This window comes from Rhineura floridana, chromosome 2, assembly GCF_030035675.1.
Source record: "Rhineura floridana isolate rRhiFlo1 chromosome 2, rRhiFlo1.hap2, whole genome shotgun sequence".
Classification (NCBI taxonomy): domain Eukaryota; kingdom Metazoa; phylum Chordata; class Lepidosauria; order Squamata; family Rhineuridae; genus Rhineura; species Rhineura floridana.
Genome location: NC_084481.1, coordinates 84,835,867 through 84,980,045, shown reverse-complemented (window position 1 = coordinate 84,980,045; position 144,179 = coordinate 84,835,867). Strand labels below are relative to the sequence as shown.

General features: G+C 41.9%; 1 protein-coding gene across 2 annotated transcripts; it reads left to right on the top strand.

The window, feature by feature from the left end:
• The first annotated feature begins 43,849 nt into the window (after positions 1–43,849).
• On the top strand, positions 43,850–101,039 carry MRAS (muscle RAS oncogene homolog). 2 transcript variants are annotated; one of them, XM_061609190.1, is made up of 6 exons: positions 43,850–44,037; positions 78,957–79,167; positions 87,556–87,709; positions 89,567–89,666; positions 92,348–92,427; positions 100,130–101,039. In XM_061609190.1, the coding sequence occupies exons 2-6, from the start codon at positions 78,975–78,977 to the stop codon at positions 100,227–100,229; spliced, it is 627 nt and encodes a 208-aa protein (XP_061465174.1). In that variant the 5' UTR covers positions 43,850–44,037; positions 78,957–78,974; the 3' UTR covers positions 100,230–101,039. The 2 variants fall into 2 exon arrangements, with proteins under 2 accessions (XP_061465174.1, XP_061465175.1); XM_061609191.1 differs by lacking the exon at positions 43,850–44,037 and adding an exon at positions 46,250–46,291.
• Positions 101,040–144,179: the final 43,140 nt, after the last annotated feature.

The window sequence follows — 144,179 nt, the reverse complement described above, 5'->3', positions numbered from 1 at the left end:
TCCCCCCCAAAAAGTTATTTCCCTGTTTCAAAGAGCATCACTTATACTCAATTGCACCCACTACAGCTACACCCTTGAACACCATTGTCATCATTTTATATTCTGTTTTCCCAAGTCAGGACCGAGAAGGTGCTGATTTCTTCTAAGTTTCAGTCCAATTTTCACTCACTGGGTAAACTAGGAATCTCTCTGATACTTCTCTGTTCCCAACTCACTGTGATGTGCCCCAGAAATAAAACCTGACTTACTGCTAAAAGAGATTCTTCTTTTGACTCCAACGTCTTGTGACTGCTTCCCCAAAGAAGCTAGAACTGACAGCCCACTTTGGCAGCATGATTTCATGGGGATAATGACAATGGTTTCAGATTATGGTTTAATTATAGTCATAGAGAAAGAGGTTGTCAGCGTTATAATCAATCTTCAAACTGCAAGGGAACAGGGCAATTTTCTTTTTTTTTTAAATCTAACAAACATACTTAAGCCATGAACCAGTTGTAATGGAATCCAGCGATGGTCAGTTGTGGACTCTCATTCTGCAAACACACAAGGCATACTTTAAAACGCTCTGCCTGTATTCAGCGAACGCTGTTCCCCTAGAACTCAGGGCACTTGGGGAAGGTCAGAAGAAGGAACTGCAGTCATGCAGGGCTCCCAATTGACATATATATACAGCTGTACACAGATAGTCTCCCTTCAGCCCTTTGCTGAATGTATGGAGAGGTGTGTGTGGTGTGTGTGTGTGTAGAGCTGTCAGGGGCATGCACATTTGGGGCAGGGCCAGCATATACAGCCCCCATTCCATGTGTTTTCATGGGCATCTGCAGGAATTTTTCCCTGGGGGGGGAGTAAAACACTGGAAGGAGGAAGCAGGCTAGTTTCTCAAAAAACAATTGAGAATAGTGCCTGTACATTTTGCCTTATATCTCAGATGTCACATATGCTATGAAAGTACTCTTTTTAAAAAATGAAGGCTGGGAATCTGGAGGTTTGGGGGAGGGAAATGCCCTCCCTTGCCTCCCCCTGCAGATGCGAATGTATGAGCATATGGAGGCAAATCTCTGAAGGGAGCTATATTCACACTTAAAACAACCGGTTGAGATGTTGGGTATTTGTGCAATGTGGACAGACCTGGAGTGGTATTGGACAACTGTGCATCCTCTGCTTACTTGCATACTAGCCAGAGATTTGTCGTTTGGACTTGCCTGACAAACAGATTTACCAGGGCGCAACAGATGACAGGTTTCCTGTCACTTTTTGTGGTTATATAGAATAGATGTTGGCAGGCTCTGCTTATCGTGTCACAGTGCTACAAGGCTAAGAAAAGCTGCACTTTTAAAAATTATTTCTCCTATGCAGCTATTCAAAGTATAACCTCGTACTCCTTTGCATGGGGCCATCCTACTGCTAAAACAGGATAAAGTGCCCAGCTGTGTGTCACCATTGAAACTCACTGGGTAAAGCGATTAAGGGCTTATCCAAACAGAGCGGGATAATCCACTGTTTCCATATCCGGTTTGTCAGCTGATAGTCCTCACTTTTCGCCTTTTTGTTCGCTGTTTCCCAATGAAAAAAAATGTCCCAATGAAATTCCCGATTTCAAACGGCAAATTGCATTTTTGCCGATATTGGAAGGAGAGGATTTAACCTGCAAAAATGTGTGACACCGTGCGACGTCATTTAGACGACCAAAAAATAATAAGCACACATAGCGCGCGTCACACATTTTGCAGTCGTCTGGATGAGCCCTTAGACACAGATTTGGGTACTGTCCTCAACCATGTGTCCCCTTTGGCGGCTTTGCATAAATGTCTATTTCATCCTCTGTTTCCCACTTGCATTGCTGCCTAGTTGGGGAGCAAGTAAGTGTTGGGACTAGGGGTGCTCAGATTCAATTATGCATAAAAAGCTTGTGATGAAGTCTTTCCTGGATTGTACCACTTCAGTCCTGGATTGTATCTCTTCAGTTGGTAGGGAAACCACATCAACCAACAAGCAAAACATCAGCAAATGGAAATCTAACACAGCAGCAAGAAGAGCTTTAGCTTAGATTTCTACCTGCTGTGCTTGCTTTCCACATACACCTATGACAGCCTTCACAAACTTAACACCTTCCATGCTGGATGGGACTAATGGGAGTTGTTGTCCAAAACATCTGGAGGGCACCAGACCAATGCAAACTGAGCAATGATCTCAGTGTGCAGCCTGGGATCCTCCATGGCCAGCCATAGACAGGTGCAATCCAGGAAGGATCTGATCTGATGTTTGTTCTGCACTTACTAACATAGCAATGGTTAGTAACTACCAGGCCTCCCCCCTCCATTCACACATACAAAATCCATGCTTGATGCTTTTAGCATTGGTTATTAGGACATAGAAGTCCTAAACTGTCCAGGTAGGACCATAAATCTACAGAAAACCACAAATTAAGCAGAAACAGGGATGCCACCAAATCCCTAGTACAAAAATCATGTTAGTAAACGCAAGCATTTATGTTCATATTACCATGTTTTAAGGGGAAGGCTTTCCTTTGGCACTTTTCTACTAGTTGGGCTACAAAGCCTAGCTTGGCAGCATTCCTTAATTTACAGGATGAGGGGGCTTCACACGAACCTGACATCATGCATTGAAATAATTAAGAGGAGAATGGTAGGATCGTATGGGCTAGGTTTGCCCCCAATACTGAAGCACACCTCTCTGCCATGCCCCTCTCCACAGCATAGGGACACACATACATCACATCGGTACACACATAGAGCCCTGATTAAGCCAAGCACCACCACCCCTTGCATGCAAGATTTCTAATGCATATACATAGAGCCCCTTGCCAGGTCGGCTGAAAGCATGGAGAGCAAGGGTATGGCTCCAGTGTGCACTGAGGAGTAATTAATGCAAGGACTGGTAACGTTTTGGAATGTTAAATAAATAAAATTTTGCAATTAGAACCAAAACAAATTTGCCCCCAATTTTCTCTTCATTGACATTAATGGCAATTATTCTCTGGGTGGGTGTTACATGCTCAAATGCTGTCCAAATGTTTTGACACCCTATAAGTATCATTAGATAACAATGGCTACATTGTCCCACACAGAGAACTAAATCAGATCCTGATGGGTACATGGAACCGTGAGGTTTGGAGACAGCATGCCACTGAATACCAGTAGCTAGAGAGAATGGAGAGCAGCCATGAAAAAAGGCTGTTGCTTTCATGCCCTGCTTGTGGGCTTCCCAGAGGTATCTGGCTGGCAACTGGGACACAGGATGCTGTATTAGGTGGGCCTTTAGTCTGGTCTCTCAAGGCTCTTCTTACATTCTTAGCCACCAATAAAGAACCAATAAGGTTTAAACTAATCAGAGTATAAAACACAAAAAGGTGGTATTCAATGCTAGTCCTACTCAGAGTAGACCTACTGAAGTTAATAGACATAACTAACTTAATTTCATTAATTAACCAGTGGATCAACTCTGAGTAGGAGGACTTAGTTGAATATAAACAATATATCAGGGTGTATTCACAAATTGTTTATTTATTAAAGCATTTATAAGCCATACTTTGATAAAAATACATCAAGGAGGCTTACAACATACTAAGACACTATAAAATTTTAAAACCAATAAAAACACCATTCAATCAACAATAAAAGCATCAATAAATATTGCATTGGTTAGGGAAAAAATCATGTTACAAAGGCCCATCTGAAAAAGATGCCTGACAGAAAGGAGGAATGGTTCCTGCTGAACTTCTATTGGTAGGGAGTTCCACAGGGCAGGGCCTGCCATAAAGAAGGTTTGGTCCCTGGTGGAGGCCAATCAAACCTTAAGGGTGTAGGGAACCACCCAAAGTACCCATGAAAGAGACGTAACTTAAGGAGTCAGGCTGTCCTTAATTGTTGAGTCATATCTCTTAGAAATGGAGTGCAGAGCTTTTTTCAGCCTGAGGGCCATTTCCCCTCTAGGCAACCTTCTGAGGGCCACATGCCAGTACTGGGTGGGCCAGAGCCAAAAGTGAACTAAGCAACAAATGTAATTTTTACCTTTGTATGCTAGCCTAGGTCCTACACAGACTCTCAACACCCTTCTCTGTCCTCAATCCAAGCAAGCCAGAGGCATTATCAGAGCTCAAGAACACATTCCAGAATACAATCAGGAGGGGAACATTGAGGGGTGGAGCTTTGGAAGAGGGATATGGCCTGGGAAGAGTTTTGAGGTCCAGACAGAGAGGCCTGGAGGGCCACATCAACCCTCCACCAAGCCTGAGATTTCCCACCCCTGTCTTGGAGAATTCTACAAGATGAGTTTTGTAAATGGGCTGTTGCCAGTGGCAATTTCAGAGTACATTTCTAAGTAGAGTATTAGATACTGTTCGGTAGATTTAAGTTTCCTGCAATAAATTGCCACATGAAGGAAGTGGTTCAATGTTAAAATAAATCAGTTCACTTCCTAATAATTGTTTTCCTTCACGAAAATGCAATCTTATAGTTCAGCTCAGCCAAAGTGACCATGCTAGAACTGTAAAAAAAAAAAATCTAAAGAAAGGTGGGAACACAGGGATTTTGTTTGCCAGATGTTAAGGCCACTATAGAAACCTCAGGTATTAAATATTGGGGGGAGTACTTAACCTTTGCATCTATCATTGCAGAAACTAAATGTTGAATATTCAAAGGACATTAATGGTCACACTGGCTTCTTTCCAGTCTGCTAGGCAGGGTTCAGTCCTGCCCAGACCTCATACTCAAGGTCTGCTCAGAGAGGAGCATGGGGAGCAGATCCCCTCAGCAGATCTTTACACTGCCAGTGACCCTCAAGAGCCAGTGGATCCAGATATCCCTGTCCCAGGAATGGAGATCCTCGTACCATCTTCTGCCTCAATTCCTGGCTGTCTCTCAGATCCAGCTACCCTCATCCCCAGGGATACAGGAGCAGAGGAGATGGCAAACCAAGCAGGACCTTCAGGGCCATTGCTGAAGTGCTTGGGTAGCTGTATGTGAGACTACACAGGCGGAGCTTCCATGACCTATATAAAATCCTGCTTTTAAAATCGCCTTATCTCTGGCCTAGTGAGTTAGAATCTCCATTTCATTGCATCCTTCCTATCATGCTTCAAGGATCTCCCAGATGCCCAGGGTGGAATTCCCCTTTGATAGGTCCTATCAGGAGAAAAGAGGAAATATCTCCTGTGGAATTCCCTCCCCTTGAATATTAGGCAGGCACTGTCTCTGCTATCTTTTCGGCGCCTTTTGAACACTTTCCTCTTTCAACAATCCTTTTACGTTGAGACCTATCCCAGTCTGTGTCTGTGTTAGAATTGCTTGTTAATATTTTTTAACAATATTTTAACCCTTTTTAAAGATTTTAAAGATTTTTTATATTTTTTAATGTTTTAATGTATTTTATGATGTTTTAAAGTGTTTTTAGTGCTTCTGTTTGCCGCCCTGGGCTCCTGCTGGGAGGAAGGGTGGGATATAAATCAAATAATAAATAAATAAATAGTTCACACCTCTTACTCCTACCTACCTGGGCTGCTGCGAAGTGTTAATGCCACAGGGAACCTTCCCATGGTGAGGAACTTTTTTCAGCCCAATAGCTACATTTCCTTCTGAGCAACCTTCCAGGGGCCTCACATCAATGATTGACAGGGCCAAAAGAAAAAGCGGTCAGAGCAATTAATGTAACATTTCCCTTTGTGCAGTAGCCTACTTTCTACACACTTTTTCTACACACTAACCAAGCGCACTTGGAGGAAGCAGATTATCTTGATCCATTTCAATCCGGCTTCAGGCCTGGACATGGGACTGAAACGGCCTTGGTCGCCCTGGTGGATGATATGAGGAGGGCGTTGGATAGGGCAAATGAACCTTCCTCGTCCTCCTGGATCTCTCAGCGTCTTTTGATACCGTTGACCATGGCATCCTCCTGGACCGCCTGGAGAGGCTGGGCATTGGGGGTACTGTACTGCAGCAGTTCCGCTCCTTCTTCTCTGATAGGTACCAGAAGGTGGCACTGGGGGATGAGGTTTCAGACCCATGGCCTCTCACTTGTGGGGTGCCACAGGGTTCCATCCTCTCCCCGATGCTATTTAACATCTACGTAAAGCCGCTGGGAGCTATCATCAGGAGATGTGGGCTGCAATGCCATCAGTATGCGGATGACACACAGCTCTATCTCTCTTTTAAGTCTTCACCGGGGTTGGCTGTGGAAACCCTGTCCAAGTGCCTGGAGTCGGTGAGTGGCTGGATGGGAAGGAATAAGCTGAAGCTGAACCCTGACAAAACCGAGGTACTGTTCGTGGGAGACAAGAGAAGGTTGGAGGATGTTAACTTTGTGCTTAATGGGGTACAATTGCCCCTGAAAGACCAAGTCTGCAGCCTGGGGGTCATTCTTGACTCCCAGCTGTCCATGGAGGCTCAGGTCTTGGCTGTGAGCCGGGCGGCGTTGTATCAACTCCATCTAATACGAAGACTGCGCCCCTGCCTTCCAACCATCTGCTCCCATTGGTGGTACATGCCCTGGTCTCCTCTCGCCTAGACTACTGTAATGCGCTCTATGTGGGGTTACTCTTGAAAACAGTCCAGAAGCTGCAACTGGTACAGAATGAGGCGGTTAGCCTGATTAAGGGTAGCCTCCAGCGAGACCACATCACTCCAGTGCTGAAGGAGTTGCACTGGTTACCAGTTGCTTTCCGGGCCCAATTCAAGGTGCTGGTTTTGACCTTTAAAACCCTGCATGGTTTCGGCCCAGTCTATCTGGAAGAGCGCCTCCAGCATCATCAGCATTGCCGCCCAACAAGATCAGCCTCAAAAGACCTTCTCTCCGTCCCACCAGTTAAAACAGCTAGACTGGTGAGAACAAGGGAGAGGGCTTTTTCAATTGTGGCACTCACTCTGTGGAACTCCCTCCCATATGACATCCGCCATGCCCCCTCCATGATGAGCTTCTGCCGGACCTTGAAACCTGGCTGTTGAGGCAGGCTTTTGGGGCAGGTTAGGTTTTAGTGTTATTGTTGGAATTTTAAGGTTTTAATGTGAATTATATGTTTTTATGTTGTACGTCGCCCAGAGTGGCTGGTAAACCAGCCAGATAGGTGACTAATAAATTTAATAAATAAATAAATAATAAATAAATAAGACTAGGAGCAGACTGAGGCCTTTTATGCCCCTATCTCCAGACTACCTTCTCCAGGCTCCACTCCCTTGAGAGAACCTCAGAGCCTTAAAAGGCCAACCCTCTGGCCTGAAGATGGGCATTTCTCCTCTGTTCCAAAGCTTCCCGGTGTGCTCCCTTCGTTGCTGGATGGGTGATATGTTGAGGTATCTGGCTGTTCAGGGGAAGGTATCTATGAGGGTCTAGGCTCTGACCCTATAAGCCCTGGTGATATGTGAGAATTCCTCCCCAACAGCATCAGATGAAATGGTCAACTCTGAGCCCTCACTCAGCTCCTCATCTGATGACCCTGCAGCCTGTGATCTGTGTCCAGATCACTGCTAGGTACAGGGATCATGACATCTTTCAAAAGCTAAGGGGAATTGTGAGATGGTGGTTGGAGGAAGTTAGAGTATTGTGGCACTCTTCAAGGCAGCTTTACAAGTAGATATTGGACAGCAGCCCTAGCCAGTCGTCCAGATCAGCAATGTGTTTTGTACTAGCTATAGTTTACAGACAGGTTTCTAAAACAGCCCAATGTAAAATGCATTGCAGTAGTCCAAAGAAGCCATTATCAACTGTGGCATTCATTATTATTACCCATCACTGTTTTTATAGCACTAAAAAAAAAGTTCTGTACAAAATACAGAAGCAAGCAAACCCACATACAAGCTCACCATTTAATAATATAGACATATTAGGAACATGTATGAACCCTAGTATTTATTTGTTATGTTTTATTATTTAATGTATATATCACATTCTTTACCATACCAGTGTCCTTTACATAAGATTTTTTTTCCTATTTAGATTTCAGAATGTACTCTCACAATATTTGATAGGAAACATCCATAGAACTGTACCTCTGTATTTATAGTAGAAGATTTGTGTCATTAGTTATTATATTGTTCTTCATACTCTGAACGAAGGGTGAAGTCAGTTTGAACCTGATAACCAGCATTCTAATGCCAGTGATCTGGTTAACATCATACGTCTACTGTCTAACCAGGATAAATTCATGACAGACAAAGTCAAAAGATTTGTAGTGGCTGCTCAAAAGCTGAGAGTAAAGTTCACTGAGGCTCTCCAGATGTTTTGGATTTCCCATCTGCCCCAGGCAGAATGACTACAATCCCCATCATCCTTGACCATTGGCCATGTTGGCTGGGGCTGATGGGAATTGGAGTCCAAAACACCTGGAAGGCACCAGGTTGGGGGAAGCTGCCTTGGCTGAGATACCACAATTTGCCCATACCTGTACCACACTGGTTCTCTGTTGTTATGCCCAGGAATTCTGGGACCAGGTAAGCTAAACATTGTTCATTCAGAAATCAGGAAAAATAGGTTTATGACTCCCAAAGGAACTGCTTTTCAACATCCGCACTCATCTTACCTTCAAATGAATTTATTTCCCAATAACCCAAGACACTTGTAAAGCACAAGACATTTCCTACCTCTTAATTTCTGTCTGGGAGCCTCTTAAACATCAGTATTGGAATCGGCATTTGTCTCTGCAGTCCCTATGTCATTTTTATAGATCCTCTCCTCTACTCTTCTCTTTTTACATAATGAATCAGAATAATTTGAGAGCAGCTGTGATGCATGCACTAACAAATACAATAGAAAAGGCACAAACCATTTCCATTTCACATCAGTGTATATTCAGTCTTGCATATTATGCACATTAGAAATCCTCCAAACAGGGAAGAAGAATGAACACATGATAAAACCAGGCCACATTGTAGCCTGCATTCATGCATGCATAACATTAAACATCTTAGTTATTAATTCAGTCTGCCACACATTTTAATTCTGGTTCATACATAAAACACATCACACAGTAACTTGATAGTTTGATGACCAGACTTAGGGAAACATGTGGCAATCAGGGCCGCTGTCAGGCATGACTGAGCCCTCAGGCACCAGCCTGCCCTGAGCCCTCAGTACTGTAGTCCAAACACCCCCCATACAGGTGGCATGGTGCTAATGAGCCCACACGCATGCCCCACATACCCCTCGTGTTGTATGAATGATGTGCGCATATAGCACACATGCCTGCAATCAACCAAGATTAGCCCCTTAGGGTAGCCCCCCCCACCATCTTGCGTGATGGCAGGAATGCACGCACAGCACGCATGGCATTCACACTGATGGGAGAGGTAGGTGGGGAATGCCTGGGAGCTCCCTCTCCACAGCAGGGTCAGGTTGCAGGACCCAACAACGTCACAGATCACAGAATGGCAGCACAACCTTCCCACCCTAAGAAGGGGTCCTTCAGAGACCTCTCTGGGCCACAAGGGCCCTCGGCCAGGGTGCAACCTGGCCGCCCTCTGGCACTGGCACTGGTGACAGTCACACAGCAGGATAGTAAGATGGTCAAGGAACCAATTTAGCCTGGCTAATATGTCAATAACAACACACAATTTCTTTATACCAGCTTTATACTAGTCTGATGATTTTATGCTAGTTGTGTTTAATTGATTTTTTAAATAAATAAATGTTTTGATTGTATTTTACATTTTAAATAAATGTTTTGATTGTATTTTATATTCTATTGATTGACACATTTTATAAACGTGTCAGAGGACTCTGTTGATGCGTGGTGTAAAAAATGCTACAAATAAATTTGGTGATACAATGATGTGTGTGATAGCAACACTGGATTTGTGATGTCCTACTAAACTGTAATTTTGATAGCGCCAGCACAACCAACCAACCAACCAACCATCCCACACATACCTCAGAGGGTTAAATACCTTAAATAAACAACATTAAATATATGTACCAGACTGAATGGCAAAAATGTTTGATGATCTGCTGAATCAGAAGAAGTACAGAGTATGGGAAGACCTTGGCATGCCTGATGTCATCAGGGACATGAAGGAATCTAGAGGGCAAGCTGATTTGTTTCTAATTGATTCATTTTCAGACTTTTAGCAGATCTTGGCTTAATTAATCTTGGGGTGGTTGTTTTTCAGATCAGTAATGAATAAGACTTGGTGATTCTCCGGCAGGGTCAGTTGCCTTGAATGAGAGTCAGCCTTCCCCAGGTTTTTCTGCTTAGCACTGAGACTTGAAAACAGGGGGCTGGCAAGTGGCATGGAGTTTAGGCAAGCATGAGGACAGTGCAAGTTCATCTTAGAAGTTATATCTAGACAGCAAGATCCAGAGATGGCCCAACCAATACATTTTGCTGCCTGAGGCAAGGGGCAAGATGGTGCCCCTTCATTCCACCTACAGAACACATCTGGACTAGCAGACGAATCTTACTTCAGCAGCAGTAATGGGACAGTGTCCTTCACCACACTTAAGGGCAGCAGGCTAGTTTAGGAGGTATAGATCATGCCATGTGACACACACATCTCTGTCCTCCAACAAAGGGGAATGACTGGGATGGGCGTGTCTGGAAAAACAGTTGGGGCTTCCACTGCTGCCTCCCATCACCTGCTGCCTGAGGCGGTTGCTTCATTCTGCCTCGCGGTAGCGCCAGCTCTAGCGAAATGGTTCTGCTCATTGTTCAGCCTGCCAGGAAGATGGACGATGAAGTTATGGTCATGGGAAGAACATCAGCAACTAGGAAGGTATTAACAATTCACACAGGAAAACTCCTGAGCATGCCTGTAGCCATTTTGTCTACATTTGTCAGGACATTAGGCTTTTTTCTTCTAGGCAGACTCAATAAAAATCACACAGTGTGGTCCACTTTGAAGTGTTGGTTGATGTTTGAACTGCACTTTCCTCAGCCTAGTTACAATGAAGCAGAAAACTTGTTCAATCAGTTCACCAGGAAGAGCTCGTTCACGTTTCAAAACCCTTTACACCAAATTAGTTCTAGTATTGCTCGGCTCAAGGGAAGTAGAATCGGCATGACTCCTTTGCAAGTTCTGGAGTCACACACATCATTAAATTGCCTGCCTGCTTTTGTTAAGTCCAGCTTTTCAGTCAAAGCAATCTATCTGTTGCTTCTTTTATTTCTTAAGAAAGGATTGATACTAATAGTGGGCAGAAGGGGTTATATTTTGCAGATGGTAGAGGAAAATATCAGTGTGTTTCCACCTACAGCAAGGTAAATATATTTGTCACAAGGCCTTGCAAGTCCTGGAATTCACTACAAGGACATTTCTTGCTTGATGGTTACTACTACCACTACAAGGACAATTTTTGAGGACCTAATCCTGGGATGCAGATATTTGTTTTGCTTACTTTTTCCAAGCCTAGCAGTGATTACAGATGTGCTAGAATTATGCCAAATTTGGATTTGGTACCGATTTTTCCATTAATTCACTTATTCTGTATCGCTGAAGATTGGATTTTTATGTAGCAATTTTCCGCAGCTATTTCTCTTCTCTCTTTCCATCACCACTACTCTGCTGTTCCATGCTTTATAACTGCTCCTACATACAAAAAAGGTTGCCAAGCCTGATAAAAAAATAAAGTAATAGTCTGAGCATATGTCATGTCACATTTTAACACTGACTTAAAATTTAGCACCATCATGACTATGGGAATAAAATGAGGTTTGCTTCTGCTACCCTAATGCTAAACACATTTAATCTGGGAATAAGCATGGTTGTGTTACTGAAAAGAGTAATATGATTAAAAAGTAAAAATAATAAAATGAGTATCTACATGCACAGCTAGCTTCCCCCAACTTAAAATATTTCTTAAAATAAGAAGAAAAGAAGGATGTGACAGTGAACTTCATCAGCCCCTGGTGGTCCCTGGCATGTCCATGCCAGCCTAGCCACTGCTATGGGGCCTTTTTGCTTCTGCCTCCAACCCCTCTGATTCTCTGGTCACTTGGCCTATCCTACAGAGCCCCAGACTTTAGCTCCAAGGACACCTACCAAGTTGCAGAAACAGGACCCAGGGTGTGCGCTCAGGGCTGACTGACAGCCTGGACTTCGCCATGCTCCCCTTCTTCCCTGTCATGCAAGGAACCCCACCATGTTGCCAGCCCCTACCTTCTATGCCAAGCCATTACACCCATCAAATCCCCTTTATTCCACAAAAGAAGCAATGGTCTATTTGAAGGGCTACATTGGCTATGGCACGTCACCTATAATGTTTGTAAACAGAGATGTTTAATTTAAAAAAAGATGCTCTCAGCTTTCTTTTGTAATTTGCAGAGTGGCTTGGGGAAAATATTGTAATGAGATGGATGGGTCAGTCTGAATGATCTCTTCAGAATCCTCCCACCAACTCTGCCACTGTAGCTTTAATATTGGGTTTTGGTCAGGAAGTGAAACTAACAGGATGGCTGGAGATTATTTTGATGGCTCTGGCAGAGTGGCAAAGTATCCTTCCTTTGTCTCTCAATTAGGGTTGCCAGGTCAGAAGCAACCCAAACCCTGAGATTTCAAGGGTGGGCCCTAGTTATGTCACAGAGGTGGGCCCTAACCCTAGTGATGGCATGGGGTGGGCCCTAATGATGTTATTAAGCATCAACCACAGTTGCTTGGAGCATACCACTCAAACAAACAAAAACGCTGATTGGGTATTAAGATAGAAATCTTAATTAAATGAGGGTGTTCTCAGGTGCAGTTGAAGTGACGGAATCTTTCCTTCTCACCTGCTTAGGGAGCCTGGGTAGGGAACATTTAATCTAGTCTCCTTGCTTCTGGCAAGAAGGGTTTAAGTGCCCTCAGGCCAGGCTAGTCCCCATTGTAGGAAGAAGGGAGCCTAGTATTGTGAAGATGTTAGATGGGAGCACTCAGGAGTAAAGATGGATGCCCCTGAAGGCTGCAATTCTAATCACACTTGCTAAGGGACTATGCCCCATAGAATTCAGCAGGAATTACTTCTGAGTAGATATTGTTAGGTTTGTGCTGTTGGTAAGGCTTGGCTAGGGATCCTCTGCAAAGATATCCATATTCAAGCAGGGTTGGCAACCCCCAGCCTGAAATGCCCTGCCCCTGATTTTTAATGTGGCTGCTCCAAACTTCTTTACAGACTTGACCTTCCACTGCAGAAAGAGGTTTAAGAAACAAGTAAGAGTTAAGATGATTCTCTACCCTTTTCTGCCTACCATGTGGGTTGCTGTAACTCACTTTGACAGCCAACACAATTCCAGTGAGTAATAACTGACAGAGAGAAAATACACATGGTTTGTCTACCTTCACAGGCAGTAGCTTGGGAACAACAGCAGTTGAAGCCACACTTCCCAGTATGTGAATTCTCTTTTACCACTATTGGACAAGAAACAAACCATCATGCAACTAACAAGGTGCATCATCAGTGGGTTTAAGGGGGTTGAGCTGAGCACATGGAACCACTGTTGTTACTTCTATGGATGTAAGGGAGTGAAGTCGGAGGTAAATGAAATGCAAATAGAAAAAAGAAAAGACAGTGATAATTTCCTGAATGCAAACTTCAATCATCCAACCCAAAATTCAGAAATAGCCAGTAGTAACAGAAGTTGTGGGGGGAGGCTGACATTTTGGTGTATATCTCTTGAACCAGACCACCTAGACCCTTTTAAAAAGAAAGAAAAGAAAGCTAAGAGTTGGAAGGTTGAATGCCCTACCCAGACATCCACAGGGGCCCCCAAACACCAGAGTTATGGTAAAATTTGATTTGCCAATAAACTATTATATGAGGTGTATTATTTTTACATGTCCAGTGTGTGTGTGTGTGTGTGTGTAATCTTTCCAACAACCCTGTGAGGTAGAGTTAGAAACCAAGGCAGTTCACAACAAGAAATAAAGCCATTTAAAATACAATAACCATAAAAGAAGTATAAAACTTTTGCAAAACAACTTGAAGGGGCATGATTCTGAATTTTGGGTTGAGTGAGTGAAGTTTCTTATCGCTGAATTGCCGTCCTGCGCATGCTTCCCTGTTTGAGTAAGCCCCACTGAATACATTGGGACTTCCTTCTGAATAAACATAGGATTGCACTATAAATATCTTTACAGGTTGTGTAAATAATAAACATATTTGACATTCATGCTTATTTAAATATTTCCTCATACTATGTCTTGATATGTGTCTGATTTCACACTATGGTTGTACATTATTATTTCCTCTACATTTTAAGTGTGCCCTTCTTCCTTGAGGTGGTCATGGTCACCCTCTGTTGTTTTCACCCTGAGGGGCAGATTAGGCTGAAAGATGATGAGTAGCCCATGGTCACCCACTAAACTTTGTAGCTTATTTCCATTTTAAAATTTAATTAAAATTATTTATAGCAGGCGAAGTTTATGAAGTAATGTAGCTCCACGTAATACATGTAAAGCACATCCAACTTGCATTTAATGTGCATGACTTTCCCCAAACAATCCTGAGAAGTGATGTTTCCCTCTCACAGTTGTTGTTCTCACCACCCTTAACAAACTACAGTTCCCAGGATTCTGTGTTTAGCTTAGTGAATCAAAAGTTCTTTAGGGATTCCATATAGGACAAAACATAAGAGGTGACAGCAATGAAGCCTTAACCAGATCATTAACTTTGGGAATATGGTTGTTGTTGTTGTTGTTACCCACCCTTCACAGAAGGTCCCACGCCAGGTCACAACAATATAAAATACTATATTAAAAACAGTTTTAAACAAATTACAATTACATTTGCCATTCATGAATGCCCAATACTATATCTTAAGCCTGAGCTCTTCTTATTACATAGCAAAATCCTGTACCCTATGAAAGCACTAGGCCACAATATCCAGCACTAAGTAAAGTGTGCTTAAGCATGTCTAACTCTAGGGTGGTTCAGACAAATCCCATCACATATTAAAAGCAGTGACAGATCGTGGCCATTGGGACTGGTGGGACAGAAAGCAGAGAGCCCAACAGTAGGTGGAGGCAGAGTCAATGACAGGCAGAGCCAGCTCATTCTAGTGTTACCCCCAACCTCCTTCCTGCTGAGTTCTACAATGGCACTCAAACTATGGAAGTTGATAGCCAGGGCCTTCCTCTATACTGGATATAACTAAGAAGGCAGACAGGTGGGGACTGACTGAGATTTGGATTCAGTTCACATTTCAAGCAGAATTTATCAAATTCGCAATTTCTGAAACAACATGATAACTAAAACACAGCCATCCTTCAAAATTTGCATTTATTAGAATTTTGGGATGCAGTTCACCAAATAAACAACATTTACAAAATTGTATATATTAGGAGAAAGTGTGCATAAAAATGAATACATGAGTGAAAATAACATGCAAAAAGGCATGAAATTATGAGAAATGGCTTGCAAAAATGTGTACCTTTGTCAAAACTGCCTACAAAAATGTGTTTATTTGGAGAAATTTGCACTAAAATGGTACAGAATTTTCATGAGGGATTTTTTTTAAAAAAAAATTGCAGATCGCTGTAGAAATGTAAAGAACTGAATTTAACAATGGAAAAATGAGAAACTGAGAGAACCAAAACAGACCGATCTTTCGATCCCTACTCTTGCATAGGTCAGTGCAGTGGTTTCTACATTGCAATGAAGGATGCCTTTCCCTCTGTTTCCCTAACAATACCATAGCCTTCCTCACTGTAAGGTGCTATGGACGTCTTTCCCAATTGCTGGCATGTAATTCCAAGGATGTTCCACTTGGTGTCCTCATTTACTTTCTCTAGAAATGGGAGGAGAGGGAACAATGTGGATTTTAAAAAAAATTAATTTAAGCAAGGCTGTGTTGTAGCAGCTGGATCTCACGGGTTTACATAGGGTGGCCAGATACAGGAGAGGACACAGGGCCCTTGAACCTTGAATAGATGGGTTAAAGAAGAAATTTCACCAGGAAGAGCTTGTATGACAACCTACAACTGATCAGTTTCCCTCTTCTGCAGAAGAAAGGTACAGGAGCCCTGTGTTCTCTGCTCTGTCTGGCCATCTGTTCAAAACAATGAAGAACTGTTACTGAGCTAGATGGTCCAATGGTCCGACTGATAAGGCAGCTCTGCAGTAGAACGGCCAGATTCAAAAGAGGAAAGGGCTCTTCAGTAGTTGTAAAGAAAGTTTCTAGAGGTAGAGCCTGTCATGCAAGGTGCAATCCTGTCCTTGTTTGCATCTGACCACTATGGGTAGTGAATCAATTGCTTTTCAGAAAGAATTGACTCCTTGGTGAATTTGGGGAATGATTCAAGAAAGTTAAATACTTTCAAGATTCTCTGATTTCAGTGGTAAAGCTTACAATCTCTCTTGCTGAAATCACTAGGACTTTAAGGCTGCAGTCCTATACATGCTTGCCTGGGAGTAGGGAGGGATAAATCTGTCAATTTTGGTTTCTCTCAATTTTTCATTTTCATCAACATTTTAGTGTGGATTTTTCCTAACATACCCATTTTGAATGCAATTTTGCTGAACGCACACATTTTTGCAAAACAATTTTCTCTAATATAATGCATTTCTGTACATTATTTTCACTACTATACACACTTTTATGGACTCTTTTCCCTGGATAATTGCATTGCCAAATTTTGAGAAATATGAATTTCAAAGGATGGCTGTGTTTCAGTTCACATAGTGTTTCAGAAGGTGCAATTCAGTAGGTTCATCTTTAAATGTGAACTGAAATGAATTTCTCTTCCGTCCCTACCTGGGAATAAATCCTATTGAACTTAATCAGGCTTTTCCCCCCTAAGAAGCCATGATTAGAATTATGCTGTAAGGTTAGGAGGTAGTGTGACTAGATGCAAAGAGAACACAGGGCTCCTGCACCTTTCATAGCTGTGCAGAAGAGAGAATTTCAGGAGCTGTAGCTTGGATGAGAGCCAGTGTGGTGTAATGGTTATGGTGTTGGACTATGACCTGGGAGACCAGGGTTCGAATCCCCACACAGGCATGAAGCTCACTGGGTGACCTTGGGCCAGTCACTGCCTCTCAGCCTCAAAGGGAGGCAATGGTAAACCACCTTTGAAAACCCATACGTCAGAATTGACTTGAAGGCAGTCCATTTCAGCCTGGATAATAAAAAGGGGGTGACCTGTGTGTGGAGTGGCATGGAGTGGCATGGCGTGGGTGAGAGAGAGAGAGAGAGAGTCCCTCTATGTGCGTGCGTGCGTGTGTGCACACACGCAAGAGAGACAGAGTCCCTGCATGTTAGGGGTTGGCATGCAAAGAGCACAGGGGCAAGGCCCCTAGTAAAGTCATATTATTTTAAAATGTACCTTATTTTTATTAAAGGGACTGCTGCTTGTCCTTTCGGATACATTTATTTTTATTTATTTTTATTTTATTTAATTACATTTCTAGACCGCCCTATAGCAGAAAGCTCTCAGGGCGGTATACAACAAATAAAATCACAATTAAAATATGAGCAAGTGTGGAAAAAATATATATATATAGTACAATTATAAAACATTAATAAAATTGCCATTGAGATTTAAATTAAGATCATATTAAGTTTAAAATGTTAAATTAAAATATTTAAAAATTTACAAAATTTAAAAAGCCTGGGCGAAAAGGTAAGTTTTTACCTGGCGCCGAAAAGATAACAGAGAAGGCGCCAGGCGTATCTTGTCTGGGAGGGCATTCCATAGTTCGGGGGCCACCACCGAGAAGGCCCTAGATCTAGTTGTTGATCTCCGGGCCTCTTTATGGGTTGGGACCCGGAGAAGGGCCTTCGACGTCGAGCATAGTGAACGGGTAGGTACATAACGAGAGAGGCGCTCCATCAGGTATTGCGGTCCGATGCTGTTTAGGGCTTTATAGGTAAGAACCAACACTTTGAATCTGGCCCGGAAACATATCGGTAGCCAGTGCAGCTGCGCCAGGACAGGTGTTATATGGTCAAATTTCTTTGTCCCAGTGAGAACTCTGGCCGCAGCATTTTGCACTAGCTGAAGTTTCCGAACCGTCTTCATAGGTAGCCCCACGTAGAGTGCATTACAGTAGTCCAATCTAGAGGTTACCATAGCATGGATAACTGAGGCAAGATGCTCCTTGCTCAAATAGGGTCGTAGTTGGGCTACCAGCCGGAGCTGGTAGAATGCATTCCGTGCCACCGAGGCTACCTGAGCCTCAAGTGACAGGAGCGGATCTAATAAGAACCCCAAACTACGTACCTGTTCCTTTAGGGGGAGTGTAACCCCATCTAGGACAGGTCGAACGTCAACCATCTGGGCAGAGGGTCCTCCCACCAACAGCATCTCAGTCTTGTTAGGATTGAGTTTCAGTTTATTAGCTCTCATCCAGCCCATTATCGCGGCCAGGCAGCGGTCTAGTACATCAACAGCCTCACCTGAGGAAGATGAAAAGGAGTAGTAGAGCTGCGTATCATCAGCATATTGCTGGAAACGCACTCCAAAACTCCTGATGACCTCACCCAGCGGCTTCATATAGATATTAAAAAGCATGGGGGACAGAACTGACCCCTGCGGGACCCCATATTGGAGTACCCAGGGACTCGAGTAATGTTCCCCCAGCATCACCTTCTGGAGACGATTCCCGAGATAGGAGCAGAGCCACCGCCAAGCAGTGCCTCCCACTCCTAAATCCGTAAGTCGCTCCAGAAGGATACCATGGTCGACGGTATCAAACGCCGCTGAGAGATCAAGGAGAACCAACAGAGTTACACTCCCTCTGTCTTTCTCCCGACAGAGGTCATCATACAGGGCGACCAAGGCCGTTTCTGTACCAAACCCCGGCCGAAAGCCCGATTGAAATGGGTCTAGATAATCAGTTTCATCCAAGAGAGCCTGGAGTTGGCGAGCGACCACACGCTCTAGAACCTTGCCTAGGAATGGGACATTTGCTACTGGCCTATAGTTGTCCAAATTATCAGGGTCCAAGGAGGATTTTTTTAGGAGCGGTCTCACCACCGCCTGTTTCAGGCAGTGTGGGACCACTCCCTCTCGTAAAGAGGCATTAATCACCTCCTTGGCCCAGCCGGCTGTTCCATTCCTGCTAGCTTTTATTAGCCATGAGGGGCAAGGATCCAGAGCAGAAGTGGTCGCCCGCACCTGTCCAAGCACCTTGTCCACATCCTCGAGCTGTACCAACTGAAACTCATCCAATAAAACAGGACAAGACTGTGCTCTGGATACCTCATTAGGATCAACTGCTACAATAATGGAGTCAAGGTCCCGGCGGATGTTCATGATCTTATCACGAAAGTGTCGCGCAAACTCATTACAGCGGGCAATTGATGGTGTTATTGCGTCCTGGGGACCAGAGTGTAAAAGTCCCCGGACAACTTTATAAAGTTCCGCTGGGCGGTTAAGGGATGACTGAATAGAGACAGCAAAGTATTGCTTCTTTGCTGCTCTCACTGCCTTCACATAGAGTTTGGTAGAGAGCTTCACAAGTGCATGATTACAGCCGTCGGGAGTTCGCCTCCATTTGCACTCAAGCCGTCTCCTTTCTTGCTTCATCACTCTTAGCTCCGGAGTAAACCAGGGAGCCAATTGAGCTCTGCAACGGAGAGGGCGCACCGGGGCGATCGTGTCAACTGCCCGGGCCATTTCCGTATTCCACAGCATGGCCAGGGTTTCGACAGGACCGTCAATTCTATCAGCCGGAAAATTCCCTAGAGCCATCAGAAAACCCTCAGGATTCATTAGTCTCCAGGGACGGACCATCTTAATTGGTCCTCCACCCTTGCAGAGGGGAGAAAACAGTGTAAGTCTAAACCTTAATAGGCGGTGATCTGACCATGACAAAGGAATAGATGAAAAATCCCTCACTCTCAGATCACCATCCCCTAATCCAGTGGCAAAAATCAAGTCCAGAGTGTGCCGCAACACATGCGTAGGGCCAGTAACAAATTGAGACAGCCCCATGGCTGTCATGGAGGTCATGAAGTCCTGAGCTGCTCCAGATAAAGCGGCCTCAGCATGAATGTTGAGATCCCCCAATACCAAAAGTTTGGGGGAACGCAACAATAGATCCAAGACCACCTCTGTCAGCTCAGTTAGGGAGGCTGTTGGGCAGCAGGGTGGACGGTACACCAACAGAATTCCCAGTCTGTCTCGCTGACCCAACGTTATGTGCAGACACTCTAGACCATTAGCCATCTGGATAGGGTGCCTAACAAGAGGGATGGAACTTCTATAGACCACAGCGATTCCCCCTCCCCAACCCTCGGATCTACCCAGATGCTGAACCGAATACCCAGGTGGGCACAACTGGGAGAGATTAATACCTCCCAGATCGCTCACCCAGGTCTCGGTAATACATGCCAGATCGGCCGCCTCATCCACAATTAGGTCATGGATGAGGGAGGTTTTATTATTTACCGATCTGGCATTAAAAAGCAGCAACTGGAGATCCGACGGTTGGCTGATAGAACTACCAGCAATCCTGTGGGTGTGAGGAGGACCGGAACACGTCACAGCCACCAGTTGTCTGAGGCGAGTTCCCCTTAACTGGCATGTCCTACTCACAGCACCATACCTCCCATTACCCGTCACTACACTAATAGGGGCCCCCTTTGGTCCTCCCTCCCACAACACTGTCCTCTCGCCCAGGCACATAATAAAAATAAAATAAATAATAAAACTCATGGCATATACACACAATCACACACTCACTCATACAACCCACTCATACATTCAGACAACACAGCAGCATCCGAGGAGCTTCAGCAGCCGATAATCCGTAGTAGCTGATGTAATGGGACCCAAGAACGATAGACAGCAATGACCCCCAACCTGGTGATAATGACAGCAGCAATGGTGGCATACACCTCAGAAGAGGCAACAGCAGCACTTCAGTCTCACATTCCAGGACAGCCCAACGGCAGCAACAGAAACGTCCACGCCCTGATCAGGATCAGGCCTGGGGCCTGGTCCTGCCAGGCAGAAGTCCCTCTGGGAAGGGTGGTGGAGGTGGTGGTCCCGCAGCGGCGGCAGCGGCGGCAGCAGCAGCAGCAAGAGCAGCAGCAAGAGCAAGAGCAGCAGCAAGAGCAAGAGCAGCAAGAGCAGCAGCCTCTCCTTCCCTTGGGCGATGGTCTCTTCCTCCTGCAGGCCCTGGGTCTCCCAGGCCACCTCAGCCAGCCGGCTTATGTATCCCTCCAAAGAGGGACAGGTGGTAAGAATCAGTCCTGGCTGGCTGGGTACCTGGGGCCTGGTCCTGCCAGGCAGAAGTCCCTCTGGGAAGGGTGGTGGAGGTGGTGGTCCCACAGCGGCAGCAGCAGCAGAGCAGCAGCAAGAGCAGCAGCCTCTCCTTCCCTTGGGCGATGGTCTCTTCCTCCTGCAGGCCCTGGGATACATGCTTTCCATACCTAACATTGAGGTCCAATTGCCATTTACTTAGCAGGATCATGTGCACATTTTTTAAGTATCCAGCATCAGAATGAAGCATTTGCAGCAAAATTGAGTGGATTGTGTGTGGTGCTGTCTTCTCATGCATCAAGTCAATATAAATTCTTCAGCTAGCTCACTGGGGCTAATTGGATTAGAGTTCCGTTAGGTTGATCCCATGAAGGCATTTGTCCCTAGAGGGTCTTTATGTTAAAACAAATTATCAGCAGGGCCTTTTTGTAATTAAATTAATGCTTCAGTTCAGCTCACTTCCTCCATTTTGACACTGAAAGACTACAGACATGGTTAGATAAACATAAACTTGTCCAAACAGCATATACCGGCACAGCAACCTCTGTTTGCTTTAGGAGCATAAACCTGGAAGCAGAGATCTACATAAGTCAACACTTTGTTTTCTGAATGTTACTAAACACTAAAAAATCAAAAGGATGCGCTTGCAGCATTCTTTTTCAGGTCTGTGAGACCATTAAGTCTTTGATTTGCTATTAAGAATGATGCTGTTTACCCATGCCAACATTATTACTAATTCAGAGTGATCTTGGGCCTGTGAAATAATGTCCCTTGTTTGGTGAGGATTGGGACTAGGTTTCATGAGTACATGTGCATGGTGCTATACTAATCACATTCTTTGTGAGCCAGTGTGATTTGTCCATTGTACATGGTCCTTCCCTTGCCAAAAAGCATAGGATCATGCATATCAGGCAAGCTAGCATGGGATGCATAATTGCAGGATCACATACTCCAAGGCTAATCCCATTCCTCATCAAGTGGGGGTATCAACTAGAAGCTGGACATTTAGTGTTGCCAGTCCCAAGGTGTGAAACACTCTTCCAGCAGAGATTTGGCAGCTATCCTCGCTTTCTGGAATCTCTTGAAAAAAATTTTATGCCGATACACCTAGCCAGCTGTTTAAAATGTTTTCTGTGCAGCCAGTCATTTTAATTGTTGTTTCGTATTGTCTTAAATGTTTTTATGTTGCTGTACACCACCCTGATGTTTTGCAAGAGGGCAATATATAAATACATTTATAAATAAATAATCATAGGAGATGAGTTCAGAACCAGGCATACGCGATACTGTGTTTTCATTCAAAAGGTACAATACCATGAATCCAATGTGTGCACATGGCAGTATCTATGTATGCTTTGCGATTCTATATGTGTTTGACAGGTATTAGTTATGGTTTTCATGTTCCCTCCTTTCCCTTCTAACAAAGCACATATTACTATGGCAACTCTTAGGTATATATAGATGTTTTATTCAGTGTTAACACAGTGTCAAAGTGCCACTTTATTTTACTGCCTACTGTAATGTGTGCACAGACAATCTGTCAATGCAAAAATCGTCACATCTCCACAACATAACTTCTTCCAGCAGAAGAAGAATGGGAGCAAGGTTGTTTAAAGATACCAGTAGTTTGCAAGCACACAGTTCTGCTTTGGATTTAATTTGGAATTCAAGAGTCTGTACATCTAAATAATGTATGGCTAATATAATTATTTGTAAGCTCTACGAGGGGAAACATCAAACTCCTGATGGGCTCACATCAGAGTTTTCTTTCATTATTCTGCTCTCATTCAATATTGCCCCTTCCCTATCGATTGCATTGATTTTGTAATCAAGAGAAGTAGTTACGTAATGATTTTCTTTCCTGAAAGGGGGGAAAATACCAAGGGTGTCACGAAATTGTTTGGAAAATTATTTGCAACCAGATGCTTGAGGCTGGACATTAAAATGAATATTTAAAAAATCATTACAAGAATCAAAATATTGTATTTCCTTCTGCACAATAATCAAAATAGAAACACTTAAGAATTTGGGCACCACAGATAGAAAAAAACCACAATGTTTATACTGCAGTGTCCCAGAAAAAGCAACTCTGAGATGTCCATCAAGCTAGTAACTCTTGCTTCAGTCTGCTCTGAAATGTATTGAAGCAGGAAAAATATTTTCCCAAAAACATTCCATACAGGGGAATTCACAATTCAATAAGTAAACCCGCCAAACTCCTACTCAAGCTGTATTTTACAAGGTTTGTTTATTTTGCATAACTCTGGCTTTAAAACCTGCTAGTCTTTTTTGTGAACATTGTGGGGGGTCAACAGAAGTAGTGAACAGCCATGAGGATCCACTAAGGGAGGGGTCCGTGGAATACAGTTTGGGCAAAGTAGTAAGGAAAATGCCACTGGGTTAACAGTTACTTAGCTGCTCTGGGATCACAGTTTCTTCTTGATCTTTTTCCTCTTCTTTATCCAGACATTTATCTGTGAAGGTCATGTAGCTATAACTTTACATCATTCTCAGGACTTTTTGCCAGCTGTTGGTTATTTGACGGCACACAAAGCTCTACCCTAGAACATACAGGTCACTTCCAGTTCCAGATGGTCTTGTGGAGAGGTCAGATGACAACGACTATTTATCATTCATTCTGATTGATTTGTGGGAAGCTTATATGAAGTCATATCAAGCAATTGTTATCTCACACTTTCTAGTGCATTTTCTCATCCCTTATTGCACAGGTGAGTTTTCACTTGCCCCAGTCTCTGACCAAAGGATCCTGACCAAAAATGTTTTGAGATGCAAGTGAACAACTCTCAGGCCTTTTCCTGCTTGAAGAATCCCTGTAAGAATTGTGAATTAGGTAGGTTTGCATTAAAAGGTGAATTAAACCAAATTTCTCCTCCATCCAACTACCTTTCTGTCATTTAGGCAAAACTTTTAATGTTTGAGTGTATTTCCCTTTTAAGACCATCCACGCTGGTGGCCATCACAACATCTTGTAGTGGACAGAGAATTCCACTTTCTTTCGTTTGCTCCAAAACCTCTGACACTCAGCTTCATTGGATGACCCAAGTTCTAGCATCATGAGAAGAAAGTGAAATGTCTCTCTGTGCACTTCCTCTAACAGCACTGGAAAAAGTAGATGGTCAGATATATTAGCAATTTAAGCTGTAACTGCACTAAATCTGATGAAGCAACTCTGCACTTAACAGCAGTGGATGAGGTTGCCATGCAAGCACGGCACACTTGGTATATTTCAATGGTTTCTGCCTCTCTTTGATGTAATTCACTTATATTTGATGGATGTGAATTCTTATCTAATGTCCACAATCCATTGCCCTAGATTTGTTGTTATTCCTTTATATATATTAGTATTAATTGCCTTTCACTAACATATGCAGAACAAAGGCATGTCCTTGGTTTCCCTCCCCTGAGGAGCTTACAGTCTGAATGTTGACAATGGGAGGAACACCAGTGTGAATGACTGGAAAAGGAGAATCAATGCTGCATTGGCCAATTGGGAGTAAGAATTAAGGAGTTAAAATAGCGATGATTCATGAGGTGATTCACTGGAAGTATAAAGGCAGCTGTTGCTGAGCACTGGAAGACAAAGAGAAACCTTCCATCCATTCCTGTCAGGGTCTAAACATGGCAGCCTTTTCCCCCTTCACAAGATGGAGATCCTAGTAGTTAGGAATTCTGCTGATCTGCACTTTGGAAGTATGCAACCTGTTTTGGATGGGGTTGCACTATCCCTGCGGAATCAAGCATACCATCCATCCTGGTTATCCATGGATGCCCAAGTGGTGCTGATAACCTGGAGTGCTTTTCTGCCTCATTCAGTTAGGTGGCTAGCTGCAGTCCTATCTAGAGAAGGCAGATCTGGCTTCAGTTACCATTAGTTAACATCCAGACTGGACTACTGCAGTGCTTTCTTATCTGGGGCTGCCTTTAAAGATTTTAAAGTTCAGAACCTACCGCTGATATAAAAACGGTATGGCCTGAAAGCACATGAAGCTACCCATTTGCTGAAGCTAAACAGGTCTAGGTCTGGTCAGGGCCTTGATGGGAGACTGCCTGGGCACCACATGTCTGCTGTCTTGGGTTCCAGGAAGGAAGGAAGGAAGGTGGGATATAAATGTCAGAAAATAAATATAAATGTATAAAAATACAGTTGCCAGTATGCAGGTAGGAGAAAGACAGATCACTATAATATAACATATATGGTGGTCAATGGTAACGTATTTCTGACTACCTTTGCCCTTGATATATCAGAGCCCTAAGAAACTATTCTCTGAATGTTTTTACTCTAGCAGGCAAGTACTCTGTAACAAAAGGCAAAATTAACGACAATTTATTTAACCAATAAGGCTTTTGACTCCAACATTCTCCATATTCCAGAGAAGATGAGCCAAGCTAATGTGACAAGGTCACTGCTTTCACCTGAACTGTGAGCATCAACATTAGTCTTTTGGAAAGCTGCAGAAAATATGAGAAAGGAGAAGAAAACCAGTGCACTATTTTCCCGACATTTCTATGCCATATACCAATTTCATTTGCTTCATGAATATAATGGCTGGGACCTTAATCATTGGCATGCATTTTTATACACCCATGTTGTATTGTCACTATATATGTTTTATAGTATATGTATATATTGGATGGGAGATACTCAGGGCATGATACAGTCCACTGAGGTGCAAAGAATCCTTGGAGAATTCAGGAGGGCTATGTTTCCCTTCCTCCCCAATTCACCCCTCTTTCTGCCTCAGTACATAGACTTAAAGCAGCTGTTGAACCCATCCCAAATGTGTAGGGCAGTTCTCACTAACCTGGCTTTTCAGCTACAGCTCCCATTATCCTTCGCTATTGACTGCTAGCTGGAGCTAATGGGAGCTGTAGTCCAACAAGAGGTGGATGGCACCAGGTTGGAGAGGATTGGGGTAGAAACTCTGGTACATTAGACCAGTCTGGGATGTAAGGAGTGCCAAACCGTGACTGCTTTCACTTTTGACAATTATGAATGGCAAACATTTGCTCTCCATTTTTAAGAGAACCAGCTGTTCTCATCAGACTGATTGTACCTTCACATAAAGGTTTTAAAGGCTAATTTCAGCCATGGAGCATAAAGCTGGGACAGATGCATCCTGATAGGTCATTTGCCTGCTGGAAGGGGAAATGGACAGGCCTCTTCCTTTTTCTCCCCTGCTTGCCTACACCCGGCCAGTGTCCATTTTCAGCCTGCGGATCCTACATGTTCCATCTGTGTCAACTAGCCAGAAGCTAAAATGGGGGAGGTCATCTGATCTGTCTTCCCTTCAGTGATTTTACATCTCACTTGGCCTCATTCAATCTGGCAGAGCTTATTAATGGCCTCGTTCCAGCTACAGAGAAGCTGTCAAGTGGCTTCCCCCCACAGCAGATTTGAGATATTCAAATCTGCATTCCATCTTTTCAGCCATCAACAACAGTCAGTGAGGGATTCATGTGTTAAGTCCAGAAGCAGGAACCACTATAGTCAGTTATCTTGGGTACTCTTATTCTGCATGCCATGAAGTTATAGCCAGGCTCTTCCACTGTATGCTGGTGGTACTACTAATGTCAGAGTAATTGCTCCAGAGATGGATGGTAGGGAAGGCTCCTGTCTGAAACAATGAAGAACTGTTACTGAGCTAAATGGTCCAATGGTCCGACTGATAAGGCAGTTCTACATTAGGATGGCCACACTGAAAACAGGAAAAGACTCCATAGTTGCAATGTTGGGTATTGTTAGTCCACATGCTGTGAAATTGTTGTCAGGCTCTTCTGCTGTGTGTTAGTGGCATTATTGATGCTACCAATGTCAGAGTAATTGCTTCAGAGATGGATGGGCCCTAATGTACAGCACCCATGGTGATCACAACTGGGATAGCCATTTGTACATTTAAAAGCAAAATTCAAAAGCAACTAAATAGAAGCGGCTAGTGGCTAGAAGTGCCACAATCTATACTATGTATTCTCAAAATAGGTTTTTATTTCAGATAGTCTACCTGTCCTTTCCTGGATGATGGGGTGGAAAAGAATGGTAAGAGTGACACTTCTCTGGTGTTCAAGATCTCCAAACAATGGAAATCATAACCAAGTCCAAAGACATTGAGTCCAGGGCCGGACCCAGACATGCTGTGGCCCTTGGGCACAAGCCTGCCCCAGGCCCCGGCACTCCCCTTCCATGATTTGTGGCAGGATTGCTGCTGTGGATTGCATGCCCCGCCATTCCCTTGCTTAACCAGCTTGTTCTGCGGTTGCACACGCAGCGCTGCCCTTAACAAAGATGGAGGCTGAGGTTTCCCTAAGGGGCTGAAGCCTCTGCTGCCATCTTGGTTCATGGCAGGGATTAGTGCACACAGAATGCATGTGTGCCATCAGCCATGCGATCTGCGGCAGGGGAGCAGAGGGGCCCCTCAGGGGCCCCTGTAGCCCCAAGGGCCCTCAGGCCAATGCCCCACCTGGCCACCCTTTAGAACCTGCCCTGATTGAGTCAAATCCTACAAAATGCAAACATCAATGTGGCTTCAGTCAGATGGCTATTACTTATTACTAATGGGGAAAAATAACATAATCCATGTGCATAGGCACTATGTACACAAACATTTTCATGAGCACATGAGCCCAAGATCCTTTCCCACTTACTACCAGATTTAAACGTCAGGGTGGCATGTGAATCAGCTTTCAGCCTAGACTCCCATTAAAACTAGTTATTTTTAGAATGGATGCATAATGACAGATATATTATTTTTACAGTATAAATAATAAATTATGTTACTATGAAAGATGTTTTCCCACAGGATTCTCCTCTCTTCCACATTCTGTTTAGCATCTATGTGAAACCACTGAGAGATATCATATGGGATATTTTGTCTGATATGTTACCAGGGTGCAGTTGACACCCAGCTCTATCTCTCATTTCATCAGATGCAAAGGAGGCTGTAGATGTCCTGAATCAGTGTTTTTTGCACAGTAACGGGCCAGATGAGTGTGAACAAAGTAGGGCTGTGTTTAAAAATTATCTAGAAACTACAGTTGATCAAGAATAAGAATAACTTGAACTGTGTCATGCCTGCCTCGGAGGACTCAACAGAAGATGAAAGGGAATGGGAGATCTCAGACCCTGAGGAAGGGACAAGCAGAAAAGCAGCTCAAGGCCCATCACCATCAGACAAGGAGCAGGACCCTGCTGGAGCCCTCCTGTCAGATTCAAGGAGTGACCAGGAAGCTACTCCAACCCCAACAAAGAGGAGAGCCCACAGATGTTGGAACAACAGAAGCAGCTGGCCCGTTTAAGAACCATAAGAACATCTACATGCAGCCGCTGGGTGCAGTCATCAGGAGTTTTGGAGTGCGTTGCCATCAGTATGCTGATGACACGCAGCTCTATTTCTCCTTTTCATCTTCTTCAGGTGAGTCTGTTGATGTGCTGAACCGTTGCCTGACCGCGATAATGGACTGGATGAGAGCTAATAAACTGAGACTCAATCCAGACAAGACCGAGACATTGTTGGTGAATGCCTTCCCTGCTCAGATGGTGGATGTTAACCCTGTTCTGGATGGGGTTACACTCCCCCTGAAGGAACAGGTACGTAGTTTGGGGGTTCTTCTCGACTCTTCCCTGTCTCTCGAGGCCCAAGTGGCCTCGGTGGCAGGGAATGCGTTTTACCATCTTCGTCTGGTAGCCCAACTACGCCCCTATCTGGACAGGGACGACCTCGCCTCCGTTGTTCACGCTCTGGTAACTTCAAGATTGGATTACTGTAATGTGCTCTACGTAGGGCTGCCCTTGAAGACAATTCGGAAGCTTCAGCTGGTGCAGAACGCAGCTGCCAGACTACTGACGAGGACCAGTTGGTCTTCGCATATAACACCTGTCTTGGCGCGTCTGCACTGGCTTCCTATTTGCTTCCGGGCGAGATTCAAGGTGCTGGTTCTTACCTATAAAGCCTTACATGGCGTGGGACCTCAATACCTTGTGGAACGCCTCTCTCGATACGAACCTACCCGTTCACTTCGTTCAGAATCTAAGGCCCTCCTCCAGGTACCAACCCATCGGGAAGCCCGGAGGGTGGTTACTAGATCTAGGGCCTTTTCTGTGGTGGCCCCTGAGTTGTGGAACAGCCTCCCCGAAGAGGTACACCTGGCGCCTACACTTCTATCTTTTCGGCGCCAGGTAAAGACCTTTTTATGCTCCCAGGCATTTTAATTTTCTTAACCATTTTAATCTTTTAATCCGTATTTTTTAATTTTTGTCGTATTGTGTTTTTGTAGTGTTTTTTGTTGTTTGTTTGTATATGTTTTTATGATTTTTATTATGATATATTGTATTTTATCTTGTTTGTTCACCGCCCTGAGAGCTATTCTGCTAACGGCGGTATATAAATTGAAATAAATAAATAAATAAATAAATAATAAGCTATCAAAAGAGGGAAGGGTGAGTGCAAACACTGGGCTTCAGATGCTGAGCTTAAAAGGGTGGGAGTGGCTTGGGCTCTTGCTGGAAATAATGTTGGACCTCCATGTCAGATCACCGCCACTCCTGCTCGTGATCCCATCACTTTGACCCTACCTGCCTGATTGGATCATTGGTTCCTGGACCTTTGCACTTCCCCGTGTACTTGGCTGTTCTGCACTCTCTTGACTCTTTCAACCCGGTATTCACGCTGGCTGTTTTGCTGGCCTTTTCTCCTCCACTCCAGCCTGACAGATTTATGGCTTGGCCTCTGGCCATTATCTACTAATTACTTTACTGCAGCTATACTCTTGGCCAGAACAGACTGACAGACTGGACATTTTGACCCTATTATACCCATGCTTTGTCATCCGCAGTGTCTTCCAGTTCATTTCTGTGCCCAATTTAAAGTGGTAATTCTGTCCTTTAAAAACTTAATGACTTGGAACCAGGGTGTTGGAAAGATCACTTACTCACACATATGCCTATCTAATTCTTAAGATTGTCAGAGGCCCTGATCCAAGTGTTCCTGACAAAAGAACTGAAGCAGACGGCTACCAGGGAAGGAGCTTTCTTGGTGTTGCCACACTGGTGACAGAACAGCATCACCAGAGGTTCACCTGGCTCCATTATTTTTAGTATTTTCGGTGCCAGGTAGGGAGAAATTCAATAAAGGTGAACTGTACATTGGACTACCTCACAGTTTGCATATTTGCTATCTTTCCAGAGCTGTCTTGTTTGCTACGACCTTTTCCCCAATATCAGATTTTTTTTAAAAATAACCAGTGGCTAATCCAACGACATTATTAGCGATGACATCTTCAGTCTGAACTGCTGAAATGTGTATTCCCTTTAACTTCTCTATCACTGAGGTAATGATGGTAGCTATTAACATTCATTGTTTGGTTCTTAAGCTGTCTTCCCCTTGTATCTGTATTTTTTTTTTCATCTTTGTGACTTTAGCCAAACTCTTAGTTCTTTACTAGTCTTGTTGCCTTAGGCCACCAGCACACCAAAAGACTGACCAAGGCATGGGGGTGGGGGAGGAAGAAAAATAAGGTCAAATCAGTTGGTTAACTGTTGGTCAAACAGGCTAGTTGTAAGGTCAAGAACTCAGTAATGAGCAGCATTCAAGGCTTGAAAATAAATTGGGTTCAGTTTAATATTCAAAATTATATCACATAGCTGAGCTAGAAAAAAAATTAAACTGCACAAGCCTCATTTAATTGCAGGTCAAGGGACTTCTGTCTCATCTCCTTGGACAGACAGTCACTCTAAGACAAGATGCCTCCTTGATGAGCGATTACTTGACTCATTTACCTTTGAATTTAAAAAATTGTAGGGTATTGTTAGAAAAAACCTGGAAACAATAATGTTATTTTTCGGCAATGGAGAAGGAAGAACCAGGAAAAGCAGAAGATAATGAAGCGCTAACTACAACGGACTGCCAGTTCATCAAAATGACAACCAAACTGGCACCAGACTGCCAGGTAGAGACCTATTTGTTCATCCAGGCCTTTTGAATAACTTGTGTTTAAAGTCTGGGCTTCTCAATGTATTATTCCTGTTTTATTTGTACATTAACTGTGTGTGTGTATGTGTGTGTGAGAGAGAGAGGGGGGAGAGGGGGAGAGGGATCAGCACAAAGAATGTACATTATTGGGTGGCCATGTAAATATAATTTGCAAATAAACAGAGCCAATGCCTGCAGACGTGACATTTTGTTATGCCCTCAAAAAACAACAGCGCAGAGCCGCACAGCATGTATCCTTCCGTTCAATCCAATTACTAAGAGACTCCAAACATACATTCTCTCCAATTGGCATTTGGTCCAGGATCTGCCAGGCCTGACAACACGACCTATGGTAGCATTCAAAAGAACAAGAAATCTCAAGGACTGGTTGATCCATACAGAATATTCAAGAAGCGATGTTAACATGTGTCAACCAACTATTTTTCATACATCTAATCCAACAGGACACCATCCATGTGGCCACTGCTCATATTGTAAATTTACACAAAAGAAAAAATTATTCGTCAATCCCAATACTGGAAAGCACATTTACATCCAAGATTTCCTAACCTGCAACTCTGCAGGAGTCATCTACCTCATCTCCTGCCCCTGCAACTGGATCTATGTAGAGAAGAGATCGAGACCACTCAGAATTGGGGGACATCTGTGCAATCTAAGACATCAAAGAATGGGTGCTCCATTGGTCAAACACTTTGTTGAGAAACAACATAAGGCAAACGATATAACATTTTGGGCCATTGAAAGAGTTGTGGATACCAACAGACTACTCAGCAAGAGGGAGGCATTTTGGATCATTTCTTTGAAAGGTTTGGTACCTCTAGGGTTAAATGAGGAGTTGGATTTCTCTGATATTCTTGAAATTTTGCTGATTTTCTGTAACTTATGTATCTGTCAGTCAGTCACTGTAAGTGTCAGCTGGATCGGTACTAGTGACAAGCACAGCAGTTGCAAAGCTGAGCTGATTTACACACATCTTATATATACTATCAGCATTTGAGTTCAGTTTGTATGCAGTGTGGGCCTGTTTTAGAGAATGTGCATTGCCTGACAAAGGAAAAATAAACAGATCCTCACAGGTCAGTACAGCGCTATTCCCTTCTGTTCTCCCAGGGGAGGGTTGGAAGTGTTATGTTTAAGCTGTTTTGCCACAACCAGTATAAGATTCTGTCTCTTCTGAGTCACACATTATAGCTCTCTAAGTTGTCAGTATCATGTCAAAGTTCTAGGATAACACATGACAACTTTTTTAAACAAAGTTTTTTTAAAAAATGTCTTTTAAATGTTTGTTAAATGAGTCATATGAAGTGTGGTCTCTAAAATATTTTGTTTATGTTCAAGACCACAGTGTTGGTTTCACTATAGTGATTTGAGTTTGTTTTAATGTTTGTAGCTCCTGACGAAGGACCAGTTCCGAAACGTGTTGAGCTTTTAATAAACTTCTTCCAGCACCAGAGCTTGCCTCTCTATCCTGCCCCCCACACTGATTGGCAACATGGAGTTTCAGACAGTTTCTCTGAACCTTACCTGAAGATGCTGGTGATTGAACTTTGGACCTTCTGTACGCAAAGCAGTTGCACTACCCCTAAACCCTTGTCCTGACTTATCCTCAAAATGATTGCTCCGTTAAGGCTTTTACCCATGTTCATCAGTTTCTAAGACCAAAAGCTAATGGTTTGTAAAAACAAAACAAAAACCCTTCGCTCTTTCAACAAGCCTTCTGAAATCTTTATCCCAGCTGGTATCTGTCTTGGATTTGAATTGATCTTATGTAGGTGCTGTTGCTTCAAACTGTTTTTACACTTACAATTGTTTACAAAATGTTTTAATATATGCAATTTTTAACTGTTTATATATATGTAACTTTTATATGTCATTATATTGCAAATCGCTTCAGGATGTTCCATGGTGATTCATATATGAAATAAATAAATAAAACTGTGGAAAAATTGGAATGGCTGCCTTCAAGTCGATCCCGACTTATGGCGACCCTATGAATAGGGTTTTCATGGTAAGCGGTATTCAGAGAGGGTTTACCATTGCGTTCCTCTGAGGCTGAGAGGCAGTGACTGGCCCAACTCAACCAGTGAACTTCATGGCTGTGTGGGGAATCGAATCCTGGTCTCCCAGGTCATAGTCCAACAAATCAAATTAGACATGGTTTTTGCATAGTATTATTCACTGAGATCCTGTTCATATGTGCATTGCATCACCTTACTCCTGAACAAAATTAGCTGTTTGTGGGGTTCACTGAACAGAGTGCAAACAAACTGCTTGGAAATTTCGTCAGTGGATTATTATTATTATTATTATTATTACTCTTTATTTTTACCCTGCCCTTTTTCCAAAACTGGAACTCATTAGACGTTGTCGCTTCTGATCTCTCTAGATGATTAATTTCCATATCTCCTTTGTCTTGCTACCCACATCATACACTAATATAATTCCCCCAACACCACATAACATGTGCCAATCTAACTAGGGCTTTCAGGGCTTAATGGCAGAAGATTGAAGCAAACCAAATGTATTATTGCTGTTAAGAACCTCTTGGGATGCATCTCACTTTTTTTTTCGAACTGTGACACACTTGGCTAGCAGGAATGTGATTTTTCCCCCTTTTCTGACAAGGGGGAGGGTAGGGAGGCCAGAAGCAGAACTGGTTCACACATTGCTATCTGACAATCTTCACCTCTTTCGAGAGGGGTAGCCAAGTGAGTCTGTTGCAGGAAAAACAACAAAGAATCTCATGGTACATTAAAGACTAATACCTTTTTAAAAGACCAACAAATTATTATGGTATACACTTTTGTGGACTAAAGTCCTCTTCAAATGATGCATAAAATACAATCTTCAGTTGGAGGCAGGTATTTATATGCATAAGCATAAAGGAGAAAAACTTTGAAAGATGGAATTAATTGGCAATGAAATGCGAAAAGGTCTGTGACTATTCAATTATACCTTAAATGTATGCAGATAAGCACAGTGAACCTTCACCATAGCAGAAAGTTGTGAAAACATAATCAGTTTAGTGGTCCTGCCAAGTAAATTAACACTTGTAGTGACACAGGAGACTGTTATCACAATTCAGACCCAAATGAATAAACTAAATTTCTTGATATGTTGTGATTCAGCAGTTTTACGCTGGAGTTGCCCTTTGGAGAACCTTCGTTCAAGAATGGCCACCTTCAGAATAGGAGCAGTGTCCTGGTAGTTTGAACTGTTCTCCTACTTGCTCATTTCTGAATATTGCAATTTCTGGCATCAGAATTGCATTGATTTATTATTTTGGTCAGAAGCTGACCCACTTGTCCTGTGTAGAGAGCAAAAAGGAATTGCTGGCAGATAACAGCATATATTGCACTAAAAATGCATCTGGCAGGCCCCATAAAAGTGCTGCCTAAGTAGATATGGGGGCAGAGCTGATAGTTGGGTTTTTGTTGCAGGGTCTGATCCCTGAATGCATGTCTCTGTTATGTATCCTGTTTGTTCTGGTTAGCTTATTTTGCATACATTTAAATTCTAACTGAATTGTCACAGACTACACTTTGTGTGTTTCATTGCCATTTAACTCTGCTTGCATTTATTTTCCTTTACACCCATGTGTTCTGCCAACTGAGGAACACGCTTCATGCATCTAATGAAATGGTATCTAGTCCACGAAGGCCTAGGCCATAATAAATGTTAGACTTTATGTTGTCCATCTTTTGTTCTCCTCTTGCACAAAGAGCCTAACTGTGTGACCAATATACTGTGTATGCAAGAAATTCGTCTTCAAGGAATCTACAAAAGGTGTCTACCAGAGCACAGAAGATTCTAAAGATTGAGTTTATTATGTTCCCAACTGCCCCTTCATCATCAGTGTGTTAGTTTCAGGCAGAAGAAAATGAGTTTGTTAGAAAGTGTATATCATCCACCATTTCACTTTAAAGCTAGAAAACACCCTTGTGTGCTTAGAACCTCCCTATTGCCAGACCAAGAGCTGCTGCTGCTGCTGCTCCTGTCTGTCCTCTAATCTCCATTAAAGGCATGTCCTTCTCACAATGTTCCATCGTTGCAACTCAGTTTTATCCTTCAGTCCACAATACCTTCTGAGGCATTTGCCATTCCACTTGAAGGCCACTAGGTGTCGTTGTCTTCTTCCCACTGGCTTTCACAACACTTGATGGCAACACAAAAGGAGTGTTCACACTTACGTTAATATTCCTGTTCCATGCATTAGCTATTGTGTACACAACGGGCAAAGGAGTGGCACCACATCTAGTCATTTAGCTACATGTCTGCCTGAATCATGCCAGCAAAAAGCAGCTTTGCTGTTGCTTTTTGTTGGGATTGTTAGTAGAGGCATTTCTCTGAAATTAATCCTGATATCCCCTTTCACATGTCCAGCTCTGTGTGTGGCTGGATGGGAACATAATGAAGAGAAAAGAAAACCTGAAGTATATGTGTAAAACCACCCAAACTAGTAACAGAATTACATCAGCCCTAATACTTATAAGCCACTCAGCAAAGTAGGAAAATGGGCAGATCCGATTCATCCCCATGCAGGCACAGCTGGCTATGTGCGGAGGACCAAGGGGAAAAGGAAAAACAGGGCACTGAGTGAGCCTTGTACAGATTCCTTCATGAATGTTTTTATTATTTATTTATTTATTTATACATACCCTGCCTTCCGGTCAAAGGCCCTCAAGGCGGCTTACAAAAAACACAAAATACAATATAAAATACATCAATAAAATAATACAAATTACAAAATACAATTTACAAAAGTTAAATGACTGCTTAATAAGTAAAAATAATAAGTACAACATGGAACATAATCCCAGAGAGCCAATAAATAACACACCAGGAGTCAAGCTGATATGAAAGAGGCCGAGGAGCAGCAACAGGAGCGGGCCTGATTCAGCAGTCTTTAGCCACGTATTTGGTTACAGGAATGAGCTGGGAAATGGGTTTGTTATTTGGACAGGCCGCTTACATTTTCTTTCCTTTTCTTTAAATAAAAAAAACGATAACGATGATCTGGTCTGAATGAGAAGAACAGATCTAAGAGGTAGGGGGAGGAGAGCTGAACAGGGTGGGCATGTTGGTGCTGGGCTTGAGTAAAGACAGACTGTCCCAAGGGAGCTGGAGGGACTGTGGATACTAAGGGAGACAGGACAAGCTGGCTTCTGCTTTTGCCTTATTTTCTGCCCGCCGCCTCACAGCACTTAGAAGCGCCAAGAGGCCTGGTCTTTGTAGTCTAGGCAGTCCGGGGAGTTGAAGTTCAGCTTCTAGGAAGAGGCTGTGGCTGGGGTCGGCTCCTTGTAGTCCAGACAGTCGAAAGAGTTGAAGGCCAGTCCGGTGCTCCTGTAGCCCGGCTGCTGCTGGTGGTGGTGATGGTGGTGACTGGAGCCCTGCCTGAGCGGGTGGTGGGAGTGCGGGTGCACGCCTGCCATGGAAGAAGAAGCCATGGGGCTGAGCTGGTGCAGGTGCACGTGCATGGGCAAGTAGGAGCAGGTCCACACAGCTTGTAGAAGGCCCCGTTGGAGCCTCACACCTCCACCACCAGCTCCTCCATGTCAGCATCAGCAACAATGGCGGTGGGGCAATAGGATGAGGCGGAGGAGCAGGAGGGTCCTCAGCCCAGTCGGCCCACCGCCCGGCTCCCTCCTTCCTTGTGGCCTCAAGGAAGGTAGGGTTGCATCTTGCTCTGTGGTGGGACAAAACTCAATCACGGTATAGGACAATGAAGATCAAGCTAGACACAAAACAAGGTGGGACAGGGCTCAGGTTGGATGCAGGGCTAGGCTCTGGGAAGCACAGAGTTCTGAAGTTGCTCCAGCCTGCATTAATGTTTAGACAAAGATTATGCTCAAAGTTTATAGAAACCCTATCGACAGAATTGGAATTTTAGAAAAGTCTAAATATCTATGTTGTTAAATAAAATATACAGAAGTAAAATTGACCAGAATAAAGTAAGAAATTGTAAAAGGTAAGCTTTGACCTTTATGAACAGCCAGGGGAGTATAATGGTACAGGCTCAGACATGGACTAGGAAGTCCAGATTCAAATTACCATTCAGCCATAAAATTAAGAACATAAGAAGAGCCTGCTGGATCAGGCCAGTGGCCCATCTAGTCCAGCATCCTGTTCTCACAGTGGCCAACCAGGTGCCTGGGGGAAGCCCGCAAGCAGGACCCAAGTGCAAGAACACTCTCCCCTCCTGAGGCTTCCGGCAACTGGTTTTCAGAAGCATGCTGCCTCTGACTAGGGTGGCAGAGCACAGCCATCATGGCTAGTAGCCATTGATAGCCCTGTCCTTGATAGTTAATTGATAGCCCAATTAACTTGGACCAGTCACTATCTCTTAGTCTAAGCTACTTCATAGGGTTATTGTGAGGACAAAAATGAGTGGAGGACCTATGTACGCCACCTTGAGCTCCTTGGAAGAAAGGTAGGCTACAAATGTAAAAAATAAGTAAATTTAAAATAAAGAATATTAGACATTTTAAATCTTTTAAAGTCATATTAAACTTGGAGCTATTGCTGAACATCCAGCCTCTTCAAAAAAAATGTTAATTCATGGATTTTAAAATATTGGCACACTGTATTATTCCACCATTAACCAGTTTTCCTATTTCTGGAATTGCTACACTGAAGTTTTCCAAAACAGGAACTGACATTGTCATGGGCAACCTGCTACCTGTCACTCACCATAGTAAGTCAGATTTTATTTTGTACAAAAAGTCTGATATAGTCATGACACTTATGCTTCTATTATCCCTATAATATTACTATCCTTAATGTAATGAATCATCAGCTGAGTGAATGTTTGAATGGATGTTAGCTCTGCTTCAACTGGTGAAAGCTATTGATGGCTATCTCAGATAAACAGGACTTTGCCTTTGGGAAGGTGAGCTACCTTCCTTGGATGTCATGAATTAACAAGGCATGAACTGGCTGAAGAGGCATGTCAAGGCATCCTGATAAGGCCAGAGATCCCTGTAATCATTATGCTAACTTGTCTGTCTGTATCCTTGGACAGAGTAAACAAAGAAAGAGACTCAGAGGACTGAACAACTGTTGTTGTTGTTATGTGCCTTCAAGTCAACTATGACTTATGGAGACCCTATGAATCAGCAACCTCCAAGAGCATCTGTCATGAACCACCCTGCTCAGATCTTGTAAGTTCAGGTCTGTGGCTTCCTTTATGGAATCAATCCATCTCTTGTTTGGCCTTCCTCTTTTTCTACTCCCTTCTGTTTTTCCCAGCATTATTGTTTTTTCTAGTGAACTGAACAACTAGAGGCGGGAAAACTATAAGAACTTTGGGGTCAGCGACATTTGGGGCAAAAAAACTCTGCAGGACCCCAAGGAGCAGTCTATCATCACCCCACTCCACCATCCCTCTGTGCTACTAGATTGGTCATCTAGACCCTATCTGCACTGTACATTTAAAGCAGGAGCATATCACTTTACACAATTATAGCTTCCCCCAAATAATCCTAGGAACTGTGGTTTAAGGTGTTCAGAGTTATTAGAAGACCCCCTATTCTCCTCACAGAACTACAATGTTCAGAGTTCCCTGAGGGAAGAGGGATTGTTAAACCACTGAGAAACGTGTAGTTCTGTGAGGGGGCTACAACAACTCTCAGCACCCGTAACAAACTACAGTTCCCAGGATTCTTTGGGGTAAGCCATGACAGTTTACAGTGATATGATATTGCTTTAAATGTATAGTGCAGGTGGCCCCTTTGTTAGGCTACATGCACACTAGTCACTTAAAAACCAGTGAGGCCATTTTGTCTGGGTGCCATTTGACACAAATCTTTCTTGTTTGATGGAATACACCCAGTCCCACTACTAATGTCAGAGCTTGTAGGCCTATCCACTGCAAAGTGTTTCCACTGGACACATCTCAGAGTCGCAATGGGTTGATAGGGAAAATGCATCTGATCACAAGTATCCCAGATTTTGAAGTAAAAAGGGCAGAACATGACAAACATTGCATGTACCAGGACTCAAAAAACAGAGATGGAGAAGCAATGAAGCCTGTGTAACCGCAAGCACATCTGCACTGCAGCTGGAGACAGAGAAACTACCTTTGGTAACTGTAACCCTGCAGAGCAGGTTTGAATGTATTATATGACTGAGAGCTCCTGAATAGATGGAATTCATAAAAATCATTATTGAAAACTGGTATTATTGCCTTGGATTCCGTGCTTTCACCCTCACATCCTGGGTAACATGCATGACATGCCTAGGAAAGTGTTTTTTGTTTTTGTGATTTGCTACTGCTGCAGGTAAAAGAGGCTACCTTGATGCATAAGCTTATGCTGCTCAGTAACAGGGAGTCAAATGAAGGATGTAGGAACTAATACCAGTTAAATTGTCATGGTTTCCCTCAAACAGTTCAGAGAGAGCTGTTTGATGAGGGCACTGAGAATTCTCTGTTACATATCCCTCATGCACACCCTCAGAGAATGACAAGTTCCCAGATATTCCCTATTGTGTAGATATGCCAAGTGCCAGGAAAGTGAGTGGGCATAAAGTCTAGTCATCTTTATCCCCAGAGCTTGGAAGATTACTTTTAAAAAGTAATAAATTACAGTTACAGTTACATGGCCCAAAAAAGTAGTAATTACCGTTACAATTACAATTGCTCTGAAAGTAACTGATTACTTTACTTTTCCTCCAAAGTAATCACTACAATTACATTTCAGTTACTTTAAAGAAATGCCAACAAGGTGCTGGCCTTGGCTGTTGCACATCTAAGTAGCCTAAAACAACATTAAAAATAAACAAACACATACAGAGGTAGTAGAATAATTCTTTTTATCCATAAGATAGCAATTGTGGTCTCTCCACTGGTAAGGCAGGTGGGAAGGGAGGCAGAGGCCACTACTCGGTCAAACCATGTGCAACACCCCCCCCCCCCGCATTCAGCCAGCCAGCATAATCTCTCTCACTTAACCACCTCCCGGACCCTGCCCTGCCACCAACTAAGGGACACTCACTCAAGCAAACGTTTTCCCCTGAGATGCAAAAAAGTTAAAATACTGCAAATGCAGCACAGTAGCCAGAGAGGGTGGGGGAGGCCACTTTGTGTGCCAAGTGCAAACACAGTATTCACACACATGTGCGAGCATTGTCATCTTTCACCTCCACAGTTCTTTATCTCCATTCTGCTGTTGCCTCCTTCTCCTCCTTTATCCACGTTCTTGACCTCCGGATCCTTTTTCCCTCCACTCCATTCTTCACCACCACTATCTGTTTTTTTAAATAATTGTTTTCTCCACTCCACCCCGTCTCACTCTCCGCCTCCTCCCTCGTCGCCTCCTACCAGTCCACAGAGCATGAGGAATGAACGACACTGCACAGAAGCCAAGTTTGAGGCACATGATTTTCATCCACAAATCAGAGGAGCAGAAGACTTCCCCTGCTCCCCCCCCAAGTAATGCCCAAAAGTAATTCTGGAAACGTTACAATTACTCCACAAAAGTAGTAAAATTACTCCTAGTTCTATTACAATCAAAATGTAAAGGAATTACCCACTCGTTACTCAAAAAAGTAATGAATTACAAGTAATTCGTTACTTGTAACTAGTTACTTCCAAGCTCTGCTTATCCCAGAGGCACAAAATATGCAGCCAAGTCACAGCATCCAATTGGGAGGCTCCCATGTTTTAGAAAGTTAATTTGGAACTGTGCATTTCCTTGCAGCCTGGATAGAACAATCACAGGATTTTTTGCATTTAGATGAGTACAGCTTTGTTATCAGGTGGCATCTCACTTTCCAAATACTAACATTTCAGAATTTAGCCATTCATTCAGTCTATGCTAGCATTTTAGGTAACCGCATCCAAAATAAGTATTGACAGCAGAGAAATTTTAACATTAAATAAAAATTCAGTGCCCGCCAGTAAATTGTACACACTGCGGAAAGCACAATTATTAATCAATGGAAGTTGGAGTGCATAGTGAAGTGAGCACTAATGAACACAGTGGGACATCAGAAAAACTCATGCATAGGATTGTGCAGTTAATAAAAATCAATTATGCTGAATACACTTTTAATCAGACTTTTATTAGGCCCAGGTCATATGATACAGATATGGTCTGGTACCTTTAAAAAATCACTTCCTCAGACTCCACACTGCACCACTACCACAGAGAGCATATGAAAGCCCATGTGATGTGGTGATGATTAGAGTGAAGGAGTAAGATTACTAGGGAGACCTGAGCTCAAATCTTCCATTGGCAATGATGCTCACTGGGTGAACTTAGGTCAGCCACTATCTTTCAGTCTTGCCTACATCACAGAATTGTTGTGATGATCAAATGGGTGGTGAGTGAATCACATATGCCACACTCAACTCATTGCTGGAATGGCAAGATAAAACTGTAATAAATGATAAAAATATTTTATCACCGTAATGTTTGTGTGGCTCATGTGTATTTCTCATAACCAGCATCAGTCACTTAACAGAAAATGCTATTTATTTATTTTTATTTATTTATTAAATTTCTTAGTCGCCCATCAGGCTGGTTCTCCAGCCACTCTGGGCGATGTACAAATTAGCATATCAGTGCAATAAACATTAGAATCTGAGCCAATAATACCGGTGTAGGAAGTAACTACATAAGCCAAACAGCCCAGACCATTAGAACTCCCGATACATTACTGGCGTAATATGGAGACAATCGTAACATGTACATTCTTATTTATGATTGCAGTAATTAAAGAATGGTGAAGACATGCATTCTTTCACCAGCACTAGTATTTTGCATTTATACAGCATTTTTAAGCATTCAAAATACATGACCACAACAATCCTTACAACAATCCGTAAGTACATTACAAGGGTCTATCAAGGATGCTTCCCCGTGGCAGTTTATTGTGGACTTGCTGTTCATGCATGCAAGCAGTGTACAGAGCTAACACAAACTATGTCCTGTTCCATAATGTTTTCCCACTGCCCACTATGATAGACCAGTAGTATTATTGTTTTTGTCTTATGTAGGGGGGGGGAGCTGAGGCTCAGAGTTCTTGGCCTCAGAGTTCTGTTGTTATGTGCCTTCAACTTGATTCAGACTTATGACAACCTTATGAATCAGCAGCCTCCAATAGCATCTGTCATGAACCACCCTGTTCAGATCTTGTAAGTTCAGGTCTGTGGCTTCCTTTATGGAATTCACTAATAGGCAAAAAAAACCCTTGCGGTTTAAGAACATACCTATAGCCCACAGATATTTCTATCAAACTTTAAAAAGCAGGGAAATTGGGCAGCTATAGTGAATGCACCAGGGGAGCAAGAGACCTGACCTCCTCTCTTGAGATATTGTACTGCCCTACAAATTGGTCAAAATGCAAACACGATTTGGGTTGGTCTTTCATAGTTCAATCCACTTCCTGTGTAGCTTGGAAGTAAGGGGTCTAAGACTCCTTGAGACCCTGGATGATGACACCCCTGTGGCAAAGTGGTTATAGTGTTGGACTATGAACTGGGAGACCAGTGTTCCAATCCCCACTTGGCCATGAAGCTCACTGGGCCAGCCACTGCCTCTCAGACTGACCTACTTCACAGGGTTCTCATGAGGATAAAATGGAAAGGGGAAAAAACATATACACAACCTTGAGCTCCTTGGAGGAAAGGCGGGATATAAATGCAAGAATGAATGAAATTTCTCACTTTTAGTACTACTAGACACAATGGCTATGCTCTGCACAGTCAGAGGCAGTATGCTTCTCAATATGTTGCTGGAAAACTCAGAAGGGGAGGACGCTCTTGCATAGGGCTCCTGCTTGCACGCTACCCATGAGCTTCTGGTTGGCCACTGTGAGAACAGGATGCTGGACTAGATGGGCCATTGGCCTGATCCAGCAGACTCTTCTTATGTTCTTATGCACAAATGTGCTTCATAACAGACAGGGGCAGCACCAAGGGGGAGGGCAAACGCCCCCAAACAAGGAGCTTGTCCCTCCACCTAGTATATTTATACTTTGCCCCTTCTATCCCCCCCCCATTTTTTCTGGTGCCTCTATTGAAACAGCTACTCCGTAAAAGCGAGAGGATTGAGTTGGTGAAATGGACATTCTTCTTCATTAGAGATGGTGAGTCTGGAACTAAGAATAGCCGGGATTAAATATCACCGAGTACACAGGCCGTTGATATTGTATATGTGGCATTAGGAGCGTGTGCCATTCTTTGGCACCAATGACTATTCTGTTTGTAACAGCGACGATTCGCTTCACGGTGGAAATACTTCGCAATCTCTGCTTGACAAGTCGTCTTGGCTGTGTTTTGAGCAAGCCCACGTGTAAACAGCCTGGAATCCTGCACGATTAAACAAACAAGGACTCTAAAACGGCTTAAGGAGCCACCGCCAAAGCCTCCTCTCTTAATTCCACCTTAAAAGCCAATTCATCGGGGAAACTTGGGCAGGACCGGACCATTTTCCTGAAGGAGGTTGATGTGATCTTGTTGATCCCGACGAAAAAAAGTCCATCTTCGCTGTCCCAATACCCGGCGATCATGTGTTCATCAGAACTGCCAGACAAAGCCAGTAAAAGGTTAACTCGTCCCCTGCTTTACCTGCTCAGAAAATAAAGCCTTCCAGTCGCTCCCCCAGTTTGGGCCGGTTCTATTTGCAGCAGTCACGGTCGCAACGTAAAGAATGGTTGAGCGTCTCTTAACTCCGCAGAGATGCTACTGCGGCTTTAAGAGGGCAGAGCTGGGCTGATTAGACACCAACGGGGAGGGGGGCGCAGGAGAAGGCGTGACTGATGGGGGTGGAGGTTTAATGCCCATCTTTTCTCTTAGTGCTGTTCCGAAGGGATGGACTTACTTTTAAGAAGAAGGAGCGCCAACTGGAGTTAGAAAGGGGGCTTGTCCTGGGACGGACAAAGCTTTGTCAAGCCTGGTGTTGGGGGTGAGTGACTTCTCTACAGTGCAGTGTGTTTTTCTGAGAGGCGATGCTTATGAATCTTGGCCAGAGGTCTAGTATTAAAGCTTGTGACTGTTCGTTGCTGTGTACACCCTGTACTTGCGGGTCTTTTCTTTTAAGAAATGTAGATTTATCTGTTTTTTGATTGATTTTATTTTATTTATTAAATTTATATCCCGCCCTTCCTCCCAGTAGGAGCCCATGGCTGCTCTGTCCCGAGTTATAATTCCATCCCCTTAAAAGAGTTGCGGAGGGACTGCAGTCTGCTAGTGAAGAACTTTGCTTGTGTGGACCTCATCTTTCCTGGTAGTCCAGTTCACAAGATGTAAACTCTTTTCTGTTCTTCTAAAGATAGGTCCGTTAAGATGCCTGCAGCATTGGGCAATGCAATATTAGGAGAAGCATCTCGTTTATAATTCTTCCGTAGTACAGTTGTTCATGCAAAATAACAGCTTTCTTTCTCCAGAGTGTACTTAGTAATAAGGGATTGGTTTTCTCTTTTTACACAGACCAGTCCTCCTTTCTGCGTTTACTCCCACTGTGCTAAATGTGGTTTGCTCCCAAGAAAGTGTGTACAGGATTATTACCTCCATTGCTTGTAGTGTAATGCACATATCTGAGCTTTATATTTGAATTCCTGTGGCTGTTTTGCAGATTGCTTTCAAGAAGGTATGTGTGTGTGTGTTTCTTAAAAAAACAGAAGGAAATTTGCATATACCTTTCTCACTGTCTAAAAGATCAGTGTCTCAAAGATGAAAGCCTTGAATTTGAAGCTGTTGCTCTAAAGATACATGATCAAGAGCAAACAAAAAATGCTTTATAGAAAAAGGCCAATTAAATTAATAAATAGTAATTTTATACCACAATCCTATGCACATTTACTCAGAAGTAAGTCTCACCTTGTTCAGTGGTACTGGCTTCCACCTAGGGATGGGGAAGAAATTCAATTCAGTTCGCATTTCAAGCCAAATTTATCAAATTTGCACTTTCTGAAACAATATGAGAACTGAAACACAGCCATCCTTCAAAATTCACATTTATCCGAATTTAGCTTTGTAGTTCTTCAAACAAGGAGGGTTACAATAATGCATATGTTAGGGGAGAGTGTGCACAAAATGAATACATTGGTAAAAATAACATACAAAAATGCATTATGTTAGGATAAATTGCTTGCAAAGATGTGTGCATTAGTCAAAACTGCATACAAAAATGTATTTGTTAGGAGAAATTCACACTAAAATGCTGAAGAATTTTTATGCGGATTTTTTAAAGAATTGCAAATTGGTATAGAAATGTGGAGAACCAAATTCAAGATGAAAAAAATGAGAAACTGAGAGAACTGAAATTGACATATCATTCCATTCCTACTCCTAGGTAAATGGGTATAGGGTTGCAGCCTTAATGAAGCACTTTTTTGCATAAGGTACAATTAGCGTATAGACCCCAGTGTCCTGACTGAAAATCTGGTATCTAGTTAGATATGCAAGAATACATTTTATGAGGAAAAAACCCAGTCAGTAGTTAAGCTATTTCATACAAGAAATGTAAGGCTACTCCAACATAATACTATGTTGTGTAGAGTTGCATTTGCCCAGATTCTGGCACTGTGGACGTTACTAAGTGAAAATAAGAGCAGTCGGAATTCGCCAAATTGGCAACAGAAGGTGGGTTACTCCACCGCTGCCCAATTTCTTGTATGAATTTACAGCAGAAGCCTATGCATGTCTGAAGTAAGTTCCAATGAGTCTTACTCCCAGGAAAGTATGCATAGGATTGTAGCCTTGACAAAGTAACCAATACTAATCACTATTAAGATCAGGATATTTATCTAGATCTGTACTTGATAATGTAACAACAACCAAGACTAGTTTTTCAGTGCTTCTAATGGAATGGGCTCTCATCCTTGAGAGACTATGCCACAATAAATCATTTAGTCTCCCTTCATATAGACAGGGGAGGAGAGCAGATGAAAGGAGCAGAGAGGAGATGGATAGGGGAGAGGAACTATAACCATCTCATCAAAATTTGCCAAGTGTTATTGGGCCAGTTGTTATCCCTTGCTTTGGAGTCACCACTGATGCCTTCCAGAAGTTGTAGTCTCCACTCCCATCAGCCTCAGCCAGCATGGCCGGCATGATAGAAGTTGCAGTCAACAGCATTTGGTTGCTCTTGTCTTAAATTAATCTTTGTTGCAGAGTTATTGTGAGGTGAAGAAATGGATTCAGAACAAAGGCACAGTGTAAGTAAATAAAAACTTAGACCAAGGCATATACATAATTTTAAAAGCATTACCTGTTATATAACTATTTTTCAGTCCAAGGGTCTACATCACTTTCACAAGAGAGCAAAAGTATTATTATGTGGTGGTGACACAGGTGAGAGCTTTCTCTGTAGTGATGTCCCAGTTGTGGAATGGCCTCCACTAAATGGTGCAACTGGCACCAACACTGTTTCAGCACCAGGTATGACTCAATCTAGAGACAAACTTGAGGTTGTGCTGGATTCAGTATGTCTTCACTTCCGTTTTCTGAACGCAGCTCCGTTGAAGTTGCAGCTCCAATGCACTTTACCTTGAAGTCAGTACAGAGATTTCAAAATTGATTGGCTATCAACTGCGTTGCCATTCCAGGTGTGTCCAATGAAAACGCTTTGCTGTAGGCTCAGACACTGAGATTGGCCCTTTGCTGTGGGCAGTCCTAATCAGCAGCGGGGAAGGGAGATATGTTCGACGCCAGCTGTAGGCACAGTCATTTCAAAACACAGCTAGAGAAAATGGTCTGGCTGCTTTTGGAGCAAATACTGTTCGTAGCTGTATTTGCTTGCTCTGGGCATTCAGTCTTGGATTGTTTAACCTGCTTTGCTGTTGATGGATTTTATCTGCCTTAATTTGTTGTTGTTATGTTTGATAACGGTATTATTGTTGCATGGCTGTCTTATTTGCTGACCTATTATCCATAGGGAGGAAAGGGAGGTTATAGATATGTTTAATAAATAAAGTAAAACAATATAAAAGGCTTTATCACACCCGACATTCTGTAGATGTTCTATCTACCACAATATCAAGTGATGGTGAGAAGAAGAGTTTGTTGGTACAACTGAAAGTAACACATGGTTAATTTTTCCAAGGCAAAGAGAAGTCATTGCAACAGAAGAGCTCGTACCTCTTAATGTTCTGGAGTACAGTCATAATGAAAGCAATTGTAACTGCAGTGTGTCACGACAGGCAATCAGTAGGCAAGAGTGTTGTAGTGAATGGAGAGTTTGATTGGGTTCACTGAACCATCTATCCTGGTGCCCTGCAGATATTTTTGACTACAACTCCCATTATCCCTCACCATTGCCATGTTACTTAGGACCGATATGAGTTGTAATCCAAAATATCTGATGGGGAGCTGGTTGGGGAAGGGTGTGCAGGGCCGGCATAACACAGTAAGCAAGGTAAGCATGGCAGGAGGGCGCAACACTTTAGGGGCGCTGGAGGCACACTTGAGGGGCACCTAAGCACAGAAAAAAATTGTAAAACGCCCAGAAAAATTAATAATAAATTACTACAAAATGTATATTTAAAATCCGCTACAATTTCTAGCCCTGGAGGACCCCAAGCACAGAGACACCAGCCAAACAGCAGCCCCGCCACCAGCTCGCAGCATTTTCCCAGCCGCCGGGTGCCTCTACGATGCGGCTGGAGGATACAGCCCCTCCTCTCTGCCCCGCACTTCAGTCCCAGGGAGGAGCCTTGGAAATGTAGTCTCTTTCCCGGCGATTGACCAGAGGGCTCGAGCCGCCCTCCCTATGCGAAGGAGAGGGAAAGGGGAGCAGAGGAACCACCCATGCAGTCCTGACCTGCTATTAGTAAAACTAGACCAGTGTTGATTGCAGGCGTCAGGAGATCGGATCAAATCAAGGCAAGACAGGCATGCCAGCACTGTGACCGAACCCCGCTCTTGTTCTTTTTTAAGCAAGTCCTCTTAATTCAAAGGTAGGAGTTTTGGCATGACAAAATAGACAAAGGCCGACAGGGTCCAAGATGAGGGTAGATGACCCCTGCTTTGTCTGCTGCTTAAGTGCAAAAGAAATAAGTAGAACTGAGCTCCCCTCGCCACCCCAATCTCTTTCTTTCTGTACACAAATAAGATGCCCAGATCACACAACTGGGGGAGTGAATGAGACCTTACACTTCACAGCTGTTTAGGGCTCATTCTGGAAGCAAAACTAATCACCATTCCCCAGGGATGGACAGGGTCAAATGGATCAGATATGCATCAGCATGAAGTCATGCTTACTGTATGGTATAAATCCTTTTCAGTGTACCTGCAGGCATTGCCCACAGACATTTCTAAGCCTATCCTTTCAGCTTATTCCAGTTTCCTAAACACTGTATTACTGTTGATTTTATTCAAGCAATCACCCAAGGTGTTCTGCTTTATTTTTGTGGAGAAATTAAAGTTTCAAAATCTGAACTGCAAGATCAAGGCAGATCCTCCTAAGACCTCAGCTTCCACAAGTTAAGAAAATTAAAATTGGTTGAAGCTTCCACAAGTTAAGAAAATTAAAATTGGTTGAAGCTCAGCTAGTCCATAACTCAGGTATAAGGTTATGGAAGAATGACAAGATCTTAATTTAGTGTGTGTGTGTGTGCATATGTTGAATTAGGCCTGCCTACTCCCTCCAAATGGCCTAAAATGCCATTTTAATCTTGGTACTTTTGCTTTCACTTGATGGTAAAGAAGTTAAGACTTAACCATAAGGAAAATCTACTGCTTTGTTCAAATAAAAGTTTCCTAGTGTAAGGGGTTTAGGAGAGTAGACATCTTGTAAGATCTTTGCACACTTACCTACTTAAGGGCTGGCTGAGGGGTCCTGGAAGTAGAGGAGTTGAAAAGAGATTCAGAGTTCAAATGTTCTGAAGCACAACGGTGGAGGTGAAGAACAAATGTACAGGAACCAATAACACAGTCCTGTTGCTGGGATGTGTGTGTGGATTGATTAGGGGTGCATGTGTTTGTGTGTAGTAGGACAATCAAGAAGGGTAACGAATAGACTACTTGAATTCCATGCTGAGGCTTGCTATTCCACTTAAAAACAAACACTGAAAAATTTGAGAGGCTCCATCTTGCTTTGTACATTTACAAGTACAAAATATGCAAAATAATGGAATGCAATACTGGACACATAGCAATATCAGCCTAGACAACAGTAGTTTTGACAGAGTGCACTAGATATAGCTTGATTAATCACGTCAATAAATCTAGAGGATACCACAACTAGTAACTAGAATGCATCGGTTTAGAGGAAAGCCAATTACGAAGACAATGACACAAAGTTCGGAGCAGATTTTTTTAAAAAAACATGCTGATGACAGCCACAACATGCCACAAGAAATCAATGCCAGTCTGAAAACACAGTGGATTGTTAGATTATGTCAAAATCTGGTAACAAGTCTGATTTAGCAGATATTCTTCGCCATCCCTAGTGTAGCTGTTACCATCTACTGGGTCATCTCATTGGTGAGTTCTAGATACTGTAGGCTGTCTAAAACTTTTATTTATTGCATTTTATCCCACTATTTCTCCAAGGAGCTTCAGATGGTATGCATGGTTCTTTTCTCCCCCCCCCCTTTATCCTTGGAATATTCCTGTGTGGTAGGTTAGACTGAGTGTTAGGCTAAGCAAGACCTCCCAGTAAGCTTCATGACTAAATAGATATTGACGTTCTTATGTTCACAGGAATTTATGCCTTCAGAGTAGTGGTATGGTGAGTGCTTAATGTTTTGCCTTTTGTTAGCTTGTATTCTGTACATTGCCATGTTTTATTGTTCATTGTGTTATGCCATAAAGTAGAGTCAAGTTTATAATCTCCTAAGATTTTTTATGGTGCCCACCAGTTGGACAAAACTTTTCAAATTAGGTTATGAGCCCACTTGTTAACTGAGGTCTAATGAGAAAGCTCCCCTACAGGGATGAGGGAACCTGTGGCCCACCATATCTTGCTGGATGCTCACAAACCTATTCCCTGAAATTACAGGGAACTATTAGTAGTAAATATTTCTATCCCACCTTTGTATGAATTATGCCCATCTATTTGGAGGTGTTGTTAAGACCCATAACATCCATTTAGCTTTGGATTAAGAAACTGGTTTTCTGTAATACTTTTTTTAAAAAAAATCTGGTGGTGGTGGATTGACTTTGCTGTGCTCTTGTTCTTAATGGGTTTTGAGAAGAAATTTGTTGTTAACTTTGAACTGCTGTAAAAGTGGTATAGAAGTATTTTAATTTTTTAAATGAATTAATGAAAATATTTCCATATTTTGTGCTGTGATAACTATCTGTACCTTCATAAATTTAGAGTGTGCAGCATTAGGAGTACTTTGTCATTGACATCATAAACTCTTGTATCCTAGATATGTTGAATGCAACATGTAAGGTCCTGATCCTGAAACTGAATTGTCCCATGATATTCCCTTGAAAGCAACAGTCATTTTAATGGCTGCAAAAATCCATATGTGTGGAACTGAGTTCTAAGAGAAATTAGCAAGGGAAATTAGCAAGGGAAATAATTTGAAATGTGGTGTTGGAGGAGAGTTTTGCGCATACCATGGACTGCAAAAATGAGAAATAATTGGGTGTTAGAACAAATTAAACCAGAACTATCACTAGAAGCTAAAATGATGAAACTGAGGTTATCATATTTTGAACACATCATGAGAAGACATGATTCACTAGAAAAGACAATAATGCTGGGAAAAACAGAAGGGAGTAGAAAAAGAGGAAGGCCAAACAAGAGATGGATTGATTCCATAAAGGAAGCCATAGACCTGAACTTACAAGATCTGAGCAGGGTGGTTCATGACAGATGCTCTTGGAGGTCACTAATTCATAGGGTCGCCATAAGTTGAAATCGACTTGAAGGCACATAACAAACAACAAAGCAAGGGAAAAATTAAAGCATTGTGTGAGGATTGTTGTTTGTTGCTCAGTTAGCCACTATTGGACTCAGTTGTCATAACTTGCAAGAAAGTCCAATTTGACAACAACAGAGCTTTTAATGAGTAAAATGCTTATCACTGCCAGAATCCTCTGTATGGATTAAGGCGTGTTCTCAGGCTTCTGCTTGTGACTAATGAGTCAGACCAGGGCCGGATTAAGCTAAGGAGGGACCCTAGGCTGATTGGTGTTTGTGGCCCTCTTCTGCCTACCTTTCCATGTAGCACGCATGTGTGCCATCAACCAGAGCTTGGAAAAGTTACTTTTTTGAACTACAACTCCCATCAGCCCCAGCCAGCATGGCCACTGGATTGGGCTGATGGGAGTTGCAGTTCAAAAAAGTAACTTTTCCAAGCTCTGCCATCAACCAAGATGGCGGCAGAGGCTTCAACCCCTTAGGGAAACCTCAGCTGCCATCTTGATTGATGGCAAACTGCAAAAAACACCAGAGAAAAAGGTAAGTAAAGCGGGGGGATGGTGGGTGGTTCGGAAGCTCTTGTCCCATGATAATTTTTTTTAGTTTATCCACGGGCCCCCAAGAGCTCCGGGCCCCTAGGCTTCAGCCTACTAAGCCTAATGGATAATCTGGCCCTGGACAATCTATTTAGCACAAGCAGAGAGTAGTTACTATGGGTACACATCAGTCCAAGATTGAGACTGTGGAAGTACTGGACCATTGTCTGGAAATGATCATGGACTGGATGAGGACTGATAAACTGAAGCTGAACAAGATGGAGATGCTATAGGTAGATGGTTCTGTGGTCTAGGTATTAGGTAGATAGTGTGTTCTGAACCTCCCCTAAAGGAGCAGGTATGTAGTCTGGGAGTACTGCTAAATCTGGCCTTGTCACTGTTTGTCCAAGTGGCATCCATGACACAGAGTTAGGGTTGCCATATTGCCCGGTTAGCCATGTTTTATCCAGATTCTTTGCATGTCACCCGGCGCCCATTTAGCCCCTTAGGTGGCCCGGATTCTCAGCTTTAATTTTTTTAAAAAATTAAGTTTCTAGGTGGTCCGGTTCTCGAGATATACATAAAAACGTCAGCCGCCCCCGACTGTTAAATCTTTATTTAAACAGTACTGTATAGCACTTCGTAGCTTTAACCTCACCCATTCAGGATTGCAGCCAATCAGTGAAGCCAGGGTTGCATTTGGTTGACCTGAGGCAGTGTCTAGAAAACCTCATTGCAATGCCAGAAAATGGTGGTTTCCTCCCTTTTATCTGAAAATCTCATAAATTGGGTAAGTATATACATTTCAGTTTTTTTTCCTCTTGTGTGCTGGAGTCAGATCCTGGGCAGTGTTTTGAAAACCTTCCCAATACTTGCTTTTGTAAAAGCAATGCTAATCCCATATGCCCAGAGTAAATCCCATTGAATTCAATAGGACTTACTTTTGAGTAGACATGTGCTGAAGATCAATGGGACTTTGGAGTGAATGTAAAAAAGAATTGTGTTTGTGTTCTAACTCTTTCTGTCTCCTCTCCAGTCCTATTTTAAAGTAAGTAGGCAGGGCTTACTTAGGTATTACAGTTTTTATTCTGTAGGAAACTAATACTGATTTTTAAAAAACTAATACTGATTTTTCTGCAATGACCAACTGGTTTGACAATAAACTATTATATGGGCTGTATGTATTTATACATCTGCAGTGTGTGTGTGTGCGTGTATGGAGTATTTCCAACAACCCTGTGAGGTAGGGTTGGAAACCAAGGCAGCTCACAACAAGAAATAAAGCCATTTAAAATCCAATAACCATAAAAACAAGTATAAACAGTTGCAAAACAGTGTAAAGTGGCATGATTTGGAATTTTGGGTTGTGTGAATGAAGTTGCTTATCACTTGAGGTTGCATTTCTGTCCCTGTTTGAGTAAGCCCCACTGAATACACTGGGACTTGCTTCTGAATAAATAAACCTAGGATTGCACTATAAATATCTTTACAGTTTGTGTAAATAATAAATATATTTGATAGTCATGCTTATATAAATATTTCTTCATTTATCATATTTTTGGTTTTTGGTTAGGAATCCTGACTGGTTGTGAGATGCTTAGTTTTCTGCCTTACTCATAGGAATCTTGTTGTGGTTGGTATGGTATTGCATTTAAGAAATCATGGTACAAAATGGCCTGAATCAGTATAAGGCAGATTCCTTGGTTCCTAAAAGTGGGAAGAGACTCAAGGGCCACAGTGACTCCAACATTTAGGTATGTATTTTTATTTACAACATTTATATACCGCTTTATTGTAAAAAATCGCAAAGCGGTTTACAGAAAGAATTAAAACAATAAAATTATTGGCAAAAGCATTAAGGACAGATACTTAAAAACATTCAAAATAATAAAACCAACAATGAGTTAAAAACAGATTTAAAAACACAATGCAGTAGGGCCCCGCTTCCCAGCGCTTCGCTTCCCTGCGTTCCGCTAATGTGGCAGCTTTCATTCCCCGTTTTAAAGCCGATTTTGTGGCATTTTCACGCGACTCGCCCCATTATACTTAATGGGGTTCCGCTTTACAGCGATTTCCGATTTATGGCAGGGGTCTGGAACAGAACCTGCCGTATAAGCAGGGCCCGCCTGTAGCTTCCACATGCCTGGAGAGGCTTGCCTCAAGAAAACTGATTTTAGCAGGTGCTGAAAAGAGGCATCTGCCTAATGTCAATAGGCAAGGAGTTCTAAAGCGTAGGTGCTGCCACTTTACAGGACTGATTTCTTACAAGAGCAGAACAAATACTGTACTATGTGGCATCCATAACATGGAAAGCACAGCTTGAACTTGGCCTGGTAGCAAATCAGCAACCAATGCAGATTTCAGAGCAGAGGTATTATGTGCTGATAGGATCTCACTCATGTCAGCAATTGTGCTGCAGCATTCTGCATTAACTGCAGTCCCCAGGTCAGGTTGTGCTGCATGGGGATTCATGTGACCTTGGCTGACTGGCTGCTAGGATATTTTTAGTTTGGGTTTGGTTATGAATCCTGACTGGTTGTGGGATGCTGAGTTTTCTGCCTTACTCATAGGAATCTTGTTGTGGTTGGTATGGTATTACATTTAGGAAAGTGTTACTGCCTTTTGTGTTGTTTTTTTCCTATTTGCATTTTACTTATCTTTAACCTCACTCCGTTACAGCCATAGAAGCAGCAGCAGCATATGCAAGGTAATTAAAACTCCCATTAGTGATAAGAGCAAGAATTTATAATTATTATTTTAATTAAAACAAGAGGCTTATGAGTACTTTGCAGAGGACCAGATATTTGTTTTCTTTCTGAGCCCAGGCCTGGGTCTTTCATGATGCCTGGGGGGGGGGAGCAGTAGAGTAGTCGATAAGACAGACATCCTGGCATTGGTAATCTAATTAGCAAGGTATGTGTGGGGTTGTTGCACACTTCCAGGCCCAGTTTCATTTTGAGTATGGAGGTGGAACCTGTGTAGATGTGGTTGATCAAAGGGAGAAGAAACTTTGAGTTAAGCAAAGCTCTACTTTTATAAAACCTAAGAAACATACAGATACTTTGAATGTCTGAATGCCTGCACCAGTGGAATACTGGAGGAACTTGTAAAACTTGCTGCAACAGTATTTAGAACTGAGCATGTAGTGTGAAAGACTCCTTTTCTTAACATTTTGGCTTCTTGTTTTTCTCCACCCACCACATCTCTGAAATATATCGTATATGTAATGGTTAACCATACTAAAAAATGTAAATAAGTTTATTTCGGTCAATGACCAGCAAATGTTAACCATACTGCGGCCCTGACTTACTTTATGTTTGTTGCTATTTTGTGTTTTTATTATGTTTTTATATTGATTGTGTATTTTTATTGTTTTTATTATATTTGTAAGCTGTGCTGAGCTCTGTTTTTAACAGCAGAAGGGCAGGATATAAATCCTCTTAATCAATCAATAAATATTCCATAGTGTTGGAAACTAGAGTCTAGGCATTTAAGGCTGAAAATGTTGCTTTTTTAAAAAAGATTTCTCACATCTTTCCCCAGTTTTTGGTGGTAATTCCTAGGCACAAAAACAAAACAACTGGACAATCCAAATATTAATATGGAAATAATATACATAATATGCAAATAATTTGCACAATATGCAAATTAGCCTGCCCGGATTTGTGGAACTGGAATATAGCAACCCTACACAGAGTGCCTATTTCCAGTTTCAGCTGGCTTGCTACCTACAACCATTCCTGGCTTTCCAGAATGAAGATGGGAGTATTATTTTTTCAGACTTACAGAACAAACCTATGCATGTTTATTTGGAACTAAGTTTTATAGCTGGGTTGAGAAATCAAAGCAGGGGTGCTTGACTATGTGATCACCCCCGCCTGAGTTCTTGCAACACATACCACAATTCTACTTGCTCCCCAAGCCCTCAACTGCCTACTATCCGATACCCCTTCCCCCAAAGAAGAATAACTCACTACAGCTTTCCTCTCATTGTGAATAGTAGCCATAAGGTGGGTTGTAATTCGGATTGCAGTGGGACAAAGGGTTAAAGCCCCCTTCCCCAGTGCCATGGTCAGGGTCTACCAGCTGTTGGATTTTTTAAAAACAAACTGTGCAAAAGGCAAGCTACATCTAATTTGAACCCAAATAATATTGTCTTTAGTTTCAGATGAATTTCCATGTAATCTGTTACAGGATGTAGAGGAAAACCAGCAAAAGTGAGATCTTGTCACTCTTATCGTATCAATAATGACTTTGGTGACCACTCCTTCCTAAGACACTTTTTTTTTGTCCAGGAAGGATGTGAAACACAATTTCTGTTTACTAGCAGACTTGTGGGCTGATTCACTTACTCAACATTTTACAGAGGAAATGAAGATTGCATAAAATAAAACTCCTTTCCCCTCCCCTTTTTAATAGGATTTTTAAACTGGGTGGAATCTCACCAAAAAGTGAAGTGGAATGAACAACTGACCCACAATCTAAAGCAGGAAAGGGTTTTTCTTTCTGTCTTTATCAGTCTGAGAAATGTTAACAGTGTGAGGGTGGAGCTGCCAAAGAGACACAAGAAAGACATTTAAAAATGAAACCTGATGGGTTCCGTCTGCCCAAGTAGCTGGAGGCCTGCCCCGCCATACACATGCTTGTGCTTTTAATTGGCAGTGGCGCATTGTGATGTAAGTGTAGAGCGTGGAGATGATGAATCATCTTCATAACTGGCACAGTGCCTTGTGTGTGTTTCCTAGCAAAAGATGCAACAGGAGGGGAGGATAGTAATATGGAGCAAGAACAGTTGTGTGTGCCTCTGAAATTCCATCGTATTCCTTGTGGAACAAATAAGCCATTCTTGGGTATGATGATGGAGAGGGAATAGATGCTCATCTATGTGATCTCTGCTTCCGGAACAGAATCAGGCAGACAGGTTTTATATGGACATAACTATGCTTATTTTCCATCTGTATATGTAATGCAAGGAGAACAATAATTCAGTTAAAATCATGCACCATATATCAAAAGGGACTTGTGCTAATTATACAATCAACTCAACTGGGTATTCAAAAACCTGGCCATATGTCTAAGTTATCCAGTGTCATTCCATTTTCATATTTCCTCACTCAGATTAATTCTAAATTTTAAAATATCAATTGGTAGCACCAAATATAATAAAGCATGCTACTTATTTATACTTAATTCAGATTTCAAAATTCATATTCTATCTGTACCTAAGAAGAGCCCTGCTGGATCAGACCAAAGGCCTGTCTAGTCCAGTATGGTCCTGTTTGTCTGGCACTGCTGTGATGACATCACATATTTTTAGACTCGAGAGTCTTCTGAGTTGGCCATAGGCTGGATGGACTATAGGTCTATTGCAGAGCTAGAAGGAACTTAAAATGTCACCTGGTCAACTCCCCATAATAAGGCAGGAGTTTCCACATACCAGCCAAACACATACATTTCACAGTCCACCATAACCAAGTCTTAAATCTAGCTTTTCCACCACTTTAGACACTGGTATTTTCCAGTTCTGTTATCAGAGACCCCTGTAGTAACACTGAAAGTGGTACATCATGCAAGCAAAGTGCACATTCTGCCCCTGAACTATGTTCAGTGGGGTTTACTCTCTAGAAGGTATGTGCACAGGATTGCAGCCTGCTGCAAAATCATGTAACGAATGCATAACTGCCTTTGCATGTATGCTCTTCCAGTTACTTAAGCAGTCGCTTGTGATATCTCAGTGTTGCACAACCCTGTACAAACCTAAATGTAAAAAGAACAGCTGAGGTTTTCCATGTGTACATTTTTATAATGTGTGTGTGTATATATATATATATATATATATATATATATATATATAAACATATATATATACGCATATATATATATGCGCTCTGGAAATAATAAGGATGGTGGGGTAGAGAAAGTGTTTTTTCAGTATGCACTGTAATAAGAAGTGTGTGTGTGTCCATGTGGAAAGCAAATCTGATAAGGAATTCACCTTCAAGGCTACAAGGGGAGGATATTATCTACAGGCTTGAGAAAGAACTTGAAAGGTTAAGGAAACACCCCTCAGAAGTGTTGCTTTAAAGATCAAAGAGGTTGGACGCATATGAAGGGCTGAGAAAGTAATGAACATGAGGAATTGAGTCCCAATTTGAAACAGAACTGGTGCAAAAACAAGAGATGGGAGAGAGGGAAAAGACGGCATGGGTTGTGTGACTGCATTTGTTGAGCAGTTCACACTTCCAGCAGAAATCTGAAAAAGGATGAATCAATCACATAGAATGTGTCCTGGTTTTTTCATCTTTCCTTCTGAAATTTCTGGTACTGATTCTTGCAGAAAAGTGTATCTAGGACCATAGGACAGTCCTTATGATTATATATCCCAACATGGAATGAAAGGAAAAGGTAAGACACTACTGGAGTCTCATCTGTTTGTGAGCAGTCTATGCTACCTATTGTGTGGCAGGCAGCTTGACGGTTGAGGCCTTTGAAACTGATCACATTGTAAAGCATCTGTGGCTCCCTGGTAGTGCACATGCTCCACATGCAGAATATTTCAGGTTGGATTCTTGGCATCTCTATTCAAACTGTTCAGGTAGAAAGTGACAGGGAAGAGTAAACAGTATAGGAATAGAGTAAACTGTACTGGCCTAGATAAACTGACCTGGTATAGGGAAGCTTCCTATGTCCATTTTTGGTCATGATTCAAGGCCCAGCTTTGGAGGTAAATACAGGTCTGAAACCCTATGGGGGGAGTTTTTTGGGGAGGAGTGGCTAGAGCACCTTCTCTAAGCAACTTTCTCTTCCCACAGTTTTTCTATTGCAAAATGCCTCTTCTTAGAGTGTATTGCAAGGGAAATGCAGCCACCAGGTTAACATCACATGTGTCTTCAATGTAACACATGTTTGCCCTTGAGTGGTTTCTGCCATTGTATCTTTTTATGTACTCTGTACCTATAGGAAAGATACAAGAAGGTGGTTACAGCTTGTTCACCAAGCTATGTGCGGGGATATAGGATTTCTTTGCTTTGCTTGCTCTGCCATGTCAAGGAAGACTAATGAAATATCTAAGGGAAAGGTTTTTCTTGGGGGACACTGCTGCTGTCTTGATTCTCCTCCATAGCTCAGTACCATAACACAGGAACTACATGGTAGTTGCACTGGCACAGCACAATGTATAAGTTCACTTATATTCTGCATCTTCTGCCTTAAATAGGGCCCTCAAAGCAGCTAATAGTGGATTGAATCCAACAAAGTCATGGCATGAGTAGAACAACTTTCATTCATGCAATGGAACTTCCCCTCCCTCTCCTCTCAGACGCCCCCTGCACCGCCACCCCAGATCTGCTCTGGGGGTGTTCCCTACCTTCCTTGTGCACTCTGGAGAGGGAATTGCACCAGTGGAAGTCATTCTGCTTGAACAGTGACTTGGATGGATACAACCCAATATATCTTAAAAACATAAAATAACATTAAAGCAATAAAACAACCCAATAAAAACAATGTAGCAGCAACAGTGCTGGAATAAAACAGCAACAATAACGAGAAACTTCTGGACAAGGCTATATTAATTTCTTGCCTAAACACTCAAAGAGGGCTATATTCCCTCTTATACAAGGGACCATCAAGGGGCAAGCATTTCCACCTGCCTTGCCCCACCCCCCTGCCTGGGCCTTATCAGAAAGAGCTGCAGACTGAGACGTGCTGCTGCAGGGATGGGACTGTGCTGGGACCATCAAGGGGCATGCTTTTCCACCTGCTTTGCCCTCCACCCCTGCTCTTAGTGACATTTTTCTGGGGACTGCCCTTTACCAGGAAGATTAATGCTTTTGGTTTGCTGCTCCTGTTTTTTTAGAGATGTTAGGACTTTGTTAGTTTGATTTTTTTTTTCTAAATTGTATTGTTTTTATTTGCATTTTGTATTTGTATTTTTATTTGTGTGTAAGCCGCCTTGGGGGCCTATTTGGCCGAAAGGCGGCCTAGAAATAAAACCTAACATAACATAACAAGGGTCGTATAATTATCCTATCCTCCTTGAGCAGGATCAGGCTCTTGGCTTCAATCCAATACATGTCTACTCATAAGAAAGCTCCACTTACTCCCAGGTAAGTGTGTACTGGATTGCAACCTAAGTCATCTGTACTAGCGGTTCTCAAACTCCCCCTCCAGCCACTTGAAAAATTGGTGAGAGTCTTGGCAGACCACTTAATGATTTTTCTGCTTATTGTAGCAATTGTAACGTGCTGCGCTAGGTTCTGTACCATTTTTAATTTTATTGCTTCTTTTATTTCTTACATTGTATTCTGTTGTAATACAGTTTGCATTCCATAGAATCCAAACTGTAATACAATGAAAAGAAGCAATAAAAATACAATTAAAAATCAATATGAATATTTGATACAGACATGCCGCAGACCACCTGAACAAACCTTGCCAACCGCTGATGGTCCACGGACCACAGTTTGGGAAGCCCTGCCCTGTTGGTGCATGTAGTAGAAAGCCTGGGACACTGAGCTGGTTTGGTGGCTCTCAGCTGCTTGAGCGACACAGCAGCGTGCAGCACATTTTCTAAGAGGAAAGAGAGTTCTCAGCTTGGCTGGTATTAAAATCTCAGTGGGAGGATGAGGGCTAGGGAGAAATCCCAGGATATAGCAGAAGATACAGAATAGGAAGCTTAGATGCAAGAGGGCGAAGGAAGGATTGAATGGGGCAGTAGCATTAAGTGTATGTGAAGAAGTAGGCTACAGGAAAAAGCCAGATGGTTGATGCAAGGGCTTTCTTTCATTGTCCTTTTGTTTTTGTCTGTGTCTTTGAATGTTGACCAAACCTGAAAAGTATAATTAACGGGAATGGTTTGCCTGGGCTAGGCTTGCATGAATTATTGAATTTCATTAGGTGAAGGCAAATTCACAAATAAGACCATTCTAAGTGCCTTTCACTCTGTCCGTTGCATATGAAAAATAAATGTAATTAATTTTGAACAGAAATTCTGGGTACAGCTATGGCTGACTATTAATTCATGTGGCAAAAGTTATGTTTAGTGGAGTTTTATTATAGAATGAGGGAAAGGATGGAAAGTGGAGGGGTTGAGCTAGTTAAGGATTTTGGGGGGGGAATAAATATGCAGGGCTTTTTTGTGTGTGACAGTACTCACTGGTATGGTGTACCGACACCTCTTTTTTCACTGCCTGTGGCAGACATTTTGTGCTGGCACCTATCGCACCTCATTTTTTTTATCAGAAAAAGTACTGTAAATATGTGTAAAAGCAATACTGGCAGATAGACAAAATTATAGATAGATCAGTTAAGGAAAGAAGACAGCTAAGGGCCAAACTGAATGTGATGCTGTATGATTAGTTCAACTACTAATAGCAGTTGCCACAGGGGTAGCCATTTTGATCAGATTCAGAGGGAAGAGGCTTTAAATCTTCCTTTCTGCTGTCCCAGATAAAATTTTCCCCCTGTAATACAGCTACAATTTTTTTTAAAAAAAGAAACACCAACTTCAGCTGACCCATTTAGCATCATGTCTAGTTTGACCCCAAAAGGTCTATCTCGGATTTTTAAATATCCCGCAGAGATGGAAAAGAAGGCTTCATTTCCAATTTTTACTGGAATATTATATATTAATAACTTAATAAATCATGGGGGGGCTTTAGATTGTTGGGAAATTTATGGAACCCTCACAAAACTAGGTTTTGTGGCTTTGGGGGAGCCATGAGATTTAAATTGGTATACAATCCATTTTAATTACATTCTTATTCCAGCTTTCCTCCAGGATGGTCAGGGTGGCATATAGGTTTCTGCTACCTCTTCATTTAATCCTCACAGCAACCCTCTGAGGGAGGGAGGTTGAGAGACTGGCCTGAGATTCATGGCTGAATGAGGACTTGGCCTAGAACTGGGGAGATCCAGATTAACATTCTTAACTAGTATACCACACTGGCTCTTCATATAGTTTATACTGCAGACATGCTCTTATCATGAGAAGCAGGAAGTCAGTTGGGTAGACGTTCACTAATGCTTTTCTGGCTGTAAAGAAGTTATTGGAAAGCTTCCCAAGGCTCATCTGTGGCAGTGATTTCAACTCTGTGTTCCCAAATAAGACTATCAGAGTTGCTAATTCTGATATTAGATTCCATTAGAAGGGAGGTTGGTGGTTGTCTAGTCAAATTAACCCCTTACATGATTCAAGATCCGCAATGCAAGATGCAACTGTAGCATCCCTGACAGACGGCTGTCTGGCCTCTGCTTAAACACTCCAGTAAATAATGGTCCACCACCCATTGAGAAGTCCACTGTTTAAGAGCTTTTATCATTAGAAAGTTTCTCTTGATGTTTAGCTGATGCTTCCCTGCCATTCCTACCCAGTGGTTCTAGTTCTGCCATCTAGAACATCATAGAACAAGTCTGTTTCATGTTCTGGAGAGCAGCCTTCAGATATTTGAAGACTGCTGTCATGTCTCCTCTTGAACCTCTCTTCTCCAGGCTCAGCACTCTCAACTGTTTCAACTTTTCCTCATTAGACTTGGTTGCCAGACCCCTCACCATCCTAGTCATCCTCCTCTGGGTATGTCCTTAAAATGTGGCACCCAGAACTGGACACAGTACTCCAGATGCAGCGACATGTAGCATATTCTGAAAGTATATCCTTCTCTTTTCTTAACTGAGAGAAGCAAAGCTCTATCTGGAGTTGCCCAGAGAGTTCAGTTACTGCTGAACTGTTTGTGATTCCTGGCCACACTTAAGAGAATAAAAACCTTGTTTCTGCACCAGATATCTGTGCGTGAAACCCTGAGAGGTCTGTTTTTTAAAAGAATTCTTTCCTAATAATTGAGATGTAACTCAATACAACTTTGTAATACAATTTTTCCCCATCAAACTGTGGCAGGGTGGGGGCGGGATTTGCTACAAATTCTGCACAGATGGCATACTCATGTAGGCGTCTGCATTTCCAAATATGTTCATGTTCCATGCTGTTTTTTTTTTTAAAAAAAGAGAAGACAGAAAAATGTGGAGATTTTTTTCCTTTGGAAAATAGATCTGGTTTGTTTTTTTAAAAAAAGAACCCTCTTCTCTTCTTCCCCCACATTCCAGTTAAAACCATGATCCCTTCTCCTTTTTTTGCAAAAGTTATGTATAACCCACATTATAGCCATTCCAAAAGGCTGTGTTGTAATGTCATTGCCAAATTTGGCTCAAAAATTGTATGTGGCAGAGGGCCAGTTCAAAAACTCCTTCATGTTTTTTTCAGAGGTTCAAGTGTACCCATGGATGCCACACAGAGGAAATGTGTGGATAGTGTCACTAAATAGTTGAGTCACTAGGTGGACTCTGGAGTTTCCTCCTGCTGTTCTGTTTTTGCTTAGGAGAGACAGTAAAGTTCTTGTCTAGCTACCTGGATGGTGTGTCCTCTGAGCCTAAAGTAACAGGAAGATGGAACTTTGACTTGGTGTGTCCATGAATACAAGTATTGTCTTCTCCCAGCAATTTAAACACAAGGACATTAGGAGAGCCCTGCTGGATCAGATGAAATGCCTGTCTAGTCCAGCATCATGTTCTCACAGTGGCTAGCCAGATGCTATTTTTATTTTATTTATTAGATGCATTTGTTACCCATCCTTCATTAGAAGTACCCAGAGCAGATTACAAAATACTACTACAGTATAGTACATCACATAAGTAGTCAAAAACACCTAACTCACTCCATCATAATCAGTACAAAATCTAATAGCAGATCAATTAAACCAATCAAACATTCCCAAAAGCTTAGGTAAAAAGGTGTGCCTTAGTATGCCTTGGGAATATATACAGAGTTAGTGTCAAGACCGCATCTAAAGATGTCTGAGGACTACCACTGACAAGGCCCTGTCACATTCCACCACCCCACCTATGGGAAACCAGCATGCAGAACATGACTTCAACATCACTTGCCCTCCTTGTGTTGCCCAACAACTGGTATTCAGATACATAATGCCTTGTCATCCTGGCTAGTAGCTATTTCCTCCCTGAATTTGTCTAATCCCCTTTTCAAGCCATCCAAGTTGGTGGACAATACTACAACTAGGTTAGCTACGTGGTGGGTGTGTGGTGTGTGCAGAAGTACTTCATTTTCTCTGTCCTGGATTTCCAACATTCAGCTTCACTGAGTAGCTCCAGGTTCTAGTGTTTTGAAAGAGGGAGAAAAATGTCTTCCTATTCACTTTCTTCACACCATGCATAATTTTAAATACCTCCATCCTGTTCCCCATCACACCTTTTTTCTAAACTACAAAACCCCAGATGTTGTAACCTTTCCTCATAGATGAGTTACTCTGCCCAACAATAAAGCTAGGTGCCCTTGTCTGAACATTTTCCAGCTCTACAATATCCTTTTTGTGAGGTATCCACCAGAACTATACACAGTACACAGTATTCCAAGGGTTGTTACATCATAGATTTGTATAATGACATTATGATTTTGTTAGTTCTATTTTCAATCTCTTTTCCTAATGATCCCTAACATGGAATTTCCCTTTTCCACAGCTGTTGCACACTGGGTCAGCATTTTAATTGAGCTAGCCACCATGATCCCAAGATCTTTTTCCTGCTTAGTTACTGCCAGTTAAGACCCATTAGTGTATACAGCCCTGGGCTCCTTCTGGAAGGAAGGGCAGGATATAAATTAATAAACAAATAAATAAAATACATACATATACATCAAATTAGGATGTTTTTGCCCCAGTGTGCATCATTTTACACTTGCTTACATTTAATTGCATTTGTCATTTTAATGCTTATTCATCCAGTTTGGAGATATCATTTTGGACTCCTCACAAACATGCACCATGCACTCCCTGGCCCTTCTGACCAGGCAAAAGTGGCTTGTTGAGTAGGGCAGAGCTGCTATGCTACCTGCCTAGCAAGTGGGGTACTGTTGCTTACCTGGAGGTATGATACCGCAGGGAGGCTATGCGCTGCAGCGAACTGTTGCTCCTGATGGTGCATTTTTCACATGCCAAAATCCTTGCAGCTTCATCCCTCCCAGTAAGCAACAGCACCTCACCTGTCAGGAAGCTCCACTCCATCTTGCAAGCTACTTCTGCTACCAGGCATAATGTTACGGCATTCATAACAGTCGTTTTTTAAAATGCTAGGTGCTATAGTCTACTATCAAACCATGCCTATTAATGGACAGCATATTGAATAGAAGGCAGCATAGAAAATCCCAGCCAATTGCCATTTTTCAAAGTACTTAATTAAATGGTAAAAATAGACAACAAAGCAGCAATAATTCTGTTGAGATTTACATTCTCCATAGGGTAAATAGAATGTGGGCTGGAGAAGAAACAATTATATTCATGATCATCCTAGAATTATTGTACCAAAGGGTCTTTTCAACTTAAGCTATTCTGGCTATGAATCGATCTTGCCACCATGTTTTCTGAAGTATAAACCTGTGGCACCTTTCAGTATCATTAGTTTATACTTCAGAAAACATGGTGGCGAGATAGATTCATAGCCAGAATAGCTTAAGTTGAAAAGACCCTTTGATAGAATAATGCTAGGATGATCATGAATATAAATGAGTTATGAATATTGAGTTATTACTACACAATAAGTATTTTATTATACTCTGTTTACCCAGAGAGCCCCCCCTCTCTCTCATTCTCTCCCTCCCAGTCGTGTTCTTGTATTGTAAGAAGAGGAAGGCAAATCTTTGATGCCAATCAGCAGAGCCCCAGAAGCAAGATGTAGTTTCTTATTCACTTTTTCCCATCTAGCAAAACTGTTTTTAATTAAGCATTTGGGATTTGAATTATTAAATAACAGAGCAGTTTCTATCTGCCTTTGTTCCCTAGCTAATGCGCCTGCCAGACCATTATTGACCTATTTTTTTAAAAGAGATTGGATAATGAAAGCAAAATGGGATTTTTTTACAAACGTGGCAGAGTAAGCCTATTCTACTCTAGATCTTAAAATACTGCATGTGGCAGTTGTTTGGGTCAGACTTTTCCAGTCTGTCTCAATATCAGCAGGAATATAATAACATACTGCTAGACTGACAGCTCTGGTTGCCAACATCTTTTGGTCGCCATGACTATCACAAGCTGAGATATCTGAGGAATATTTAACCACCAGTTCCTTTAGGATATTTCTTTAGAACTTTTAAATGTTTACTTATGTGGTATAAAGTCCTCACAGGATATTACTATATCAATTTCATGTGCTGTATATATTTTTTGCCGTGTCTCCATGCATTGACACATCAGATTTTCTGGTGCTAACTTTATCATGGCAAAAGTTAATGTAGGAATAAGGTTTTACAGTGGTTGAGATGTTGATCGGTAGAGCCTGTGGGGTGGCTGTATCCATCAGCACTGCATTTGTTAAAGTCTGGAGCCAAGTGCTCACATAATAGAAGAAGCTACATCACTTTGTGAACTAAACCGTATACACTGTTTTGAGGAGTAAAGGAGACGTGTTTGGTTCTGTTGTTTGTTTTTAGTTCTTCCACCAAGTCTCATGGCTTTGCTAAATACTTAACACTCACAAAGTGTCTGTTAGTGTTTCCTTGTTTTGTTCCCATATTGATGAGTTCATATTTATAAGATGCATACACTGTGCATATTGCTCCCAAGTTCCTGTGTGCCAAATGCCAACAAAATAATAGCTTAATCTACAATCCAATAAAGATGAAATATTAGGAATAAAATGAACTCATAATATTGAATTAAATGAAAATTGAGTTGTTTTACTGTACTTATAGACCAGCCTTTCTCCAGGGAGCTCAGGGTGACATATATTTATAGTTCTTTCCCTATCCCGTCCATTTTTTCCTCACAACAACCTGTGAACTGGGCTAGACTGAAGAGATAGAGTTGTATTCAGTATAGCACGAGGAAACTGTTCCATCAGCCCAAGGATTTCTCCCTTTCTGCCCCCCCCCCGCATGCTCCCTAAATCTGTTCTGGGATTATCCCCAATCCTCCAGAGCAGATTTAGGTTAGGCATATTTAGTCCCATTGTGTTAGAGCTAACCCTTGCACTAATGCAAATAGTTCATGGCTGAGTGGGTATTTGAAACCTGGTGTCCCAGGTATCTCTCTAATCACTACAACACATTGTCATTGCACCTCTTGTAACTCCCATATTACAAGAACACTTTTTGTACACTTCTCTTCAAAGTATGTATGGAAGTGGTATGCCTCTTGCTAGAGTGAGATACACAGATTCCCCCTTTGTCACTAGAGGCCCAAGTTGTGATGTGGGGTGCATTTTACCTTGGGTTTAAGTTAGGAATGGTCAATTATGTCAGTTTTGGTTTCTCTCCGTTTTTCATTTTTCTAGTCTTAAGTTCAGATCTTTGCATTTCCATATCTATTTGTGATTTTTTTAATTTAAAAAGTCCTCATGAAAATTCATTGGCATTTAATGTGAATTTCTTTTAATTCACACATTCTTGTATGCAGTGTTCACACACACACATTTTCAAAACAATTTCCCTTAATATAATGCATTTTTGTATGCTCTTTTCACTAATATATAAATATTTATGCACACTTTACCCTTGTCTGTGCATTGTTGTACAGATTACTTGGCTGGAGAACTGCATTGCAAAATTCAGAAAAGTGTGAATCTCGAACAATGGCTGTGTCATTGTATTGTTTTGGAAAGGGCTAGTTTTGAAGGTTTAAGTACTAGATTGCTGTTTATGTGCTTAGTAGAGAGCAGAGCTTGGAAAAGTTACTTTTTTGAACGACAACTCCCATCAGCCCCATCCAGCATGGCCACTGGATTGGGCTGATGGGAGTTGTAGTTCAAAAAAGTAACTTTTCCAAGCTCTGGCTAGAGAGATGCATTCCCAGCCTGCCAGCATTTCAACATACTAGTGTTTCATCCTTGGATCCTTCTTTCCTTCCCCTATTTACCATATAATTTACATTATCAGTCTCCAGGTACTGGAGTCCCTCTACAGCAGTCTTTCCCAAACAGTATGCCTCCAGATGTTGTTGGACCACAACTCCCATCAGCCTCAGCCAGCATTGCCAATGGTCAGGAAAGATGTGAATTGTGGTCCAACAACATCTGGAGGGACCACTGGTTGGGAAAGGCTGCTGTACAGAAGTAAAATTGTATTTTATCTCCATTGGTGTTTAGGGTGTGGTACGATGGGAGGAGTTAAAAGAAATGAGTGTACCAATAGGGTTTTCACTTGATTCGTCACTTGAGGTACAAAAAAAATGCTATATGTGACTCATGGTTAAATGAAAACATGTTGTGGTAGGCCAAGAGCGATTCGCTTCCTCAATCATCCCCTGAGGAGGTTTTGTATAATTCCATGTGTTTGTTTTAAAAGAACTCTTTTTTAAAAGCAGTGGCACGTGTCCCTGTTTCCTTTTGTGCTTTTCAGCAGAGAGGATTTTCTGTCCAGGAACTTGTCAAGAAAATGTCAAGAGCAGGCCTTCTTGGGTTGGTGGTCAAGGTGAAATATATTACATGGTCGACATCCATTAGGATCAGGATGAAACAATCCTCTAGAGGCAGATGTTGGCAGTGTTTAGAATCCTGTTGAAGCACAAGAATGGAATGTATGTGGATGTAGGGTAGGAACAGAAGAGGATGTCTCTTATAAGTCTGCATGTGTGTGCTGTTGTTGATACAGTTCCACGTGCTGGTCCTAAAGGAACCCAAGATTAGGGTCTATGTAGTTGTTTAAAATTTTATTGAGTAGCCAATCATTTTAATGATTGTTTTGTACTTTGTAATGTTTTTATATTGCTGTACATTGCCTTGATATTTATGAATGGGTGGTATGTAAATACTTCTATAAATAAATAGAATAAGAGTAAATAAAGAGTAGCACACGAGTATGCATATGTTCCCAAATAAGATGCAGTTAACTCTCAGGGCTGGCCCAAACCATTTTGCTCTCTGAGTTGAAAGACAAAATGGTGCAGCACCCACCCATTCCAAGTATAGAAGGTGAGTGGATTAGACGTTGAGTTCATCTTCAACCCTGGTAAAATCCACAACTACCACATGACCGGACTGTAGGCTAGCTTAGGAACAGAGGAAGCTGCTTTATGCCAAATCAGATCATTGGTCCATCTAGCGCAGTACTGCCTACACTGTCGGAAGGCAGAGCTGGGGTCCCAATCCCGGGGAGCTGGATCCCAGAGAGTTGGGAGAAGAGTATTCGGATGGATGGCAGAGGGAAGGGGGAGGAACTTCCCCCCTTTGGAGCGAAGACGAAACAGGGGAACTGCCAGTGATAAGGTCGCTTAGCAACGGAGAGCCTGAGCCCTCCCTGGACATTCTCACGCCTCCCCCTCTTTCAGGCTCAGAGCAAGAGGGGAAAGAGGGAGGGCTGCTCACAGCCGAAAAGCGGGGAGGCAGTTTACCATCAGCCCCTCCCCTATCCCCCATCCTGGAATCGGAAACTTCAGAAGAGGAGGGGGTGATGCTTCCCCCCTCACCGCGCACACGCAGACAGCTGAAAAGACAGGAGAGAAAGGGGGGAAGGCGGGCAGTACCTGAGGGGCAGTTAAGGAGGAGCGAAAGATTGCGCGCCCGTTTGGCCCCTTCTTAAAGAACAGGCGGGAAGAAGTCCCTTGCTCTGTCAACTTTCTCCCAATGCCGCAGGACCTGTATCCCTGTATTGCTTCATGAGAAAACGCAGTCTTTGTTTGGACATTACCCTAATAAAACACGAATTAACTACAGCCGTTGGTCTGGTTCCTGAGTCACATCCTGGGCCTGACATACACAGACTGGTAACAACTCCCCAGGGTTTCAAGCAGGGGACATTCCCAGTCTTGCCTGGAGGTGCTGGGAATTGAACCTGGGACCTTCTGCATGCAAAGCAGATGCTTCATCACTGTGCTACAGTCCTTACCCCATAGATTAGGAGATGTAGGGTAATCTGTGTGGTGTCAACACCTTGCTGCTTCTGCTGCTGCTCCCCGCCTCTCAGCATCTGCTGCTTGAGGAGGCTGTCTCATTTTGCCTAATGGTAGACCAGGCCTGATTACTCTTTTAGTCCTAGAAGCCATTGTTGTTGGTCTGCCTGACAAACCCCCCTCATTTTTGCAGCCCCAGACCAGCAGCAAAAAAAAGGGAAGGTTTATTGAGTTCTTGTGGGTCACAAGTTGTAGACACCCACAGCAGTGTCTGCTTTCACCCTTAAAATATGGTTCTTAATATTTAATGTGACTCTTTTATGTGGCAAGTGGCCTGAACCTTACTTGTGGGATTTTTTGTGTTGTTTCCTTTTCTTCTGTGAACCATCCCTACTGCCAACTGGCAGAAGGGCCTTATGTTAATAACAATAACAATCTAATAGCTTTCTGTTACAAAGTATATCCCCTGGTGGTAACTTGCACTCTGCCATCTAATGACAGAACTACATATTATCTGTAGTTCCGTGGTCCTTTTTTTACAGATGGCGTTTGTTTTACAAAATCTAGCTGCCAACTGCCATTTGAGGGGAAACCAGGGATTGCAGGCTTCTTACAGTTTCACCTCCAGCCATTTTCCTGCCCCAAAATTGCCACCTCCAAACGCTTTTAGTCCTGCTGTCTTTGGAATCAGGAGAGTGCTTCCTTTGCACTCATGTTGCTGGAAACAGCATGGTCCTTACCAACAAACTGCAGACAAGATTGGCAACAAAGTCTGAATTGACTTTTCACATAGCTCCAGAATTCTTTCAAGTTCATCCAGGCCATTCTGAAAATTTGGTAAGTTGATGTTTTTGTTTGTTTATAATCTACTAAGTTAAAATGGACTGACGCTTCTCTTGCACCAAGTGTGAGATGTCCTTGCAAGTCTGAGAACAGATGGTAATAGGGAGGCTTGAGTTTAAATAAGAATTACTATTATTAAAGCTGAAGCCGCCTTTCTCTGCTACAGTTTATGTAAGTGTTGTAGCTTAGAGCTGTTGCTAGGCATTGAAGCCTTCCAAACAGACTGCAAAATTTCAGAGCTCTAGGTGTATATATGGATAAGGAGTTTTATCGCATTAAAAATGATTATGACTTACCCCAACGTAGTTTCTAAATGTGCTCATCCAACATATTAAAATCCATAATGCAGATTTCTCTGCCAAACCACAAAGATCTAAAAGAAAGTGTTAATAGAAGCAGATTTGAGAACCTGGGTTCAATTACCTGTGTAGCCACAGAATGTAGAACCATTCCTATAGAATGAAAGGGAAGACTGAAGGTGATGTGTGTGTGTAGGGGGGGAGTCACATTTCTTATTTTTTTTCTCCTCAAATAAGAAGCTTCCTGCATGCAATATCTCTAGCACACCAGAGAGAAACCTATGGTTCAGCTTTCCTACAAGCTGTTCTAGTTTTTTATGTTTATCAAAGATGCAATCCCCCAGTTTACCATCTGCCTGCATGCAGTATTGCTTATAGAAAAACAGCACAATTGATACTATTTGCTGACCACCCTTGATCTCCTCTTCCATCCTTTTGTTTCATATTAATTTAGGCAGGAGCGCATCTCAGGGCTGCATGCCCTTTTGGGCAACTGCCCTGGGGCCATATGCCAGTCATGGGCGGAGGCAAAAAATGGGCAGAGCAACAAAGGTCTACTTTTGTACAATAGGCTAGTTTCTGCATATACTCTCACACCCCCTCTGTATCCTCCATCCAGATGTGCAAGACTTATTATCAAAGTGCAAAGACATATTCCAGCCAGGGACAAACACTCAGTGATGGTGTGAAGCAAGTCGGCGGGTGGCTGGGGACAGACTGGCCTCCAAACGTGTGGTTCCCCATCCCTGACACATTTTTAGAATGAGGGGATTGTTTGAAAATGGCCTCATGTTAAATTCAAAAATACCTTTTCCTCATCAAGATGCAGCTCTGGGGGGAAAATGGGTTGGATTAAGGAGCTGACTGTTCATGGCACTGATTGGCAGGTGCTGTGATGTCATTAAGAAATTTCTCTATCCTAGGAGAATGTTTGAACTGAGAAGGGAGGGAAAGTTGCATTATCTAATGAATACATGGCAAGTAGGGTTACCAACCATACTCTTTTAAGAGTACATGAACTCTTTTTGAGATGGTGCAACAGCATACTCTTACTTTTCACTTATCAAAGCCAAATGTACTCTTTTTGAAATGACAAAATGATGGTAACCCTAATGGCAAGTTAATTCTAAAAATGAAATAACAGACAGTCTGCCTGAAACATGGGGGAGAAGCATGGCAGACTGCTCAGCCAGTGTTCAGTTTGCTGCTTTGCACAGCTGTTATTCCAGTGGTGACACCAGGTCACCCTCCAGCCACAGAATTAACTATGAGCTTTTTAAAATATCACCTCTTATCACCTTCATACCATAAAGCCAAATAAACATACAACACATCTAGTCTTTCTGTTGTTTTTGTACAGCATCCAAAACAAATATCTAAAAGAAATATCCAGAATCATTGCAGTTGTAATTGTGATCAAAGGCAATTAAGGAGTTTCCCCTGGATTTCCTGGCATTTTGAGGAAGTTTGATCTGAAACAGCCAAGGGTGGAGAATGGAGGGGATTAATTCATTTATTAGAGAGCTGTGATTTCTAAGAGGGAACTTGCCCATTTCCAGGGATTGTGCTAAAAGGAAGGGCAGTTTTTTGGAATTCCAAGCAATTTCCTCCTTGTGTGGATTAGCCTTCTTTCTGTTATATCTACATAGGCAGGCGCGTGAACTTCTTGAGTATCTGATTTCTTTCTGCTGCATAATTAATTCAGATCTGTTGTTCCCATGATTACTGCTAAAATGATGTCTTCCTTCATGCCAAGTACTTTCAAAAATAATGAAGGTAGTATTTTTTTTAAAAAAAAAATTCCCCAGAAGCAAAATGGAGAATAACAAAGAGGGGTATGGGGGAGGGGGCAAAGGTTTCACCCTGTCATTGAGATGTAAGGGGCTTAAGGAGAACTTAATGAGAGAAGCAATGTGGTGTAATAGGCAGAGTGCTCAACTTGCACCAGGAAGCAGTGGTACTGTCATGGCAAGATTTTGGGGCAGAGGTCCAGGGCCGCACTCAACAGGAGGGCCCTGAAACATAGCAGGGCTGGCATAACCACATGTTGAAGTAAGTGAAATAATAAAGGTTACTGTCTTAAGGAGGGGGAGGGTGGAGTGTAAGATTCCAAAAGTCCGGAGTCCAAAATTACTAGAGTTGTGTGCAAATGGCCTCTACCTGTTTATAGGCAGAGGAATCTCTCTTAGAATTTCTTGGTGGTAGAGCTCACTATTAGCAGTGACAGTAGCACAACTTCCTTTTTTTCTAAGCTTTTTTTTCCTGGAAATGACAGCACAGCAACTGGCCACCATTTTATATCCTCCGCAGTGCCTTACACTTAGAGCCATTTTGGGCATTGGGGTGGTGGAGGAATGGTGGTTGCCACACACATGCATGGTGGAGAATATTTGGGGGGAAATTCTACAAAGTGCCCTTCTCTTTTCTAGGAAGGTGGTGGGGGGAGAGAAAAACCTCATGGAAATGGTTTCTGAGAAATTTTGGCTCAGTTCTAAGACTCACCTAACTTCCTCATTTCTAGGGAGACTTGAGTTCAAATTCCTACTCAACCATGAAGCTCACTTGGTGGCCTTAAGCAAGTAGTTGTCCCTCAGCCTATCCTACCTGATAAGGGTGTTGTACAACTAAAATGGGATAACTCCATGGACATCAGCCTGAGTTCCTGGGAGGAACAGTGGGTGGGATAGAAGTGTGATAAAGCAATTGATCCATAGTCAATTTGTTGAGCACTTTAGCTCTATGATAAAGAAATCCAGTGATGGAAAAACTTAACATGTTTCCTTGAGCAAGATAGCTATGCAAGTGGAATGCAATGATTTTGTTTCTTCTGCCAGCCTCTCTTGCTCAAAACATGCAGTACTAGAGAAGGGGTCATCCTGCTGCTCTAAATCACAGCCTGAGGGCAAGGGAAAACATTTCCTTAATAGTGGACAATGTCACATAGGTCTCTAATCCTAAAGTAGTTAAAGTTATTCTAGTTTAAATCCATACCTCTAATTAATCTGCTTAACAATGTAAAGAAGTTCATGCTTTAGAGGAGATTTCTTTTTCCATTCCCATGGGACAATTGGCATCTGTGGGTCTCCTGGGAAATCTACGGACAGTTTTTAGTTTTGCTAATTAACCTATAAGCAGCAGGGGGGTGTAGAATTATACTCTCCACTCAGCACTTTAGCTGTCTGTAATTATGGAAAGTTTGCAGCACAGTGACACATTCTGATCCTTTTTACCATAGTAATTTACAGTGACGTGGGTTTTATTGCTGAGGCTATAATTTTGTGTTTCCCGAAATAACTGTTAAATGTTCATCAAGGAGCAAAGGCCTTTGGCTGTTTCTTTGTGGAATTCAAGTGCTGTGTTGTGTTTCTTCTGAAACATGCACAAACACATAGATGGCGAAGCACGCTATTGATGCTCTTTCATCAGAGTTGGGAGGACATCAGGAGAGGAGTTCTGGTTCCCTTACATGAGGTTAAGTAACACTGGCAAGCATAAGACAAGGCCAAGAATTTTTAGCATCATATAAATCAATTTGAAGGGCTGCTCTCTTCTTACAGGGAAATTGACACAAGTGTCCTCACTTCAGTCACCAGGTTTACTTTTAGGGTTTTTACAAATGGTGGGTGCAGTGAGAGAGCCGGTCTTTGTTAAAACAAATGTACGAGCAAACAAACCTGGTGGACATGAAATGCTATTAGAGCAACAGTTAGGATGGACAATTAGACTATTTCCAGTTCATGTCAGTTTCACATGTGTTCATAAGTGTCAAACCATCTTAAATACTTATTTTATCTCAATGTACACACTTCTAAACTGATTTAATCCTAAATATGTATTTTAATTCATTTTGTTACATTTTTGAGCCAAGATCTGTATCGCAAAATTCAGACAAGTGCAAAATCCAAACAATAATTATGTTCCACTAGTGTATTAGTCCAAGACATTTGAATTGTGTTGGCTCACTTAAATGCAGCCTGAACAAAATTCTTGTCCATTCCAAGCAGTGGTTTTCAAACCACCTGTCCTGTAGGCACCTTCTCTACATGGATTGTTACACACAAGTTCTCCACGCAGGTTGCAGGTTTCTTATGTATTTACTTTGAAACTGCTGTGCATTACAGCAAGTTGTGGGGTGCATCTAGCCTTAGATTTTAGGGCATGTACTTAGTTGACATGGGGGTGACATTGGCCATTCTCATTCTGAAAGGCAGCTCTGCAGAGTGACCATTTTCTAATTTCCCATTTAACATTAATACCATCCCTGACATTTTGGTTTTGGTTTTATCCTAGACATGTGTTAAAATTGCTGGCAGTAACAATAGAAAGAGATGAAAACTGGGCCTCATGGACTAATAAATCACTTTCTCATTCTCTCCCAACATTCATTCCAAGATTCCAAACCCTTCATTAAGAAAGCTGAAACACCCAGGGAAGTAAGAAGTAATATTGCTAGTCCATCTCTTGACCTACCCTCTGTCCAACAATCTGCTGCAAATACACTTTGCAAGGGAAGAATGGCAATAAGAGAGAACAAGTTTTGCCTTTCAAGGAAGCTTGCCCCTTCTTTTATTTTTATTATTTATGTATTAAATATACAGTGCCTTTCATTTTCCTTCAGATCCACAGCCTGACCAATGATCCTTCAACAGTGGGGTTTTTATCCTGACAATGTGACAGTAACTTTAATGGTTCACAGGTGGTGGCCAATGGTAAGGTAATTGTGTCCTCAATAGGGCAATTTCTTTCATCTGTGTAAACTGGGAGCTTCCACAGCACAGGGGTTGAATACTTATGCAAGCAACATGGTTCCATTTTGTGTTTCTTACAGACATTTCCCATCATAAAACCAATGTCACCTTACAATAATTGATTTTGATTTTCAGTGTTTCAAAATAAAAAACCATACAGAACGAAATTACAATGTACCATTTGTAATTCAGTAATATGAGAGCGTTGGTCAGGGGTCTGATTACTTTTGCAAGGCACTGTATATTTTAGTCTGTGTTTCATCACGTGGTTGCAGGGAGAGTTACAATGTAATTTTAAAAGAATCAGTTCCAAACAACTCACAACAGATTTTTTTTAAAGGACTAAAATTAATTCCTAACAACTAGTGCTGTGCTGAAAATTTGCCCTGTATTTTTTTACCATTTCCCATCAATAAATGAAAGAAGAAACTTCATCTGAAAATTATCAAAGAGGGAGAGAAAAAATTAGCGGCATTGTTGTTGGTGGGTTGCAGTTTTGTTGAGCTTGCCTCATGTGCAAGGTGGTCCATGGGTTTTGTGAGTGTCCTTTCATTCTGCAAATCATCTCTCTGGTGGCCTGCATTCTTCTCTTGTTTGCCTTTCCTGAAGACCACATGAAGTCCTCAGCTGGACTTTCCTGTAGCTTCATGGAGCTTTTTGAGACCACAAAGTGAGACCAAAAAGGGTGCACTAATGGATGGTAAGGGAGGGAGAAGACTCACCACCATGCCCACCTTGCAACATATCCAGTGAATTCTAAAACACCATGAGAATGAGGCCCCAAAATAGAAGCCACTTCTGCATGAAAGAAATCTGCCAAGAAACTGGAAGACAAGCTTTAGCACAGCTCCTAATAAAGCTACTCTCTCTGCTCCCACTGACAGCTGCAGCTATCATCCCATAAATGCCCAGGCAAACAGGCAACTCTTTGGCCACATTCACAGCGCACCTTGGTAGCACTGTTATTCCACTTTAAACAGTCATAGCTTCCCCCAAAGAATCCTGGGAAGTGTAGCTTGTGACGGGTACTGAGAATTGTTAGGGGACCCCTATTCCCTTCACTGAGCTACAATTCCCCAAGTGGTTTAACAATCAGCCTCTCTTCCCAGAGAACTCTGGAAAGCAACAGCTCCTTTAAAACTCCAAGCTTTGTATACTGAAAATCAATAAAATGCATTAAAAAAAATTCCAAGCAAAACCTTCTTGAATCAGGGAGATGAATGTAAAATTAGAATGTTAGACTAGATGGACCTGGGACTGCTCTATGAAGGAGATTCCTGTTTCCATTAACATCTCCTGACAATTCCAAAGGTGATAGTTTCTTCTGGTTGTTTGTCCCCCAACAGTAAGAGGCATTCTGTCTTTGGACATATACTTCATGAATAAACAAGGTCATCCTAAGTGACCCATGATCTTTTATCATTCTTATCGGCTGTGGATTTGGGCTGGGAGCCCTGGGACAGAGAGCAAGTTGGAAGATGCAGGTTTGCGATGATTGGGTGTACTGGGTGAGCTCATCCAGTCTTTGAGAAAAGCCATGTGCAGCAGACCCACCACTGCAGTATTAAGGGATTCAGTGCATAGCCTGTAAGATCAGATATGTCTTTTTATTATTGTTATCAACTTTATAGCCACTGATAAATGGCTGTAGTGCCCTGTAGCTGTTGCTAAATGTGAGAGCCACTGATTTTGAGAGAGAGAGAGAGAAGGGCTCCCACATTGAGACAGCCCCAGCTGCTGCTGTTGTATATAAGTGTTTTTCCCCCTCTGAAGGTTTCATAACAGGATTAAGCAATTTCAAAGTCACACACGTTACCTTGGAAACTGTAAATCATTGTCATGAGTAGCTTCTCAGTCAAGGAGTTTGCACTGAGAAAGATTCCTTATTTCAAAATAACTTTTCTTTTTTTGCAAGACAATTTTTTTTGGTTCTGAGCTTCAGAATCCCTTCCAAACCCTGTGGATTACTGATTTACTTGGACTAGAATGGAAAACAAAATTTGCAGATTTAAGTTATGCCCCAGTGTTTGGTCTCCCCCCCCCTGCCTTACAGAGCTGAATTGGGCTAGACTTGCAAATAAAGTCCACTCTGATCTAAACCTGGGTTAGACATTGGAATGTTAGTAGTAGTGCTAAATCGGTGCCTGGATGTGGTAATGGACTGGATGAAGGCCAGTAAACTGAAGTTCAATTCAGATAACTCTTAGCTGGTGGTACATCTGCCCAAGAGAATGGTATTCAAGCTGTTCTGGAGGGGATGGTAGGGTTAAATTCCCCCTAAAAGGTCCAGGGTTGTAGTTTGCAAGTGGTTGTTGATCTTTGTTACTAGAGGCACATGTAACCTCTATGGAACAGAGCACCTTTTTAGCAGCCAGCTATGACCTTTCCTGGACAGGAATAGCCTTGCTTCAGTTGTGTATCTGTGTGCCTGTATCTCTAACCTGGATTTTAACAGTACACAGTGCTGCTTTGAAAAATGGTTGGGAAACTTCAGTTAGCTTAGAACAGGTATGGCCAACAGGGTGCCCTTCAGATGTACTTGCGCTACAACTCCAATCAATGGCAACGGATTATGGGAGTTGTAACCCAAGAACATCTGGAGGACACCACCTTGGCTACCTCAGCCTAGAATATGGTTGTGAGATTGCTAACTGGTACCGGATGATGCAGTATAAACCTATTACATCAGTGCTTTCTCAAGCAGGTTAACACATGTACCTACCCAGACCTGGAGATCACCTTATCAGAGTCTTAAGATGAAATATGGGAGGAGGTAAACGACATGCAAATGAGATTCTTCAGGATATATGCAAGTACAGAGTTCCACCATGGCCTTTTGAAAAGGAGAAACATAGGCTCTGGGCACACTAGTAGCTTCAAAAGCAGCAAGAATGGTTTTTCTGGCTGTGTATTGAAGCAATTCTGCCTTCTGCTGGATACACCACCCCTTCCCCACTGCTAACTTCAGACCTTTCAGAACTGCCCACAGCAAAGTGTTGGGCCAGCTTGAGCCTATAGCAAAGCATTTCCATTAGCCACACCTGCAGGAGCAATGGGTTGATCCACCAATCAGTTGTGAAATCTGTCCGAAGCTGATTTTTTTAAAAAAAGAACTCAAGCTGATCTGACCAGTTTTTAGAGCAAAAGGGACAGGGTTTGACTCGCGTAATGTGCCCCTGTTCTCAGAAAAGCGATGTGGAGACACAGTGGAACCTGCACAACAGTAAGTGTGTCTCTACCCATACAGTGGCCATTTCCCCATCTCTGAAAATGCAAAAACTATGTCACCCAAGTCTGTATCCATCCTTAGGGAAACACATAGGTTCCTGCCTAGCACCTACAAAGACTCATTTGCATGACTGTTACTTCCTCCCATGTTTCTTATTAGACTCTTACAAGATGCAGGCTCATGGCTTTGCCATTAGCCACCTTTTTTCTACCTACCCACCCTTGCTTTGTTTACCATCTAGGTCAGCCTTTCCCAACCGGTGTGCCTCCAGATGTTGTTGGACCACAATTCCCATCTTTCCTGACCATTGGCAATGCTGGCTAAGGCTGATGGGAGTTGTGGTCCAACAACATCTGGAGGCACACTGGTTGGGAAAGGCTGATCTAGCCTGATGATGATTTCTAGAGAACTTGAAAGCTTGCATCTACTTTATTGTGACACAATAATTTTCTTTCTTTCTTTTCCAGCTCTGACCTATTGATACCATGGCTACAAGTGCTGTTCCAAGTGAAAACCTTCCTACATACAAGTTGGTGGTGGTTGGAGATGGAGGCGTGGGGAAGAGTGCCCTCACCATTCAATTTTTCCAGAAGATCTTTGTGCCAGACTATGATCCAACCATTGAAGATTCTTATCTGAAGCACACAGAAATAGATGGGCAGTGGGCCATTTTGGATGGTGAGCCACCTATTCTGAATTAACTGGCTTTGATCTGATGCTGCTCAACTCTTGTATGTGCATAGATTCCATATACCTTACTGCATATATATATATTGTATGTCACTACAGAGTAAGCATAGAACAAAATCAACTGGAGCCATTCTGATTTGTCATATATTTCATCCAGAGTATATTTCTTGAATTGTCCTTGTACTTCTTCTAGAAATGAAAGGCATAATAATAGTAATAATAGTAATAAATAATAATAGTAATAAATAATAATAGTAATAGTAATAGTAATAGTAATAGTAATAGTAATAATAATAATAATAATAATAATAATAATAATAATAATAATAATAATAATAATAATAATAATAATAATAATAATAATAATGTTTTTGACAGCCACTACCTCTTTCTTTGCACACTGCTGTTTTCTGCTCCTGGGGCTGCATGTCCAGTTGCTAATTTATTTTATTATTTATTTATTTATTTTATTTTATTTTATTTTATTTGTATCCCACACTTCCTCCAAGCAGGAGCCCAGGGCGGCAAACAAAGCACTAAAACACTTTAAAACATCATAAAAGCAGATCTTAAAATACATTAAACAAAACAGTGTTAAAAACATTTTAAAAAACAACCTTAAAAAAGGGTTTAAAACATTATTAAAAACATATTAAACAATTCTGACACAGATGCAGACTGGGATAAGCCTTAACTTAAAAGGCTTGTTGAAAGACGAAAGTCTTCAAAAGGCACCGAAAAGATAGCAGAGATGGCGCCTGCCTAATGTTCAAAGGGAGGGAATTCCACAGGTTAGGTGGTGCCACGCTACAGGTCCGTTTCCTATATTGTGCAGAACAAACCTCCTGATAAGATGGTATCTGCAGGAGGCCCTCACCTGCAGAGCGCAGTGATCCACTGGGTATATAAGGGGTAAGACGGTCTTTCAGGTATCCTGGTCCCGAGCTGCATAGGGCTTTGTTCACCAAAACTAGGACCTTGAACTTGGCCCGGTAGCAAATGGGCAGCCAGTGCAATTCTTTCAGCAGCAGAGTGACATGTTGGCGATACCCTGCTCCAGTGAGCAGTCTCACCGCCACATTTTGCACCAGCTGCAGCTTCCGGACCAACCTCAAGGGCAGCCCCACATATAGCGCATTACAGTAATCCAGCCTAGAGGTTACCAGTGCGTGGACAACAGTGGTCAGGCTATCCCGGTCCAGAAACGGCTGCAGCTGTCTCACCAGCCGAAGCTGGTGAAAGGCTCTCCTAGCCACTGAGGTCACCTGGGCCTCTAACGACAAAGATGGATCCAGGAGCACCCCCAGGCTACGGACCTGCTCTTTCAGAGGGAGTACGGCCCCATCCAAAGCAGGCAACTGACCAATTATCCGAACTCGGGAACCACCAACCCACAGTACCTCCGTCTTGCTAAGATTCAGACTCAGTTTATTGGCCCTCATCCAGCCCACTATGAGTCCAGGCAGTGGTCCAGGGCTTGCACGGCCTCTCCTGAATCAGATGTTACAGAGAAATAGAGCTGGGTATCATCAGCATACTGCTGACACCTCGCTCCAAAGCTGCTGATGACTGCTCCCAAGGGCTTCATATAGATATTAAACAGCATGGGGGACAAGATGGTACCCTGCAGCACCCCACAGCACAGCTGCCAGGGGGCCGAAAGACAGTCACCCAATGCTATTCTCTGAGAATAACCTTGGAGATAGGATTGGAACCACTGTAAAACAGTGCCTCCAATACCCATTTCACCAAGTTGGCCCAGAAGGATACCATGGTCAATGGTATCAAAAGTCGCTGAGAGATCAAGTAAGAACAACAGGGTCATACTCCCCCTGTCCTTCTCCTGATAAAGGTCATCCATCAGGGCGACCAAGGCTGATTCAGTCCCATAACCAGGCCTGAACCCAGACTAGGATGGGTCAAGATAATCAGTTTCATCCAAGAGTACTTGCAGTTGCTGCGCCACAAGCCTCTCAATCACCTTCCCTAAGAAGGGGGTATTTGCAACCGGTCGGTAGTTGTCACAAACCCATGGGTCCAGGGTGGGCTTTTTCAGGAGCGGTCAAATCACCGCCTCTTTCAAGGTGGCTGGAACAACTCCCTCTCACAATGATGCGTTGACCACACCCTGGATCTACTCCGTCAGACCCCCTCGGCAAGCTTTAATAAGCCAAGAAGGGCAAGGGTCGAGAGCACATGTTGCTGGCCGCATCATCGCAAGCACATTGTCCACGTCATCAGGCTGCATCAACTGAAACCATTCCCAAGAAGTTGCAGCAGACGTTGCACTGGACACCTCATTGGGGACTACAGTAGATGTGGATGGGGCATCAAGACTGCTACAGAGGCGAGCAACTTTACCCTCAAAGTGCCTTGCAAACAATTCTCAGTGGGCCTTCGAAGGGTCTAAGACTCCATTTCCTGGAGTTGATGTCAACAGACCCCTAACAATACAGAAAAGCTCCACCGGACGGCTATTTGTGGATGCGATGGAGACAGAGAAGTGAATGAGCTCAATAATAAATAATAATAATAAAATTTTATTTATGAGTTGCCTATCTGGCCGAATTAACGGCCACTCTAGGCGACGTACATCAATACAATAAAATACAATATAAAACAGTGAGGGCCACAATCAATAATTAGACTAAACACTACAATTCTGATTAATAACAGTATTAAAAGCTAACCCACCCCAGGAATCCCGTAGGCCTGCCTGAACAGCCAGGTCTTCAAGGCTCGGCAGAAACCTATCAGGGAGGGGGCATGGCGAAGGTTGAAAGGAAGGGAATTCCAGAGGGTGGGGGCCACAATCGAAAATGCCCTCTCTCTAGTCCGCACCAGCCTCGCTATTTTAACTGGTGGGACTGAGAGAAGGTCTTGTGTGGCTGATCTCGTCCGGCGGCATAATTGGTGATGCTGGAGGCGCTCCTTCAGATAAACTGGGCCGAAACCGTATAGGGCTTTATAGGTCAACACCAACACCTTGAATTGGGCCCGGTAAACAACTGGTAGCCAGTGTAGATCTACTAACACCGGAGTGATATGATCACGGCGACGGCTGTTCTTAATCAATCGTGCCACCGCATTCTGTATCAGTTGTAATTTCCGGACCGTTTTTAAGGGTAACCCCTCGTAGAGTGCATTACAGTAGTCTAAGCGGGAGGAGACCAGGGCATGTATCACCCGTGGGAGCAGATGGACAGGAAGGTAGGGTTGCAGCCTCCTTATCAGATGTAATTGATACCAAGCTGCCCAGCTCACTGCTGAAACCTGAGCCTCCATGGACAGTTAGGAGTCAAGAATGATCCCGAGGCTGCGGACCTGGTCTTTCAGGGGTAATCTTACCCCATTAAACACCAGGTCTATTTCTCCTAACCTTCATTTGTGTACATGCAATGTGTACACACACATGTGGCTGGAATCCAAGAATTAATCTCATTAGACTAAATTGGTTTACCTTTGCTTTAAGCGGTCTTGAGCAGATACCTTAATTTAATCTCTTGTTTCTTGCTACCACAACCACCGCCACCAAGCATCTTCTGTATGTTTGCTGAATCCAATGCTATCAGAAAGACGGCAAATTTTTATTTTTTTGATAGAGGCCAGTCTGATGGTGGTGGCCTGAACCTGGAGCCAAAGTGAAATGCTTTAAGAAGGCAGGAGGACAGAAGGCTCTTGAGCTATTTGCTCATATGAAGGGTTGGAAAACAGCTGAGGGCCTCTCCAGATTACCTGTTTATTGAGCATTCATCCTGATTTGCTTGCCCAAAGCTTAGGCAGAGGCTACACAGCGTCTGTTCTTTATTGAACATTCATCCTGATTTGTGGGATGTTTATATACCTTCCCATTAATCATTCGTTCATTCTACACTTTTCAATGCATTTCCCCATCACTTTCCTAATCATAAAAAGTTCATTTTTAAAAATAAGTGGATTTGTTATGCTAAAGTGACAGAGCCCTTTAATCCACTTTAACTGTGCAAACCTAAAGTTCTGGTGTGTTCTTGAACCCCTTCTGCAAAATAGTGACACAATGGAGGCCCCCTGATACTGGTAAAAAAGATTGGGAAGGAGGAAAAGTGTCTTATTTGTTTGGGTTTTTTAAAGCTGCAGAAAAACTCGTGAGAGAAGGTTTAAGTACAGCATGCTTTGTCTCCTATAGATAATCCACTGCATGCCTTCACAACCTTCTGAATTTCAGCTGAAATTGTAAGCCGATTTGATTGGAAACAAACTCCACTGAAAACCATAAGATATGAGCAAATCTGGTTAGAATGAAGTACTGTGTCCATAAAACCATAATCATGAGGGATATGTAGAATTTCAATCCTTTGTGATTATGCTCTCATACTAACGGCAGAAGTATGCCTTTGTCCTTATTGGCTCAGAAGTAAGTTCTACTTGGTTCAAATTAGCTTTGTCCCAAACAAGTGCACGTAAAGTTGTAGCCTAAATTCTTCCCGTAAGTTCTCTCAGCAGTTCTTGCTGTTGTGTTTTGCTTGGCCTACTTCCAAATGCTTCAAGCTAAAACCATGCTGGTTTGTCTGTCTTGCTTCTGCACAAATCGTAAAAATCATAAAAACAAGTTGGGAATAATCTGACTAGAAAGTTAAAAGATCAAAGATCATTTTGAAAGGTCTTCAATCTTGCATGGTTGCCGTCATTAAGGAACTTGTGTTTTAAAACCTGAACTGCATGCAAAAAAAATTTTTTTTAAAAAACTGAATTCTAAATAAACTAAACTTTGTATTCTATAGGTCTTTTTTAAAAAGAAGATTATCATTTTGTGATTATTGGAAGAAGATTTGCCCTTAAAAAAAGTGAATGTTGCTTAATAGGAAAATTGTACACTCAAGCAAGACTTGGATGTGCAGTGCAACCCTATGCATGCCTTCAGTGGGACGTAGGTTGCTTCCAGAGGGGGTCTTAACCTTGGTGTTGCAAATGGGTCGCTGGTGATGGGCTTTTTTAACATCAGATTTTCTTCAGAAAGGGTAAATCCAGATGAAATGAGGGAGAAAAAATATGGGATGCTGATGACATCACGTGAATGCGGCAAAGGCACAATAAACACCCATCTGGAAGCACCCTTATTCCCAGGGAAGGTGTGTGGGGTTACCGCCTCAGACATTTCTGTGTCCAAGGCAGAAAATCCACCCCCTCCATTAATTAACATGGAGCACAATATACCTGGAAGTCTCCTTAAAATGAGCTGTACAGGGCTGTTGCATAGCTCCTGTTCATCTCAATATGTTTCTGCAAAAGAACTGTTTTGCCCTCTGGGTCAGAGCACTGCCCCAGATCTGCCATCCCTTCATAGCACTCCATGTCTACACTTTACAAGAGGTTAATTAAGTCATATTGCACCTCATAGAAGAGAGGGATAATTTTGCATCCTGATGTTTAGTTTTGGTATTAGAGTTTATTCTATTTCCCCCCTTCCAAATCCCTTTCTCTCTCCTTGAAGAAGAAAAGGTTGCCTCTTCCCAGCCCATGGTTGTAAAACTTCTAAGGGTTTCTTGTATCTTGCGGAATGCCATCATATCATTACAAATATAGGATCAGAGCAGCAAATTACAAATTAGACTAAAAGCAAAGTAGTGGTTCAGAATGACATCAGTGTAATAGCACTACGCGGCCCTAAAGACTGGGGTGGCGGTGTTTGTTTCTTTGTTTGTTTTTGCAGAGGTATTCTGCAACATGTCATTGATCCAACAATAGTACATTAGTGGTGGATTTATACAGGACCATCCACATGTCATTCTGCTTCATTCATTGTTCAGCAATGCTTCCCCAATATTATTACATGATTGCCATGTGGAGGGACATTCTTGCACTACAGTACAACAGAAGCAGGACAACTCTCCCTCCCCCTGGAACATTTGTGGTATAAAAGGTTTCAGCAGAAGGCTTTGCGACATGCACTGACTGGAAATGAAGCAGTATGTCCACCCTGGAACGTTGTAGGCATAGTATTGAAAACGGGATTGTCCACTCCAGTACTATGATGAGCTCAAATGATCATGAATGCACAATAAAAAGCATGTCTGGTGGGGTCCTAAATAGACGTCTCCTTGCATTGATGCTATAAGATACATTACTTCAAAATTATTTAAAAAGCTAATCTGTAGGGGTCTGAATCCAGCTTTACCTTTCAGCAAGCCATGTGAATTTAACCAAGCAAATGGGGGTGGGGTCAGGTGGGATGATAAATTAAGAGTATAGTTCACCAGATCCATGCACAGAAACTAGAAGAGGTCTGCTGTTGTCTATCCCTGTAATCCTGGCCATGCTTTACAGCGGGCGAAAGAAATGGATCCAATGTGGACAGCCACACAGTCATGATGTTGCTACATGGTGATTGGTGATTTCTGTCTACTACAGTATTGCCATATGTGAGTGATGTTGTGATTAGAGAATAGTTAGTATTGCTGCTATTGTTGAAGTTGTTGTGTTCATCCTTCTCCTGATTCTTCTGCTGTGCAGTTGAAATGCTACTCTGTGAAGATAGGATTGAATGTAGTGATGCAGTCAGTTGTGGCAATCTTACTGCAGCCAGAGGATCAGATTGCCTGTGGCATTACAGCAATTAAATTGCTATGTGGAGAGATGAACAACTGCCTTCACAGAGCTACAATTCCCAGCATTCTTAAAAAACTGGTTCCCATGATGTTGTGGATTGGTTGCACTTTCAAAACCACATATATGCATTCAGGAATTTTCATTGTTTCCATGAGAAGACTGTTCCACATGCCACCCCTCAGCACTTAAATCCATTTGCAAGGTCTGATAGAGGAACGAGGGTGTGATATTCAAAGAAAGCAATTACAGTGTAAACCTTTTTTTCTTCCTGAGCTTTGCTTTTGCTTAATGGTTTTAGAATAGTCATTTGGGGATGGCCTTCAGGTCATGCCTTTCTCAATCTGGCAATGAAGAGTTATGTAAAATAACTTTTATAAGAATGGAAGAATGTTCTCAAATCCTCCCCCCTCAAAGTATGCCTCAGAATAAGAGCCACATAGGCTGCTAATATATGGAGCAGGATTTGCCTTCCTTCTTAGCCATTTCTGTGTGGAGCAAAGCTAATGCTGCAGAGGGAAAAAGCTAGAGAATATAAAGACATAATGATGTAATATAAGCATGTTATGAGGTAATCATAACAGCACACACTTATTTCACCAAATGTACACCACAAAGATACAGTGGGACTGAACATAGAAAAATAGTCCTGTATGGTCATCTAGGCCATAGTCCTGTATGGTCATCAGTTTCTGACAGTGACTAGCTGAATGTTTTTAGGAAGCATGCAACCAGAGTATGCAGGCCACAGCCCTTTCCCATTCATGTTCTGTGCCTGGTGTTCACAAGTGCACTGCCTCTGACCATGGAAGTACCACTTAGTTTTAATGGCTAATAGCCAGGGTAGGTCTATCCTCCATGAATCTGTCTAAATACTTCTATAACAACATAAAGGGGCCAAGCTCTGCTAGTTCCCAGCATGAAGGTAGATAGGATTGGCCTCTGCTCCCCATCACATGTGTTTGAGCATAGCTTTTTGAAGTAAAATAGGTTAGGATTTTTTTCAGGTACTTACTAGCTCTTTAATGCCTATTTGACCAAAGTGTATCATGTGAAGCAGTTTGGACTACATGGCCTACTCCATGGTCCAGAGCCATCTTGGTGGGGCAGGGAGCTGCCATGCTGCTTATTTGTTTAACAAAAAGTAGCTACTAATATGCTATGTGACAAATATTATATCTAGCTTGACCTTCAAATGCTTCATTTTGAGTATTAATTTATTTCTGTACTGCAAAAGACAAGAAGGTGGTGTTTGTACATAACAGAAATATTACTGCCACAAGGCTCAAGCCAATCTTCAGTCTAGTTTACTGGGTTGTACTTGCTCATTCTCACAGTGCAGTGTTCATCATTGTTAAAATCTAATAATCTGGGGAACTGAGACCAGGGCTGCCATTCTAAACTCATTTTAAGTCCTATTCATAGGTGCCTCCACACATACACAAAAGTGATGGAGGTGGGTCTAAACCTCACTGGCCCTGTTCCTGACATCGCCACACTATCCCCAACCCCTAACATCCATTTGTTGAGATGAACATGTGATAAGGAAGCACCTACATGGATATAGCTGTACACCCCTAAACCCTTTTTACATTTCTTGCCAAAAGTGTAGATGGGGGGGCAGGGCTAGCACCTCTTAGCCCCACCTTCCTCCAGCCTATGCTAATGGAAATGTGTACGAAGAAGGCTTTGCTCTCAAATAAATGTACTTAGAGTTGGAATGGTACAGTCAAAGTAATATTTCAGACAGGGTTATTAAGAATCTTCTGCTTTTCTTTTCCTTGCCACCCCTAGTCCTGGACACTGCAGGCCAGGAAGAATTCAGCGCAATGAGGGAGCAGTATATGAGGACAGGAGATGGGTTCCTTATAGTTTATTCAGTCACAGACAAAGCCAGCTTTGAGCATGTGGACAGGTTCCACCAACTCATCCTCCGAGTCAAAGACAGGTGGGTGCCTTTGAGGTGTGAGTGTTTTGAACTCTAATGAATTGTGCTGGGGAGCATGTATCTTTGGGCTCTTTACCTGGAGAGATTTTGCTTTTTTGTATGACTGTCAACAGAGGGGTCATTGCATTGATTTACATCCTATCCTGATCTCAGACATTTTTAATTACTTTATATTTTTATGAGCCATTGTTTAATCCATTAATTATATTTAAATATATCCACACATTGCCAAAACCTATTATAAATGCCCTTTGTAAAGGAGCAGCATGGTGTTTCCTTACATGTGAGAAATGCTGGAGGGAGCATGGAAGAGGAGAATCTCACTCAGTGAGCTTCCTTAAACTTTCTTGGCTTAAGATCCAAGCCCAATTTAAGATGCTTTCCCAATTGCCCAGCAGCCCCCTGTGCCTCAACCCCATTTTTTAGAGGTTGCAAGTGACTGAAGGGGAAGGATGAATGCTGCCCTGGGCTCCTACTGGGAGGAAGGGTGGGATATAAATCAAATAATAAATAAATAAGTAAGTAAGTAAGAAAGGGAAACTTTCCTTCCTGGAATTTAAGTTAACATCCCAGGGTCCAATTCACTGATTTAAACTGAGCAGAGTTAGCTTCAGTTCTGATTGCAAAAATGAAAGACACCCTGATTACTAAATATTTCTTTATATTTATTTATAAATATATTTGTATATTGCTATTTCATTAAAAACATCAAAGTGGTTTACAAGTTAAGAAAAAACCACCATACAATAAAAACATTAAAAATACAATAGAAACAAAATTTGCTTATTTTGCATACTTATTGGAAAGAAAAGGTGAGCAAATAACATGCACACACTTGCAGCAGGTTCCATTTGAGTAGTACCATATCCATTCCAATCGATCAGACTCAATACACTGCCTGATTTCCTCACTGAATTGACTGAAGTTGGTCATTGAGAGTGAGACTTAAAACTTCTACCTTCTGGAATAGTGGGCTGGTTCATACCTGGCATCTTCATCACTTGATTACTGCAGCATCAAGTGAAAACTTCACATGTAGAAGCCATCCAAAATATAACACCACAGATCATATCAGTTCAAGCCCAAAGCTTTTTAACAGAGCAGTCAGTCCATCCATTCAGGCCGCAGCTAGCTTGGCCAGTGTTCAAAGATGATGGGAGCTGTAGTCCAGCAACATCTGGAAGGCACCCTGTTGGCTACCCATGCTGTACATAGGATTCCAAATGCAGCTGCACCATAGACTCCTTTAAAAGCTTAACAATACTGGATTAGTTCCTTTTCTAATAACGGTATTTGCTTTTAAACAACCACCACACACTGGTGTTTTCACTGAGTCATCCACCACAACCCCAAGATAGCTGGCCTGGCTAGTCACCACCAATGCAGATCCCATCAGCTCAGCTCTGTGGATTTGTGATGGTTTGCTTCGGTGTGCATCACTTTTCACTTATTTACATTGAACCTTCTTCATTATTTTGATGCCCTTTCACTGAGTTTGGCAAGATCACTTTGGGGATCTTCAGACTGCTTGGGTTTTTACCATCCTGAACAATTTTGTGTCATCCAAAAACTTGGCTATCTCCTGCTCACCTCTCATTCCAGATCAGTTATGACCAAGATAAACAGCATGGGTCCCATGCAGACCTCAGTTGCATACAAGTTAAATATTATTGCATGAAGAACTGTACATAAGCTTGTTAAAGTGTCACTTTTTTCTTTTTTTTGCACTGTGTGAGATTCTTTAATCAAATAGCAAGTTATTGGGTTTTTAGTTTTTTGTTAAATACTAGAATTAACATGACACCAAAGGAACAGAGAATTTTGTACTGATGCTCTCCCATTATTCTGTTCTTCCAGAGAATCTTTTCCAATGATCCTGGTGGCCAACAAAGTTGATCTAATGCATTTGCGAAAAATCGCCCGGGAGCAAGGAAAGGAAATGGCAGCAAAGCATAATGTATGTCTTTGGTTTCTTCCCCACGCTGTTTTCTTGGGCCATTGAATGGCTTATAAGAGCTAGTGTGGGTTAGAGATACTCTGCATTAGAGATACTCTGCATGTCTAAGATTCCTGGTTCAATGGCATTTCTGTTTAAGATGTTAGTTGCTAAGCAGTGATCTCTACCATACACCAACTACCAGTAAAGGCACACCATACTAGGCTTGAATCCTTGCAGTTGGGATGCTAATAGAAGAGTCTGCCACTCTTTGGGATTGTGATGAACATGTCAAGCTTTTGTGGCATTGTGTGATTGTCACAGACATCAGAAGACATCTGGATAGTCTAGTATAGAGTATGGGGTGGGGTGGGGTGGGGTGATTAGATGAGGTGTTACATATGGCTGGTTAGCAACAGCAGGAGGTTATGGATGGAGGAATTTATTTCTGACCAATGTCCATAACTTCCTTATGTTTCCAGATTCATTTGTGGATTTTTAAAAAATTGTTCTTAAAATAAAGAGTTTAAATGTAGTTCCTCTCAAAATACATGTTTAATGCTACACTCTGATACACACTTATCTGGGACTTGCTTCTGAGTACACATTCATAGAACTGCTGTAAATGTGTCTGAATACACATCTTAAACTGTCACAAACTGCATCATAACATTTAAAGGCATTAGTCCAAGAGGTGTAAACTAATGTCTCTGCACTACATGGGGTAGCGCAGTTGAGACAAACCTGAAACCCACTACCTACATTTTTAGGTGGTAGACTGAAACACAGATCTAATGAGGTAACATTTGCATGAGAGCTACATAACTTTCGTTTGGTGCTACCTTGATAGAGCTGTAAAATCTCTGTACATTGAAATGATGGAGAAAGATTTAGATTTGTTAGGCACTGGAGAACATTTGGGGAACAAAGGAAGCCTTTCTCAAACAGAATGGCTCTGTTGTAATGCTACCATTTATTTATTTAAAGAAGTTATATATCACCTTTCATTTAAAAAAGAAATATCAAGGTGGTTCACAAACAAACAAAACAATATAATAAAACCAGTTCAATAAAACAGTGAAGATTTCAATCCCAGCAACTAGGATCTTTTACTAAACTTTTTCTTTAGAAAATGGAAAATAGAATGCCAGTGTAACATGTCGTGTGTCCATGTTTAGAATATTGTGTGTCACTGTGGTTGTCAAACTAAAAAAAGAAGATATAATAGAGTTGAAGAAAGTACCTGAAAAGGGCACCTTAAAATGATCAAGAGAAGAAAACATCTTCCCTGTGAAGAAAGATTTAAGAAGATGGGGCTTTTAGCTTGGAAAGAGACAACTAAGGAGTGGTAATGGAAATGTTTTAAAATTATAAAAAGTTATAGAGCGAACAAACAGAAAAACATTTTATCCATTTCAAAGTACTAGAGCTTGGGGCCATCCAGTTAAATCAACTGGTAACAGATTTAGGACAATAAGTGCTTTTTCATGCAACAGAGCAATCGTGGTTGCAGTAAAAAATCAATTGTTGTGTGTGAATAGATTGAATGTTTGTATGCACATGGTTCTAATTGTACCAAACCAACCAAGTATATGTCTTTTCTATGATATAGGAATGTACTATTTATTTATTAAGATATTTTTATATTGCCCTTCAACAAAAATGGTTACAAGGTGGGCTACAAAAATTAAGGCAAAATGAAGATATAGTAACATACGCTGAAGATATACTATTGTTTTTTGGGGTACATCAGCAATTTTCAATATTTCAAATGAAAAATTTTGAACAATATCCTTTTTGTATGGTGATAGCTGCTATGTTGCTTTGTGATGCTGTGTTTTATTTGCTTCTGTTGTAATCCACACTATGGTCCTACAGGATGAAGGATGGTTTAAAAAGAAAATAATAATATGGGTCTCCTAGTAAAGATATATCTATTCTACAGAAAGCCATTCCTTCTCCCCAGGGAACTCTGGGTACTGTAATGTACCCAGGCTGTGGTCTGAAGGCACATAAGTCCAGCTCCGAGCTGAAGCGAAGCAGGGTCAGATGTGGTCAGTGCCTGCATGGGAGACCGCCTGGGAACTATATGTAAGCCGCCTTGGGTTTCTATCATTGAAAGAAAGGTGGGGTATAAATGTAATAAATAAAATAAAATAAATTTTGTGATGGGCAGCAGAGCCCTGTAACGTTGCCCTCACCAAACTACCCATTCCCGAGATTATTTCTGGGAAGCCATGCCAGTTAAACTTGTAAAAAACTGATCCAAGGTTATTGTTCAGCTATGCCACTAGAGAGCACCTTTATCAAGCCATCATCTGCCATGTTGGAGTGTACACAATGTAGCAGAAGAAACTCCTGAACATGTTGCCCATCCTCTTTTTATTGATGATGTTATTAAGATTCTAATATCTTTGTAACTCTCACTGTGAACAGCTCATTAATCCTTCTGAGCTTCCAGTTATCCAACTGTTTTAGGCTAATGGAGAAATAAAATAAAACTGTAAATGGAAATAATAATATACTAAATATTCATTATAACAAAGAACAAAGGTGGTTTGTATTAAATATACTAAGTACAAACCACCTTCTTATTTGTTATAAAGGCATCCCTACCATGCAATCAAATGTTTTCTTTTTTTAGGTAAATAATTTCCCCCTATAATATGCATATTAAGAGTTACTGGGCCTTTATTTTTCAGATTCCATATATAGAAACCAGTGCTAAGGACCCCCCGTTGAATGTTGACAAAGCCTTCCATGATCTTGTTCGAGTAATCAGGTGAGCCATCACACTCTTGAGTTGGCCAAATCTTGACATGATTTGCAAGAGTTGAATGACTCAGTCGTCCATGTGCAGAACCAACAGCTTGTTTGTATCTCACTGCTGAACACCAGACATCTATTTTTACATGCATTTTTCTGCACACAAATGATTGTCTTCATATCTTTTGTGCAGAGCATATATATTCAGGTCACTCTTGGAACATATCCCATTGATCTCTGTGGTCCACTTGATCAACTTCATGTGAACACAGTCAGCTTTGAGTTCTGATGATGTGACTTCATGGAACAATGAAGTACTCATTTCAGCCAAACATACCTCTTCCAGTTCAGCCCACTGTATCCCCTGATTGTTTAAGGTCTATAGTAGTGACTGTTGGACTTTCTCCCCTCTGGGACCTATTCCATTCCACCTTTTTCTCCTGTGGAATCTTGTTTCTCTGCTGGGCATTTTGAGACATGCCCTGAGATTGATGCTCAGTGTTCACTGAGCGGTATCCAAACTTCTTAAGCCTGGTGTCACTTCCAAGCAAGCTTAATATGCCCAGTGTTCTTCTATAGCTGCATACTGATCAGTAATAGTGGGCAAGGTGATTTTCAGGGAAGAGTACTGTCATGTAGGAATCCCTGTAAGTTTTAAAGAAACTTCAGTTTTCCCCAGAACCCTGCTTAAAACCACTAGTTAAGAGCAATGGTCTGTTTCTAAGATGACAGGTGCCAATCCAGCCTGAAAGTTCTTCTACATAACCCAAGATTTAAGGACTAGATGTGGGTTCTCAGGCAGAGGAGGGAAGGGAGGTGGCAAAGAGAAACTGATTAAGTAGCGCAGTCTGTTATGAGTGTTCTCTACAAGTACTTTTGTAGAAGAGGCCCAATGTTAATCCATATTCTGCTAAATGGTGTGGAGTACACCATGCCTCATACGAAATTAAGCAAAGTGTTAGTCAAATTGGATTTTGTGTAAAGAAAAGTCCAGAATCTGTGCATAATGTGCCCTCTTACTAACTTTGCAGCTTAATTTTAGCATGCTTAGAAGTTAAATTTGTTGCTTCTTAAGTTTCCATTATTCTTTCTTGTATTATAGTGTCTGGGTTTTTGTTTTGTTTATTTTTTGGGGGGGTGGCCAAAGTCCATAGGCACTGGATGTCTTTGTCCATTTATTTAACCACCAAGTTGCTTTACTTACCCATTAAGTAGTGAAAACACTGCCAATACTCTTGAGAAACCACTGTGGTGGAATGATCGAACAATGAATCTGTCCCTTCTAATTGGGATTTTATTGTCATTGGCTAAAGGTTTTCTTCAAGGGGCTTATTTTGCTAAATTGCTACACATCCTGCCTGCTAAAGCTGCAATGCTATGTACATATGTTACCTGGGTGTAAGCCCCATTGAACTCAATTGAACTTTCTTCTGAATTGAGATGTCTATGATTCTGCTGGAAAACAACTCAGCCTGGAAAATGTGCTTGTTCTTATTTTTGCCTCAGTGGTGATTGTCATTTTATACTGTATTTCATAGCATCCTTTGCAGAGTGGTTTTGCTCTTCATTGGAGTTTAGCAGCGCTTGCACATCACTGGCCTACACTGCTTTTTGGATATCTCACATTTGAGACATTTTTTTATTAAAATTTCTGACCCACCCTATATCTAGTGATCTCAGGGTGAGATACATATTATATAAAACAACCCTTCAACATATAAAACCAAATAAAACTACAGGTCCTGAATAATATACAACTCCAGAACTTTGGTGGTGCATGCAATTCTCATTTTTTAACAGAAAGATACAAAAGGTAGTTAAAATGTCACCATAGTTCCATTCTACATTTTTCAGTCCTTTTCTTCTTCCATACTGGAAGTACAAAAGAGTGGCAAAGCATGCCCTGTGCTACTTCTAGTCTCCCTCACCCCCATAGCACATATAGTTTCACTTCAGTTGAATCTGGTAAACAGAGAATTGCCTTGATATGAGCTAGGGACATAAGCCTGCAGAAACACTACCATTGTCACAGACATTTCTCCAAGCAGCGGTGAGAAAAGGAGGAATACATGGCACTTCCTTCTTCCTTGCAATGTTATCTTTTGCTGACTTGCGTCTGCTTCTCAGAAAAGCAGGTGGCACTACCCACTCATCCTAGATCATCTCCTTTGGCAGCAGAAATGGGAAGTGGGCGGTGGGGAGAAGTCACTAGGGGAGTACAGATGCACGCTGGAACCATGCCATGTTGCTTTCAGATCACTTCCCCCCATCAGGAAACTTGGCAGCAAGGCTCCCTCACAGCTGAAGTAGTACTGCATCAAGCACAGGAGTACATGTGGCATTGTGGCAAGCTGGACAAAAGTGTCTGATTCCGCCCAAGAAATCTTCCTTCTGATAAGGACAGTGATATATGTGAATGTTCTGGTTTTCTGTTTGCTAATAGCCCTTTGGCTTCTAGGGCACCTCAGCTGTTGGAGTTGATCTGTTGAGAGCTGGGTTCAAAGCCTCAACTTACCTCAGCATTCTTTGTGAGGAAAATATGGAATGTACCCATGTGTGCTGCTTTGAGCTCCCAAGTAGGAAGAGTAATTTAATGTAGCTGGGCTGTTGAGAAGGGCAGCTGGGGGGGGGAGCAGCCAGCTGTACTAATGGCTCCTTTGATGCCATTGCTGATACCAGGTTGGCTCAGACGTCCAGCACAACAGTGCCAATCTTGGTGCATTTTCCTATGTGACTCTTATACATTGACTTTGGGTCTCCTGCCTGCTGCTGTTAATCTTTCTGATCAATGTTCATGCAGAAGAGAAAGTCAATGAGAGGCATTTATTGTAAGCCACCTTGAAGACTGTTTAATTGAAAGGTGGGATATAACTCTTCTAAACAATGTGAGTGAGAACTCCATCCAGTGCAGGTTTTGCATTCATATTATAAGCCTTATTGAAGCATGAAAATACCTGTGACAGCTCCGCCCCATTTTGCCAGAATACTATGTGTGCTCCTATGGCTGATACAAGACTGAAAGATGTGGCAGTCTCCCTGTTCTTCTATTCTACCTTTGTATTATCACAGGTAGAAAACCAACCGCTTACCCCTTAGACAATGAAGGCATCTGCTTAGCTTATTTCTTTGGAATTCTGCTGCCACTGTTAAATATTCCCTTATTCACATATCATTGCACACTCACATATAGTAGCTGGGTGAGGGTGTTTTCAGAGGATCTGCTTGTTGAGTATTCATCCTGATTTGTTTATAGGGAGATTAGGTGACCTTGCATCAAAGCAAATACTATCCCACAATTTTGGTTACATTTTCCTGTCACTTTTCTTACTGCAAAAAGTCCAATCTTTTGGAAGTGGGTTCGTTGACCATGACCTATAATTGTGGAACTGGAATTTCTGTTATGTGATTGAATCCCACCCCAAAATAGCGACAGTCTGGGAGCACCCTAACAGACCAGGAGACTAATTTAAAAGTCATACAATTTATTAAAACTTGTTTAAATTATCATATAATAGGTTTATTTACAGGCTAGATGTTAAATTACACTTTGTTAGCTTTTAAATGATAGTTACTTCTAAAGGGATCTTTTGCCTAGTTCTCTTCTCTTCTCTGTTCTTAACTAATAGTCTTTAGGTTCTCCTACCTAGATAATTCACAGACTTGCCAGAGGACTTTAATCTGAAAGTCTTCCCTTTGGTCAAGGTTCTCTTCCCTCTCTACCCCCCCCCCAACTTGGAAGTCACAATTACTAAAGAGGAGACTAGCTGTTTTTTGCATGCTGGCAACTGAAGATATATTTTATCTCTGTCAGGCCTCAGTTCGGAGTCAGTCTTCTGTTATACAGTTAACTATTTACAAACCAAACTGTTTTTATAACAGTGCAACATTTACTTAGGAAATTTTTACTTCATACTGTTATAGTTTCTGCACAAAAGGTCTGGGCTGCACATTGCGGGGGGCCCATCCACCCACCTGAGACTGAAGTCGTGCTGATCCATTGGAATGTTGATTATTTAGCTCCATTCAGCACTGAAAATTACATGATAAAAAGACATCTTTCTGGTTTTCAGTGTGACTCATAAGATATTCTGCAGATCCAATTTGAATTTCATAGGGTAGATACAGCACCTGTGTGATTAAGATGCTCTACTGCATCCCTAAAGACGGGTAGTTGATTTTACCCAGTAAGGATAAACATTTCAACCCAGAAGTAAGGTCCACAAAGTCCAGTGATTCAGGCTTCCTAATAAGGATTGGATATCTGGGCAAATAATTGAAATCCTTCAATTTGCATACTTCATTGGGGCCATTAAAACTGTTATTTTTTGAAGTTTATGTTATATCTATATATTTGTCATGTACTGTGGTTTGGGACTCATGAGAAGAAGTGGGTGAGGCAGGGCACAGTTTAGGAACCCTATTATGACACCCATGGTGTTCCACAGAGGGGTATATTCCTTGCTCCTCTGCCTTTGCTGATATTCTTGAACCAACCAACCCAATTTGGGAAAAGGTGAGAGGCTGTTGGCCTGGAATTTTTAAAAATCTGGCACTGGGTGGGGTAAGGATAGAGCCTGGGTGGGCTTGGCAGATCCTGCATAAATGTAGATCCCTAGCAGTGGTGGTGACTCTTTTTCAGCCTAGGGTCTGCATTCTGTCATAGGCAACATTGCAGGGGCCGCATTCCAGTGATAGACAGGGGTAGAGGCAAAAGTGGGCAGAGCAACAGATACGATTCTTACCTTTTTGCAGTAGGCTACATTCCAGCCACACAAAAATCGGTGGTTATTCTATATATGCACACCACATGCATATCTGTCTGTCCTCCATCCAGGCAACCAAGAGGCATTATCATAGCTCTAGGATACATTCCAGCCATGCAAAAGCACTCAAAGACAGTGCAGAGCTGGGCTGCTATGGGATGTGGCCTGGGCAGGGAAGGAGCATAGCCAGGAGTCAGTCCTGAAGGTAAGAGAGAGAGGAGTCTGGATGGCAACATTTGTTCCCTGGGATCCCCACCCTGGGGTATGTATAGGCAGACACAGATACACAAGAACTTTGGGACTCAACTTCTGTCTGGTAATTGGCCTGGCTAGTTGTTTTGGTGTGTTGCGTTTGCATCTGTGGCAATGTACATACATTCCAGATCACATATTGTAAGATGGCACAAGCCATCTTGATAGTAGTCTGGTAGTCTGTATCCAAGAATTCAGTCACAGGCAGTAATCCTACAGTTTAAAATGTCTTAGCATGCATTGTATATTTAATTGTATGGGAGGCAACACCTGATCCTCTCTGACAAGGAAGCAAAAATCCTGACTGTGCTGGGGTGGGGGTGGGAGGAACCTGGTGCAAAACCTGAAAAAGAATGGGGTGTTAATGCTTCCTAAATAAAAATATTTTAATCAGAGGCTTTCAAAATGAAAGATCTGTTGCAAGCTTAAGTAATAAGGGAAATGGCTATCGATCGATCGATCAGTCGCTTTCTGAGAAGCAATGCTGATAGGCATACCTATTTCTTTATTTGATTATCCCTTGCAATCTCATTAGCTACATGTCACAGCCACTTGTTTGGTAAGGCTGTGGCTTATAAAGGTCACATGCCTTCTAACAAAAGTAGTGATTTCAAAAAAGGTCAAATTTCCCTTTTTATTATGTTGTTCTGCAGCGCCCTCAATTCTGTAAAGCACTGAGATGGAAGCATGGCCTAGCACCCTGTGCTATGACCCATCACTCATTCATCCCTGTGTCATTTGCTGTATAAGGAAAAGGATTCCTCTGTCCGTCCATCCATTGCAAAACAGATCTCTGGGCTACTGTCCAATTTTCATTAGCTATGGGCCCTTAGCTGTAGATAATCTGGCCCAAGTGACTTTGGATTTGTATATAGTCATTATGTCACACCAACCATTCAGCCAGGAAAGATAACCCAGCCTTGCCTTGCAGTTGTATTCTCTAGGAAGCTTTACTAGAATAGAGTCTCTGTATGCCTGCCAGCCCCAGTTGCACAAAATAGGGAGCATAGGCTTTGCTTCTATAGTGTACAAGCTTTCCAGTCATTACAAGACTCTTCCAGCTTTTTCTGGCTGGCAGAGAAGGGATGAGAAAAGAGGAGGATTCAGTGGGTGATAAATGCTGCTTCTCTTGGTGGGACACCTAAACGGCATCACACACTTCAGAACCAAAGTTGTAGCCATGCCATACCACAGTACCATTTTGTTTTGCCCTTTCAACAAAATTCTGTACAGAAAAGTCCCTATGCTGTTTTCTACTATATGAGTTTTCTCAGCTGTCAAAGCCCAAAAGTTGGCACAAACACAAAAACTGAAGACAGAAAATAGTTGTTTTGTTGTTGTTGTTTTGCTAAAATAATTAAGCAGTGTGAGAGAGGCAATGTTATCCTTGGTGTATCCAGCATATTTCTTTTGTTCCACTAAAGTCTCTACTCACAGCAGCATTTGAAACAATAGCTGCCAGTGTGGTAGGGCAGAGCTGCAAATACACCCTCAGACATAGCTGCAGCTTACTTGGACGGGGTAGGTCAGGGCAGCACCAAGGGTGGGGTATTGCTCACTCAGGAATGCTGGATTGGCTCTGCTGGTGTGTCTATACAGCCCTGCTGTGCCCTACTTTTGTTTTGTTCACGTAAGGTGCAGTAACACTGGTGTCAGGAGAGTGGCTCCCCCCCCCCCAAGCACGCTAGTGGTTACTGCATTCAAGTCTTGCAGCCATGCTTCTTTCTGCCAGCATTTTTGTTTTTAATCCAAAACCACTTCAGAAGGCTGTGAAATTAAGGCTTTGAGCATACTAGTCACCTACAGCAAAGTGTTCCCATTGGCCACACCTGGAGGGGTAACAGGTTGATCTGCCAATCAGTTGTGAAATCTGTTTGAATCTGAATTAAAAAAAAAAACTTGCACTGATCCCATCAGGTTTTATAGTAAAAAGGGGTGGGGTTTGGCTAGTGTTGTGCATCCCTGTTTTCTGAAAAGTGATGTGGAGATGCACTGGCAGTAAGTGTGTCTCTACTAAGTGAAGAAACTCTGAAGGCGAAGGAGATTGATTGATTCTTTCCTCACCATTTGTTCATTTTTAATTTTTAAATTTTTATGTTTTCCCCAAAATACCCACCCTCAGCTTCTTTTTCTCTCCTGGATAAAAGATTCTGGTACCCATCTGTATTCAGAGAGAGAGAGAGAGAGAAGCAGCTGGGGTCAAGAAGTGGTACTGAAACACAAAGGATTAAGCAGATATGACTTTTTTTTCCCAAGAAGCCAAGTGCAAAGAGCAGGCTAGGTACACTTTTGAGGCTGGGCTGATTTCTCCACAGCAAGGTCCCCGGTTCAGCGGGGCTCTAATTAGTAGAATACTTAGCATAATGGTTAGAATCTGCTTTCCCTTCGGGGCACAGCTCTGTACCAACTGTTAGGCAGGAAGTCTATTTCACTCTAAAGGCCTCTTACCGCAGCTCAAGGCCTAACTAATGTACACATGTGTGTAATGAAACCCTGACAGTTTTTAAAGGGGGGGGGGGCTTTTCAGGAGACAGCAGGGAAGGGGGGAAGTAGTTGCATAACCCTTTCTGTATTCACCACTTTACTGATCTAAACTATCAGCACACAGTTGCTGTTCCAAACATGTGTGCAGGATCCCAAACACACATTAATACTTCTTAAAGAGATCTTTTTGTCCTAAAAGCACATTTCTTTTATGTGCAGGCAACAAGTCCCAGAGAAGAGCCAGAAGAAAAAGAAAAAGACCAAGTGGCGAGGGGACAGAGCAACCAGTTCCCACAAACTGCAGTGTGTGATTTTGTGACTGTCTCTTCAGTGTTTCTCTCTTCCCATTTCTACTTGAACCTAATTTGAAACTAAAAGAAGAAATCAACCCTTGAAGCGCTGTACCACCTAACTGCAATATAATGTTTCAAGAACGGCAACCCTTGCACTGAAGGACTCAACAGGGATCAGAGCCTCAAAGGCATTTTTGAAGCTCAGCCAAGAGACTGCTTGGCAAAGGTGCTTTTTAAAAAGCACCCAAAAAGTAGGAGGCAAACTACTAGAACTGAAGTATCTCTCTTTATTTCATAATGGAGGCACAAAGTTCTGGTTATACTTGCACACATTTCTGGGTATGGTCCATTTCTGTACAGTCATTAATGATTCCATTTTGTACAGTTGGTGGGGGCTAGTGACGGTCAGAACTTCCTTGCTCAGCAAGCGTGGAGCGAGAAAGAAATAGAATGGATTTGTGTTTTCTTGCACTGTACACTCCCAGAAATACTCGGCAATGCAGCCAAACTACAACTTCATATGAAATTGCAAGATTTGAAGGAAGAAAATGAATTCCAGCTGCTCTGAAGAATGCCAGACATTGTGTCAGATCCTGGAGAGTAGCCAGCTCTCAGTCTGTAAAACGCCAGCAAAGAGGATGGAGGGATCTGGTTGGTTTATTTGTTGTCCTTGTCCTTGTTGTTAATCCCAATTTGTGTGTGTGTGTTTTTGTTAGCATGTCAAGGCTGCAATGAAGTAAGAATGGAGAGAGGCAGCCATTTTGCTAATCCTGAAAATATTTAAATGAAAACATTATTTACAAAATAAAGAATAAGAGCATTTTTTTAGAGGGAAACTTTATGCTGACATAAATTGAACACAGTGGGTATCTGGCTATGCATATTGAGGTCAAAAGGTGAGGTGTGCAAGCAAGCTCAGTTCAGATTATTCATTCATATTGCTTTGCTTTCACTTATTAAGTCAAACAGTTGTGGGGTTTATTAACAGATTCCACCTCTGTCCCTGCTTTCCTTCAAGGAGCTTAATGTTGCATACATGGTTCTTCTTATTTTTATCCTCACAGCAACACTGCAAGGTAGATTAGACTGAGAAATGGCGACTGGCCCAAGGTCAGGTGACCTCTACTTCCTTGAAATCAGTTCTCATATTGCATCATTTTTTCAAAAACCTGCCTGCTGAGAAACTCAAGCATTAAAATACTGGGTTACATGTTAGTGGAAGGCATGACCAACATGCACTTAACCACACATACAGCGTGCTGTCACCACACATATAGCCCATTCATGCAAGCGCACTACATTCACACACAGCTTTCTCTCACTCTGAAGAGCAAGTGCTTCCTCTTCTCCCCATAACAGTGCTATAATGGGAGAGGGAGGGGAACACCCCGTCTGAATCTTCAGCGATTGTTACCTGAAGAGCAAGCAAGAGGTGCATAGTGATGAGGAAGGAGATAGCTTCCAAAGGAACCTCTTCCTGGTCATGCATGAGCTCTTCTTCCTCTTGTGAATCACCGCTGCTAGGTCAGAGGTGCGCAGAATTCCTGAGCACTTCCAATCTAGCAGTGGTGATTCATAAGAGGAAGAGGTGTTTTTCCAAGGTCATGAAGAGGTCCCTTTGGGAAGGTATTGATTTGGCTAGGGGCTTAGTGTGCCTGATCCAGGAGGCAGGTTTGCCATCCTTGCCTCCTGCAGTGCTACTCTATGTCATTTTCAAATTGCATTAAGTTTTCCTCCATACCACAACACTTTTTAGCATGAAACCATAATATTCAGGACGTTTTTCATAATGTAATGTAAAATAGCATTCCTAGTGTGTTGTGGTCATCAATTAGGCATAGAGGCAGATAGATGCAAGATCTTCTCTGACATTTCTTGTGAATAATTGCACGAAATTGTGGCTAGATATGGGTGGTTATGCTTTGTTTACTAAAACCTGAGTCTTGCTTCTTGGCCTATGGTTCCTTGTTATAGCAAGTCTTGCTTAGTCAACGTTTGATCAATCCTTGGGCTCAAAGAAAAAAAGAACTGAGAAGAGACTTCAGTGTACTTGAAGAAAGCAAAAGAGCTCTAGGAAATTATAAAGAAGGTAGGAAATACTACACACAGCTCCCAGTATTGTAGTGACTTGTGCAGAACAATCTTAACCATGTCTATTCATTTAATTCAATGTGTCTTACTCCCAAGTAAGTGGGGTTAGGATTACAGCCTGGGTGACTGAGCAGCATTACAATTTCTGCACTAATTAATTGCAGACAGACATGGGCTGTGAATTATATTGGTCACCGAAGTGCCGTCTAACTCCATATCCACACCAGACATTTATTCCACTTTAAATAGTTATGGTGTCTCCCAAAGAATCCTGGGAAGTGTAGTTTGTGAAGGATGCTAAGAGTTGTTAAGAGACCATTCCCCTCACAAAGCTCTTAGTTCCCACAATTCTCTGGGAAGAGGGGCTGACTGTTAAACCACTCTGGCTATTAGAACTCTGTCGGGAACAGGAGTCTCCTAATAACACTCAGCACCCTTCACAAACTACACTTCCCAGGATTTGGGGGGGAAGTCATTACTGTTTAAAGTGTAATAAATGTCTGGCCTAGATGTGGCCCTAAACCAGCATCGCTTTGGTGATCTTCCCCACATCCTTGCTATATGGGTTAGAATGACACATGGTGATAGGGAGACTCACCACAAGATAATATCCATTGGCTATGCCTAGTCAGGCTGATGGGAGATATAGTTCAGCAACATCTGAAGGGCCAAAGGTTCCTCATGCCTGGGTTAAATGAACCTACTGTGTGTTGAGGATAGGAACCCCTTCACTGTAATGGAGCTAAGGTACCAAGCAGCACTACAGTCATTTGAACAGTCATTGTTTTCCATATTTTGTTGCAGTTGTGGCCCTCTGCACCTAAATAGCTATCAGGGGGAGACCATCTTAAATCAGCTTACATGGTACAGCTCCATGCAATAAGCTGCTAGTACACTGCTGCTATGTTTGGAGTGTGTGTTTTTCATGGTGAAAAGTTCCCAAATCCATGCAGTGACCTGGTGTGTACATAAACAGCGTTCTGAATTGGGATGGTTGCCATGGGGAGCAATTGGAAGCAGTCTCCATGTGGCAAGCTTTCATGAACATCTGCTCTGAGGCTAACTAGATCCCAGTTAAGAAGCATGCTTTCAGGGCATATGTGAGAGACACTGACTTCAACATTTCAGATTTCTCTCACTGCCCCGATCCTCCAGCGGAAACAGTAATTAACATGCAGTGACTGTATGGACGCAACTTCTCTTTGGCATTTGACAATTAGAGGAAGGAATTTCTGAGACAGAGTGAGGGTCTTTGGTGCACATTTTGCATCTTAATAACATGAGTGCCTTTTCTGCTCTCAGCAGCCCCAGTGACTGAGCTGTGGGAACCAGCCAAAAAGTCTGGGCATACGCTTCTGGTACAGCAAACTTTTTTTCTGTAACTTTAGACTGAAAACTGACTTTTGCAAAACGAAAGTGTTAAGGATGCAGCACAACAACAAAAAGCAGGAAATTCAAAAGGAGGGCCACTGCACCCATCCCAGTTCACACCATTGTGGAGAGGGAACAAACACAATGGTGTGAACTGGGTACCCAGCAGGATCCTCCCTTTCCTTTCTGAACTTCCTGCCTTCAGTCACTTTTCATTCCAAGTTTCTGAGCTGAATGCCTGTCACTGCTCATACATTCAAGATTTATGCTTTCCTTGCTGTCTCACAGATACACCCCCGATTCTTACTCCTGTGGGGGGTCTGGGAAAGAGGAAAATATCTTTCATTTCTGACTGCCCTCTTGTTTATTTAAAATAATCCAAATGATGTGTAGGAGTGGGGAACCTGCAATCCTCCAAATGTTACTGGACTCTGACTCCTATGAGCCCCAGCCAGCATAGCCAATGGTCAGGAATGATAAGACATGTACAGGACCACAGGTTGCCCATCCCTAATTTAAGGGTGTTTGTAGCAGCAATTGTTATATTTATCATGAGGAAAGTAATTTGTGCTGCATTCCCAGCTTTAGTTGTTGGAAAGTGGCTCTCCATGTATCTGCACATCTGAATAGTAACTATTATTATTGTTTGCATAGCACAGTCAATGTGTATTGATATTGAAACACACTCCAGTTCTTGCCCAATTCCAGAATAACTCAGAATTTGGTGGTACTTTTAGGGGCTTGGCTTCCATGGATCCACGGAGTCTGTTCCCCTGCCCCCAACAGGTGCCCAATTCGGCCAGATGATTTCATCTGTGATTGTTCCTCTGCTTCATTTTATTGATCAATGCTTACAGAGCTTTGGAAAATGTGATGATGTCACATCATGCTTCCACCCCCACTGCTCCACATCTACAAGGCAGAGCAAATACAGGTCAGCAGCAACTACATGCTTCCATGTAACATGTACACTGAACCTGGGTTTAGTCTCAAGTGGATCAGGACTGGACTCTTGAGCAAGTGCATGTGTGGTGTGTCCAGAGAAGCTGGGTATCTATCCTATAGTATACCTGTACTAAGTGAATCCCCCCCCAGCAGTATAGCATGTCAGGATGCCTAGATTTCTAGCAGGACTGGAAAAGTGTTCCCTATTCAGGTGTAATAGCATGATCCAGTCCTCCATTAGAAGTGCATGAATGTGCCATTACATGGTTCTGTAGAGGCCTTCAGAGCCACAAATGCAAGTGCAAAGTTGTGTTGACTCTAAGTTAAAGTAGTTGAACTAGTGCCAGGCAGTGCCCCTGTAAAGGAATAACTTGTCTTCTGCTTAAATTGAGTTTGCACAATAAATGGAAAGAGGGAGGGAGGGAGAGAGAATGTCTTTTTGGTTGCTTGAGCCAAACATCATGTAAGGAAATTAAATTTCTTTTACCATGTGCCCTGTTCTTCACTGAACATGATCCTGATGGAGGAAGCATAAAGACACTGGAATTTCAAATCAGATGATAACATTTCCTTTTAATTATATCTTAAGATGAAAGTATTGCTGGATATGCTTTTTCACAGGAACCCTGCTGAAATATTACCAAGAGCGGGTGTGGCATGTGACAAACCATGCTGTAGCCATCAAGAATTCCAAGTACATTATCCATACATTGTTGACCGACTGAGCTCTTTTCAGCTCTTTGCCATCTCTCTTCCTCCTTCTACTTGCTCTTCTTCAGCCACCCCAGCTGAGATGAGTTTGTCCTTCTCCCCTCTTCACCCATCCAGATGAAACAAGACTATAATGATGGCAATGGTATGTACCGGAGTTGTGCAGAAAGACACAGAATATCTATGATTTTCTTTGCATTTGCAACAGGCAGTGTGTGTGTAGCAGGCTCTCTAAAAAGCACCGGCAGTTGAAAAGCCCCTACTTAAGTGGCAAGCTTGTGCTTTGTGAAAAAAATGAAAAGGTTGCAAAAGTCAAATTAGTTTCTTGGAGATTGATTGAGAAAGATGAGCTGCAAGAGTCGTCTCAGCTTGGTTTTGCCTTTTATTGTCAAAAACACTTCAATTTTTTAAAAAATGTTGCAGTCTGTCTTCTCAGTCTGCAGCCTCGTTTTCAAGATTCCAAGAACTGTGTACCTCCAACCCCCCACCCTAGTTTGGTACAAGGAAATCCAGCACTGTCTAATACAGGGAGGAAAGCAGTTAGGAGATTATTTGCTTGACCTTGTGCCATAGTAAAACTACTATATACACATGCACATCCTCCACATGCAGTTAAGTGTGCATTCATGTGTACTTAAGGGGATTAGTTGCTAGCATTAAATAAATAACCTATCATTCACACCCAATATATGAAATGGTAGGCGTGCATCAGCCTGGCTTTAGCAGCAAAATTAACAGAGAATGATATGCAAATTAGTATTTCAGTTAGTCTTTATGATCACATGAGCAGGAACTTACACTGTGCTCAGCTCCAGGGATCTTTTCCATTAGCATATGCTTGAAAGTGATTATATATATATATATTTGTTGTTGTTATATGCCTTCAAGTCGATTACGACTTATGGCAACCCTATCAATCAGCGACCCCCAATAGCATATGTGTATATACATACACACACACACACACACACACGAGGGCATCAAGGTTAAGTGCAACCTGAAACATGCTCAGCCCCTGTGAGGCTCTAATGGCAGCCTGTGATAGCATAATTGTCTTTTTGCACTGGAAACTATGACTGCAATGTCGCTAAAAAGGCCAAGTGAGATAACTGTCTGTCATTAAAAGCCCTGTGCACTGGGGAGTGAGAGGGGGATCCATATGCTATTTCCTGCAGAAATGCATTCTGTATTAATTACCCTTTTCTTCATTGAAACCAGGGATGGAGAACCTGTGGCCCTCAATATTGCTGGACTTCAGCTCCCATCATTCCTGACTGTTGTTCAGGCTGGCTAGGGCTTGTGGGAGTCCAGCAACATCTGAAGGGCTGCAGGTTTCCCCATCCCTGATTTTAAAAAAGACCAGAACAGAGCTTTACCTTCAAAGCACATAAGGCTCTGGTATAAGTCATCAGCATGAAAGGAAACGCAGGGCAACTTTGCATGGCCATTAGGATGGGATACTGCTGACTTCTCTTTAGCTGCATCATGTAGCAAGGTGATACTGACATGAATAAGAGGGGTTGCTACACAGAAGGAATTGTTGTGACTAGTGCGCACAACCAAAGTCACCCTCTTTCCTCACATCAGTGCTGGGATCCAAATGATGCCTCAGGGTCTGTTCAGCAGCAAGGAGAGCTGTGTCACACAAGGACTAGCCATGATGGCTACATTGTATTAACAGGGTCAGAGACAGTGGAAGAAGGCTACCGCAATCATGTCCTCCTTGCAGGCTTCCCATAGTCATCTGGTTGGCCACTGTAAGAACAGGCAGCTGGACTAGATGGACCTTTGGTATGATCCAACAGAGCTCTTCTTATGCTCATATACATCCTCCCATCACTTTTAGGGTGTTTTACAATCCTTTCTGGCTCACAGGAGCAGCACAGTTATACATTGACCTTTTCTTGCAGACCTTGTTTCATAGGCATTGAAGCATGTTTCAAGCCACATCTGTGCTACAGTGTTATTTATTTTGACGTAGGTCAATCCCTGAGATAAGGCTGCTACCCAAGGGTTATCAGACTTTTCCCCAGTGAGCCTTGCAAAATCAAGGCCCAAAGTGTTTGACCTTCTGCAAGTCAAAACAAAGACAACCCATCTGACAGAGCTTATCCAGGCATAGAACAAAAGCACACCAGGACAAAAGAGAGGGAGCATGTCTCCAGAGAAGAGCACCCAGGAGATTAATCCCAAGAAAGCAAAACAGCTGCCAAAACACACATATGTGATCATTGGTTTCCAGTGCTGTCAGTCAACATAACATGTAGGGAGGCTTACAATCACTCTTGTTACATTGACTGGAGATGTGGCGAAAGATGGGCTGAGAAAGGGGAATCTGTTTTCCTTTCTGGTCCAGTCAAGGGCACATACTGGCTGCTCATGTCTCCATAGGAAGGCTGATGTTACTCTTTTAGCACTTTGGGTTTAATGAAATCCAGTAAATGGATACAAAACAGTGATTTAACAAGCACTGATGCAGCTGACTGAGGTGGCCAAAATGGCTCCACTCCCATTCCACATGCAGAAGTCAAGCGGCAGTTTAATCTTGATTTAAAATTGGTGATGGGGTAGCATTCTCCATCACACTTGAGGATAGCAAGCTAACTTAGGGACCACATGGCAGACCATTTAGTACACACAGCACTGCCCTCCAACATCTCACCACAATATCTATCGCCTGGGGCAGCAGTCTCACTCTCCCTAATAGGAGGGCCAGCCCTGCATACTTCCATGCTTTGGAAAGTATCCTGGACTGCTGCTTTTCCCAAAACACATTTGTCAGAACTCCAAAACCTTTTTTGACATTTATGCAAAATTATAGTTTTTAAACTGCTATTCAGGCTTTTGAGTAGGACAATAATAGCCTTGGGACACTCGCAGACACCAAGGGCCAGCCCTTCTCATTGCTGGGGATCAGGCAGAAGTGTTTACACATATCTGAATTACTCCTTAAACAAAAAAGTTAGGATGAAACTTGTTTTGGTATTGTAATGAGTAAGCAGCATAAGAGAAGAGATTGTAGCTGATGGATAAATACATGCATTCTGGAGATATACAGAAGTTCACTTCAGATAAGAGAGAACTATTCAACTGATAATGTACAATATCTTTCACAATTGATAGAAACCCACTCACTCTCCATGCAAGATCATTTTGTTCTGCCTGCTCACATGCACTTCAAAGGGATTCAGGTGTCTGATTCAAATGTTTGCTGTGCAGCTGCTAATTACTTCTGAAGGGAGCTTGAACTGTTCATCTGATTCAATAGGATTCTTTTTTAAAAAAAACAACATGTAGTGCATGGAAACAAAGATGTTTGAGGGTGTTTAGCACAGGTATATATGTCTATCCTGTGGGGAAGAGGGGAGAAAAGAAGAGAAAAATCGTGCTGAAGGTAAGACTTTGTTCTAGGGGACCACACCACTTTGGCCCCATCTGCAGCACTATACATTTAAAACAGTATCATACCATTTAAACAGTCATGACTTCCCCCAAAGCATCCTGGGAAGTGTAGTTTGTGAAGGGTGCTGAGACTTGTTAGGAGACCCCAATTCCTCTCACAGAGCTACAATTCTTAGAGTGGTTTAACAGTCAGTCCTTTTTCCCAGATAACTTTGAGAATTGTAGCTCTGTGAGGAGAATAAGGGTCCTAACCACTCTCAGCATCCTTCACAAACTACACTTCCCATAATTGACCATTTTAAGAAAAGGGTAATTTGTGGAATCCCCTGAAGTCACATGAGGCTGTAAGTAGCCAGGAAGGCTTGAGACTGCTGTACAAATTACTGACTCAATGTACAGATTACAGTTGTCTTTTATGCTACTCCTCATTCAATGTTTATGCTTAGTTTACAGACACCCCCCTTTTACATCCAGCACTTCTCATTTTAGAAATTAAGAATATCATACATTAGCACATTCCTTAGATTTGTCTTTTTAATCAAGAGGACTTTGTGTATTATTGTGTACATATGGAGAGAGGAAAGAATGGTTTACATTTTGGCACAGTCAAGCAACAGATAACAAGAACGATAAGGACAAACTGGGAGGTTTTTTTTCCCCCTGCCAGATGTTTTGTCCAACTGGATCTTCTTGTTGGAACATTGGATTTGGCAGCCTTGTCTCTCAGTCATGTACTGTCAAGCTGCACAGACACTTTGACCAAGAAACTAAGCAGCAATTGCAGCCAAAAATTACCAGCCAAACACCTGCAGCATAGACATATCCCACCAAAAGTTCACCATTTTAAAACCAGGGAGGGGGTAGCTCTCTGCAACTAATATAGTTTCAATCTGAAATCCATTAAGCTAAATGCACCTCACCAGGAGTGGTATGAAAACTCCTTTATAAACCTCCTCCTTTTGCTTTGTTGGACTGCAAATACTTGGTTGGCAAGCTCCATTCAATTATGTAGCAAGGATTGGGGTAGGTTATAAGTTGTGCAGGCCTGTGATACAGCACAGTTTCTGAATAAGGGAATTCTTTTTGGCCATGAAAGCCCAAAAGCCAGGCACCATGACCAGATACAAGCAGGCCCTCCCAGAGGCCCAGAGGCTTGGGCCACTTCCAATCTTTGAGGCCCCTAGCCATGATAAAAAAATGACAACACGCAAAACCAAAATAAGATACCAAAAGAATAAAGAGTGAGTGGTTTGTTTATAATAAGCTGACTTACAAAGGCTTGTGCACAGTAAGAGGAACTGAGGGAACGGCTCTAATGGGGTCCAGTAATAGTCTTCATGGCATACCAATAGAGTTGCTATAAGCTACTGAGACTGAATCTGTCCAAATTTTGACAAATATTTAACAACAAATACGGTAAACTAAACAATGGCCCACAGACTGGAAGCGTTCAATATACATCCCAATTTCAAAGAAAGGGGATGTCAGGGAATGCAGTAATTGTCGAACTATTGCCTTAATATCTCATGCAAGTAAAGTAATACTCAAGATTCTACAACAAAGGCTCTTACCATATATGGAGCGAGAAATACCAGTGTCCAAGCTGGATTTAGAAAGGGAAGAGGCACCAGAGATCATATCGTAAACATACGTTGGATGATGGAACAGACCAAGGAATTTCAGAAGAAAACCACCCTGTGCTTTATAGATTACAGCAAAGCCTTTGACTGTGTAGATCATGAAAAACTTTAAATGCTTTAAAAGAAATGGGGGTGACACAGCATCTGATTGTCCTGATGCACAACCTATCCTCTGGACAAGAGGCTACTGTAAGGACAGAATATAGAGAAACTGATTAGGTCCCAATCAGAAAGGGTGTGAGACTGGGGCATATTTTATCACCCTATTTGTTTAATCTATACACAGAACATATCATACGGAAAGCGGGATTGGAACAAGATGAAGGAGGTATGAAAATTGGAGAGAGAAATATCAATAATTTAAGATATGCAGACGATACCATACTGCTAAGAGAAACCAGTAATGATTTGAAACAAATGCTGTTGAAAGTCAAAGAGGAAAGCACAAAAGCAGGACTACAGCTGAACATCAAGAAGACTAAAGTAATGACAACAGAATATTTATGCAACTTTAAAGTTGACAACAAGGACATCGAACTTGTCAAGGATTATCAATACTTTGGCACATTAACCAAAATGGAGACAATAGTCAAGAAATCAGAAGAAGGCTAGGACTGGGAAGGGCAGCTATGAAAGAACTAGAAAAGATCCTCAAATGCAAAGATGTATCACTGAACACTAAAGTCAGGATTATTCAGATCATCATATTCCCGATCTCTATGTATGGATGTGAAAGTTGGACAGTGAAAAAAGTGGATCAGAGAAAAATCAACTCATTTGAAATAGGGTGTTGGAGGAGAGTTTTGCGCATACCATGGACTGTGAAAAAGACAAATATTTGGGTGTTAGAATAAATTAAACCAGAACTATTACTAGAAGGTAAAATGATGAAACTGAAGTTATCATACTTTGGACACATAATGAGAAGACACAGTTTACTAGAAAAGACAATAATGCTGGGAAAAACAGAAGGGAGTAGAAAAAGAGGAAGGCCACACAAGAGATGGATTAATTCCATAAAGGAAGCCACAGACCTGAACTTACAAGATCTGAACAGGGTGGTTTATAACATATGCTATTGGAGATCGCTGATTCATAGGGTCACCATATGTTGTAATCAACTTGAAGGCATATAACAATAGTCTTCATTAAAATGTAGGAAGGAAGCCATGCCGTAAATCTCATGGTCTTGATATCTGTATACTAATACCCAGAGTATGGAAAACAAAGAGGACGAACAAACTCTTCATACAGGAGAGTAAATAAAACTTGATAAGTATAACTGAAACTTGGTGGGATGACTCCCATGAGTGGAATACAGGAATTGAAGGATATAACTTTTTAAAAAAGAACAGAAGGAATAGAAAGGGAGGTGGAGGCATGCTATGTGTTAAAGATATATATCCCTACATAGAAATACAGGAGGATGAGCTTGGCAGTTCCACCAAGAGTATCTGGATCAAAATAAACAGGGCAAGGAATAAAAGGAACATGGTAGTTGGGGTCTACTACCGACCACCCAATCAAGGAGAAAACGAGGACGAAACGTTTGCAAGGCAAATAGCCAATGTTTCGAGGAGGCATGATATAGTAGTAATGGGGGACTTTAATTACCCTGATATCTGTTGGGTGACAAATTCTGCCAAACACAGCCCCTCTAAGAAATTATTGACTTGTACTGGAGATAACTTTCTTCTAAAGAAAGTGGAGGAAGCAACTAGAGGATCAGCTATACTTGACTTGATTGTAACCAATAGAGATGACTTGGGGGATGAAGTGGCAGTTACGAGAACTCTGGAAGAAAGTGACCATGCTATACTTGGCATCTTGATTTTAAAGGAAGCAAAAGCTGAGAGTAGCCATACATGTACCCTGGACTTCAGGAAAGCTGATTTTAATAAACTCAGAATAATGGTAAATAAGGTTCTGTGGTGAGTGACTCTAATGAGAAATGGAGTCCAAGATGGGTGGGAATTTATAAAAGAGGAAACTCTAAAGGCACAATGGCAAAGAATTCCATCAAGGAAAAAAGGGGGAAGGCAGCAGAACAAGCCAATGTGGCTTCACAGAAAGCTTAGAGATGACCTGGAAATAAAAAAGGACACAAACAGGAAGTAAAAGGAAGGCCAAACCACACAGGAAGGCCCCACGAAGGTAGCATGGAATTTGCAAGGATGGTGTCAGAAGGGCTAAAGCTGGGAATGACCTGAGGTTAGTGAGAGATGCCAAAAGCAACAAAAAAGCTTTCTTCAGGTATGTCCATAGTAAAAGACAGAGAAAAGAAATGGCGATACAGCAACCAATTGAGGATGGCAAAATGATAACAGATGACAAAGAAAAGGCAGAAGTGCTCAATTCCTACTTTGGTTCAGTTTTCTCCCAAAAGAGGGTCTATGACCCACCTGGGAAACATGAAGTTGAAGGGTCAGGACTGGACCTTGAAATTGATAGACAAATGGTCAAGGAATACCTAATCACTTTGAACGAGTTCAAATCTCCAGGGCCCGATAAACTGCATCCTAGAGTATTGAAGGAACTAACTGAAGAACTCTTGGAACTGGTATCTATTATCTTTGAAAAATCGTGGAGGATGGGTGAAGTGCTGGATGATTGGAGGCAGTGGCGTACCTAGCGTATTTGACACCCGGAGCGGATCTTTTTTAACAACCCCCTCCTCTATACGACAAAATTATTTTCAGTAATAATCATGAAATGAAACAAATAATAATAATGGCCAGAAAGAAACATGGACAGTGAAAATTTTTCTTTTATTGAACTTCGTAAATATAATCATGCCAGTGAAATAAATAAATAAAAATAAATAAATAAATATTACAGTACAAAAAAGGAAAAAAAGTTTAATTACATTAATGTATTTTTTGAAAAAAGGGAAAAAAACTTATACCTACATATTGGTCTGTCGCACTAATGAATAATAACATTACTGTTTCTGTTTTTGAGCCTTACAGTAAAATGTTCCCCTCGTACTACAGGCAGCTAGAAGTCACCATGACCATAAAACCACTTCTACATATCATAAGAACATAAGAACATAAGAAGAGCCTGCTGGATCAGGCCAGTGGCCCATCTAGTCCAGCATCCTGTTCTCACAGTGGCCAACCAGGTGCCTGGGGGAAGCCCGCAAGCAGGACCCGAGTGCAAGAACACTCTCCCCTCCTGAGGCTTCCAGCAACTGGTTTTCAGAAGCATGCTGCCTCTGACTAGGGTGGCACAGCACAGCCATCACGGCTAGTAGCCATTGATAGCCCTGTCCTCCATGAATTTGTCTAATCTTCTTTTAAAGCCATCAAAGCTGGTGGCCATTACTGCATCTTGTGGGAGCAAATTCCATAGTTTAACTATGCGCTGAGTAAAGAAGTACTTCCTTTTGTCTGTCCTGAATCTTCCAACATTCAGCTTCTTTGAATGTCCACGAGTTCTAGTATTATGAGAGAGGGAGAAGAACTTTTCTCTATCCACTTTCTCAATGCCATGCATAATTTTATACACTTCTATCATGTCTCCTCTGACCCGCCTTTTCTCTAAACTAAAAAGCCCCAAATGCTGCAACCTTTCCTCGTAAGGGAGTCGCTCCATCCCCTTGATCATTCTGGTTGCCCTCTTCTGAACCTTTTCCAACTCTATAATATCCTTTTTGAGATGAGGCGACCAGAACTGTACACAGTATTCCAAATGCGGCCACACCATAGATTTATACAACGGCATTATGATATCGGCTGTTTTATTTTCAATACCTTTCCTAATTATCGCTAGCATGGAATTTGCCTTTTTCACAGCTGCCGCACACTGGGTCGACATTTTCATCGTGCTGTCCACTACAACCCCGAGGTCTCTCTCCTGGTCGGTCACCGCCAGTTCAGACCTTATGAGCGTATATGTGAAATTAAGATTTTTTGCTCCAATATGCATAATTTTACACTTGTTTATATTGAATTGCATTTGCCATTTTTCCGCCCATTCACTCAGTTTGGAGAAGTCTTTTTGGAGCTCTTCGCAATCCCTTTTTGTTTTAACAACCCTGAACAATTTAGTGTCATCAGCAAACTTGGCCACTTCACTGCTCACTCCTAATTCTAGGTCATTAATGAACAAGTTGAAAAGTACAGGTCCCAATACCGATCCTTGAGGGACTCCACTTTCTACAGCCCTCCATTGGGAGAACTGTCCCTTTATTCCTACTCTCTGCTTTCTGCTTCTTAACCAATTCCTTATCCACAAGAGGACCTCTCCTCTTATTCCATGACTGCTAAGCTTCCTCAGAAGCCTTTGGTGAGGTACCTTGTCAAACGCTTTTTGAAAGTCTAAGTACACTATGTCCACTGGATCACCTCTATCTATATTCTTGTTGACACTCTCAAAGAATTCTAATAGGTTACTGAGACAGGACTTTCCCTTGCAGAAGCCATGCTGGCTCTGCTTCAGCAAGGCTTGTTCTTCTATGTGCTTAGTTAATCTAGCTTTAATAATACTTTCTACCAGTTTTCCAGGGACAGAAGTTAAGCTAACTGGCCTGTAATTTCCGGGATCCCCTCTGGATCCCTTTTTGAAGATTGGCGTTACATTTGCCACTTTCCAGTCCTCAGGCATGGAGGAGGACCCGAGGGACAAGTTACATATTTTAGTTAGCAGATCAGCAATTTCACATTTGAGTTCTTTGAGAACTCTCGGGTGGATGCCATCCGGGCCCGGTGATTTGTCAGTTTTTATATTGTCCATTAAGCCTAGAACTTCCTCTCTCGTTACCACTATTTGTCTCAGTTCCTCAGAATCCCTTCCTGCAAATGTTAGTTCAGGTTCAGGGATCTGCCCTATATCTTCCACTGTGAAGACAGATGCAAAGAATTCATTTAGCTTCTCTGCAATCTCCTTATCGTTCTTTAGTACACCTTTGACTCCCTTATCCAAGGGTCCAATTGTCTCCCTAGATGGTCTCCTGCTTTGAATGTATTTATAGAATTTTTTGTTGTTGGTTTTTATGTTCTTAGCAATGTGCTCCTCAAATTCTTTTTTAGCATCCCTTATTGTCTTCTTGCATTTCTTTTGCCAGAGTTTCTGTTCTTTTTTATTTTCTTCATTCGGACAAGACTTCCATTTTTTGAAGGAAGACTTTTTGCCTCTAAGAGCTTCCTTGACTTTACTCGTTAACCATGCTGGCATCTTCTTGGCCCTGGCGGTCCCTTTTCTGATCTGCGGTATGCACTCCAGTTGAGCTTCTAATATAGTGTTTTTAAACAACTTCCAAGCATTTTCGAGTGATGTGACCCTCTGGACTTTGTTTTTCAGCTTTCTTTTTACCAATCCCCTCATTTTTGTGAAGTTGCCTCTTTTGAAGTCAAATGTGACCGTGTTGGATTTTCTTGGCAATTGGCCATTTACATGTATGTTTAATTTAATAGCACTGTGGTCACTGCTCCCAATCGGTTCAACAACACTTACATCTCGCACCAGGTCCCGGTCCCCACTGAGGATTAAGTCCAGGGTTGCCGTCCCTCTGGTCGGTTCCATGACCAACTGGTCTAGGGAATAGTCATTTAGAATATCTAGAAACTTTGCTTCTTTGTCATGACTGGAACACATATGCAGCCAGTCTATGTCCGGGTAGTTGAAGTCACCCATTACTACCACATTTCCTAGTTTGGATGCTTCCTCAATTTCATATCTCATCTCAAGGTCTCCCTGAGCATTTTGATCAGGGGGACGATAGATCGTTCCCAGTATTAAGTCCCTCCTGGGGCACGGTATCACCACCCACAACGATTCTGTGGAGGAGTCTGCCTCTTTTGGGGTTTCGAGCTTGCTGGATTCAATGCCTTCTTTCACGTATAGAGCGACTCCGCCACCAATACGTCCTTCCCTGTCCTTCCGATATAGTTTATATCCAGGGATAACCGTATCCCACTGGTTTTCTCCATTCCACCAGGTCTCCGTTATGCTCACTATATCAATGCTCTCCTCTAAGACCAAGCACTCCAGTTCTCCCATCTTGGTTCGCAGGCTCCTAGCATTAGCGTACAGGCACTTGTAAGCAGTGTCTCTCTTCAAGTGTCTTTGGCACTTGTGGTTAGGCCTGTGGTAATTTTGCTCTTCTGAATTTATATCCTGTGCCCCTGCTCTCACAATGCCTACTTCTAGGCCTACCCCTTTTAAAATTTCATCATTTCTTTGGTTTTTATCCCAGGGGGGAGGTTTATTCTGAACCGGACCTTTCTCAGCTCCTGTCGGGTTTCCCCCCTCAGTCAGTTTAAAAGCTGCTCTGCCACCTTTTTAATTTTAAGTGCCAGCAGTCTGGTTCCATTCTGGTTCAAGTGGAGCCTGTCCCTTTTGTACAGGCCCGGCTTGTCCCAAAATGTTCCCCAGTGCCTAACAAATCCAAACCCTTCCACCCGACACCATCGTCTCATCCACGCATTGAGACTGCGAAGCTGGGCCTGTCTGGCTGGTCCTGCGCGTGGAACCGGTAGCATTTCAGAGAAAGCCACCTTGGAGGTCCTGGCTTTCAGCATCCTACCTAGCAACCTAAATTTTGCTTCCAGGACCTCACGGCTGCATTTCCCCATGTCGTTGGTGCCAACGTGCACCACGACCACTGACTCCTTCCCAGCACTGTCTACCAAACTATCTAAACGACGGGCGATATCCGCAACCTTCGCACCAGGCAGGCAAAACACCTTGCGGTCTACACGCCCATCACACACCCCACTGTCTATGTTCCTAATGATCGAATCACCCACTACAATGATACAATGGCCTCCTCCACACACCTCTCTGCCTCTCTCAGCTTTTCCAGGTCCGCCACCTTGGCCTCAAGGAAATGAAGTCGTTCCCGGAGAGCCAGGAGCTCATTGCACCGAGAGCACACCCACGACTTCTGTCCAACCGGCAGATAGTCGTACATGCTGCAGGCGGTGCAAAACACTGGAAAACCCCCACACCCCTGCTGGCTTCTTACCTGCATAGTTTTGTTTAAGGTTTATTACGTCAATGGGTTGGAGACTGCGGTTTAGTTGAGGTCAGAGAACAGACGGGCAGAGTGGGTGGCCCTGGCCTCCTTGCCCTGCTGCCGAACTCGCTCTGCTGCTTAACTCGCCTTGACGCTTTGTCAGCTGGGGCCTTGACGCTTCGTCAGCTGGGGCTCCCTCTAGCTCGTGGAGCAGGCTCCCTCGCTAGGGTGCTCTGACTTTATATGTGTGGCTGGTTCCTCCCAGCTACTGCTGCCAGCCAGTGATGTGTTACTTGAGGCTGATGGCTATCAGCTGATGGCTATCATCAATGATTTACAGCCTATTCTGGACAACAATACACCCCTCCCGCAGGCCCTGGGTGCTAGACCTGTCCTTGCTTAGAAACAGCCCTGTAACCTTAAACAGCTACTTACCAGCAACAACAGGCCATATAACAGAGATACAAATGGAGGGACCAGATCCTGTGGCAGACCCATATTCCATTTCTGACCTTAGTGCTGTTTTATCTAGCAACACTATTGCAGGACCTAACAATGTCACCCACAACATAAACATCAATAGGACTATTGCTGGCTGGGAGGTAGACACCAACCGTAACCTCCCTAACCTTTTTCTGCTGTACCTCAAAAACAGCAATCTGTTGCCACAGCTATAGCTGGTTTCCAAGGGGCAAGCCTATTTGGCAGTAGCCAGCAGGTCGGCCCCAGCCCAGGGAAACATCAAAGGAGAGTGTCACGCCTTTGATTTGTTCCTTGAGGTTGTGATGAGAGTGAGGGAACCTCATGTGGATCATTGGCTGTGGATGAATTTGCTCCTAGCTGAGAGATTGGAGAGGGGCAGCAGAATGTGAATTAGCCAGACTTACCAGTAAAAGATGGAATGTTGGCTTCTCCAACAGGCTGCTGCTCTTGAGGTGCAGCAGATGTTGATTACCACAACCATTACCAGCGCAGAGAAAGGTGGTTGAACTTGAACTATATTTACCTATACAATTCAAATGTGACACAGACAGTATATGTTCTTTGTACTTAGGAACTGCTTTGTCTGTTAAATCTTGAGTAATGTCTTCTGAAGCTCTCTAACAAGAGCACTGTCTGGGCTATAGCTCGGTGGTCAAGCACATGTTTTGCATATGAAAGGTCCTAGGTTCAATACCCAGCATTTCCAGGTAGGGTTGAGAAAGACCCCTGCCTAAGATCCTGGAGATATAGTCAATGTATAGCTGACTAATAGCCTGACTTATTATAAGGCAGCATCCCCTGAAGATCTGGATCTCTTTTACTACCTACAGGCCCATGCTGCCAGCTTAAACCTTGAAAAGTTTCATTGATGAGTACATCTGTTCACGCTCTGCCTATGACAGTTACTATTTATGTGAAGTAACCTTATGCCTATCTAATGGTAAACTAATAAGCTATATGAACAAAATTTAATAATTTCAGATCAGAAAACACTTTAAATTAATGTTAGATGAAAGTAATCCTGTTTAAACTGAACTGTGTTTCCAAAAACTTGAAATTAGTACATCATCTGTTATTTTTGTCCATTTAACATAATTATTAAAGCATTCACCACAGGTCTCTGAAGAGGGATGGATATAAAGGAGGACAAAAGGAAATACACATGTAGTCTTTCAGGAGTTATTGTTTCTCATGTTATATGAAGTCATAAAAAAATCCAGAAAAAGTCATTTCAAGGCCTACAATCCAAGAATGTTTTGCCAGGGAGGTTTTATGCCACCATGATATAAAAACAGAGAGAGAAAAAACCCTGTCTCTGCCATTTGGGCTCCTGCTGGGATGAAGGGCAGGATATAAATCAAATAATAAATAAATAAATAAAATTTCTGTAATTCAAGAGTTTGCTGCCAAGGACAAATTTCATTCCTCTACAGCAAGACTGATAAATGCCTAGTTATTCTACACACACACACACAAAATCTTTCCTTCTTAAAGGGAACAAGACAGCTTATACAGCATCATTACATCCTTGTAGAACAAAACAAAAAATATTCTTTTTTAAGTTAAACAAAAACGTGCAGAAAACCAACATGGCACCATCAACACTTTCCAAGAAGGGAAAGAAATTATTAGAGAAGAAAGTGGAAATTAAAGCAAAAGAAGCCAGCTCTGCGTACAAGATCAAGCCAACTAAATCTAAAACTAACCAGCTCTGGCTAAAGTTCTCTCACTTTCTTAAGTGGTCAGCTTTGCTTCTGATGCAAGATCAAACAAAGCTCTTTGTAATTACAGTCTCTCAAAGAGATCTTGACCCTTCAAATTAGTACCATAAAGGGAACTGTTCGTCTTGTTCTGTTTCCAGCCCCCCATCTCTACGGCCACCAAATAAATACTGACATACATTTGATGATCTATGCAACACATTAAAAAGGGTGAGAAAGATATGAAAATCACTTCCCCAAGTTTGCAACAACAGCCCTCTAAGCACTCTTGCAACGCAACCACAACTAAAGACCACATATTTTTAAATATATATATATATAAAGTGAGTGAGCAGGGGGGGAATGGGGGTGGTGGTAGAGCAGGGAGGGGGGTGAGAGGGAGGAACGAGAGAGTGGGGACAAGAGATCGGGGGTGGGGGTATCAGGACAAGTGAGGGAGTGTGCTAGCGCGGGCAAGAGAGTGGGGGTAGGGATGTTAGGACAAGTGAGGGAGTGTGTGAGAGGGGATGGCTCAGCAAGCGTGGGCAAGAGAGTGGCGGTGGGGTGTAGGACAAGTGAGGGAGTGTGTGAGAGGGGATGGCTGAGCGAGCACGGGCAAGAGAGTGGGGGTGGGGGTGTTAGGACAAGTGCAGGAGTGTGCGAGAGGGGATGGCTGAGCGAGTGCGGGCAAGAGAGTGCTGGTGGGGGTGCTAGGACGAGTGCGGGAGTGTGTGAGAGGGGGTAACAAGTTACTTCCAAGCTCTGGGCTCATGCCAGCCAGTAGTTGAGTATATTTGACAATGCACCCCCTTATTGCGTGCACCCGGGGCAGACCACCCACCCCACTCCACCCTTGGCACGCCACTGACTGAAGGAGAGCTAATGTTGTTCCTATCTTCAAAAAGGAGAAACCTGAGAACTACAGGCCAGTCAGCCTGACATCAATCCCTGGGAAAATTCTGGAGCAGATTATAAAATGATCAGTCTGTAAGCATCTTGAAAACAATGCAGTGATTACCAAAGGCCAACATGGATTTATCAAGAACAAATCCTGCCAGACTAATTTTATTTCATTTTTTGAGATATTATTATTTGGTAGCCTTGGTAGACTGTGGGAATGCTGTGGTCATAATATATCTCGACTTCACAGCAAAGCTTTTAATAAAGTGTCCGATGATATTGTGATTAGCAAGCTACCTAAATGTGGGCTGGATGGAACTACTATCAGGTGGATCAACAGTTGACTACAGAATCATACCCAAAGAGTGCTTATCAATGGTTCCTTCTCAAACTGGAGGGAAGTAATGAGCGGGGTACCACAGGGCTCAGTCCTGGGCCCAGTGCTCTTTAACATTTTTATTAATGACTTGGATGAGGAGGTGCAGGGAATGCTTATCAAATTTGCAGATGATACAAAATTGGGAGAGATAGCTAATACCCTGGAAGACAAACAAAATTCAAAAGGATCTTCATAGGCTGGAGCATTGGGCAGAAAACAACAGAATGATAACAGGGACTTAACAGGGATAAGTGTAAAGTTCTACACCTAGGAAAAAGAAACCAAATGCACAGTTATAAGATGGGGGATACTTGGTTCAGCAATACAACATGCAAGAAGGATCTTGGAATTGTTGTTGATCACAAGCTGAATATCAGCCAACAGTGTGTTGTGGCTGCAAAAACAGGAAAAAGCCATTTTAGGTTGCATTACAGAAGTATAGTTTCCAACATGCATGAAGTACTGGTTCCCCTGATTTCAGCACTGGTTAGGCCTCATCTTGAGTACTGCATTCAGTTTTGGACACCACACTTTAACAAGGATGCAGACAAACTGGAATGGGTTCAGAGGAGGGCAATGAGGATGATCAAGGGACTAGAAACAAAACCCTATCAGGAGAGACTGAAACAACTACGCATGTTTAGTCCTGAGAAGAGAAGACTGAGGGGAGATATGATAACACTCTTCAAGTATTTGAAAGACTGCCACACAAATGAGGGCCAGGATCTTTTCTCGATCGTCCCAGAGTGCAGGACACAGAATAATGGGTTTAAGTTACAGGAAGTCAGATTTTAACTAAACATCAGGAAAAACTTCCTGTTAGAGCAGTACGACAATGGAACCAATTACATAGGGAAGTGGTGGGCAATCCAAAACTGGAGGCCTTCAAGAGACTGCTGGACAGCCACTTGTCAGGTATGTTTTAATGTGGATTCCTGCATTGAGCAGGGGGTTGGATTCAGTAGCCTTATAGGCCCCTTCCAACTCTACCATTCTATGGTGAGAGCACCTTCATCATAGTCCTGTGTCATCAGAACCAATTTATTTTTATGAACATTTATGAACATTTTTAACTCTAACATGACAAAATCTATATCAGTTAACAAAAGGAGTTATAACTTTTTCCAAATCACCTCTCTTATTTGCTTAAATTTGCAGGTCTAAGCTGAGAGAGTTTGCCACATTTTGGTCTGTTGCACATAAAAGTTACTTGTGCAACTTATCAAATGCCAATTGATGTGTCTAAATGTGAGACCGCCTCTGAGCTTGAAGCCAAGACCAAATGGCCCTCCTGCCCCCCCCCCAATTGGCCTTGGGTACAGGTGCTTGATAATCCTCTACACAGGCAGGCGAATTGGAAGATTCATCAAGTATCTGATGGACTTTGTCCAGCTTTGTGGGACGAAAGTTGTGCAGGTCTGTTTTGTCAGAAAGCTACTATTTACCTGCTTGTGATTTTTTTTCCCAGGCTGGAGTTCTTAGCTTAAAATAAGAATAAAATAAAGCTTCAAACAAACAAAAAAGGTGCAATAAAACTGGGAAGAGAGTAGTGTGATGTTCCTATATATTAGTGTATATATGGTAAGTGCTGGTTGTTTAGAGTATACATGGTAAGTAGTGAAAGAGGAGGGGGAGTGAATGGGCAATAGAATGCTTGATGATTGGCTGAATGTTTAAAATGGCTGACAGTATAAATGAAAGGGTGACAGGTAAATCTGGATGAATGTGAGGTGGTGAATTGTGGAATCTGGGGGGAGAAGAGAGAGAGTGGATTGCTTGGTGGGGTTTAGAGAGTTGTTTGCCAGGAGAGAGTGAAGAAGGAGGGAGGTGGAGTTCGGATTAGTATTGAGTAAAACCATATGCTTATGTGCCTTAAGAAGAAATCTTGTTAATCTTGTTAGCTTTGTTATCTGTAATAAATACTTAATTTGGTTTACCAAAGGCCTGATCCTTGGCTGGGGTTTCACAGACCAGAAGGGAGGGTAAGGTAATGACCAAGGCTGAAGGGGAACTGTAACAAATGGTGGCAGCGGTGAAGAGAATAACAATACCAGTATTCAGAGTCTCTGGGAATACTAGTATTGGGACGTTACTGGTGGTTGCCTAGCAGGGGGATCTGTTGAGATCTGTGCTAGAGCGGGGAGAGAAATCATAAGAGAGAGCGGTCCGGACTGGTGGAGTCCCTGGTGGTGCCTAGAGACAGGCAGTAACCACGAGCAGGTAGGAACGTGACAGGGAGAGCCAGGGAAGGACGCCTCACATGTGGTGGCAGTAGCGGTGGGATACGAACAACAGAGAATCCAGATACGAACCAAAGAGAGTCCCAAAGACACGTGGTGACAAAGGAGACTACGTCACAGGTGTTGGCTGTAGCAGTGAGATACGAATACTAGACAATCCCTAATAGTTGTGTGGCAAACAGAAATAACAAAACAAGATTTCTTGTGAGAGTGACTGGCAAAGAGTGTGTGGCAAAGAGTGAGTGAACTCAAACACCATGGCTGAATACATAAAAATGAAAAGAGAGGAGCTGGTGGAGAAGTGCATAACATTCAATTTACCTCAGGAGGGTAAAGGGGTAGATGAATTGAGGGTAGCACTTATAGGATTTGCAACTGCCCAGCAAAAACAACCTGTCAGAGAAGAGACCCCAGAAGGATATTTAAGCAATCCCACTTATATAGAGTACTTGAGAGAGAAGTTGAGGATGGAAGGTGCAGAGAAGGAAAAACAGAGAGAGTTGGAAGCTGAGAGATTGAGGATGGAGGCTGAGGAAAAAGACAAGCAGAGAGAGTTGGAAGCTGAGAGATTGAGGATGGAAGGTGCAGAGAAGGAAAAACAGAGGGAGTTGGAAATTGAGAGAATGAGATTGGGGTTTGAGGAGAGGGAGAAGCAACGAGCATTGCATGCTGAATTACAAGTAGAAAAGTTAAAATTTGATAGAGAGAAATTTCACTCTGAGGAGACAAGGAAAGAGAGAGATGGAGCAAAAATAAAAATTACTCCAAAGGACTTTGCTGTCTATGAGCCTGGTCAAGATCCTCAAATTTACCTCAGCACCTTTGAAAAAGCAGCTCAGTTGTGGGGGCTACCTGAAGATAAATACATGCAGTATTTATCAAACCTGATTAAAGGGGAATTGGCTGAGGTATACCAATATTTCCCCTCAGACAAGCCCGTCACCTATGCTGAATTCAAAGAAGCAGTGTTTAAAAGATTCAGACTGGGGCCTGATTATTTTAGAAAGCTTTTCAGAAATTGCCAGATACAGACAGGGAGGTCTTTTGTGGAACTGGGAGCAAAGTTGATGGATATATTTGGAAAGTGGATGAGTAGTGCCAAAGCTCAGTCAGTGGAAGAGGTGAAAAGCCTCATGATACTGGATCAATTATACCATCAGTTACCACCAGAAATAAGGCTCCTGGTCAAAGACTGTTCCCCTACATCTGTGCAGGAGGCCGCAGAGATGGCGGATCACTTCGCCTCTAATAGAACTGGCTGGGTGGGGAAAACATCAAGAGAGTTTAAACCCAGACCATATAGTGCTGGCAGAAGGGATGTGGTACCACAGCGAGTGAGTCCTCCATTAAAATCTGAAGGGCACAGGACACCCCAGAGTGGATCTGTGTACCCTAAAAGTGAGGAGAAATTATGCTACAAATGTGGTAGACCGGGGCACCTACGTTTTCAATGTGAGGTTGCCAACCCCATTAGTAATCCTGCTCAGACAAGGGCAGTGAAAACAGAGCCCAAGGCTTTAGAAGCAGCGAAAAAGGTTCAGTTTTGCCAGATAAACTGGACAGAAGTAACAGACCTTGATTCAAGTCTGAGAGAGGAAGTGAGTGTACAAGGGGCAACTTATTGGGCATTGCTTGACACTGGTGCCGCTCAGACGTTACTGAGGCCAGATTTAATAAAATCTGAAGAAATATTACCTCAGGAAACAGTGACTATCCAAGGAGTGAGGGGTCAACCAGAGAGTTTGCCTGTGGCCCTAGTGAAAATGGAATGGAGAGGCCAAAAGGGCCAATATAAAGTTGGTATTAATGCCAGCAACAAGAACCAGTAATACTGGGAAGAGATGTTATGGGGGCACAGGGGAAAATATATGTAGTGACCAGACAGCAAATTGGCAGAGAAAAAGAAGCCATATTAAGGGAGGCTGAAACAAACAGGGTGGAATCTGTTAACCAGCCTCAGATCACCATAGCAACCACTAGCAGGCCTGCTGAAGAAGACAAACTGTATCAGGTGGTTTCTGATACGAAAGAAGCAGATCAATTCAGGAAAGAGCTGCATAACGATACCAGTTTGAATCAAATAAAGGAACAGGCTCTGGCCCAACAGATTCCTTTCACTGACAAACTGAGGAATCAAGTTGTGTGTGAGAATGGGATTTTATATAGACTGTGGATGCCTGCTGAGAGAAAGGATGAATGTGAACCAGTGAAACAAATGATGGAGGTGGTGAAAAAGAATCTCAGTCAAGCACAGCAGAAGCAAAGTTACTGGTATGACAGAACAGCCAGAGAACGTGTGTATGATGTGGGAGATATGGTTATGGCGTTCATACCCAGGAAACATGACAAATTACAGGCTAACTGGGAAGGACCATATACCATCAGAGAAAGGCTTGACACAGTGACATATGTAATCACCACAGACCAATTAAACAAAAGCAAAGTGGTTCATGTGAATATGTTGAAGCCTTACCATACCAGGGATGCACAGGTGTTGCAAGTTACCTTATTCCCTGAGGGAAGTGGGCCTGAACTTCCAGATTTGGTACAGGAAAGCAAAGACAAAGGAGGGGTAGATCAAGTGGAATGGTCAGAGGAGGTAGAGGAGGAAGTAAAAGAAGAGATTCTGAGAGTTTTGAAAACCTATAGGAATCTCTTTAGCAACAAACCTGGCCGAACCAGTATAGTTATACATTCCATTGATACTGGAGATCATGCCCCAATCAGATCTGTTCCGTACCGTGCGAATGGGAAAGTTTTGAATGAGATCAAAAAGGAGGTGGAAGATATGCTGGAATTAGGAGTGATCAGGGAATCCATCAGTCCCTGGGCCTCAAGTATTGTCCTGGTTCCGAAAAAAGATGGAACAACAAGGTTTTGCATTGATTATCGGCTAATCAATAAAATTACTGTTCCAGATGCGTATCCTATGCCTAGGGTAGACGCTATGTTAGAGTTATTGGGGGCAGCAACCATTATCTCTACACTAGATCTCTGTAAAGGATTTTGGCAAATGGAACTAGACGAGCAATCCAGAGCCAAAACTGCCTTCAGTACACCAGATGGGTTATATGAGTTTGTGACCTTACCCATGGGACTAAGGAACTCACCAAGTTCATTTCAGAGGCTAATCAATACTGTGTTGCGAGGCATGTCAGATTTTGCAGTGGCCTATATCGATGACGTAGCCATTTTTAGCAAGTCGGTGCCTGAGCATGTCCAACACCTGACAACAGTATTGGAGGCCTTAAGAAAAGCAGGCCTCACAATAAAAGCTAAGAAATGCCAGTTTGGACTAAAGGAAGTAATCTATTTAGGACATAAGGTGGGGAGTGGGAAAATCACCCCCTTATGGAGCAAGGTGGAGGCAATACAAGCGTGGCCGATCCGCTTAACCAAAAAACAAGTAAGGGCATTTCTGGGTGTGGCTGGATTTTATAGGAAGTTTGTGAGAAATTTTGGGGAAATAGCAACCCCCTTGCATGAATTAACAAAGAAGAAGTGTTCTGAGCGTGTGGTATGGACGGATGAATGTCAGAAGGCTTTTGATCTACTGAAGCAAGCCTTGTGCCAAGGACCCATATTAATAGCACCAGACTATGAGAAACCATTCATCGTGGCTACAGATGCGTCGGACCTCGCGCTGGGAGTTGTCTTGCTACAGGAGAGAGAAGGCACTAGACATCCAGTGGCGTACCTGAGTCGCAAGCTGACGCCGAGGGAGAAAAACTATTCGTCGGTCCAGAAGGAGTGCCTAGCGGTCGTGTGGGGACTGAACAAGTTGCGCCCATACGTGTGGGGACGAAGATTCACAGTGACTACGGATCATCGGGCCTTGTTATGGTTGCAGACTATGAAAAGCCATAACACTATGCTGCAGAGGTGGTCCTGGGCCCTACAGGACTATCAAGTGGACTTCCAGTTCATCAAAGGCAAGGACAATGTACTGGCCGATGGACTTTCCAGGCAAGTGGCTGGGACTGCAGTGACGTGACCAGACAGAGGAACAAAGAAAGACATTTTCCCCATAGAGACTTTTATTTGTTAACGCGACGTATAAATCCTGGAACAGGAATAATACTCTGCCGTTGTTTAAGGGGGGGGAAATGTGATGTTCCTATATATTAGTGTATATATGGTAAGTGCTGGTTGTTTAGAGTATACATGGTAAGTAGTGAAAGAGGAGGGGGAGTGAATGGGCAATAGAATGCTTGATGATTGGCTGAATGTTTAAAATGGCTGACAGTATAAATGAAAGGGTGACAGGTAAATCTGGATGAATGTGAGGTGGTGAATTGTGGAATCTGGGGGGAGAAGAGAAAGAGTGGATTGCTTGGTGGGGTTTGAGAGAGTTGTTTGCCAGGAGAGAGTGAAGAAGGAGGGAGGTGGAGTTCGGATTAGTATTGAGTAAAACCATATGCTTATGTGCCTTAAGAAGAAATCTTGTTAATCTTGTTAGCTTTGTTATCTGTAATAAATACTTAATTTGGTTTACCAAAGGCCTGATCCTTGGCTGGGGTTTCACAGACCAGAAGGGAGGGTAAGGTAATGACCAAGGCTGAAGGGGAACTGTAACAAATGGTGGCAGCGGTGAAGAGAATAACAATACCAGTATTCAGAGTCTCTGGGAATACTAGTATTGGGACGTTACTGGTGGTTGCCTAGCAGGGGGATCTGTTGAGATCTGTGCTAGAGTGGGGAGAGAAATCATAAGAGAGAGCGGTCCAGACTGGTGGAGTCCCTGGTGGTGCCTAGAGACAGGCAGTAACCACGAGCAGGTAGGAACCTGACAGGGGAGCCAGGGAAGGACGCCTCACAAGTAGCAATAAAATTCCAGCATAAACCACAGTTTTTGTCTAGTGCCAAAAGGAGAACAGGGACGGTGCCAGACAAACCTTCCTAGGACCTGTTGTGCTCAGGTCCTGCTTTCAGGCTTCCCATTGGTTTCTGGTTGGCAACTTGAGAATAAGATGCTAGACTGGATGGGTCTTTGGTCTGATCTAGCAGACTCTTCTTATGTTATTATGGGCAGCATATCTGAAAGACAGACACAACAATTGTTTTATCACTGACGTGTTTGCCAGGCTCCTTGGCAAGGAAGGGCAAGGCATTAATTTAATTAAAAATAAATAAATAAATTGAGAAGGTGCTCTGTCTAGTTATCACTTGCTTCAAGTCTGATGGCACGAGAATTGCCACGAAGGCCTGTCTGGGAATGTTTATGCATTACTGAAGCTGTTTCAACCTAACAACCTAGAGACATCCCAATACTCTATCTAAATATCTGTATCCCGGATCAGGTGAGAGTTTCTCTTTCTCCTTCCTAACTCTTCACTAATTCTTCTCCATTGGTGGATGTTGTTGCTTTAATTCCATCTTTTAGAATTATTTTTCTTGGGCTGGATACATTTATGAGGTGTGCTGTTGTTTTTTACTGTGAGGTGTTTAAGCCAGGGGTTCCCAAACTGTGGCCGATGGACCACTAGTGGTCCTCAAGCTTCATTCAGCTGGTCCATGGTGGATTTGTGGTTGAAGATGGGAGACAGCACATCTAGTGCATTAAATATTCATTTTGATCTTAATTGTATTGTTATTGCTTCTATTGTTTCTTATATTGCATTCAAATTGTATTACAATTTGTTATACTATAGTTCATTCAAAGTGTCATACGATAATATATATATAAGAGATAAAAGAAGCAATAAAAATACAATTAAAAATCATACAGCATTTGGCATAACACATTACAATTGCTACAACAGGCATAAGAATCATTAAGTGATCTGCCAAGACCTTCAATAATTTTCAAGTGGTCCATGGGGACAAAAGCTTTGGAACCACTGCTTTAAGGGACACGGATCCATATATGCAATTTAATATTACTATTATCTAGCTACTCTGAGCTCTGCAGAACAGGGCACAATATAAATCCATATACATGCATGGAAAAATCCATGCAATGTCCAGGCATACAGAAACCACCAAATTCAGGTAACACGCGTTGTGGTTTTAAGAGTTATTACCAAATGAACCTACCACCAATATTTTTTTGTCCTTATTCAATGCCCTTGTTTACCCAGAAGTCATCATGCCACCAGCTTCTTGTCTTGCTTCCAGTATCCACTTCTAGTAGCTAGAGGTCCATGACCTATGTTTGGCAATTAATTGTTGCTCACCATCTTCCTAATCAATCACTGTCAATTGCTGTGGGGTTCACCAATCCTTTACCTGCAGAGCCAGCAAGAGCTATTAATAATGCATCCAGAACAGTGCTCCCCAACCTTTATGTGTATGGGACCCCCTTTGTAAGCTCCAAAAAATTCACAACCCCCCGCCATGGTAATTGTAATTTTAGTCTGTGTTAATTTAAAAAAATGGTGCGTGGCAAAATCACATCTGCAAATATCCCTTTCCATTAAAAGCTACCTGCAGACAGGGAGGTGTTGCTTTATTTTCTTAATGCAAAGGTCCAATCAAATTGGTATACCCCTCCTTCCCACAGTCTGAAGATGCACAGTCCTGTCTCCCAACACCAGTGGGTTACAGTGTTGGACTGAGACCCAGGTTCAAATCCCCACCCAGCCATGAAGCCTACTGGGTGACCTTGGACCAGATACAGACTCTCAGCCTGACCTATGTCACAGAGTTGGTGTAAGGATAAAATGGAAAGGGGGAGACCATGTGCACCACCTTGAGCAACTTGGAGGAAAGATGCAATATAAATGCAATAATTAAACAAATAAATACATTTCAGCTGCAGTATGTGGACCCCAGCCTGAGCCTACTTCTGAGCTTAATAATAATAATAATTAATTAATAAATAAATAAATAAAAAGAAGCGGCAATGTGGTAGTGGTGGGGATGCTACATTGTGAAGACAAAAGGGTGGATAGATTGAGGACGGGGGTTAGTGCTTTTAGGCCTTGGGATGATCATCAGAACGTATTACTTGGTTAGCATGCAGTTGGGGAACGAGAGCGGAGCAGAAGACCAGCTTAGGCACACATACACACAAATACACCTGTCCCTCCTGCAAGCATCCGCAGGTGTGCATGCATTCGGGCACATGGGAGGGGGAAGCCCTCAACTCCCGTAGCATCTTGGAGAGAGATATTGGGGGGGGGCGGAGGGTAGGTAGAAGAAAGGGGGGATGCTGGTATACACATTTAGCCTCAGAGATGGGGAGGAGCAAGTCCTGAGCTCTCACTACTCCTTGGCTCCATCTGGACGGCTTCGTAAATAAGAATAATTTTTAAAAGGCAGTGGCAGTGAAGCAGGAGCCAAGAAAGATAGGCAGGCTGGCTGCCAGGAAGGAAGGGGGAAAGCAGCCTTTCCTTGAAGCCTTCCTTCTTTTGGCAGTGAGGAGACAGGAGTGCAAGGAGATGAGAGGTGGTGATAGTAATTCCCTCTTCTTCCTGGTAGCTCCAGCCTCAGCCTCCTTTGGCATCTGCCACATGTTTTATCGGCAGATGCCTGGCCTCAGCACGCCTGAAAGATGCTCTGCCACTTCAGCAAAAGCCGCCCGCTCTCATTTGGAGCAAGGGGGAGGTGTCACCAACAGTGGCAGTGGGGAGCAGACAGCATCCAGGGAATGAAGACTTTTTTTTAAAAAAAATTAATTTCTTTACTGTTTGCAGCCCCCCTGAATTACTTCGCGGCCCCTCAGGGGTCACAGCCCCCAGGTTGGGAACCACTTATTTAGAGTGCTAATTCAGCAGGAAGCCCTCCCATTTCCCGGGTCTGTTCCTGCTGCTGCAAGCTAATAATGCTGAACGGTTCAAAATAAAGAATAGGGATTAGGGCGTAAATCAGAGGCCATTACAGGCAACATATATGTCATCATGATTAAGTGATCCCCTGATTTCCAGAGAAAGATAAGGGCCAAAGAAGAGTGGGTCCCTTGATAGCAGCAGGTAATTCTTATGGATGTTCCCCAGTAACTAAAGCATTACTCAGGATAAACCTGATGTGCAGATTTTAGGAGCAAAGTCATAACTCTGCCTTTATAAATGAGCTCTGCTCAATGATGTATATTTACAGTGGTTATGAATGATTAGTCTAAAAACCCATCTGCAGAGTATCATTATGAAGCAAGACTGCATATGGAAGCAAGAAGAGAAGAATTGTTCTGAAAGTAAGTACAGCAGTGTGAGTTGGACAATCTGCAGGCCCAGAGTTAGCCTTGCCCTGCTTCATTTTCCTCAGCAGCCAAGAGGGTGATAGGGTTGCCAGGCTCAGGGCCTGAGAATGATTCTGTATCTTTAAGAGAAGAGAAAATTCAGCCAAGTGCAGGTTTTCTTGCAACACTGTAATGGGAAAAACTACAAGGTGAAATTCTCCCTTCCTTTTAAAGATACAACTTTTAAAGATACAGAAGCAGTGTAAACCCACACTGTTGGGGATGTCTAGTGCCTTAATGCGACCAGCCTAATTATTTTTCAGTAATGGCATTCCTTTAAATTACAACTTGTATTCTAAATATGTATACAGAACTCTCTCATTTCTTTCTTGAGAGTGTTCACTGCTTATTAACAAACAGCTCTCCAGAGTACTCCTTGCTCTAAAAAATATAAGCAAACACCAAATTCAACCTGCAAAGAATAAAACTGCAACCAAAAGAAAGAAGTACAGAAAAATTATAACTTTCCACCTGAAACTGGTAGATGTTTACTAATCTATGATGTAATGAACTAACTTTGAACTTGGTGGTGTTTATTGTATTATGGAATCATCAGAAACAATCTGAGACATGGCAACATATGAAGCTGACTTATGCCGAGTCAGACCATTAGTCCATGTAGCTCAGTATTGTTCACATAGACTGGCAGCAGCTCTCCAAGGTTTCAGACAGGAGGCATTCCCAGTGTTACCTGGAAATGTCAGGGATTAAAAATGAGACCTTCTGCATGCAAAACAGATGCTTTACCATTGTGCTACAGCCCTTGCCCAGTGCTTTACAAAGAACTGTTTAATTTCCTTCTTTAGAACAATCTAAAATGTTCATTACAAATATAGATAAAAGGAAACATGAAAAACAAGTTAACATACATTTTTAAAATATAAACAACATCCACAATTTTACAACAATTATACATACTTAAATTACTTGTTAAAATTACATGCCTGGGCAGGCTTGCCAAAATGAAAACGTTTTAGGAGTCACCAAAAACAATACAGCAAATGCACCTGCCTGCCTAATATTAATGGGCAGGGAGTTCCAAAGAATAGGTGCTTATATATTTATGTTCTTATATATGTATTTGCCAACTGAAAATAATGCTAGATGCATATGACAAAGTGGTCTCTGGTCTCTGATCCACAAAGGTTTATGCCACAATACATCTGTCTTTTAAGTTGCAAAAGAATCTTTTTTATATTAATTAAAGGCAGTGTTATAAACATAGGAGAACTTTTCTCAAATACATTCTAGAGAGTATATCTTCTTTGGGACCCTTAGAGAAGATCCACTAGTCTTTCATGAATGCTGGTTTCATTTGTTTTAAAAGTCTGATTACCTTTGAAATCTGTCAAATATAGTATCCAGCTTTTCCAGCTCAGTATAATGTGTTTATACTGAGAATTCTCTTGTTGAGTTGCATACAGTAGCTCTTCAAAATTATGGCATGTGATTATCTAGGTTGTGGGTGTCAGAGAAAAAAAGTGTCGTGACAGCTGCCTTTATAATACCATATATGAAACTGAACAAAGACCTTTTCTCTTTCTGAATCTGCCAGCCTGTCAATCTGCGGAAAAGAAATAACCACCCACTCTCCTCCACTTTCTTGTTATACACTGTCTTTTTTCATAAAGGAACGCATTGTTTAATTTAAATTCACAAAAGTTCATTTGTGTGGAGAGGTGAGAGTTAGAGGTATATATATCTATATGTTAGGTCATTTACAGATGCCCTTACACAGATGGTTGCAGGCTCAAAGAAATCATTCAGCTTTGGCAAAAGTTTTTTTTTAAAAAACAACAACATGAAATAGCTACTGATTCTACAGTTTACACATTTTGTGATACAATAGCAAAGTGCAGTGGCTGAGATAGCTTGGACACACCAGGAGACTTCCTCCACTATCCCACCTGTTAAAATGTAATACTTAAAAAGAGCTGTCAAAGTACCTTATTAGGCCAAAGCCTCTCAGAGTTTTCCACCACTAGGATCATAGAATCATAGAGTTGGAAGGGGCCTCTAAGACCACTGAGTCGAACCTCTAAGGCCATTGAGTCCCCTGCTCAGTGCAGGAATCCAAATTAAAGCATACCCAACAGGCCTACCATTGCCTCTGGGCTCTTCAGACTAGGGCCGGCTCTCTCAGACCTTCTTCATCCAATCATGTGGTTGGGTACCTGACCATGTAAAGAGACTCAGTAGGGTTGCCAGGCTCAGGGCCTGAGAATGATTCTGTATCAGAGAAAATTCAGCCAAGTGCAGGTTTTCTTGCAACCCTGTAATGGGAAAAACCACAAGGTGGAATTCTCCCTTCCCCCTGCACAACTTTTAAAGATACAGAAGACCTTTTGGAGGCTGGGCCTGGCAACCAAGAGGTCTTCTGTATCTTTAAAAGTTGTGCAGGGGGAAGGGAGAATTTCACCTTGTAGTTTTTCCCATTACAGGGTTGCAAGAAAACCTGCACTTGGCTGAATTTTCTCTTCTCTTAAAGATACAGAATCATTGTCAGGCCCTGAGCTTGGCAACCCTACTCCTGAGCACTGAGGTCCCAAAAGAAATGATCTGGAGCCCAAGTTAATGCCATCCAACATTTTCTATCCTATTCTCAAGTCCAAAAATATGTTGCCAAAGAACAAACATTGCTCCAGAGGTTGCCAATGTTTTGGGAGCCAGTGGGCACATCTGGAACTTAGAGAAAGCACTGTGGGTGCCAGTCACAAAATGGGTGCTATGGGGAGTGATAACACAAAACAGCTGACATTGGGGCATCACAAGATACAAAATGGCTGCTATATCAAGAAGAGCAGGAAAAAACCCAGCTACATCAGCCACCACTGTGTTCTTTCTTCCATTCTGAACAGAAGAGAGGGAGCAGAGGGTGGGTGTCCAATCCTGGCATTGAATGAAAAGTGGACATGTTTAAGAGTGTGTGCTCAATGCAGAAGAAGGCTAACCAGTACAAACAGGAACTGAGCAGGAAGAGCAAGCAGGCTCTCATCCACTGTGGATTTTTGAGGGATATTTACTGAGACTTTTTGCTGGCACCGTAGGAAGTACTAGCAGGCACACTGGCACCCAAGGGTGTCACTTTGATGACGACTTCATCAATTAATTAGGCTTCTAATGATAATACTTCAGAAGGTTGCACAGACTTTAACGTTGATAAACTTCTAAGGAGAGGTAGTTTCCTAACTGCAGTGCAGTCACCATGAACACTGCCTTGTGAACCTTAGTGCCTGGTGTTGTTGAGAAAGTGTTCTTGGTCATTCTCACAAATCATTTAAGGGTATATGCTAACTCCTAAGTGTGTTGGGCCTAAATCAAGTTAGTATCAAAAGTTCGGTCCAGTTCTAGAATACAAAGTACCACTGAAGGCATGTTTGTATAACCAAAAATGCACCATTGTGAATATGATGATCAGCTTTTCAATTTTGAATGCCTTGTGAATATGTTCCTAATAAAGAAAGCAAAACTGGGAGTAAACAGCCTATTTAATATTTTTATGGCTATTAGCTACCGGGCCAAGTTCAAGGTTCTAGTTTTGGTGTCCTATACAGGTTAGGACCACGTCTTATCCCTTATATTCCCAGTTGATCACTGCACTCTGCAGGTGAGGGCCTCCTGCAGATACCATCTTATCAGGAGATCCGTTCCGCACAACATAGGAAACGGACCTTAACTGTAGTGGCACCTACCCTTTGGAATTCCCTCCCCTTAAATATTAGACAGGTGCCATCTCTGTTATCTTTTTGGCATCCACTGAAGACTTTCCTCTTTCAACAAACCTGTTAAGTTGAGACCTTATCCCAGTCTGCGTTTGTGTTGGAATTGCTTTTTAATTATTATTATTATTATTGTTGTTGTTGTTGTTGTTGTTATCTTTATTTATACCCCACCCTTTTTCCAAACTGGAACTCAAGGTGGCTTCCAGATAAAAATAAGTACATATCATTAAGAACCTATAAAAATATAAAACATATAAACATATAAAATCAACATTAAAACAGGATTAAACTGAGACTTCCGGGAAGTGGTGCTGGCTGGTGGTTGTCTCTGAGGGAGCTCTGCCTCAGAGGAAGCTTTTTTCAGGTTAAAAGTCAGCCAGGAGGAATCTTGGACTGGCTTAAATGTTCTCCAAGGTACAGGAGAACCGATCAGATCTTCCACAAGACTTCGTTGAGCTGTCGGCGGCTGGAATTGATCAGGAAATTCCTGAGATAAGAAGGCAAGCCGATCGGCTGAAGACGGAGTCAGGATTTTCACGCAAGCTGGACTGGAATGAAGCGAAGCGTTTTTTCTTTTCTTAAAAAAAAACGTTCTTAACCAGCGAGCCCACTTCTGCCTAAACCTTATCATTTGGCTTAAATTACTGCAATAAAAGGGATTTGTTTATGAATCAGCAATTGAGAAACCTGGGTGAGTCATACTTTTTCTCTTTTAAATATAATTAAGGAAGAAAGAAAATATAAACAACTTATTTACTTTTCTACGACAAAAAGCTGGCTTGAATTTGGACTTTTAAAGTTTAAAAACGGATGAGAGGTAATTATTATATTTTGGACTATTTTTCTCTTTGGACTATTTCTTGTTGGATGAATCCGCTGCTCGTATATGCTACTAATTGTTTAGTCTTGGCAACCAGAATTGTTTTGCATTCTTGGATGCAGATAAGGACTGTGTTGTGCTGGCTGGATTCCAATTACAGGCCTGGAATATTAACTCTTCTTTTTGGTGGAGGGAAAAAAAGAAGAAATAGACTGCCCTTAGGTTCTGAAACAGTGATTAATTTTAGAAATTAAAGGCCTCTTTTTGAAAATGACAACTAAAAAAACAACTAAGGCCCAGGGGCGAAGAGGTTCTATTGATACACAGGAAGAGGATATACCCCCAGAAATGTTTCAAAAAATAATGGAAGGGATTAATGCTATAAAACAGGAAATTAAACAGGAAATGAAAATTGAATTGACAGATATAAAAGACTATATTAAAACACAAGTGGATGAGATTAAAGGGACAATTGGGCAAATAAAGGAGGATGCAAAAAATACTAAAGAAAAGGTACAAACCTTGGAGAATAGAACAGATATACTAAATCTGGAACTAGAAAAAAATTTGGACTATTTAGCTATGACTGAAATGAGAAATAAAGAGCATTGTTTGAGATTCCGTGCAATCCCTGAGGAAACAGGTGAAGACATTAGAGACAAAATTGTTAATGCTTTAGTAAAATTTCTGGACTTGAATGAAGATAGGATGGAATTTGAAATAGACAAAGTTTATAGAATTAACTCCAGATATGCAACAATGAAAAAAATTCCAAGAGATGTGCTTGTTCACTTCGTAAAGAAAACGACCAGAGATATGGTTTTACAGCAACACTTTAAATATACCTTTAAAATTGATGGTAAGGAAATACTGGTGATGAAGGAAATTCCTATTAGACTTTTACGTAAGAGAAAAGAATATGCTTTCCTTACAGAAAAACTTAAGCAATGCAAAATTCAATTTAGGTGGGACGTTCCAGAAGGAGTGATTTTTACATTCAGACAACAGAAATATAGATTGAATACTGTTCAAAAAGCAAGGGACTTCTTGAGAAAAGCTTCAAAAGATATGGAAGAAGATAAACTCAAAGATATGGATACAGTTCCTGGGAAACAAAGTCAACAAGGATACGCAGAGGAGGGGAAGGAAGATGATGGATCAAAAGGAGCATCAGGCAAATTTTAAAATACACGCTTAACGATGGATTACAAATACCTAACTTGGAATATAAATGGAGCCAACACGGCGCAGAAGAGAAAGAAAGTGTTTCATTATTTGAAAAAATTAAAATTGGATATAATTTGTCTACAAGAAACTCATATTCAGAAGAAAGATTCTAAATATTTGATTTGTAAAAATTTGGGTGAAGAATTTATTTCAGCTGGACCAAAAAAAAAAAATGGAGTTGTTCTCTATATTAACCCACAATTGTTTCCTAAATTGGTATTATTGGACGATAGTGGTAGATTTGTGGGGGTTGAAATTACTTTACAAGGTACAAACATTTTGATAGTGGGTATTTATGCCCCCAATGAAGATAAAACAAGGTTTTATACAGGACTTATGGAAAAATTGTCAGAGTTTTCATATGAGCATTGGTGTGTCATGGGTGACTGGAATGGGGTAATCTCACCAAAAATTGATAGGCTTTCTGAAAAAAATATCAAAGAGACACAAGGTAAATTACCGAAGATTTGTTTTGAACTCATGGAACATCTAGAATTGGTGGATACCTGGAGATATATAAATGATAATGCAAAGGAATTTACTTATTTTTCAGAAAGACATAAAACATTTTCGAGGATTGATATGATTTGGATGTCAAAAATTTTAGCGAAGGATATTTTTAAAATGGATATATTACCAAAAACTTTTTCGGACCATAATCCTGTGATATTAACTTTAAAAAAAAAAAATCTTGGATTTAGATGGAGACTAAATGAATCTTTATTACAGAATGATAAAGTAGTACAAGAATGTAAGAAGAAATTAAAGGAGTTCTTTGAATATAATTTACATAAAGGAACAAGTGAAAATATTGTTTGGGATACAAGTAAGGCATTTATGAGGGGATACTTTATTAAATGTAATTCTGAATTTAAAAAAAAGAAACAACAGAAAATGCAATTAATTTTGGAAGAAATAAAACAAAAAGAGGAAGAATTGAAAAAGAATCCAGCTAAAGTTTCTATTGTAAATCAAATTAAAATGTTACAGAAGCAAGTATCAATGTTGACAGTTAGAGAAATTGAAAGGAAATTAAATTTTGCTAAACAAAGGACTTTTGAATTTGCAAATAAACCTGGGAAATGGTTAGCATATAAATTAAGAAAAGAACGTCAAAAAAATATTATTTTAAAGATACAAGAAGGAGATGAGACGCTGACAGACAATGTAAAAATTAAAAAGATTTTTCATCAATATTACTCAACATTGTATAAGTGTCAAGAAATTCCATCTGAAAAAATAGAAGAGTATTTATTTAAACAGAATTTGCCTAAAATTACAGATTTTCAGAGACAAGTTATTAATGGCCCTATTACGTCAAGAGAGATATCTGAAGCTATAAATAAAATTAAATTAGGAAAGGCACCAGGACCAGATGGGCTATCTGCAATGTATTATAAATGTTTGGAGGAAGAACTCCTGCTACCTTTACAGTCTACAATGAATTCTATTTTGCAAGAGGGAAAGATACCGGATAGTTGGAAAAATGCTAATATAACATTAATACCTAAAGAGGACCAAGATTTAACTAAAACAAAAAATTATCGGCCAATATCTCTACTGAACAATGACTATAAAATTTTTACAATGATTTTGGCTGAAAGATTGAAAATAATATTGCAACAATTTATTCAGGAAGATCAATCAGGGTTTTTACCTAAAAGACAATTACGTGACAACGTCAGGAATGTTTTGAATGTGTTGGAATATTTAGAACAACGAAATGATAAACAAGCAGCTCTGATTTTTTCAGATGCTGAAAAAGCATTTGATAATTTGAATTGGAAATTTATGTTCCAGGTTTTGGAGCAAATGGACTTTGGAGACAACTTTATAAAATGGATTAGATCGATTTATACATCACAGAAGGCCCAGATAATTGTTAATGGAGACTTAACGGACTCATGTGAAATACAAAAGGGTACAAGACAGGGATGTCCATTATCTCCCCTTTTATTTATTTTGGTTTTAGAAGTGTTGCTTAGAGATATAAGGCAAGATAAAAGGATTTCGGGATTAAAAATAAAAAAAGAAGAATATAAATTGAGAGCATTTGCTGATGATTTGATAATTGTACTAGAAAACCCTTTGGAAGGAATTCATATACTGATGGACAAATTAAAAGAATTTGGACCTTTAGCAGGATTTAAGATCAACAATCAAAAAACAAAGATGTTGGTGAAAAATTTAACTTTAAGGGAACAGAAAGAGTTAATGGACAAGACAGATTTTACAATAGAAAAAAAGTTGAAATATCTAGGCATCATCATGACAAATAAAAATTCAAAGTTGTTTCACAATAATTACGAAAAATTATGGACAGAGATTAAGAAAGACTTGCTAAGATGGGATAAACTACAACTGTCATTAATGGGTAGAATATCTGTGATAAAAATGAATGTATTACCGAGAATGATGTTTTTGTTTCAAACAATACCTGTAATATCCTCTGATTTACCTTTTAAACAATGGCAAAAAGATATTTCTAAATTTGTATGGCAAGGAAAAAAACCAAGAGTTAAATTTAAATTACTTCAAGACGCTAAAGAAAGAGGAGGACTGGGATTACCAAATTTGAGACTTTATTTTGCTGCCTGCTGTTTAGTCTGGATAAAGGAATGGATCTTATTGAGGAATAAAAGACTATTGGATTTGGAGGGCCACAATCTGAAGTGGGGATGGCATGGATATCTATGGTATGACAAAGTAAAAGTAAATGTAGACTTTAATAATCACTTTATAAGACGTCCTCTGTTGAAAATATGGAATAGATACAAACCAAGGTTTTATTCGAAAATACCATTATGTGTCTCAAGTCAAGAAGCTTTTTATAGAAGAGAAATGTCTGGAAAAGAGAAATGGTTAACTTATCAAGAACTATTAGAAAATGTACATGGAGAATACATAATGAAAGAGAGAGAACAATTGATAAAGGAAGGATATAGTTTTCATTGGTTTGCCTATTTACAATTGTTAGAAAGATATAAAATGGACAAGAAAATGTATGGGTTTGAAATAAATAAATCTGATTTTGAAATAGGTTTGTGTACAAATGATGAAAACATAATTGCAAAAATGTATAAACTTTTATTGAAAATGGATATGGAGGAAGAACAAGTAAAAGAGTGCATGGTAAAGTGGGCAAAAAATTTTGGTCATAACATACAAATGGATCAATGGGAAAATATGTGGAAAAAAGGCTTGAAATTTACATTATGTTATAATCTTAATGAAAATTTTTATAAAATGATGTACCGTTGGTACATGACTCCAGAAAAGCTGTCAAAAATGTATAGTAATGTCTCTAATGTTTGTTGGAAATGTAAACAACAAGAAGGATCTTTTTATCATATGTGGTGGTCATGTAAAAAGGCGAAATTATTTTGGGCACAGATAGGTAGGAAGATGCAAAAAATTCTAAAGATAAATATTCGGTCAAAACCAGAATTTTTCTTATTGGGTTTTATGGATAAACAAATAGAAAAGAAATATGGAAGAATAATATTATATATGATTACGGCAGCAAGATTATTATATGCACAAAAGTGGAAAATGGAATCAACACCAACAATGGAAGAATGGTTATTGAAATTAATGGACTTAGTAGAAATGGATAAATTGACATGTTTACTTAGAGAAAAATCGACAGATACATTTCTTAAGGAATGGAAACCTCTCTTAGACTTTTTGTTGAAAGATCAAAATAAAATGATGATACTGGGATTTGACGATTAATTAAGACAGCCTATGGAGAAAAGGGACTCTGTATGTATACATTAAGGGACAGGTTTGATGTATATTATATACTTATAGCTGATCTGCGACAAATCGGAAGTCAACTATTTTATTTTCATTTTTTTGTTGATGTATTGTTATGTCTTTTTGACTTTGTTTTGTTTGTTTTTGGAAAAATTTGAATAAAAATTATTAAAAAAAAAAAAAAAAAACAGGATTAAACTATTAAGATGTTAAAACCAATAAGATATACTCTTAAAATACTGCAACCCAGTTTAGGAGCATACAAGTAAAACAATAACATACAGTATCCTCTTCAGTCACTACCCTTAAAACCTTCAGTTCCAAAGGCCTGTCTGAAGAAAAAAGTCTTTAGCTGTTGGCGGAAGGACTGCACAGAGGAGGCCATTCTTGCCTCCCTAGGGAGGGAGTTCCAGAGCCTAGGGGCAGCCACCGAAAAGGCCCTATCTCGTGTCCCCACCAGTCGCACTTGTGAAGGTGTTGGGATCGTGAGAAGAGTCTCTCCTGAAGATCTCAGGGCCCGGGCAGGTTCATATAGGGAGATACGTTCTGACATATAGCCTGGACCTAAGCCGTATAGGGCTTTATAGATCATAACCAGCACTTTGAATTGTGTCCGGAAACAGACTGGCAGCCAGTGGAGCTGTTGCAGCAGGGGAGTTGTATGGTCCCTGTAACCAGCCCCAGTTAACATTCTGGCTGCAGCTTGTTGCACCAACTGAAGTTTCCAAACAGTCTTCAAAGGCAGCCCCACGTAGAGCACGTTACAGTAGTCTAAGCGGGATGTAACTAAGGCATGTGTCACCATAGCCAGATCAGACGACTCCAGGAACGGGCGCAGTTGGGGCACTAGTCTTAACTGTGCAAAAGCATTCCTGGCTACCGCAGAAACCTGGGCCTCCAGGTTTAAGGCTGAGTCCAGGAGCGCACCCAAACTGCGAACCTGCGTCTTCAGGGGGAGTGTAACCCCATCCAGCACAGGCTGAACCCCTATTCCCTGATCCGCCTTTCGACTGACTAGGAGCACCTCTGTCTTGTCTGGATTAAGCTTCAGCTTGTTCACCCTCATCCAGTCCACCACTGCTATCAGACACTGGTTTAGAACCGAGACAGTTTCCTTGGAATTAGGTGGAAAGGAGAAATAGAGTTGGGTGTCATCTGCATACTGATGGCACCGAACCCCAAACCTCCGGACAACCTCTCCCAGCAGTTTCATGTAGATATTGAATAGCATGGGGGACAAAACTGAACCCTGAGGGACCCCACAGGCCAACAGCCAAGGAGTCGAACAGGAATCCCCCAACCTTCTGGGTTCGCCCCTCCAGGAAGGAATGGAGCCATCATAAAATGGTGCCCCCAAGTCCCATCCCAGTAAGGCAACCCAGAAGGATACCATGGTCGATGGTATCGAAAGCCACTGAGAGGTCCAACAGAACCAACAGGGACACACTCCCCTTGTCCAGTTCTCTGCGTAGGTCATCTACCAAGGCGACCAAAGCCGTCTCCGTCCCATAACCAGGTCTGAAACCAGACTGAAATGGATCTAGATAATCCATTTCATCCAGAAATCCCTGTAGTTGGGAGGCCACCACACATTCTATTACCTTGCCCAGTAATGGGATATTAGACACTGGCCGATAATTATCCATAATAGAGGGGTCCAGGGAGGGCTTTTTCAACAAAGGCCTTACAACTGCCTCCTTTAGGCACATTGGAACTCTGCCTCGTTGTAGGGAGGCATTGACCACTTCCTTCACCCACTCGGCTAGGCCCCCTCTGGTACTTTTAATAAGCCAGGAAGGGCAAGGGTCTAACAGACATGCGGTGGGCCTCACCTCTCCAAGGATCCTGTCCACATCCTCGGGTTGTACAAGTTGAAAAGAATCCATTATTATTGGACAAGCAGGAGCCAAAGTTACATCCACTGAGCCTGTATCAACTATAGCATCCAAGTCGGAACGAATCTGAACGATTTTGTCTGCGAAGTGCCATGCAAATTCTTGACAGCGGGCTGATGAGTGGTCTATATTACCCTCTCGGGGGCCAGAATGTAGGAGACCCCTGACCACTCGAAACAGCTCTGCTGGCCGGTTCCCTGCAGACACAATGGTGGCTGAAAAGAATAATTTCTTTGCTGCCCGCACTGCCATGGAGTAGGCCTTCAGATAGGCTCTAGCCCGTGTTCGGTCAGACCGCTCCGAGTCTTCTGCCAACGTCACTCTAGTCTAGGCTGGTTTGGCTCCATTCCGTGAGAGGGGACGCTCATGTTTTTAAACTTTTTATTTCTTTTTTTAAAGATCTTTTTAAAGCTTTTTTTTAAAGTTTTTTAAGATGTTTTCTTTTAATGTATTTTAAAGTCTGTTTTTAGTGCTTTTAAAGTGTTTTTAGTGCATTTGTTTGCCACCCTGGGCTCCTACTAGGAGGAAAGGTAGGATATAAATCAAATCATAAATAAATAAATAAAATATAAGAGATGGGATTTTAAAAGAACTCATTTTCAAAATGGTTGTACTTTCATGAGAAAGACATTTTCACAGGTAGTCTATTGCAATCCATGTGTAATTTTCCCACTATGGAATTATAACTAGGTTTTTTCCCTATATTAATATTGCAAATATATAATGCAGAAGACAGAGCAAGAAGCTGTGAACACCACAGGAGTGCCATATTTGTATGCCCTTCCTCTTATGCCATTAATACTATCCAAAGACATAACAATACAACTGCTGAAGCTTTTGGAAACAAGTTGTGGCAACAGTTCTATGTATATGAAAACTGTCATTTTAATGTGCCCCTGAAGCAGAGAAAGAACTTGATTCAAAATGCTTTGAGCTTAATAAAATGTCCACCTAAAGGTTTCCTCCTCCCTTCCTTTCCCTGTAGACAAAAGATTGTGATCATTACCAACAGCACATCCATGATAAAGGGTGTTTCCAAATAAAGACTTAATATCACAAATCATTGCTAACACTTTTTTTTTTTAATTTAACAGATTTTCTGTAGAAAGGGTAAATCTGGATTAAATGTGGCAAGATGATGGAAGAAATACTGCTTCCATGTGTTCTGGCTTCTAGTGCTGGTCTTACTCCAAGTAAGATGAGAACCAATGAGTAAAAATTGTATGCAATTTACATAGTGAACAGCACTTCTGAGAGTATAATAATATATCTAATTTAAAAGGAATGTATAGTATACACTACTTATTGATGACAAAAAAACTAACAGATTGATGCACACTGCCTATGCATGTTTATTTCTTGGCAGAATTAAGTCTAAAAAGGGCTCTTCCTACAGTATTATAATGATAGGCTGTTAAAAAAACCCAAAGCTCTAACATTCCCAGGATGAGGTCCAGCTAAGATAAGGATTGTTAATCGATCTGGACGCATCGGAGCTGTGCAACAGGAGGGGAGTTACCGAGACAGTTACCCACACAGGGAAATTGGAAG

Coding starts and splice junctions, on each gene's coding strand:
- MRAS (XM_061609190.1), top strand. CDS start 78,975: ATGGCTACAAGTGCTGTTCCAAGTGAAAACCTTCCTACATACAAGTTG. Junction 87,710..89,566: donor ATCCTCCGAGTCAAAGACAG/GTGGGTGCCTTT, acceptor CTGTTCTTCCAG/AGAATCTTTTCCAATGATCC. Junction 92,428..100,129: donor GATCTTGTTCGAGTAATCAG/GTGAGCCATCAC, acceptor TTTTATGTGCAG/GCAACAAGTCCCAGAGAAGA.